Below are 123,326 nucleotides of genomic sequence, written 5' to 3'. Positions count from 1 at the left end.
TCTATGGACCCCAAGAAGTACTGACCGCGTCAAGACTATTTAGTGTGAAACTTCAAATGATTATCACCCAACCTTGGACTACACGGAAAGTCAATGTACATTTGGCTCGCACACATACATAGTTTATTTTAGGAACATGGATTTTCAACCAAGACCAAATTATAACACGATTGGTCAAGTGTTCCAATTGCCTGTTCTGGTCTAGTCTTATAATACAGCAGAACATGGGTTCGGGATCAACACAAATTATAATGGCCTGTATAATTCAACTTTGCTGGCCTGTCCATTTTTCAGGCTTTGAAACGATATGGGCGTCAAGCAACGGGTTCAAAAATTTGATGGGGTACTCGGATGACATTTACAACATCACCCATTGGAAATTGTGACGTAACTCCCAAAGCACCCTTCACAGCACCCGGTCGCTCACTCCAAAAGAGACAATTTACCATTGCTGAGGCAATATAAAAAAACTGCAAAAAAGTCAAATGCCATAATTTTTACATTTTTTAAAAAAAAATTATTGTATGAAAGCAAAAAATGTCGGAAATAGCATCAATTTTGAGTATAAGTTTAGATTTTTTCGAATTGGTCACCTTTGGCACGAATTATGGCTTTCAACCGCCCAATGAAAATGTCACACGCTGCCCGAATGTTGCTATATGGCATTTTGGCCCACTCCCGGCGAAGCGCTTGGTATTTGTCAGTGCCAACCTTGCTTTCCAAAATGCTCCAGACACTATAGTCCAACGGATTGGTTTCCGAGATTTTGGTGGCCATTGTGCGCTGGAAATGAAGAGAGGAACCTCATTTTGTCACCATTCTTAGGTGGCGCGTGCTGAGTGCGATGGTGCTGAGTCCTGTTGGAATGTCCAAGGTCTGCGGCCAAAATGTTTGCGTGACCAAGGCTTTAATACACCCTTCAGAATATTTTCGCGATAATATTCGTCATTCTTTTTGATTAATACGAGCGGAGAGCGACCATCGGCTGTTATGGCGGCCCACAGCATCACCATGGTCCGCACTTGAGTTCTCGTAGCCAACCACCAGCCGAAGGTGCACATTTTCAGCTAACCTCTTTGGCAAGCATTTTCTTTGTTTACAAACTGCTGGACAACGACATCGAATGTTTTCTCATTGGAGAAAACCAAATTCGGCAGTTCACCACTTTCGGCCAAGTGAAGCAACTCTTTAGCTCTTTTGAGTCTATTTTCTTTCTGTTGCGGTGTAAGTTCTTGCACTTTTTGGAATTTCAATGGCTTTACCCCGGAATTTCAATGGCTTTGCCAAATGGAATATTGTGACATGTTCAGTTCACGAGCCATTTTTCGGGTTTCGATCAAGTCGCTTCTTTACTTCCGTCCACTTCCTTGACGTCGGGCTATGCTACCAGTATGACGGTAACGGTTAATTTACATTTAAATGCTGGAGTGCTCTAACGATAGTCACTTGTGGTTTCCCGGCCAAATACAGAGAAATCACATTATCACGCTTGAATTCCATCACGAATAACTTTTTTTCTGGAAAAAACGGAATACAAACCGTATCACATTTTTCCATGTACACAGTGCACTGAAATTTTGTTAATTCGGGGAAAATATTCAAAATCAAGGCTAAAACTTAATATTTTTATAGTTTTTAAAAAGGTCGATACTTTAATATGTCCCCTTTTCGAAGGTTCTAAAGTGATTCAGTCATTGCCTACAATATACTCATTTGTTGAAAGTTGTGTTCTGACTAGGGTAGGGCAGTGAAAGCTTATCGTGGTTGTTCACAAGTTTCACTGCTGAGAAGGTAATTTATTATCTGCCTTTTCTAAAATTGGTACATCATCATTTAGGAACATCATGATTTGCCTGAATGCTGATACAACTAAATTTCTGCTCCTAGAAAATATAAATTAATTTCTTACTTGAAACATTACTTAATTCCAAACCAAGTTTACTCCGAAAAATATTAGCCGAGGTCTTCATCGACTTTGTATACATTCATATATATAAACAAAGGTAATACCGTATTTATAACCCACTGTCCAATTTAGATAGTAATCTACGAAATGTACTATAAAAACATTACAACCCAAAAAGAACACTATTATTACTATTATTATTATTATTATTATTGTATACAAAAGACATGCCATATACTAAAAAACTATATAAAATATAAAAATTATAAAAATTCAATTCATTATGGAAAACAATAAAAACGACTGTAATGAAAATAAATCGTAAGCAGGGGCTTAGTTCTTGTGCCATGGAAAAGGGAAATTAAAAGATTTATAAAAGAAATAAATGTGAAATAAATAAAAAAAAAGATTATTAAGAAAATATTATTAATTTCTTATTTTCATAGAACAAAAAAAAAGGGCCCTTCATCTTGTCATTTACAAATTATTCATCTACCTACCTATCAATCCTTGTGGTCTCCCACCTCTTCTAATTCGAGGCGATCACTTTAAATTCTTCCCCTCCAAATTATCTGTAACCGCACTTGAAATATTTTACACCTTAATGGATTTTCAGCAATTATTCGCCCATTTATCAACTGCAACAGCCGACAGATACAATTTAAACAAATTAAATAGAACCAGCTCTATGTTGTAGTCGCGGTCAAACACCTAACCACTGTGGAGGCGACGAGAACTCGAAACTGTTGTTGATTAATGAGGAATGAATTTGTCTCGTTTGTTGCAGCAAACAAATTCGAATGTGGAAAACTTTGACAAATGGTTTCATTCCACACACACTCGGACACACACACAAACATGTTCGAACACCCATACATATCACCCTCACAAAACAACAACACAAAAAGGATCAAATGTGCAACATCACCGTATAAACACTACTTTAACACACAGGAACACACACACCCACACAAATGGGTTCTCTTTTTTGCAAAGAGTAAATTCCCATAATGTCCTTTATTCGAAACGGCAGTTTGAAAAAGTCAAATGATATTAAAAATAAAACCCGTTATACCTTGTTCTTGCTTTGCCGCTCACCGATGTCGCTCGGCGTTGAAATGATTTTAATTGTGATGGCCGTACCAAACACAACAGCCGACAACAACCGACACATCGACCGGCCAGACAGTACAACTGAAAGTCGCAACGAACTAAACACAACGCCCTTTATATGGATACGTATTGGGGTAGGCATTTGTGTTTTTTTTTTTTTTTTTTTTTTTTGGGAAATATTTTAAACAAAATGCATACGAGATGTGGGGAGGGAAATTATTATTCGGCATATAATAGGATAGACGAAAGCCCAACTGGACAACACATAAAATAGCTTGCCGGAAAAGGACTGATATTGGAAGGGAAGGAACATCGGCGTCTTCTAAGTTTATGCCTTTTAAGAAGGGGACAATATCCCATCTTAGCACGGCTTTTGTAAACATTCCAAAGGGGGTTTCTTCTTAACATCGAATTTCAGAACTCAAAGGAATGTCTTTAAATCCATGTTTAAAATGTCGTATAAAACGTGATGATATGAGGACAAACATAAAAATGCATGGAATTTAAATATAGGTCTCAGAATATGCCAAAAGTGACTCGCGTTATGATTATTCAAACCGTGGACCCTTTATTGGGGTAGTTCTGCAGAAAGAAAGTCGAACAATTATTATGATAGCAATTGTTAATCAAAATGCAAAACTTTTATGGGAGATACGAGAAGGTGTGGCACGATAAATTCCATATTAACATCGGATCTCTTGCTGTGGGAATTATTTAAATATACCTAGTTAGACTTGTTTCCCAAGTTATAAGAGATATATGTATTGAATATTGTCACCCTTTGTGGGGAAGGCACCAAAAGGGGTGTACCAATACCTGTGTCATCTTCACTCCAGATCTTGTGTTAATAAAAATATTGGAATGTGTGAATTTTGAAGAGAATCGAGTGCATATTTCTGTCGATGTTAGATTCATTATTATTCAAAATTTTGACTCGTTCTGGGGGAAGTTCCAGAAGAGGTAGATATATCCCATCTCCACATCTGATATTGAATTTATAAAAATATAGCCACGTAATGAGTTAAAAAAACTGGATTCTTATTTCGCGTTTTATGAGCTTCATGCATATTCAAAATTTTGACCAATTGTGGAGAAGGAGTGGTTCGAAAGATTTCGTCGAAGATAAACATTTTCCCAATCTAATTTTAAGGTCACTAAAGACACGAAATCTTTTTATGTTTAAAAACAATAATTCACTCGTAGTAAAAATATTTTGTTGCACTTGTCTTAAGTTTCGTAGTGAAAAAAAGGCAACACTTTCCACATTTCCCTCGTAATTTGAGCCCTGCAAATGACATTTGTTTTTTGTTTGCGTTGTTTTTTTTCGGAAAATCCTTCGTGATAATTTGTTGTTGCGCATCATCCCAACATTTTAAATTAACAATTTCGTGTTGGGAAAAATTAGTTTATTTTCTAATTTTGTAACAAAAACTGCTGCACAAAAACGGGAGTTTTTGTTGCCTAAAAATAAGCGGCTGTTTTTGCAATCATCAAATAATAGACAATGAGTTCAATCGACAAACATAACGTCAGAGACATGCATACGTACGCACACTCCCATACACACACACATGCACACACACACACCCATATGGCTTTCGGGTAATCGACATAATAATTAAGCCTTCCTAATGCCTAATAAGCTAATTAAAGCCGAATTGCCGTTTTAGCTGCAGCAATTAAACAGTGAAATGTGTCAGCGCCTGTAATTATGCTATGAATAGTTGGCAAATGACTCCATGACTCGATTTCCATTCCGTGGAACGCCGAGTGAAATATTTCGCTGGAAATGTAATACGCAAATCGCATTATTCTGGCAAATATTCAATTATCCATGCGCCATAACATGTGCAGCGAGTCGTGGCGAGAGATAAGCCGTAGCAGTAAAATTCCGCTCACTCGCCCCTTCAGGGGACCCCTTCACATCAGTGTCAAATGTCCAATAAATCATTCGTAAACAGATCAAAAACAATTACTGACATGATTGTTATGCCCACTTCTATGACGTCCGAAAAAAAAGCTCCAAGGGAAATCGACGTGAAAAACATTAAACGCTGATAAGACTTTGGCTAAACCCACAGAACTGAATTTGCCACTGAGCAAACAGAATAATTTGCCAATACTTGGAATAGCTAAAAATTGGGGGTAATTAATGTTGGTATTGGGGAAAAAATTTTAAATAAATTAAGAGACCCTTCTCGTGGCCAAGTTTTCAATTTTCTTTCTTTCTTTCAATGTGTGTGTGTGAAAAATTTACCCCCATCGTCACATTGTCGTCTCTGAAATTGATAAAGGATATTTTATCGTTAATAAATTAATTCTTCTTATTTCCAACCAGCCACATTTTTAATTGTCTAATGATAGCTCCGCGCGCTCACACACACACACATACACTCACACCGAGACACTTTCAGCTGCATAATTGACTAAACATTTCGGAAATGACGCATTATCGCCACAGATACCAATCATCATCGAACTGATAACATGATAAAGACCTCCTCTGGCGAAACGATGACAAGCCGATTGGATGGCTGCCAAAGCCAACAGGTGAATGGAAGTGTAGCCTCCTCGGTGCACAGAACTCGTTGGATTCAGTGCACAAGTGGCAGCAGTTTGATAAACATCGACGACAAACGGTAGGTAATAACAATCGATCTACTCCAGCAAACGCTCACAATGTGACGGTTTATTGGGACATAGAACACATTGTCTCTCTGTCAATTGGTGCCTACTTTTAGGAATGAGAATAATTCCAATGTAAAGCATATGTTACATATGTTTCGCCAGAACAAGTGTAACCACTTGAAAACACCAAAACGATAAGTGCGACTCTACTGAAAGCACATCACAAAGGAGAAAATATTGAAGTTCCGTAAAGAAATTTGTTCCAAGAATCATCAACGAAGTTTTCTCAGCAAAATTATAAAACATATGTTCAAAGTTCAACCATGGGGAAAACGTCGCACTTCGGAATATAACAAACATCGATCAAAACATGACACGCTTATACACTTTCGATTATATATATACAAAATTCCCACGCAAGCCATGGTTTGCTTAGGAAGTTGGAATTTGTAGAAGAGAGAGAGAGAGAGAAGGGGAAAAAACATTATCCTCCTTAAATATTTTTAATCAGATAACCAAAATCGTCCTTTACAGTGGGCACCTTTGTTGCCAATCGATATTTTGTTACCATGAAAATTCATCTTCTTGCAGAATTTACCGACAACAACAATTAGGAGAAAATTCAACTCACATTGATGGCCTTTTCCGGCATCTACTTAACGGAAATCCAGAAGGTACTGCGCAACACAACTGCATCTGACGACAATGAAAGCCATTTTCACAACAGTTCTGGCATTTTCACGCAGGAGGGGGACGCAGCCAACAACACCAGCACCAATGGGGGCGATAGCAGTGCCGAGAATAGCGACCAGGTGGATCACAACAGCAACGAGTACACCCAAGCCCAATATCCCGGTATATTGGACAGCGACCTGACTTCATTGACGAGTGGCCAGAAGAAGTTCTTCATTGCCACCGTGTGCATCCTGTGCACCATATCCATCGTTGGCAATGTCAGCACCCTGGTGGTTAACTTTCGGCGGAAAATTAGGCCATTCTTTCGTGCCTGTCTGATATCGTTGGCGCTGAGTGACTTGATGAACACGGTCTTCCTAAGCACAGCCTATTTGTCACAGTTCATGGTGGAGTACGTTCAGATTTGGGTAAGTCGATGGTTGCATGCCACATCAAATGCAAGGCATGCAGTGGAGCAAGGAGTCGGACTTTTAATTGTTTTCCATTGCAGAGTTTGGGCTCACTGATGTGCAGCTTCGTGCCCTTTGCCACAACGGTGGCGATTCTAGCCAGCAGCATGACTCTGGTGGGCATAGCTGTGGACCGCTACTATGCGGTTATGCGAGCGGTAATTGGCTTCTGGCAGCCCAGTGCCATATCGTGTATTGTCGGCATGGTCTGCATTTGGCTGGCGTCGATTGGCATCGCCTGTCCGGTGTTCAACATCTACGACATAATGCCGGTGTACATTTTAACGGAGGAGCACCCGGCTGGTGATGCGAATCGTCATTTGGCGAGTCCAGGTGTCACAAACAATGCTGTAACAACAACTAAAACACCCTGGGAAGAGGAGGCCTCGCAGGAGAATCTCTCGTATACACTGGTGCGGGAACAGAGACTTGTCGACATGTGTGTCTCGGACCAGGTATGTTTGTGGACACAGTATGAACGCTAATGCGTTATCCTCCTTCCCCTCCCCCTCTTCTCGTTGCAGGATAACGTTACGCTGTACTATGCAATTGTCTTTGTCATCATCTTCATACCCTGCATCGGAGCATTCTTTTGGTTTAATACGATTATTGCTCGCAAGTTATGGAAACGTCGTCACAGTGTCACCATCACCAAGAATATGTCGAAGCGTTCCAAATTGAAAATCAAAAGGGCGAAACAGCTACAACAGCAACAACGCATGAAATTACAGATTTCACAACAGGCGGCAGCATCTGCCAATTCCGGCAACAGTTCCCAGCCGCAGTACCAAAGCTGTAGTTGTAGACTTGGCCACAGTTCCAGCACCATGCCAAGTAGCTTAACGGCTGCCATGGGAGGCACAAAGACTCCAGGTAAAGCTCCTGAAGCTGCTCAACCCCCAACCAACATCAGTGGCACACGCAACTCCCGAGAAGCCCGACATTTGAGGATGTTCACCATTATCCTGTTGATGATGGCGGTGTTTGTTTTCCTACGTCTGCCCGCCTGGATCTTCCTCCTGATGCGCATGTATGGCTCCTATGGCAAGCCCAGGGATTGGATAATCTATTTTGTATTTGGTGTTCTGAACTTGGCCAGTTCGGTGCTGAATCCTTTGTTCTATACCTTCCTCACGGAGACCATACAATATGTCTTGCGTTTGAAGGCAAAGACCTCAGCTTTGCTGTGCACAGATTGTTCGTGGCTGGGCGGTTTTTGGTGTTGTCACAGCAATGGAAGGGCAACCAGTGATGCTGAATGTGCAACGGTATCCGATGCCGAAGAACCACACTTTGCCCTGAGTTGTTGCGAGAACTTTTGCGGTTGTTCGGGTTTCCTACGCGCCACCTGGCAATGCCAACAGCCGCAGCAGTTAAAGAGGACGCATCAGCCGCAACAAAAATCCCCCTCCTTACAAATGGCGAATGAAACGAGTGGCAACAAGCAGGACAATACCCAGAATGATCCGGAGGTCATTTTCAGCAACGACAAGGATGAGGGTGTTGATTGCAGCGAAGAGTTGGATGAGGATGACAATTGTGATTTCAATGGTTACAATCATCGGATCTATACAATATATCCGGCATCATTGGTCTCCACCTCATCGCAGTAGGAGAAGGGAAGGGATGCAGGACCACATCTGAAATTATGAAATGGAAATATTCTAATGGCAGTTCTTTGCAAAATACAATCCTTAAAAAATACAACTAAATGAAGCAAACGAAATTTTTGGGAAATAACACCGGAGGTATTAATTTATTAAATGTCAATGATAGAGAATTTCAAGGTGGGTTACTTTAGAGACATATAAGGCTTGGTATCGTTTTTAGTAGAGGGATACCGAGTCACTGTCAGAGTCACATTTGAAGTAAAAGCCATTCATGGCCTTTATTGTTTTAACAGGAATGACTTCATTGTTGGAATGACGGAATTCCGGTTAACCGAATAAATGACGAGCCATAGGGTCCAATTCAAATGTTACAGTGGCTCTTCTTCATTCGTTTTCCCAAATTTTGACAAACTTGACATCTTGATTATGGATCTCCACCCATAAATGTTTGAAGCTAGGACAATTGCAGGCACTATTTCTAGTAAAAATAATTACGAATTTCCAGAAAAGAGTGCGAAGGTTGACATGTTGTTTATACAGGGTGAGATAAAAAAACTGCAAAAAAAGTCAAACGCCATAATTTTTTTTTAATTTTTTTTTTTTTTTTTTTTTTTTTGAATGAAAAAGAAAAAATGTCGGAAATAGCATAGACTAAGTTCAGATTTGTTCGAATTGGTCACCTTTGACACACTCTGCCCGAATGTTGCTCTGCGGTTCTGGTGGCCAACCGAAGGTGCACATTTTCAGCTGACCTCTTTGGCAAGTAAACACGATCATTTTATTTGTTTACAAACTGCTGGACAACGAATGTTTTCTCACCGGAGAAAACCAAATTCGGCAGTTCACCACTTTCGGCCAAGTGAAGAAACTCTTTAGCTCTTTTGAGTCTATTTTTTTCTGTTGCGATGTAAGTTCTTGCACTTTTTGGAATTTCAATGATCTCGGAGTAAGCTCATTTTTCAGTATTTGCGAACGGAATATTGCGATATTTTCAGCTCACGAGCCATTTTTCGACCACTGCGACGCGGGTTTCGATCAAGTCGCTTCTTTACTTTTCGAACCATTTCTGCAGATGTTGCTGTTTTCTTCCGTCCACTCCCTTAATGTCGGGCTACGCTACCAGTATCACGGTAACGAGCGATGGTACGAGACACAAAAGATTTATTCACATTTAAATGCTGGAGTGCTCTAACGATAGCCACTTTTGGTTTTCCAGCCAAATGTAAAGAAATCACGCTTGAATTCCATCACGAATAACTTTTTTTCTAGGAAATTCTCATCAAAATGCTTTTGTACGCTTGTAAATAATATAATGAGCTATCCCTGGAATAATTTTAACAGCTTAGAAATGACAGCAGTCTGAAGTTGGTTGCATTTTTTTCATCTCAACCTGTATTTCTTATGGCTTTCATTCTACATAGGCATATTTCGAGGTGGGATGACGAAATTTGCATAAATTTCCCCACCCTTTTAGGGGACACACATCCAACAAGAAATTTTCCATCCGTGTCGATTGGTAACATGTTTTTTTTTTTTTGTAATTATCAATAAACAATTAACTTAACAACATTTGCACTCAACTTAACAACGTTTACGTCACAACGCTGTCTGGCATGCTAGTCTGGCTGTTGGGCTCTGGCTCTCAGACAAAAGTAATGTTTTATTAATTATACAATCAATCATTGATATCTCATAAATATGAGCAGAAATCATTAAATGTGTGATTAACTTTTATCAAATCGATTTTATTTCCATTATAATTTAATCAATATTCAATGATTATCACCGACATCGACACCGCCAGCACCAGCACCACCCAAACATCCCCTCTAGCAATTGCAGAGCTAGCCGCCAATGGAAAGTAGAGGAAAAAACCTATCAGGATTTTATTGCTACAATATCACAGATAAGTTGGACAAAAGAAAGCACAGCTCCAAATATGCAAACTCAGCAGAGCAGAGACAAACTTTAATAAACAATTTTATGGCAATCAAGCGTTGTAACAAGGGGGGGGGGGGTTGGGGGTCATATTTGGTTTCAACTTTTATTATTGTTTTGCGATTTTCTTTGTTGCTGTCATACCAGAACTTGCAAATAAAGTGGACTTGTTTCTGCTGCCTTCCCATTTGGCTTCAATGTTAAGCGTTTTTACACTGAGAATAAAAGTAGGCAGTTTATACTGATTTGTGGCCACCAAAATTTGTGTTGCAGTTCATGCAAGAAGCATGATATTCCTGGATTTAAAACTTAATTAAGGAGTTTTCCATAGACCTATCACTCACATAACTTGTATTATTTAATTTCTAATTTTCATTAATATTCTTGACAGGGTACATAAAATTTCAAAACTGTCTCACTTGTGAGGGGGGGTTTTGTTTGTGTCTCGTTACATTTTTGAACTTCTACACTCAGTCTCGCACTGTGTATTTCTGTTGCTTATTTTCTAGTTTTTTTTCTGTCTGTCTTCCATTCCAAGTTGTAAATTCATATTTTATTATCTTAGATCAACAGCAGCAACAGCATCTCCAAATGGAATGAAGAATGGTGTTCATTTTTGTTTTTCTAAATCTGCTGTGGAAAATATATGACAAATCTATAGCATATTTTTCGGCATACACTTAACAACTGTAAAAGTAAGCAATTCACACACACACGTACACAAACAGACACATTTGAATTTGATATTTTCTGTGTGGTTTTTATCTGCTCCAATCGAAGAAGTATCTGCAAGCGTACGAATGAAAATGTTTCTCTCCATCGTCAGTGTATGTGTGTGTGTAAATGTGGACACTTTTTTACAATACACTTGTCAGTAAATATTGTTGTTCACAATATCTGGTTACTTCCATAAGGCAAGTGGAACGTCTCGCACACGCACAAACGAACACACACATGTGGTGGGCACTGCGAGTGCATATTTTACAGCTATTGTCAGAGAAACGAAACAAAACATTTGAATTGCTGACAAATTGTTTGTGTATGTGTGTGTGTCGTCTGTGTTTATTACAGCTGCCTTCTGCAAGTCGAATTTATTTGCAAAAGTTATAAATGCAGTTATCTTAAATAAATATTTGAATAGCATGGTTTCGTTTTTTTTACTCTACAATGTGGTGGCTAAAGTTGAGATAAATGTTGGAAGCCATGGGAGAACAAAGAGTCGAATTATCTTAAAAACAAGTTAAAAAGTATCAGTCGGTTGCTGACCGATGTATAATCTCAGCCAATGTTCTATTGTTTAAATATATTTTGCCTTCGGTTATAATTATTCAAATTTTTGACACTCTATGGAGTAGGTTCCGATGAAATGAACAATATTGCCATTTCGTATCGGATCTAAATAAATATAATAATGGGCAAAATTACAAGTAAATCGATCATTTAAATCCAATTTTATGCGAAATCATAAATTCAATATTCATATCAGGTTTCTAGTTGAAAGAAATATTCAGATATAGCAAGTTGGCTTGTTTTGAAAATTGTGACTGTGGGTGAGGTACCAGAAGGGGTTCGCATATATATATATCATCTTCGCAACATATCTTGGGTTAGCAAAAATATTTGTATGTGTGAAATGTGAGAGTTGGATGCTTATTTCGTTTGTTTTGAGAGTTTGTTTTTCAAAATCTTGAATCCCATATGGGGAAGGTACCAGAAGAAATGGTCCAATTGCTACCATCTTGTGTTGATGGAAAAATTGAGATGTACCATGTCTGGAATGGAATCGGATGATAATTTCCTGTTTTATGAGCTTCATGGATATTCGAAATTTTGACCCTTTGTGGGGGAGGTACCAGAAAGAATGGATCGATCTATATCATCCTTATAACAGTTCTTGTGCTGATGGAAATAATAAGATGTGCCAAGTCTGAATGAATGGATTTCGTGTTGCATCACATTTTATAAGAGTTATAATTATTCAAAATTTTGACCTAGCACTGATACAAGTACTAGGATTTGCAAAGTTGGAGCAACATCGGATGATCCTTTCTCTTTCTGTGTAGCATTTTTTTTTTTTTTAATTTCCTCCCCAGAAGGAGTGGACCGATATTGCCCATCTCCGAACTCGATCTAATTTTGATACTAATATTTCGATATACCAAGTTTAGACCAAATCCGCTACTCCCTTCGAGAATTATCTTGAGCACCAGCAGCCAGACAGGGGAGGTACCAGAAGGAGTAGACCGATATTGCCCATCTCTGAACTCGATTTGGTCCAAAGGGACCTAGCGTCTAAAATCGTAGACCCTTTCAGAGGCAAGTATGCACTCTGACATTTTGAACAAATTTTTATTTTGTAAAATAGATTTTGAGCTAATTTTGTTTGAAAAAAAAGTAAAAATTCGACACAGGAAATTCATTTTAAATTCACTTAGGAGTTTCTCTTTCATCATCTCACCCATTTTCGCAAAAGATATGTCAAAAAACAACTTTCCAATGAATGTTCCAGTAAAACATCAACAAAAAAGTTCGGAATACAGGTATTTGTAAATATTCACCCCCTATCAAATACAAATATTACATATTTTCTTGTGTGTTTCTTTGTCTATCCCACCAAACGGTCATTACAATTTCAATTCACACTCTTGCACTCTCACTTTCTCTCTCTTTAGCCACCTCTCTGTAAAGAGCTCATCTGTCTTGGCCCAACTAACAGGCTAAGCTTCATTCAAGCTCAATTTATGACAAGTGTTGAATTATCAAGCTTTCACCTCACCACACAACTGAGGTGAGTTTGAACCAGATGTGCATTCTGCTGTTTACATGGTCGGGTCTCTCGAACACCGACGATCACGATCAGTTGTGTGCGGTTACTCTGAGGCGGACGTTGTGAGGAAACGGAAAACGGTGAACAGTGCTAAAGAAGCGAAAACAAAGTGTAAACATAGCGGTAAAGTGAAAATTGAGGTCTTGATACGCTCGTTCGTTGCTTGTCAGCCTGCCTGTCTGCCTGTTCGTCATATGTGAAAACAAAACGAAAATATGTTGAAACGAAAATACGAAGAGTGCACAAAGGCTGCTCCTGCTTCTCTGATGGTGCTGTCGGGCAAGCAAATATGAATTTTGGTTTAATAAATATTTGGATTGAAGAAAAGAGCCACCACAACACATAATAAAAGTGAATTAAGCCACACAACAACAACAACAAAAAGAAACACACAAAATCAAAGCAAATATTAAAACATAAATGTATGCAAAGCAAAGTGCGATAAAGTGATTTAAAGAAGAAGCTACAGATTTGCCTGCGGACATCGAACAACAAAAAAAAATTAAATTAACTAAAGAAAAAATACAACACACACACGCACGCACACACGGACGGACGGACGAAATCGCTTGGTCAGGCAGACGACCAGTTGCTGGGTTTTTCGATGTAGTTATTTTTCTAAATAAATACAAGAGATTATAAAAGTGCAACAGCATCAGCAGACATTCCGGCGCAGCAGACGACCCGAAGAGGAGGTAAACAACAAATTATATCTCTATATTCGGTTTAAATAATCGTAATGTAAATAGTGAAATTTATTATAAACTGTATACATGTGTAACAAATATACATACATATATGTATGAACATGTTAGTGCCTGAAGACTCTTGGAGATCACCCCCCGACCCCTGTATACGGCAAAACAACCACACATTTTCTTGCATTCACATGGCAAAACATACTCTCCTCTCAAACACGACAAGTGATTGTAGTTTTCACTCTTGTTTTAGCTTTTGGATTTGGGCGCCAACAACAACCGCTTTCAAATAAAAGTTCTAGCAACTGTGGAACAAAAAAACACCATAGGTACCAAGAGTTTACAGACATATTACAATGGTGTTCATTGTTGTTGTCGTTGCCGTTTCTTTATTCAAACTTTCATGCAAATGTATTCATGACATTTTTTCAGTGAATTTTATTGCTTTTCACTTTTTAACAAACTGCCAATACCCAGAAGCAGGTACCACATTCTGTTTTTGGCTCTAGTCGCTAACGTAGCAGAAGACGACATTTTTACGACATTTACTTGTGCGTTTACATGTTGGTCATATGTACACAGTAGTTGTTCGGCGACTAGGAAGACACTCTTTTCAAAACAGCTGTTTTGGGTTTGAAGCAACACCGGTATAGAGAGAGAGAGCAAAGACACTCAACCATGTATCGGTGTTATTTGCAGTTGTAAAATATGTAATTCGTTTAACTAGAAAAGGATCTCGAGATTATAAATCGAACTATTTACTTTTACTATGTGGGATTATGAAGTAAATCACAAATTTCCACACGGGCCGAAAATTCCAATAATCGAATAAGGAATTGAATCAATGCTGAAAATCTGCAATTTGATTCGAATGTCGATATTTTTGAAAGTAGGTATGTGTATCACAATAACAGGTGTGTAACACATACCTGCAGTGACATAACTCGAACACGTATTTATTTACATAGTGTTCGATACAAAATCCATAGAATTCATGCTCCTCTTCGTAATGCATTGTAGCTGGAAACCTTTTTGCTTAAGCGACGGTTTACTGGAGGAGAGGCAGAAACTCTAGTAAAAAATGCCGAGATATTGACACCACATTTTTTTGAAAATATCCTGCTCTACCTTTATGAACTAAAACTGTATCGTTCAAATGTTTTATGAGTTATCATCTCTCTAATGACAGGTGTTATGTATGCAGGGCAACATCGAAATCTGCATTTTTGTAAACACAGTACAGGTCGCATTTATTACACGATATAGATGAAATTTTCCACAAGTTATTTGTTTGATTCAAGGACAAATCCTATTGAAATTTGAGCAATTGGCCAAAATTTCGATATAGCTCCCATTTATATCTTCGTTCGATTTGCCTTTTATTGTGCACCAAAGGTGTAATATTAGCCCAAATTGGATGGAATTAAGCACTTACGACCAAATAGAGCCTAGAAACCAGTATGTCAAATTTGGTGAAAATCGCTTCAAATATAGCCATAGCTTCCATACATAATGTTCATCCGATTTGATATTTTTGTCCTCCGCAGCCGTAATATGCACTCTGTAATAACGATATTTGGGGAAATATATCAAATACAGCACAGAAGTACCTTTCCTAAATTGTATCGAGATCGGTTCAGATTTGAATATAGCTTCAATATATATCTTCGTCCGATTTGCCCTTTATATTGCACCAAACGTGTAATATTAGCCCAAATTGGATGGAATTTGGCACTTATGACCAAATTAAGCCTTGAATCAAGTATGTCAAATTTTGTAAAAATCGGTTCAGATATAGCTACAGCTCCCATATATATTGTTCATCCGATTTGTTATATTTTGTATTTTTTACTACTTTACTAAATTTGCAAAAGGGTATAGGGTATCATAAAGTCGGCCCCGCCCGACTTTTAGACTTTCTTTTCTGTTTTTTTTTTTCTCTCTTCTCGAAAAATTAAAATTTTTTCAGTTTTGTGGCAGTCACCACTTTAAACTTTTGTCATTGGAAAAGTATCCCTGCTCTTCTCAGATACGCACACACATACACTCATATACCTTCATTCCTTTAAGTACTGACAAAAATATTGTTTGTTTTATGCTTCGCATACCAAACGTGATCCTTCATCCTTTGCCAAAAAAAGCAAAAAAAAAAAAAATAAAACTGTCTTTTATTGGATTTAAACTTTAATTTCATTTTGACCAATATTTTCACAAGTGAATAAACCCCTCCTGGATAGCAATAACACTCAACATCTTTATTGATACAGGGACAAAATAAGTATGAGTTTGTGTCCCGATAGCTATGTGTTTTCATGTACGTATGTGTGTGTGTGAGTGTAATTGCATTTAACAAACATTGACAATCTATCAAAATTGATTTAATTTGCAATAGCAATGACGTCAACACACCAACAACAACAACAACATCTCAACATCAAAAATAACTGATAATAACAAGGATTGGAAGGCGATGACTGGACCATGCTCCTCCTCCTTTGGGACACGTTAATAACCCCCGGCAAAGCTTTCTTTTCTCCGAACGTCCATGTTTACATAGGCTAAAATGCAATTTGCGGCAATGACACGTATTCAATACGACCGAACGACCAACCGACCGACCGGCAACAACATGATCATCGTCATAATGCAACATGTTGAACCACTGCTGTATGACACACAGAGAGGCACACTCAAACACCCATTACAAGTGTTGGCTGCTTGTTGGAAAAAGACCACATCTCTTGTCCTATCTACCCTTGGCTGAGCAACTTCCCCCCCGGACAAAATTATTGTTATGTTCGGGTATCGGGTATTGTTTGTGTGTTGGTCTTCGAACCCTGGCATCATCACATTATGTCACAAGACAGCCTGACACTATCATTGTTACAACATCATGTCGCAAAAGAACAAACTAGGCAAAAAAAAAAAACGCTTGATGGCTACAGAGCAATGCCAGTTGAAGTTAGTTTTGAGGGTTGGCGGGAGAGGGGTGATAAAAAAGAATGATGCCAGTGAAGTTTGGTTGGATGGGACCAGTTGAAAGTGTGTTGAAATATGCCTCAGCTTTGAATGGGTGAACGTGGTGTGAATGTTACACTCACTTACAATGTTGCATGACCAGAATGATATGGAGGGAAGTGTTGGGGCTCCCGAGACCCACATCAGCACTATATCATATTGATTTTGACAAATAACCAAGGGTTGATGGACATGTTGCCCTGTGAAGCCTCCAAAGAAAATACTGATGTCGATATTGATGCTGTTCAGTGGGTTTGGATGATGATCATGACACTATGTCGTCCCCTCCTCCTCCCGGTCATAATTGAAACTTGGATAATAGTACTACTGCTGCATGTCCTTGCTCTACACCACAATGGTTTTGGCCAGCCACAATGCAATGCATTCCATGGTGGCTGTTTGTGATGCCGGGTAAAATATGGTGATGTCATGTCAATGCGACGAAATAAAAATTGGAAGATTGGAAGATATGGTTGGTTGGATTTTACAAAACTTTTCATGAAGTAAATTTTGCTGTAATTGCGATATTATGTTTGAGTGAAAAACATTAAGTTTGGAGCATAGTTTAAGTGGTCTAAATAGTATATTCTGCGTCGACATTGATATGGCGAAAAAGTAATGGATAACTAACCATTGTTTATTGAATATTGGTATCAGAAAAGGACATAACAGAATCCATGTCGTGAGCACAAACGGACCAGGGCCGTAAAACTGTTTATTCAAAAGTACTTTTACCTCACACTCATATAACTAAGCTAATCTAACTATAATCTATTAAAAATGTTAAATGAAGTCAATTCGCTACTCCGAATTGCAGCAAAACTAATTTCATAATTTTTGTATTAACATTACTCTGTTTAAAGCCACAATTCTTCGTCCCATAATTTGGCCTAAGTTGTCAGACTAAGGTTTCACAAATTGTTAAATGCGGCCATTCCAAAAACAAGCCCAGCTCTTTGTCTTGGAATGACTCACACAAAATTGAAACAGAAATGTGAAAGTTGAATGCTGTGAGAATGAAGCGATCAGGCAAAACACGGCATTCCATTCAAGCTATTGATCGCTACTAACTACGATGCGAACAAAGAATAAATTACGTCAAAAGCAGTGACAGAAGCGAATATCTCTTAGATTGCTTTAGCATCGGCCCGTATCAGTTATTTCGCACATAGTTTCAAGGTTAAACAACAAACGGCTATTGCTAATTATAACAGTTTCAAATTGATTTGCGGGGCGATCGAGTTCTATAAATCTAAACAAAATAAGGCAACAAGGAATTAACATGATTCGCATTTACAATGAAGTCTTAGAATGGCGTGAAATTTGTTTTCCGCAAGAGCTGAGTAAGATTTCATAATATTTTATGATAATTTAGACCCAGAAGATTCTCTTAGTTAGTGCATGAATTTATACCAGACATTCTGTCTCGAACATACTGCCTGAAATAAAGCAACTACTACTACTTTAATGAATAAACTCTCTGCATTTGTAAAAGATTGCCCTTCTCGTTCTAGTTTCACTAAGTTGCCTTTTAAATCTTTTCATTTGACCATATCTAAATCCCCATACCCCAATCCATGGCATGCAGGTCATCTAAGTCACACACACACACACATACCCACGTGTTAATGTGCAACCGATATCAGCCGCAGCAGCAAAGGGACAATGTTCAAATCGAGTGCATGACAGTATCTCCGGCATTGCCAAAGGGATTGTTTTTCACAGGGACCTTTTGACTTCCTAACCCCCCCCCCCCCCCCTTCTCTCCCTCTCTCACTCACCGCTCACAGAGCAATTTAAGTGGAAAATTACATTTTCCAAAATTGTCTATGTATGACAGTGTCCATGCTTGTGTGTGTTGTATACAACTTCCTTCCTTCCGTATCCGGGTTTTTTCTCCTTTATTTTTGTTTTTGTTAGACACAGGCTAGCCTGACTGGTTGTAACATCACAAAATCGTTGTTAGAGAATGTCATAACATTCCAATATTGAACTGGTATCATAATTGCATTTGCTTTCAAAATGTGTGTATGTATGTCTGTCTGTGTGTGTGTATGGCTGTTTGACGCCAAAACACAACCAAATGTTGAGTTAGCAACTCCAGAATGTTGGGTGTGATGGAATATTGTCGCTGAGCTTTTCTCTCATTGCATTTATTGTTGTTGTTGTTGTTGTTGTTTACACAAATTTATTGAGTTCGATGACGATGATAATCTGATGTTGTAAACAAAAAATATGTTTATCCAATTTGTTTACAAAAACAAAAAGCAATAAAAAGCTACAAACTAAACGGATTAATTTAAGCTCAACTATGGAAAGACAATTGAGTGCATAACTCAGAAAAAAACCTTTGGGGTCATTTTGGCGAAGCTCTATGAACTGCTGTCTAGAATGATATAATGGGAATCAAAGGGGTTGGTGATACACGTCGAGCAAAAGTAGCTGAGAGCGAGCGTCGAGAGTAATTGTGACTTTTGAGCAATGATGGGCATTATTAAATTGAGAGTGAGTGTATTGAGCCTAACTCAGAATTCGCATTCAAAATCACTGACGAAATGAGAGAAGAGAAAATACGCATATACCCAGTGTCGCTAACGTACATTTTTGGCAGTTTTGAACATCAATTTTATTAACAATTCAAAAGTGGAACTCATACGTCTGTCGAATTTTTGATCGAGTTCCTATATTTATACCCTACACCACACTTAGGGTATTATGTCTTTGTGCAATTTATTTGTAACAGGCAGAAGGAAACGACATAGACCCATAGTTGCTTTTGATGGCCTGCATAGAATCACATTATGAGTCGATGTCGATACATGTCCGTGTATTTTTGTAAACAAAGTACAGGCCACATTTATTTCCCGATCTAGATAAAATTTTCCACAAGTCATTTGTTTGACTGAAGGACAAACCTTATTGAAATTGGAGAAAATCGGTCAAAATGTATACATATCTCCCATCCATATCTTCGTCCGATTTGCCTTTTATTATGCACCAAATTAAGCCTGGAAATAAGTATGTCGAATTTGATCGAAATCGGTTCAGATAAAGCTATAGCTCCCATATATAATGTTCATCCGATTTGATATTTTTGTACTCCACAGCCGTTATATGCATATATCAAATGCAGCACAAAAATACATTTCCCAAATTTTATCGAGATAGGTTCGGATTTGCATATAGCTTCTATATATGTCTTCGTCCGATTAGACTTTTATTGTGCTCCATACGTGTAATATCTTTCCATCTTTCGAATTGAGATAGAAGGCTAAAATTTTGCATACATGCATAGTTTACCAGTAGGCAGGTTTAGTTCGAAAATGGACCATGTCGGTCCACGTTTTCGTATAGCCCCCATATAACGGTACCTCCCGATATTCGGTATTTTCTTGATTTTAGCGACAGTATTTCGTACGCATGTCTACGTCTTCGTATAGCTCCATATAACAGTTTTCATTTAAGTAGTTTCCGGAAGTTTTTTGTAAACTTTCAAGTTCCTTGCAAATGACAGAGGGTATTAAAAGTTCGGTCCGGCCGAACTTAGCTGCTTTTTTACTTTTTTTATTCATTGTTTTTAAGAAATTTAATTTGTCTGCCAAAAGTCTTGTGCTGTAACTTTCAAAACTTCACGGATCTGATTGTATCCAATAATTATTCCATGTTTGCCTGGCATGATCAAACTACTTAATATTTCCAACAGTCTGTTGTTGCAGTAAAGTTAGATATGTCCCTTACAACGAAGTAGGTCAATGACCCGTTTAAACAAACATATGTACATATATCGTTACTATTCCACCTGCAGCTTAGCCAGGATATTTACATACATAAAATAATCTCAAAATTTCTATTTCTACAACAACACACAAAAACCATCTAACATCGATCTTCCATCCAAATTCCAATAAAAATAAGAAAATAATTTTATTGTTAACCTCTTCGAACGTGTCTGAAATTTTTATATTTTGACAACTCACTGCCATACACAACGAATTGGCCGGCCATAATTAGCTGGGCTTGTCAATAGTGCGTCTTGTTTCGACTGGTTAATGGCCCAACCGATGACATACTCGAAGCGTTGCTCAAGTTCGTTTACATTTGTGTCGCAGCGTGATGGTGTATTGTAAGTACACATTACCTTCCGCGCCGGAATGTGACCGTCTGCCACCGTTTTGAGTTAAAATGGTTAAACAAACAGACCAAAAACGTAGCAGTGCAAAATACTTTCTTTTTTATTCCACTTACCGACCAATTTTATAGTCAAATAAGTCAGTTGTGATTTTGTCGAATGTTATTCAATTCAATCGAAAGTAAATTGTACAATTTTGTATTTCTGTCGTAATCATACAATTGGAACAAAGAAGCCAATTTGGGACGCCATTTGTTTTTTTTTTTTCTTGATAAGAAACTCATCGCTGGCATTTGGAATTTTATTAGGCCAAAGGCCATAGATTGTTGATCGCTTAATATTTTGTTTTGGAATTAAATTATGTGTACTTTTACATAGTCCGATCAGTGAAGTTCGAATGACGTGAATATGTGCCCTGTTTTATTTGAAGCTTTGAAAGATAAGAGGTGAGATTTCTCTAAAATAGGCATAAGGGTAACAAAACAGTACTCACATAGATCTGTATTAACACAATTTGCATAGTTAAATTTGAATGGTATGTTATCGCAACTATCTTCAATCGAATTTGCCCAGGAATTTGAAATTTTCCTTTATTTAGAACCAACCCAAAAAATGATCATTTCTTTAAAACAAAAGGAAAAAAAACCTAAAATCAGTTATGACCAAACCACCGAATCAAAGCTAACAAATGAATTCGTGCCTTTTTTTGTTCTCGTTTTAATTTGAATATATTTTTAAATTCGAATAAAAATAACAAATGAATGTCATGATTCACTTTAATATGATACGTCGCACATTCACACCTTCAGCGGACGAGGGTAACCAACAGTTTTACGGACGTAACTTTGCTGTCTGTTATTCAGGGGCCGTCGTCCGTGTTGGAGCACACATTGATTGCTATATGATTGTGGACTGCAGGCGACTGACATCAGGCGAGCAAATAAACCGACTGATGTTGCTTCAAATAAAAAAGCACACACGGGCATACAAACATACGGACACAACAAAAGACTCATCCAAATACGGACGACGACTACAAAAAAGTAAATTAAATTGTAGTAACATTGGCATAATTGGCAAATTGAAGCCATTCTTTCAACGAAATTCGGAACAATTACAAATGAAATACATATGTCATGTGTATATGATGGTCTATTAGCAGCAGCAACAACAACAAAAAATATAATAAATTAAATGATTTTCAGTTTAATTTACAAATTATCCACGGCTAATACATAATTTAAGCAGTGAAGTGACCGAGTCCTGTTTCCAGACAGTTTCCACGAATTTTCTTCTGATACTGATATTAACGCGTAATTTCTACAAATATCAGCCTCAAAGTAGATATGAGCTCTTCCATGGATTTTGTAAAATGTAAGCACAAATCTGCAGACAGGTCAAGTTCGAAGATGGACAATATCGGTCCACGATATCGTATATCCCCCATATAACGATACCTCCCTATATTCGGTATTTTGAGGATTTAAGCAACATTTCTCAAAGGAATTGTCTAAAAATCCGTACTAGAAGTTCTTTCGAAGCACTTTACCCCCTTGAAGATAAATGTCTATAGGTGGTCCACTATATTGTATAGCCCTCATACAACGATACCACCCGATATTCCATATTTTGATGATTTTAGCGACATTATTCGCCGAAGTTCTTCGTATTTAGAATTCGTAAGAGTTATTACAGCCTATGACAAAACATTGCGTATGCAGGCCAACGTCGTCGTATAGCCTCCATAGAACGGTACCTCCCAATATTCGGTATTTTGATGATTTTAGCGATATTATTCACCGGAGTTGTTTCAAATTCCGTATTTAGAGTTCGTAATGGATGTCTATGTAGGTCCAGCTCTTCGTATAGGCCCCAAATAGCAGTACCTCCCTATATTCTGTATTTTGACGATTTTAGGTACAATATTTACCAACATTGTTTGAAATTTCGTATTTGAAGTTCCTAGTAGGTACTACAGCCTGTGACAGAAAATTGTCTATGCTGGTCCAGGTCTTCAAATAGTCCCGATATAACGGTACCTCCCTATATTCGGTATTTACATTATTCACCTGTTTTTTTGTTCAAGTTTCGTATTTGAATATTGTAATGGCTTATGATAAAAGTTGCTTGTACAGGTCCACGTATTCGTATAGACTCCAATATAACGGCTATATTCGGTATTTTTAAGAATTTAACAGAATTGTTAACGGATTTTATTTTTTTGAAAAATTTCAAATGGTAGAGTGTATTAAAAGTTCGACCCGCCGATCTTACTGCTTTGTTATTTGTTTTTTTTTTTTATTTTTAATAATTAATTCTATTTCAGTAGCATTGCTCTGCCCAAAAACTGAGTAAGAATTTGTGAACTCTCATAAACTCGATTCACACACTTTCTCTCTTCAATCGCTCTCACTTGCTGAACTTTTGAGTTCTGAAGCAACACTTTGTAATTACTGGCCTAATTCTATGTCTCCAGCTAATTTCTTGTAATTTTTTTTTTAATTTTTAACACCATATGGAGACTCATATTTTCAGATCGCTTATTTTTGAAAAATGTCATGTGTTTATTTTTTTTTTTTTTACAACAACAAAATAAGTTAGTATAATTTTTCAATCGATAAAAGTTACAGAATAGACCTGCAGTAATTCTGTGCTTTAGGACTCCATAACACAAAGACGAGGCTCGAATTGCCTAATTTCGATCTATTTCGAAAAAAGTCAACCTCTGCGGTAGGTAGAAATTAACAAAATTCCACATTCCCTCAAACCATCCCCAAATTTCATCAGCGATTAGCCGATTTTTATTGGAGCAAATGCGTAAATACCGGAGGTGAAATTCTCAGCCACAGATGACAAGACACTCCAATTACCAATTTCATAACTTTCTTATCACGCTACCATGTTTGTTGTTATTACATAAGAAGGCCATTACCAAGCTTTGGCCAAGAGCAAAACAGTTGCAATGCCTGGTGGCGGCTCATCAGCGCACTCGGTTGGGCCTCTATCCATGTTATGACATTATTTAACACCTTTCCCCCGGGCTAATAATTACAAGTGGCATTTTCAGTGTCATTGCTATTGATAGTACCAACAACAGCAACAACAATAGTTTTAATAGTTTCGTGTGAGCCGATCAGACATCACACCAATTCGTGTATCCATCCATCCGGCCATCCATCCGTCCGTTTACGACGCTACATACACCGCCAAAGAGAGCGTTGGCGGGCGGAGGCTCAGCAAAAGATCGACACAAACACAACAACAACATCAAAAAGAAAAATAACGACAAAAGAAAACGAAAGTGAAAGTATTGAAGCACTCAAAGTACGGCTGTGGTGCGCGGTTGGGTTTTGTTTTGTTTCAGTTGCCATTTCGCGGTGCAGTGCGGTGTGGTGTGGTGACCTGTTCGTTTCCCATTCCCATTCATTGAAGTTCGACGTCGCTGCTGCTGCTGCTGCTGTTGGTGGTGGTGTTGTTGTTGTTGTTGTTATTGTTAATATGTATTATCTTATTTGGTTGCATTACCCACAGAACACCCAACAAAACCAAAACAGGTTTTTTGTTGTAACATTTTCATTCAGTTGGCGGGCGCATAAATATTACATGATTTATATGGCATTTTGACTTCGAATAGGGTTGCCAAGCTGTTGTTATTTCAAATAGGCACGTGTCCGTTACAATCTGTTGGGAATAATGAAAACAAACTTGTCTCCATTTGGATATGATATCATAATCAGAATCACATTAGAAAGTTTTGAATTCCAAACACGAATTGATAGGTAAGGTATACCTGTAGGTATGAGGCCAGGGTTAAGCATAGATGTTCCATTTACTGATTGAGGTATTTTTATGAGAAATAGAGAAAGGGTTGGTAACTGGTAGTAAACATATTTTGCCATGGATACAAGTCATATAATGCCCAGATTTCAGGCATTTTTCAATATTTTGCTACGTTTTTATACCCTCCACCATAGTATGAAGGAGGTTTTGTCATTCCGTTTGTTTACCTTGAAATATACATTTTAGACCCCACAAAGTATAAAATTTTGCTCAAGTGTACATTATGTCTGCAAGACTTTTGGTATTGAAAATGGGACATGTAGGTCCACGTTTTGGTATAGCCTCCATATGATGGTACCTCCCCATTTTCGGTATTTTGATGGTTTAAGCGACATTATTCACCGGAATTGTTTCAATTTTGGTATTTGAAGTTCGTAATGGATACTACAGCCTATGACAGAAAATTGTCTGTGCAAGTCCCCGTTTTAGTATAGCCGCCACATAATGGTTCCTCCCGATATTCGGTATTTTGATGATGAGTGAATGGCTTATGACAAAACTTGCCTATGCAGCTCCACGTCGTCGTATAGACCCTAATATAACGACTGAATTCGGTATTTTTAATATTTTAACAGCATTTGTTTTATTTATTTATTTTTCTTTTTGCAAATTACCAAATTTGTTCCAAAAGGTGGAGGGTATTCAAAGTTCGGCCCTGCCGAACTTATAGTTTTTTTACTTGTTGAAACTGATTTGGCTATTTGGGGTTTCCTTTTGACAAAACGGAGCTAAAAAGTTGGAATTTACCGAACTTAAATGAAACAAATATTTGGAATAGTTATCTAAATAACACCTGTTATTTTTTTACATTCCAAACGAATACAGGAGAGCGAATGCTAAAACCTGCCTTGATAGTGCCTTTGAAACTGAAGTACGAACTTCGTTCTTGCACAAAATTTACCTCTTCAGCATTGAGTCATTGTGTCAGGTCTTTTGGCGATCGTAACAATCCTTCATACAAGTTCATGTGCAAATGACCATGTAGTGTTGTTGCTATTGTTGTTTGTCCGAGTGCTAATGGATGGGTTGTTTACATGTACGCACAGTCAGTCACAGTGGTCAGTTATCATAGAGACGACGAGGAGAAGATAGGCACAAGACAACAAAAAAGCGTTTCGAATCAAGGCAGTCGTGCAAAAAACCAGTTTATTTAGAAAAGTTACAAAGCTTTGTCCGTCCGGCTCTCCACACAAACACACACGAATGAACGTAAAGGAAAGGGCTTGGACATTGAATGTCGCCGCCAAACAACGACATTGTTTTGAAAAGTGAAACCTTTACACTTTACACTAAACAACAAAAGATGCTTGAAGACGCAATTAATTGCTATTACAAACACAAAGACCACCTTCCCAGGAAGGGTATTATTTCGTGATGTAGATATATTTTTTGTTGCATAAACCAACAGCAACAACGACAGCATATCATAGCTCTGTCTACATGACAGTTGGTAGCATGCCCTAATGTTGTGCTTTTAAAAATGACGTTTACATGCAAGACTTTAACCTGATTAATCCGAATATCTGAACCACGACAATAAATATTGGCAAAGGAAAAACCAAAGATTATCCGATAAGACCAGCTGATATTCTTGATAGGACTTGTCAAAAGGTATGCAATTGGGATTTAAAAATAAAATACAGGGTGAGATGAAAAAAAACTGCAACAAAGTCAAACGCCATAATTTTTACATTTTTCTTAAATTTTATTGAATGAAAGCAAAAAATGTCGGAAATAGCATCAAATTTTAGAATAAGTTTAGATTTGTTCGAATTGGTCACCTTTGGCACGAATTATGGCTTTCAAACGGCCAATGAAACCGTCACACACGCTGCCCGAATGTTGCTCTGCGGTATTTTGGCCCATTCCCGGCGAAGCGCTTGCCTGAGGTGATCGACACTTTGGTATTTTTTAGTGCCAAGCTTGCTTTCCAAAATACTCCAGACACAACAGTCCAACGGATTGGTATATGGAGATTTTGGTGGCCATTGTGGGCTGGAAATGAAGTAACGAACCTCATTTTGTAATCATTCTTGCTGAGAGCTATAGTGATGAGTCCTGTGGGAAAGTCCAAGATCTGCTGGCTATTATGGCGGCCCACACCATCACCATGGCCGGCGCTTGAGTTCTGGAGGCCAACCGAAGATGCATATTTTCAGCTGACAAGTTAACACGATAATTTTGTTTGTTTACAATCTGCTAAACAAGGAATGTTTTCTCATCGGAGAAAACCAAATTCGGCCAACCAAATTCACCCCTTTCGGCCAAGCGAAGCAACTCATTAGCTTTTTTGAGTCTATTTTCTTTCTGTTGCGGTGTAAGTTCTTGCACTTTTTGGAAATTCAATGGTCGAATTCTTCAATATTTGCCGAATGGAATATGTTAAGCTCACGATCCATTTTTCGGCCACTGCGACGCGGGTTTCGATCAAGTCGCTTCGTTACTTTTCAAATCTGTTTGCTGTTTTCTTCCGTTCACTCCCTTGACGTCGGGCTACGCAACCAGTACCACGGTAACCAGCGATGATACGAGACATTAAAAGATTTATTCACATTTAAATGCTGGAATGCTCTAACGATAGCCATTTGTGGTTTTCCAGTCATATATAAAGAGGAATCACACTATCACGCTTGAATTCCATCACGAATAACTTTTTTCCGGAAAATTCTCACCAAAATGCTTTTGCGCATGTAAACAATATAATGAACTGTTACTGGAAAAATGTTTACAGCTGTCGGGCGTGTGGCTTAGAAATGACAGCAGTCTGAAGTTGGTTGCAGTTTTTTCCTCTCACCCTGTATGTACAATGGATTTATAAATATACATTTTGACAATGAGATGTTGTATGACTTTACCTTCTTAATTCTACCATGTGCATGTCATAACAACCTCCGATTGACGTCGTATAAGAAAATATATTAAAATCTACTTATTTTTGAAAAAAAAAGAACATTTTAAAATTTTTGACACATCAATGTTCCAAGGCGTTGATGCGTCTACCTGTATTCTTCTACTATGATTTTTTATCTGGGCCAAAACATAATACTTGTGGAACCGAAACAGATTTGGCTATGGAACACATACATTGAGTTTATGGTGAATAATCAATTACCACGAATAATGGCGTCGAAATTTAAAAAAAAATATTCTTTAAGCCTACATTAACATGCTTAGAATACTGATGAAACAAATTGGCGAATAGGAAGTTTATGTCTGAGGAATGTCTCGGTAAATGGCTAATATGTTAAATTTAAACTAAAATACGTCAACATGAGATAGAGCTTTTCCATTGATGACAGAAACGAAAGAGAACATTCGAGGCAAAGCCTATTTATTTTATGACGTCACTTATGTGGCAATGGTCCTGGCATAGAAAATGAATTGGTTTAAGCCAACTAAAACCCAAGTCCTATACACTTCATATTTTGTTTTATTGGCAGGCGTTACAATAACTACAAACTATTGATCTCTGTGTAAAGAGGTCAAGTTATAGGAAAATCGGTTAAAGGCGTTGCTTTAAGGCGTGGCCAGTTAGGGAAGTATAAAATGAATCTATCTACAAACACTCAACACATTAATCATACGGTCCTTTGTTTTTTATTTTTTTTTTTTTTCATTTGATGTCATGTTCTAGTCGAATGAAATCAAATTAAATTACTCAAATACGTTTTTCTAATCTCACTTCATTATCTCGTTATAATTGGTAAACATGTTTAAATAACAACAACAACAGCAGTAGCGGTGGTGTGTGGTGACAGTGCATTACACGGAAGCTGATAAGCTTTGCATTTGATCTCGGCACGAAATGAAATTCAAATGTGTTGTCTCTACATTTGTAGATTAATTAAAACATTCTCAAATGTAATTATATTTCAATAACAAGTGGAGAAAGATGTAAATGTTTATAAGTGCGGTTGTAAGATTTAGAAGACTTGCCAAAAGAATTTTAGTTTTATTTAATTCTTTGGTTCCTCTTCTATTGAGCTTATGATCTCGTCACTTGGTTAAAAAATGTTTTTTGTCATAGAAGTTATTTTTAAAATAACTTCTGGGGAGAATATCCCAGACAAAAAAACAAGGGAACTGATGAGGATTGGTGGCTCTTTCCGAAACCTAGGTATTCCCTGCCTTACCCCCTGGTAAACATTACCATCGTTCTCCACCAATAAACAAACGTTGTTTTTATAAAAACAACAATATAGGGATAAAGCCTGACCATTTTGCAACAACAAAATATTTCAATAAAATTTTACTTTTTATAGAATAAAAATTCTTCTTTGTTATGAAAAGTCAATGTTTCTGAAACAGATATTTATTTATGTTCGAATATTAAAGAAAAGGAAAAGAAAAGTAAGATTACCAATCCCAACACACCTCTTTTTTATTGAAAATCACATAATTCTTCAACTAACTCCTTTCCCACCATTTGAAATGATGCTGGTGTTCAAGTGAAAAAAATCAGTGCTGCGGATGAGTATGTCATGTACAATATAAATTTCTATACGAGCTAAATGACCACCCCCCCCCCCCCCCTCTCATACAACATGAAATGTAGGTCAATGGGTTCTCTTTTGTTCTAAGTCACATTTAGCTTCACCTACTTCAAATTTGTGCAATTCACTCCTGAATCACTTTCGAATTACGTTCTCAAGCCATTGGTCTATTGTTGCAGTGTCAAGTCATTTCTTTTTTAAATTTCTTCCGAAAACCATTCGACAAATCTCAAGAGGTTTATGCAACTCCCTTCTGTTTTTCATCGTCGCCGTCGTCTTCGTCGGTCCCTTCCTTGCCCTAAGCGTGAAAGTAAAAGAATAAATGCATAGAACTGTGTTATTTGCCACTAAGCCACAAGGAATTTTCAACATGCCACTCAATTCGGGCAAAGAACTTTTGACTTGTAATTAAACTTTTGTAATTATTGTCGGTCAGTTGGTCGGTTAGCGACTTGGCTGGATATTCCAAAAATAAATCAAAAAAAATAATAATAATTGTTTTCCTCTTGTTTTAGATTTAGTTATAGCATTTGGAGCAGAAGCCGGGTGCAGAGTATTAAACAACGGGATATTAACACTCACACACACACACCAACACCATTAAGATGACAATACCTCAGACCATCTGTGCGTGGATGGTCCTAGTGACAGTGGCGGGAGTTCAAGGTATGTATCTCAACGCGATACCAGCACAGTAGTCGTTACTAAAACATTTCCTTGCATAGCTTTTCCAACATTTCACTCACACAGACAATCGATAAATTGGACACAACCCGAAGATGATTGGGAAATACTTTCGATACCACGCAGCATTGTGCCTCATGTGGAATTGAAACACTTGGAAAACCGCACCAATGCCGAAGCCTCAATTAGCGACGAGGAATTCCTCGAGCGACTGAAGCGAATTAAGAACAACACCTCTAAGTCCCGCATGCTGTGGTATGACAACACGCCCGACGGTTTGGCTTATCCTCCATTCGTGGACAAGGCCTTGAAGCTATTCAATTTGAAACAGGTGTCGTATGAGATCGAGCATAGCCTTTTGTCCAAAGTCTCGTGTACGGCATGCAAAGCGGGAGCCGGGCTTCTGTTGCACTACATCCATACGGGCAAGACGGAGGGGGAAATCATCAAAATGATCTATCAGTTCTGTTCAAATCTGAACATCCAAAGTCCCCGGGTGTGTGAAGGTGTGGCAAACCTTTTCGGCACTGAGGTGGTGTATGTCTTGCAAAGAACTCCCCTGGGACCAAACGAGATTTGTAGTTTTGTCATTGGCGATGGTTGCGAGGACACCTATAATCCCTATCACGAATGGGAAGTGGTTTTCCCCCCGGTACCAAAACCTCCCGTAATGGAAGTTCCTGTACCCAAAGAGGGAGCACCGTTTTTCAAAGTTTTACAAATCTCCGATACCCACTATGACCCCCACTATGTGGAGGGGTCAAATGCCGACTGTAATGAGCCGCTTTGCTGTCGGCTGAGCAGTGGCAGGCCGGCAAATCCCAATGCCGCAGCAGGGAAATGGGGTGATTATCGTAAATGCGACACTCCCAAACGCACCGTCGATAATATGCTGTCGCACATAGCTGATACCCACAGCGATATTGACTACATATTGTGGACGGGAGATCTACCACCTCACGATGTGTGGAACCAAACGAAGCAGGAGAATTTGGAAATCATTAAGGAGACAGTACGACAGATGACGGAGAAATTCCCCGGCGTTCCCATCTTTCCAGCTCTGGGCAATCATGAGAGTGCTCCGGTCAACAGTTTTCCGCCACCCTATGTGAATCAGGTGGAAAATTCAATAGCCTGGCTATATGATGAACTTGACGTCCAATGGCGTCGTTGGTTGCCTCAAAGTGTTTCCCACACCGTGCGGCGTGGTGCTTTCTATTCGGTGCTGGTTAGGCCTGGATTCCGCATCATTTCCCTGAACATGAACTACTGCAACAACAAAAATTGGTAAGTTGGAAACGTGAGTACGAATACAGGTTGATCCATTTACTTTCTGTGTCCAGGTGGTTGCTTTTAAATTCCACCGATCCAGCAACAGAACTCCAATGGTTTATTTATGAGTTGCAAAGTGCCGAATTTTCGAATGAAAAGGTCCATGTCATTGGCCATATACCTCCGGGCCACTCTGATTGTCTGAAGGTATGGTCTCGCAATTTCTACAAAATCATTTCCCGTTATGAGAACACAATTATGGCACAGTTCTATGGCCACACCCATTTCGATGAATTCGAAATGTTTTATGATCCGGCAGATTTGAGTAAGTTCTTCAGACCAAAGGCGATCATCGTTCATCTCAAAACTATCTTAATCTCAAATGTTTACTCTCTTCCCCTAAGGCCATCCAAATAACATTGCCTACATTGGACCGTCCGTTTCTCCCTATTATGATCTGAATCCCGGTTATCGCATCTATTATGTGGATGGTGATCATGACACAACCACACGTCTGGTAGTTGACCACGAGTCATGGATAATGAATTTGAAGGAGGCCAACCATTATGACTATCCCATTTGGTACAAACTGTATACGGCCAGAGCGGCTTACAACATGAAGGCACTGCGTCCCGTGGACTGGGACAATCTCATAAGTGAGCTGACCGCAAATCAGGAACTATTCGATTTGTATTACAAGTGAGTATCGAGATAGAGCCTCATCTGTTACACATAGTTAATCGATTCAATTTAGGAACTATTGGAAAAATTCACCTGTCAGACCTACATGCGATGCCGAATGTCGAAAACGGATACTATGCGATGCCAAGAGCGGACGTTCCCATGATCGGCGACACTTCTGTTCAGAGTTGGAGGCCAAGGTCGACGATGAATCTGGCAAGTCATGGAAATCCTGGATATATCGTGGCCTCAGCAATTCGTACGTACTCTTTACATAGTTTTCCCACCCCCCATCGAACAAAACCACCATCTTATATGTGTGCACATTGGAAAATTGGAAAAATCGGAAGAAACGAATCATGTGAAATTGGTGTTGTGTCGTATAAATTGAAAAAATTTAATTGCTTCTCACTAACCATGGCTTTTCATCGTTATTGTTGTTGTTGGTCAAATTACAATATATTAGCAAAAATATAGATATATGTTTCTCTTCCAGACTCAATATTACCCTAAGTGCCGTGCAACTTGTTTTATAACAAATATCATTATTGCTACTCATAGTCCATCTTTTCATTAATCCATCGTAATCCGCTAAACGACCACCGCACAACATAAACGTACAGCAATTCCTGGGCAGGTTGGGAGACATAATGTGGCCCATTCTCTCGGCGAATGGCTGTGTGCCCATATGTAGGCTGTGGCCCAAAGGCCCACTAACCCCTCATTAACACCCCGAATTGGTATTAACACAAAACTCCAAATCTTCCCAATGACTGAACAGTGAAAACTATGGCCTTGATTCTAGTTATGGAGCAGGTGAGACGGATGAAGCTATCTCAACCACCACGGAATGGCAGATACCTGACGTTATAATATCCTTTGTGTAATATTGATCGCTTTGGGCTTAAACTCTGGCAAATGGAATTAGTTCTAACAATTTGGTTGTGGCTTAATTTTTGTATCAAACACTTGTAAATATTCAACAATTACATAATAAAAATAATATAAACTCAGCTAAAAGAATAAATTTCACATTTTAAAGAAGCCGCCGAACGAATTAATTAATTTCTCATCCACCCCTTTCAAATTCAGCTACAGCCTTTTAACTTCCATAGTTTATTTGCCAAAATATCTAATGGGGTTTGGCTGATATCCACTTGGAGATGCCTAGAAGGAGTAAAAACTGCGAGCGTGGCGCTGCCTCAATGCCCCCACTCACACCTTAGAAGGGGAAAGTGGGACCTGGAACAAAGACTTTTTGGTTACATTAAAGAAGACGTGTCTCATATCTCAACGATCAATGTTTTTTTAGTCGATCAAATTTATTTCTTTACTCACAACTCAGAGAGAACAGTTTTAACGAACATTCCATTGAAACTACTGAATACATTTAGTTTATCGTCTACTTATTATTATTTAATTACACTCATAAATTGTATTAACACTTATCATCAGGTTTAATTATATTAATTATGTGATAGCTTTCTTCGCGTACATGCAGATGTATGCATTGAGCATCTGCTGCATGTGCGCGTTTTTATTATATATAGCATATTAGAATTCCTTTTAGTTGTTAATTATTTTTAATAATACGTATTTTAAGAATAAAGCCAAAATAATTATTTCCTCGTCTTTAACAACATCCCCCAGTTCATTATTGTTACGACAAGAAACCCTGCTATTTATTCCTAAAGAAGTCATATCTCATAAGTCCATTGTCCCTAATTTTTACAAAATATTTTACTTCAAAAAACACACACACACACGAAAATAAATAGAACAATTTTACAATTACTTATAAACTCCATTTTTTTAAATTGGATTTATTCCGAAATTACAACAAACGTTATAATAAACTATGGAATATTGCTGGGAAACAAAAAAAAAACATAGTTTTAAATATGATGATGGTCCAAAAGAATTAAAGAAGCTACAGAAATAAAGTTTTAACACTGATTTGTTAATGATTTCCAGAACCAAAGGGAAATTGACTGTTGAGCGGGTTTTTGTTCGTGAGCAGCGCTGCTATAAATTTGCTATCGGCAGTCCGAGCGAAAAGTTATAAACAAGGAACACGTACTAGGTTGAGATGAAAAACCTGCAAACAACATCAGACTGCTGTCATTGCTGCCACTAGTCCGACAGCTGTTAAAATTATTCCAGTGACTGCTCATTATATTGTTCACAAGCGTACAAAAGCATTTTGGTAAAAAAATTCCAGACAAAAATTATTCGTGTCTCGTACCATCGCTCGTTACCGTGATACTGGCAGCGTAGCCCGACGTCAAGGAAGTGGACGGAAGGAAACAGTAACATCAACAGAAATGGTTCGAAAAGTAAAAACCGCGTCGCAGTGGCCGAAAAATGGCTCGTGAGCTGAACATATCGAAATATTCCGTTCGGTAAATATTAAAAAATGAGCTCGGGGTAAAGCCATTGAAATTCTAAAAAGTGCAAAAACTTACACCGCCGCTGAAAGAAAATAGACTCAAAAGAGCTAAAGAGTTGCTTCGCTTGGCCGAAAGTGGTGAGCTGGCGAATTTGGTTTTCTCCGATGAGAAAACATTCGTTGTCTAGCAGTTTGTAAACAAACAAAATGATCGTGTTTACTTGCCAAAGAGGTCAGCTTAAAATGTGCACCTTCGGTTGGCCACCAGAACTCAAGCGCCGGCCATGGTGATGGTATGGGCCGCCATAACAGAATAAATGCCGAATATTATCGAATATATAAAGCCCTGGGCACGCAAAAATTTTGGCCGCAGGCCTTGGACATTCCAACAGTACTCAGCATCATCGCACTCAGCACGCGCCACCCATGAATGATTACAAAATGAGGTTCCTCCCATTGTCTCGATCACCTCAAGCAAGCGCTTCGCCTGGAATGAACCAAAATACCGCAGAGCAACATTCGGGCAGCGTGTGACGGTTTCATTGGCCGTTTGAAGACCATAATTCGTGTCAAAGCGACCAATTCAAACAAATCTAAAGTTATTCTAAAATTTGATGCTATTTCCGAAATTTTTGCTTTTATTCAATAAAATTAAAAAAAGAAATGTAAAAATTATGGCGTTTGACATTTTTGCAGTTTTTTATCTCACACTGTATATACACGGCAATGAAAACGTGGCATCAGACGATCTAAACAATACAGAGTTTCCATCTCTGTATTGTTTGTTGTTTTTGGATTTGTTCAGATGACGAAAAGAAAAATTCATGAAAAATATTGGAATGATTGGATAGAAAGATTTTAAATAAGGTACGTTTCTTCCAACAACTGATTTTGAAAATATTTCTTGAACACAGTTACCTAAATAAGAACCAAATTACCAAACCAAAATTATTTTCTTACCAACTGTGGCAACCCAGTACAGAAAACGCAATGCGCCGCCGATTGGTTTACAGTTGATAAGCTGCCGACGCCGCTGAAAAAATATCATTCAGCTTCGTTGTCGGACAAGGAGTAAAGTAGTCTTTGTCGACTTACGCCGTCCGTCTGTCATGTCGCACCGTCGTTGAATTTGAATTTGTAGCTAGTTCCGAGCTCGGGCGTTATGCATTACACTCATTCGTAAACAACAGAGTACCCCGAGTCTTTGCTTTCTGTTTATTTTTTATCGGGTATTCCTTTGTGGCCTTCATATTCGTTTCGTTGGGACGTTTTTCATTTTTGTTTCCAACACTCGCAACGAACAACCAAACCGAACGAAAGCGCACGCTTGAAGCAGAGACAGAGACCTGAACACCAATAAGACCAATAATTCTTTAATCAATTTATTCGTCAAAAACGACAAGTAACAATAAATTGTTAGTTCACAAGGGAAACAAAATGCCCGAGGAATCCAAGGAAAGCAAAGCCAAGAAATTGGCAGCTGCACGAAAAAAGGTAAGGTACACAAATTTACATCTCCTGATGATGACACGTCACTTGTTTGGCTGCTTGTTTTTGTCAGACTTGAAGAAGCAAAGCAGCTGTTCCTTCTAACTTATTGTAGAAACGTATAAATTTACATGTATTTACATTTATTCATTTCAGCTTAGAGAATATCAGCAACGTGGTAATGCCGAACCAATTCCTCAAAATGTTGAATCAGTCAGCAACAGTGGTCATGTAAGCAGCAATATATCAGAACGTTCTGAATCTGACCTCCACTTGAATGGCACCAACCTTGAACTGGACGTTAGCCAAATATGCAAAGCACAAAATGATGATGTCAGCAGCAAAACAGAACTGGAATCTGTCAATTATTTTGCAAATACCCCACAAGAAGACACATCAAAATCATTTCCAATATCCTTGCCTTCGAGTCACATCGATGAACCCACATCGGCCGATGGCACTCAAAACATAAATGCCATACAAGTTCTTATAAGCGAAAAGGCGCAACTGACATCTGAATTGAACAGATATCGGACGACGTGTCGAGAAAAAGATCTCGAATTGGAAGAGTTAAGGGTGCAGTATGGCAATGTAACTAGACGTGTAGATGATTTACAGGAACATTTGAAAGATACGCAAAAACAATTGGAACAACACAGAATGCAAAATGCCGAACTGCAGCACAAACTTGCCCAAACCAGAGCTCTTAATGAGGACCAGTCATCTCACCTATTGGAATTACAGCAACAAATGCAGTTACGCGAAGAACGTCTCAAAGCCTTAGACAATGAACACAAGGAGAAATGCAATGAATTGGAACTGGCGCAACTTAAAATACGTCAACTATCCGATGAAAGTAACATAACCAAGGACAATCGTGTCGAAACCTTAACCCAAACTCAATTCATGTACGAACAGCAAATACGAGACCTGCAGGCAATGGTTCAACAGTTGACACAGGACAAGGAACAGGCCAACACCCAATATCAAACATATGTTCAACAACTGAATGCACAAGTAAATCAGCTAAATGAACGAAACAGTGAACTCATGGAGGAATCTTCTAAACTTCGGGAGAGGGAGAAGCAAATGGTGGATCATGTGCAGCAACTGGAAAGGGAAATACAAAAAAATATATCCCGACAGTCTGAAATCAAAGAAGTAAAATCAATGGTGAGCAGTTTTTTTGTTATGTTTCAAGAACTACGGATTTGACGATTTAGTCTTTCTAGAGCTCCTCAGAGGAAGTAACGAATAATCAGCAGTTGCAGGAGTTGCGGGATCGTATACAGGAGTATGAAACTGAGAGATACGAATTCCAACTAAAAATCAAATCCCAAGAAGACCGCTTGATTACTCTACAAAACGAATATGAGCAAAAGAAGCAGGATGTCGAAGAATTAAGAGAACAGTTGGAGAATGTTACAGCTGAGCAACCGGATAAGACAAAACTGTTGGCTGCCATGGAATCGGATAAAATAGCAGCCTCTCGTGCACTGTCGCAAAATGTTGAATTAAAAAAGCAAATGGACGAATTAGAACTTCGTTTTGTGCAACTCACAAACGACAAGGCCGATCTCATGAATCGTTTGGATTCCGAACAGTTCTCTAACCGTGAAATGCGCTCTAATTACAGTGCCATGGAACAACGGCTACAAGAGCTAGATGAACGTTTTAAATTCAAAGACGAAGAAATGATAAGACTTTCTCATGAAAATGAAGAACTCAAAAAGAAATTAGGTCTTAGTGAGGAGGTATGTAATGCGATAGATAAGTAGATGAGTATTTCTGAATAATACAAATACAAATATTTTCTTTATTACTGATTTAGACTGGCAGAAGAAGTCGAGCCGCAAATGACCATGAGCACTATCATGAAGATGGACAGCATGAACATGATCACAACCATGAACATCATCATGAAGATCATCATCATCACAACGAACATCATCATGAAGCACATCATCACCACCACGAACACCATCATGATCAAAATGGCCATGACCATTGTCATCATGATCAGGAGCAACAAAATTGCAACGATGGTGGTAGCGAAGTACATGATGAACATGACTCTCACAAGCATAGTCATGATAACGATAACGAAAACGAATGCAATTCACAAATGGATGTTTGTGAAGAAGCTACCGAAATTGTCCAGAGGCCAGTAACCCCAAAAATGAGCACAGCGTCAAAACCTAAGACTCCACACATTGCTACTGAAGAAGCTGTCGAGAAATTACAATTAAGGTTCACACAACTCATGGGTCAAGTCGCAGACCTAACAGAAGAAAAACAGCGCTTGGAGCACTTAGTTATGCAACTACAATCAGAAACTGAGACAATAGGGGAATACATAGCCTTGTATCAGACCCAAAGGCGAATTCTTAAGCAAAGGGAATATGAGAAAGCTGCACAAACAGCTCTGCTGCAAGAGGAACGGCAACAAATGAGAGAACGTCTTACCATGTTAAATAATCTTGTCAACAGCTTAGGCATGGAAATACCGCTAACGCAACAGCAACATCAGTTGCACCAACAACTTAATGAAGCACTAGCGGAAAGTGCAACACAGGATGGTCATGTTGAAAAGGACTGTCCACCTGAAGATCCATTGTTGACACCGGCTAACAGCATTACTGAAACCACAAACGATAATTGCAAATCGTCCCCCGAGCCTCATATTAAGAATTTAAATTCCTTAGAATCTCAACAGATTCTGCATAAAATTCAAGATATTATAACTGAAATAAAGGAGAACACCAAAGAGTTACCTTCAGTCCAGCACTCTGTTGATCACCTGAACTGTTGTTCTGGAAAATTTGAAGTGGTATAAACGATTTAATCGCTAACCTAATACATCCCTAGTTTATGTATATATAAAATTATGGCTTCTTGCTGCAAAAGGAAATGCTTGTGTACATTTTTAATATTTAAAAAAATATCTTTTAGCAAAATAGTTTCAGTAAATAGTATTTATCAAAGGCAAAATTCAATTCTAATAAAAAAAACTAAAGCACCAAATTTCTTATCTATTGGAGGTAAAGACAATCTCAGAAATCAGGCAAAATTACTCTCCGCCTCCTGATTTTCTGAATTCAACAATTTTTAAAGACGTTTTAAAATAAATTATATTGGCACACAGGTTCGTTTTTATTTTTAATTGATTTTCATTCCGGAAAAATAACTCAAGCTGCCTTAAAAATGGTACCAAACATTGAAGATTGTTTCGAACCTAAACGTTTTCTGGCAAGGGACGCTTCTAAAGAAACGAGTAAAGATTTCATCAATGTTGGTGGTTATAAATTCAAAAGTTTAATGGATAAAGTTGAAGAAATGATATTTCGTCAAGAATTTGATAGACCGGATGATACACACGATAGCGACGTCATACTTGTGCAAGATATTAAAAACCTTGTCCTTTTTCTGGCCCCAACGGAAATGACCTCTAAAAATTTTGTCAAATTCCTAAACACCGAGTCGGTTCATTCCCTTATCAAATCGTTAATTATTTATTTTGAACACTTCCTAAAAATACTGGAGTTTATATTGATACGAAGGGAGGAAATGGTGGGCGAGAATGCACAAATGCAAAATCAAGACAGCACTGAAATCAAACGTATATTTTCGGCTAAGCTATCACAATATCGCCTATTGTTGGCCAGAGAATACAGTCGTGTACTACTGGGCGAAGGTGACACCAACAAATTTTACCACATGAAACCGGTGGTTAACATTTCATTATCAATAAAAGATCAACAATTTCACGAATGCTTCCTTGCTTTCTGCACAGTTCTTGTGTGGATTGCAATGCAGAGGCGCAGTGTGACGGTTATTAATTGGGAAATTGATCGTTTGTTTCGATCCGAACACTTTGCATTGGTCCAGTGTAAGCTTGGTCTGTCGAATGTTGAAGCCAGTATTTTATATGGAAATAATTACAAACGGTGCAATTATCGTGCTCAAACCTCGCCGTTAATTCAAGAACTGAAAAATGTCGAAGACGAAAATCTTCCGATTCTTTGGATAGGAGAGAGAAAATACCGAGGCAATGATATACGTATTGCAGAAATCGAACTGGAATACATTGTGCCATCTTCACAGCTATGCCTAATCGATGTCAGCCATGGAATTTTGGGCCGACCCAAAAAGCTGTACGATGCAATGTTAAATATTAAATGGGATGCAGTGGGCAATGAAAACTACAATCTTGACTATGATCCGTATCGCATTATACGACAAACTTTTCTGAACATTCCCCAGCTAGATGCAGAAAAAAGTAGAACATATTGCCAAACATATGAGACATTTTATCAATTGAAGCATTCTAATGAGTTATGGAAGTCAAATATGATAGAAAAATGGATTAGACGAAATGATGTTATTAAATATTACAAGACCGAGGGAATGCTTACAGACATATGGATGAAATGCAGAAAGGAATTGGAGGACATGTCATACGGTCGAAGGGTTGAGGAAATAATAAAAGATTTTATGGAACGAAAGGGCAAAATAAGGAAGAAATGAAACTAATTTAGTTTTCTTAATAACAAATAATAAATTACTTACAATATTGATTATTTAATTGGGAAATATAAATAAAAAAATAAAAACCAATAATTCTTACGTTTGTAGTTGCTTTTTTACATATGCATGTGCTGTGTTCCAGAACCTGCAAGACAAGGAAAACACTCGAGTGGCTTGAACGCGTAAATCAGCATGTTAACTTTGCAAAATATGATGAGAGCCACCTGGATAAAAAGACAAAACTAACTTTCCCATAGACTAATAAACATAGACTAATGAATATATAGACAACGGAAAGTTAGTTTTTTCTTTTTATGCAGATGACTCTCAGCACGCAAAATCAACCATAGATAAATGAAAATATAGACAACGAAATGATCTCATCGTTTATCTTCGAAAAAATCGGATCAGCAGATATATATATTCATTCACTATATATTCATTAGTTTATACAACTGTGATTCATCACGTGCGTTACGTACGTTACGTTTACAATAAAAATCACGCATATTTTGCATTTGACAGTTTTTTCCAGTTCATTTTATTCACGAGCGCTTTTGAGTGAACTAGTTCGAGTAGTTCATAGTTCACTATCGTCGGAAGCAGAGCAACGGCACACACAAGAAACAAAAAATAGAGGAAGAAACACACGCAAATATTTTTGCGTTTTTATCGTTTGATATAAACATTTTACATTTATTTTTTTGTAATTTTTAATTCTGAAACGTATTTTATCGATTCCACGGAACGCACCAACGAAAAAAGTTAACCATCAACATTGAGAATTGCATTTATTTTATGGTGTATTAACAAACGAATACAAAGTGAGTGTGTGTGAGAGAAAAGAAAAAAATAAAAAAAAACAAAAAAATTGCCACCAAGAAAAAATGATAAATGTTATAAAAATCAAGGTTCTGCCAAAAAAAAGGAATTCACGCTCTAAAATATAAATTATTTAATGGCTTTGGAACACTCCTGAGAGTATTTCTGGGATATTTTTGTTGCTTTTACACTAAAACAAAAAAAGTCAAATGTTCATATACTTATGATCAAAGAAGAGTAGAAACTTTCTAGCCAAACCAAATTTTTGCCATTCGATCCCAAGGTGGAACACACTGCAAAAAGACTAAATTTCAAACCAAAACTAATTTGCGATATAAATATTGAAGGTATGTACGTATTTACTTATACAGTAGCACGACACTAATTGCGAATGGGAGTTTCGAGTTTCCATATGAAATATATCTTATCTACTTTTTAGTCAAGTCCTACTTGCATAAAAATGGGTCAATGCATGAGATAATATTGGAATTAAAACGGGGATATATGAGTGTGTCATGCCTATTTTTGGCATGTTTGGTCTTTAAAAGAATTACGATTTGTTTAAAAAACTTGTCATCTTAGGGTATGAGTTAGGATAAATACAGTTTTTGGGTAAAAATTTCTAAAAATAACAGTCCACTAATGGTCCTCATAAATTATTACTTTTTGAGATGATCACCTTGATAGGCCTCTAGGAAATACAATTTTTGTTCCATGTCCTAATTACATATGCCAACTCGCACTAAGCTTGTCCAACTAGGCATATTGGAAATTATATTTTATGATTTATACGTTAGATTTCCACTACTTCTTCAAGCATACCAACAGTGTGCATGTAAATGAAACAAAATAGGAAATATCACATTTCCTACACATAACAAGTAGCAATGAGTGCATTTGCAGTAACAATTTAAGCTTATTTCAGAACTTTTTGCATCGAAATGTTTCGACGTTGACGATTTAAAAGGTATAACGTAAAAAGAGGTTCGAAGAAAATGCATGTTGGTCTTGTTACTCTTTAAAATGACCCACATTAAGTTTATTTACTTCGGTCTAAAAGAGGCTATGGCACCACGGCAACATGATTGACTCTGCAGGAGGTTGTTGTGTGGGGTATTTGTTATTGTTTCCCATGTCATCTCACATGTTCCGAGGAAAAGAATACAATCGCAATAAGATTAAATGCCCATACCCATGTACCCATATGAAGAAGTCAAAAATGCAACGATTAGTTTATGTTTACCTCTGTCAATGACCTATGCTAATGCTAAACATTCAACAACCCCAACATAAAACAAAAAATATAAATAGCTACCTATTTGCTTGATTTCTAATGCACGCACACTGATGGTGCTACACGTTGGTTGTGGACTATTTCAATGAATGTAAACCCCTTCCTCTACATACATAGATCTTACGTGAGAAGTAAATTTGCTATTGTGAACTCACATTTGTTGTACGTATTTATAAAAATATATTTTAAGTAAAGGACAAATTTCAATGTCGCACCATCCGAAAGGGCTAGGAATAAGACATGTATATTTAGTAGTTTGCTTATGACTTATTATTTATCAACACGAGAGGACGATCCTCGCACAAAAATACAGTTCTTACCGGTGGAATATTATCAGCGCCATACCATACCGTCATGTTAATAACCTTGAGCCAATTGGCTGTGTTCTCTTAAATTTTCTGGAATATTTTGAAGTTTTTAAGAAATGCCTTCGAATAATTAATGTCAGATCGTTCTCGTCTGAAGAGAGAAATAAATTCATAATCCTCAATTAGACTTAACAATGCAAACTTAAAAATGCCTGGAAGATCCATTAGAACCATAGCACCTAACAACATAACTAGTGTTCTCTTAAATGAGTCATTTGCAATGAAACGCTTCATGTGTTGAAATATTTAACTTTTTTCTATGTTTATGGAATGAGATCGCTCGTAATTTGCATATCCACGCCACACAAACCTCCAATTTGGTATCTGTTTCATTTGATCTTCATTTTTTACAAACGGATGGAAACAAATAAACGACATCAATGATCATGCATACACAAACAACGCTGTGCCCATTGCAAATGTGTGTATATTCGTTTTCATTCTGTTTTAGATTAGAATGGAGATAATACAGATTGTCTATTATCGTAGTGGGAGGTTATATCGTCTGTGCAACCGTCGAGTTAAGCTAAATAAAATAAAAATGGCCAAATGGGAAGGGAAATTTGTGTACTATTTTCGCTCAGAGATCATTCAGCAGGGGATTTTCTTTCTTTTTTCACATTACCTATAGTGTTTTTATTTACTGGTGCTACTACTCCTCTACTCACTTCCAATGATATCGCGTCTAATCAATTTGCAGCTATCTTATCTGTTTTGAAAAAGCTTGTACCTATATATTTTTTATAAAATACAAAATGTAGAGACCTAAAACTCATTGGATAAGATACTAGTTAACTAACACGCTGACAAAGGTGAATAATGCAAAAAAGAAATATAAAAATAACCATCAGGCGCTATCAACTAACACATTTGTAGAAGAAAAAATGAGCTATCTAGTTGTGCCCATATATATTTAATAACAAAGAAGTAAAAAACACAAAGAAATATTTGCATTTTTAGTTACTTATTGAGGTAAACAATATAACTCCTTTCAGTGGGGCCACCAACCTTTTTTGGCAGACTATCAAACAGCAAAAACGTTATCAACCAAAATGTATAGAATAAAAAAGAGGTTTTTGAGAGGTTTTTCAAACTTCAATCACAGACTTACTAACAAGACAAGTTAACAATTACAATTTTGCATAGTGTGCTGCTGCCTGTAAAACTGGGCTTACACAAGTTTTCTCATTCCATAAATCTATAATTTATACAATTGTGACACAGCCTTTACTCAATCCATTAGTAACAAGATAAATAATTCCAAACGCTCCAGCTCACATAAATAAATTGAATAATACCAGCACATATATGTATAGGTGTAAGAAAATACCTATCTTTAATTCTTTTGATGTGCAAATCTGAGGAATTCTATCATATATGGCTTAAAATTAAGGTCATAGCTCAATATTTTGACTGGTAATTCATCAGTGGAGAGTAAAATCTCCTACTGAAATATTGCAATTCAAATCGGTATTATATTTATTAGATTTACAAATTCTGTTTTAATTTCGAAGAGCAATTTTTGTTATATATGTATATATGTATGACCACCTCCTCATGTTACCCGCTTTATATGCAGAACAATGTCGACAATTATGGTAGCGCTCGATGATGTTTTTCTGGGCAATGCCGATGAGGATGTATGCAACATGTGTTTCCCTCGTCATCGTTGTACCAAAGCATTATTACAAAACAGAATATTAAACAAATAAAGGCAGAACAGTTATGAGTCACAATTTTCTTTGTAGTTATACCCGTTCATACTTTGGCTTACGGTTGTGCCTCAAGCTGGCGTTACAACTGTGATTGCATGAAGATATGAATCAGATTTCATTTCTTATTATTTTATTTGATTCGCTTTTGTAACAGCTTTTTAACAGTAATTCGTTTGCTTTGGTGGGAAAATAAATGGAACATGTAATAGCATACGCGGAATGTGCGTCATGCTTTGGATTGTCTGACAATCTGCCATTATTCTTCAATTGTTCCTCTGTTAATTTTGGGATTGCCCATTTTAATGATACGTAGGTTTATTAATTGATTTTCCTTTGACAAAAAGAACTCCACCTTGGTCAGTACATTAAATAGGTAGTTGTTTGTTTCCATTTTTTTTTCATTCATTCATAGGGTGTGCCATTTTTGACCAGATAAGTACACACTCAATTCATTTTAAAATTATGATAAGCGTTGATAAATGTATGTAGCAATGTTTGCTGTAAATTAAAACCACAATCAGCATGAATCATTCGGGAATTTGTTATTCAACGGTGGAAATTAAAATTTCCGCGTCATTTAAAATATGCCATATGGCATTTTTCTATTCATAAATCTTTGTTTAGTATTTCCATTGAATCTATCAGAAGCCTTAAAACAAAGTCAACAAAATATCTTTTACAACGCCCTTTCAAAACAAGGGCTTGTTTTATTTACAAAACTAATGCATTTGTCCGCTATGACTGGGCGAAATAGCATTTATTTTTTGTTTGTGGAAAAAATCCAATTTAAGCTCGTTATCTATCAGCTATAACAGGCAAGTTGCTATTGACCAGTTTAATACGCAATCGCCAGCTGCTGAATTTATTTGGTTAACATAATTTTGGTTTGAGTTTTACATTCAATTGGCTATGAGTAGAATACAAATGAAATGTATTAGAGTGATCCGTAGTGTAAATGATTCTAGTTTTGGTTAATTAAACACATTGCTTTGAAATTCAATATGAATTAAAGGTATTTGTTTTACTTAGTTCTGGAATTACGTCCTAAATATGTAAATATACCTATCAAATGCAAATCACTTATAAAACACACTGTGTAGTTTATATAGCTTTTGGGATGTTTGAGGCACAATAGGTAGTAAATCTACCACAACGATGATAATGCTAATAGCAATAATGAAGATGACGAAATGTAAACCACAATCATATTAAATTTCATAAAACAATGCCAAATCAGCAAAGAAAAAAATAAACAATTGCGATTAATTTTCTCATTCAAGTTTTATTTCCCATTTTATACGTTTTCTTAAAAATGACATCCAGTTATAGAGACCTTTGTAAAAAGGCAGGGATTAGGTAGGCTTTAACCATGTTTAATTACTATTTCCTCCAATAAACACATAGGGAAAACACTGAAATCCGATTTATTGATCTAAATTTGCTTTCAATTAATTAATTGAATTTTTGTACTCCATGTTGAGGTGGTAAATAAATTTACTGAGCCTTAAGAGCGACATTGACGACTTTTGCTTAATGGAATTCTGTCGAAGCTGCTACTATAAGTCTTTCTTTGTCTATACTTTCTTTGCTCTATGAATACACTCAAAATAATGGATAATGGATTCGAGATCATCCAAACTTTAACTATCGGAAGCTTCCAATATTTCGATTGCAAAATTTTGAAAGGTATCGGACCGATAAACCCTTTTTCTCTTTTACAAGAGTACTTTGATGGAAATATCCGTTGAGATAATGGGACAAAGACGAGTTACAAAACATTACAAAAAATTCTGGATAGAGGTGTTAAAAATATGCTACCTCAGGGCCACAACCCAGGTCGATGACATTGTCCTTTATACTTGGCCTTTTAAAATTAACTGAGCGAATCATCTTTATCTATCTGTGATAGTTCATTGCCCACAGAGATTTAATTGAATCCAATATAACTCAATATCTTATTCATAAGAGATATTCTGATTGTATTTTACAAGATACTTATTTTATCATGACTTATCCACTGTCTATTATTGATTCAGTGATCAATAAAATGTAAAAGATCGTTGGATGACGTCAACTACAGGCCCTAATCATAGTACTATTTAAAAGAAAATAATCTACTAAATGTGAACACAAAAATGCAATGTTTCGGTTCTCTCTGCTGACTATTGTGGAGATTAATGCATAAAAAATGCAATACGCGACCTCCACAATGCCATTCATTACGTGAATTTTACGAACTGTGATGGTATAAGCGGCCACATACAAACAAAATGGATATTTACACTTGCACTTATTGATGTTAATGGTGGCGATGCTGCTCTCCCCCCCAACTGACAGACAACCGTGGGCTAGTAGTTTGTTGTTACTCTCCCGCTATGTTTGAATGACTCATGTCTATAGCGCTGCTGCCAATCTAGCCAGTTCTCTTTCTGTGCACTGCTATTCCACAACTTTTTCGATCGTTCGGTAGAGTAAGTCGACATCTCTTTGCTTTTGAACTCTTTCGGGTTTTTGTTTTCACTTCTTATCTCTTCAACGAATAACTTGTGGTGATCGCATGCGCAACTCAATAGCCAGCCTTACATGTGTTTTAAGCTGGGGAGGTGCAATTGTTTTCATCGCAGTGGCTGCTGTGGGCACCAATAACATTACTATTTCCAATATCGCTTTGCAATGAAAACGACTGGCAGAGCCAATTGTTTACCCTGCTAGCCAGCCAAAAGGGTTGTTGTTGTCATTCAGTGTGGTGCAAATGAACGTGCGTGTTTGGATTTTAAGCAAGATTTTCGACATTTGCATTTTATTCGCTTATTAAAACTCAGCTGCAAGTTAATGTTTTAATTAAGCCAAGCTAGGATTGCAATTCAAAGAAACGCCAAAAAAATAAACAGAAAGTTTGTGCAAGTGAAGATAATATAAAGAAATAAACGTACCGTCGAACTTGAAGTTAAGCGGAGCGAAGTGATCGATTTATTTGTTTGGAAGGCATAGACAGCCAAAATATCGTCACTGCTGATTATCTGCTAAAGGTAATTGTTTTGATTTCATTCTTTCTAATCGCAAAGAAATGGGTGATTACTATGTGCTTCCTTCATTTAGCATTGTGTTGCTCCGCGTCAATGATTCATTCATTTTTTGTGGTTTGTTTTGTCATTTTTTATTGTTTTATTCTAGTGTTTCTTTTTTTCATTTATTTGCTGTTATTGTTGTCTTGTCCATAAGCAAAATCTTGGAAATAAAAAACAAACATGCCTCATATAGACCGGCCTCAGTCTGTCAGGCATTACAACGTGTTTGGAATCTTAATTGAAGATTATTCAAGATTTTATTCATGAATTTGTTGAGCGTTTTAAGTTTGCCTTTGTCATTGCGTTTTAAGCATTTATTTTCGTATTGTATTCTTTGTCAGAAATAAAGGAATGTTTCCGCATTCAATGTTACAAAAAGTCACCGCTTAAAATCAAACGCTGAAAATTATACTAAGCAGGTATACGGGATATCCGGAAAGCATAATTTACATTTTCTGGACTCTATTAATAAGTTTAAAAACCCTTGATAAACTAAATCAAAATGCAACATGCATAAAATATTTAGGAATTCCAAAACTACTACACGTGTTCGTTTATGTTACATAAATTGGTATCGAACTGTGATGTGTGCCGCATATCTTTGCAAAAAAAGGTCGACGTTTTGGTATAGCCCCTATACCTCTATTTTTTCGGTATTTTGGTGATTTAACCGACATTATTCACCGAAAATGTTTCCCGATATTCGGTATTTCAGCGAAATTATTCACCGGAATTGTTTTAAATTTGGTATTTGAAGTTGGTAATGGGTATTACAGCTTAGGACAGAAAAATGTCTGTGAAAGTCCACGTCTTCACATAGCCCCAATATATATATTTAACGGATTTTATTTTATTTTTTTTTTTTTTGAAAATTGCCAAAATCGTTCCAAATGGTGGAGGGTATTCAAAGATCGGCCCGGCCGAATTTACAGCTTTTTTACTTGTTCTACTTTGTTTGAACTTGGGCAACCTTCCTTATTGAGCCATACTGTATGCTATCCCAATGTTCCCAAATGTGCAATTTGATGTATAAATCCATTTAAATTTTATTAATATTGCATATTAATAAATGAGAAAATTTTCATTCAAATGGTTTTCAGTTTTTTCGGAAAGTAAAGTCAGTTTGTAGGACAGAGAGGGCTGCAGAAAAAGTGGCATTTAACACAGTTGAACTCTCTTTTTTCCCATAGAACTCACTTCTCTTTGTTCTTTATTTTGTAACTTACTGTACCACGCTTATAATGCCATTTAAACATAATAATATACCTATATAACTGCTGCCAATACATGACATTTAATATGAGAAGGTTTTATAGATATAAATGCGTGGGTTTTTTATTTCATTTTGTATAGATTTCTTTATTTTTGGCCGTAATGACCACCACAATTTATTTGATTAAACGTAGGATGAAGCTACGCGAATGTTTTGATGTATACATTTGTTTATATTTTATCAACAACCATTCAAGACAGTCTTCTGAATCTAAAATAAGCCTCATGAGCCTCTTAACCAACATCATAACGCGTTGCATAATGGTGAATGTTTGATATCTGTCTGGCCTAACTTTTTCGTTGCAAATTTCAGTTCATTAAGCTCACCCAAAGAAGAGAAACAGATTTAAGAAAACTAGAAAACACGATCTACCCCTAAAAGACAAAACCGAAGCAAATATTCACTGGTTTATTCTGATTATTGTTAATTAGGTCAAAGAATTTCACATCATTCTCACGTTTTAATCATAATAATAATGTAAAAAAGTTGTTATCTATTCAAGAACGTGTGAAATAAAAAATTAAGTAGAACTACTATGGGACGAATTGACTTGACACTTTGTTTTTGTACACTGTGCAATAACAGACACACTCACTCACTCACCTAGTTCATGTTACAATACATCTCCCAATATTAACGACTTCAAAAATGCGTAGGTTTCCTAGGTGTAGAGAAGAAAAGAACTAACATATTTCTGTTACGAATTTGATCAGCACAACCCATTAAAAGTCAGTTTTGTTTTAATTGCCAAATAAAACACAATTCCTTGGTGGTGATACCTGTGCTCCGTAGATTTTTGAAAATGTACCTTATCAAACATAGATTTTATGACAAAGAAGTAAATTTAAATGTTTTTATGTATCATCGTTAATTTCAGTTCATCACATCAACTGATGACCACTAGCCATAGATTTTCTCTTTTAGACAATTTTGTGCGAAATACTCTTTTGAAAAGTGAACAATTTTCTTTTTACAGATGGCTATACCTCCACCACCAGGACCGCCACCACCACCAGGTCCACCTCCTCCACCTGCCATGGGCGGTTTAAAGTTAGGAGGTGGCGGTGGTGATCAGGCTCGATCAGCCTTACTACAATCTATACAAAAAGGCAAAGCCCTCAGGCCAACAGTTACCGTGGATAAAAGTGGTCCTGCTATGTCTGGTAAGGTGTGCGGCAGTACATCGCCAAACAGCGGCTCGCCCAAGCGACAAGTTATTGGAGGAGCCAGCAGCAACACTGGCAACAGCAGTAATGGTAATGGCGGACCAAAACTGGGTGGTTTGTTTGAAGGTCTGACTTCAATGCCGAAATTAAAGCCAGTTAATGGGAGTAGGGGTATGAATGTTATTTCAAATTGTTTGCGAAAATACATTTAACCAATTTTTTCCTAATAGCAAGCCCAGCTGCATCGTCTTCAGCAACAAATGGTCGCAGCAACAGCCCTCCATCAGCGCCAACATCAAATGCAGTATCAAACAGTGGTCCAATGGATTTCAGTGCAGAACTAACGAAACATTTGACCCTTAAACGGCAAAAACAGCAACAACAGCAAACGTCAGGCTCCACACCTCATATCAATGCCACAGAAGCAAATTTCAAAACAAATCGCGGACCACCACCTCAACCACCAACACAGCCACCCAAAAACTTATCAACGGTATGTTGCTCTCTAAAAAAAAGAACAAAAAAGCTATCCAAAATAAATTATATTCAAATTAATTGCCCTTTCTTTGTTGTACAACTTTTTTCCATTTCAGAGCACTTCCGATTCTATTTTGGAAAAGAGCAGATCCAATGCCACACGTCCAACAATTTTACCGAACAACGATACATCGAAGCAACCCATTCCAGCCACAACATCGGAAATCAATAGTAAATTAATGAAGCAAATCAACACTGGGGGAAGTGTAAGGAGTAAAGCCGCCAATCTAAAGTGAGTAATATTACTATTCATAACGTTGACAATGCCCCCTGTATATTTCTAAGACCATTGTGTGGTTATTACAATTCATAGAAGGACAGAAATGGTACGGTTTTGTTTTCCTTTATTCACATTAGATTAAAATTTTTCTGTTAGATGTTTTTTTTTGTCTCTTTGTGGTTTTTTTACATTTTTTAAAACATTTTTTAATGGTGCATTGCTGCCAACTTTTGCAGTTCACGATATAAATAAACGATAACCACAATGTAAATTTAATTTTTTGTCTCCGGCGTATATATTTTTTGCACATATCTATAGTTTATGCACCACTATATAAATTCGAAATAAGTCTAGTCGGCATGTCTGAAAAGGGAAATTTAAAGCTTTCATTGGTTCTTTCGGAATTTGGTTGTGTAAATATATATATTTTCATATGCATTTCAATATAAATGAAATTGGCTGGCCAACTTTTATTGCCATCGTTTACATATAGAAATAAAGAGTAAATATTAAGTTTGACGAAGTATCTGCCCGAGTTTTAGTTAGAAATAGAATACACGGAATTTGTACTCTATTTCAAAAGGAAGATAAAATCGTGAACGCGGCGTTTTTTTTCAGTCAAAGAGAAAAACTTGAGCTGTTCGGATGTCACATTTGAATTATTCATTGTTCACTAACATTATGTGTTACACACATTCAAACACTATTCAGAATTTTTCGTTAGCGAGTATATCGCACATTTAAAACATATGTTCCTTCTTATTGCATGCCAAATTTTGTTATTGGTGTATATATTTGTTTATCGTTTTTTAGTTATTAGTATTTTGTTTTTTATTATGTAAATTTATTTTACACCACTTTTTTGTTTTTGGTTTTCACAGCTTGACATTAGGGAATAATAATGTATTTGTAAATAATAACAACAATGACAGTAATACAAAAACATCATCCCTAAATACCACAACCAACTATTCAAACAACAACAGCCACACAAATAGCTCATCGTCATTGGTAGCATCATCGGCAACATCGGGATCATTGCGTAATCTAGCACCAAACAAGTCGACCTTATTTAGTAGCAATGCCGGTGGAAATGGTAGCACTAGCAGTAGTCCATCTGCATCCGCGTCACCATCTCCGCCAACGAAATCTCCACTGCTGCTTTCCATGAAGCCTAACCATGGCAAACCGAACTTTGCCCCAAAGCCACCAGGTCTGCAGCAATTGGCTGGTCAAAGGCCAGCCGTGGCACGTCACCATAGTATGAAATCACCCAGGTATAAAACAATGAAATTGCCTCCTCCTTGCTCATTAACAAAGCTTAGCAATCAAAATAAAGCTTACATAGCTCATAGCTCACATTTCAAAAACAACCTTTCCAAAACAAAACTCACTTAAACATTTCCAACGTGCTTGTTTAAATAATTTCATGTTGATAATTGGTTTTAAACGGCTTCAAATAACGAATCTTAATCCCATCTGCTGAAGATTGAAGCTCATAATTTTATTTGTATTTAAATGTTAATAGGTCACCGCCAATAACAACTTCGGGTGGAGGTCCAGTATTCCCAACACAACAACAATTCGGAACAATGCGCACACCATTGGCGCAATCGCATGAAGCTATTAATTCTGGTTTGCGATCGGCACCTCAACCACCAATTGGTAAGCAATTGAAACTTTGTTGAATGTTTCACATCTATGCTAAAAACGTTTTGTTTGATTCAATTCGAATAGGTCGACCCACAGTGGCACCACCCAAGCCCCCAAGTGTTAAGCCACCACCACCGCCTACACCAGCACGCAGTACATCGAATTCGAACTTAAATCTTTATTCTAGTACCAACTCAAGTTCTAATTCCGCATCATCTGCTGCGCCTGTTGCGGCCATCAATACGGCGCTAATATCGTCAGCAACAAGCGTGAACTCGTCGCCGCCTTCCACTCAACCGCCCTCCAATTCTTCATCAACGAACAGTGTATCCGCTTTGCGTGATCAATTTCGCACCGGTGCAAATTCAACACCGCCACCTCCCCCACCACCATCTTCTACCGCCATGTCTCCGCCAGCGAAGTCTTCGAGTAGTCCACTGAGCAGTAAATCTCCGAAACCAATTATACTAAACGGAGGTCCAATCAATGCACCACCATTACCGCCACATAGGACATGTCCAGCGCCACCGCCACCTCAAAGACAATCTAGCAGTGGTAACGTAACTGTAAGTAGTCGCGGAAAAATCCAAAAAAAAATAGGTATCATGTCGTATTGCACGACAGTCATACAGCTATGGTTAGCAATTTTTTTGTTTCTTGTAGCTCCGACATAATGGAATTTATTCTTTAAGCTTTATATTTACATTTAAGGATGTCCTTTTTAACATATATGGCCTTGATGGCGCCAATATGTCTAGAGCATCAATTCAATACGTTTTAGTTGTGTTCATTCCGCTATGGTATTTGTGAGTCGAACTAATGAATATGTATTCGAATTGGGGTGAGAGGACTTTCATTCATTCATTCATACAAATCTTACGGTTTCTCTTCAACCCCTAAAAGTAGGCAATAATTGTCTACACATTATAACCCGAGAGATATACAACGAACCCTCCGTAATGGGGAAAATGTTGTGCAAACACTTTTCTCATTCTTTTCGTGTGCCATTTATTCTCTCTTCTTGCTCACAGCGTAGAAGCGTAAAATTTAAACAACCCACAGCACAAGCACTATGTTATACCTCAACATTTTGCTCGCATCCAATTCTCTTTATACCTTTTTATGACTGTTTGTGGCGGAAAGTTGTTGCTTGTCCTATTTGTGTTACACCACCAACAAAGGAATTTATATACATATATACTCCTATCACTGTTTGTGTCGCATTTCACTGCATTCGGACGAAACACAGTCAACAATAATACTACGATTGTTATGGAAAAATCGTTAAAGGAAAATACATGCGTTAAATTAAGTGGAAACGCTTGAATTGGATTGAAATATAAACTAATCGCATAGTGTAACGTGTCGAGGGGAGTGAACGAAGAGATACATTTTACAAGTGCTACGTGTATTGACATTTCTTCAAATACCTATGATGATTAATTACAGAAATAGGGTAATTTTTTCCAATACATAGTATAGGCATGTGTCCAAATAAGGCATACATTTTTCTGTTGGAAACAGTTTATATTGTAATAAAAGGATTCCGATGTTAACTTATACAAAACTCGGGTATTAATGTTCCAAATGTTCTACATTTTTCTTTTTAGTCGAGTGGAGCCCCACCTGTACCACCTCAACGCCATTCATCCATACGAGCCAATGCTCCACTAACACCACCAGCTGGCATCAATGCAACCCCCAACTTTGGCAGTGCAAATGCTGTAAGTCGTTTGGTCACTGATTTGGAATCCAAGTTCGGTAAACGTTTCCACAATGTAACCGAGTTCCCAAAGCCCCCACCATTTGTGAACATTCACAAAGCGTATCCTAGTCGAACCGTCAAAGCAACAAATGGTATGTAACATGCAAGCAAAGGCATCACTCTTCATTTGTCCGTATTTCAAATGTAAACTATGAAAATGGCAATGATTGGAAGATGATGGTGAAATGAAGTCGGAATGCATTTCATTTGCCGTTTAAAAATTATGTTTCTTCTTATAACCTACCACATAAGTTTTAAAATTATTCTTTGTTTTTATTTTATTTGGATACAATTGTTTACAGCATCTTCTTAGAAAGAACACTGCACGCGAGAGATATTCGAAAATGTAATGAACTTTTCTTAACTAATTCATATACAACAAATATACTATCTGCAAATGTATTATTTTAAGCGATTTCCAAGCAAAGCATTTTACACCTCCCCCCTCCTTCTTCCCACTGTAATATTTTGTATATTGAATTTTTATTATTATTATTATTTGTAAATGCCTTTTATAATTTTACTTTTAATGTTATCTAATCATTAAACTAATTTAATGTTTCCCAAAAGATCGTTGAAGTCAGAACTCTTTGCAAAAAAAAAATGAATTATAGCTTTATATTGAATTCTTGTGTATTTGTTTTTATACATTTATAACATTTGATTTTAGAAGATGTTATCATGTTATATTACGTTTGGTACTGAAAATTTCAACTCTAGAATGTAGTCCAACATCAAATAGTTAGACAAAACATTCTTGTGTAATCCTGATGAATCGTCTAAAGATCGGCCGTTCGTTTCGATTTCCAATACAATATACCTATAATATTATATGTTATAGATCGCATGCAACTCATTATTTTTTTATCTACATTTGTAAAAAATATTGTTTCCGTTTGAATTATGATTACAAATTTAGCAAAACCCAAATCACATTTACACTTGCATACATATTTCTACACACAAACAACTCTTGTATTACCTTTTTACACGTGTGTGAAATAAAATATCAAATAAAAGAAATAACCGCATATACAATCATTGTTTTTTTATTTTTATTTTTTTTTTCTTTTTATTATTATTTAGATTGAATGTGTGAAAAAAGTGATCACAGGATAAGAACAATTCTGATCGCCTTATTAGGATTATTTTAGTTTAATTATAATGTTGATAGTTTTTTTTTTGTGTGTGTGAGGACATCTTTAAATCAATGTTAGCTGATAAAATTTGATTCCAACTAAGAGTGTTTTCATTTGCAACTTAAAATTTGTAGAACATTTGGGTTTCCTTTTTTTTAGATTATATCGTCAAGAGACTTTTTATTTTTCATATACACTCTTGATTATCTCATAACCATTTGTTTTTCATTATTTCCATGTTAATAGTTTTTTTATTTGGCAGATTCAGATATCAAAATTGCTAAGCTGAGCTACATGATAAAAAAGAGCTTTTCTCTATAGTTTTTTTAGAGTATTTCTTATTATTCCATTGGGAAATAATGTGATATTAAAGTTGGCCTTTTTTTCTGAAAATTAAAATAAAGTTTGCTTCCAATTAGAATGTTTTTGTTTAAAATAAGGCGTACAACTCTCATTTTTTTGTAATCTGTTTTGTTGATTTACCCAGAGATTTTAATTTCTCATTCATTTTCAAATGTACACACGAGTAAAATATTTGATATTAAAAAAGGTATTTCAATAATTGATCGTATTTTCCAGCTATTACTACTAACAACAACAATAATGTCACCACTGATAATAATAACACAAATCCATTAGTACCATCAAACACAACTTCAAGTGCAATGGCGAAGACCACAAAACCGATTCAACCCGCCGGTTATCAACCATTCAAAAAACATAGAGCTCCAGCACCTCCGCCACCTCCTCAAGCTGGTGTTGCCGCCGCAACCGTGTCGGTGATACGACAATCTAGTTTTCTTTATGGTGCTGCGGGTGTTGGGCCTCAACAGAGCCATTAGTAAGGTGACCATTTAAAAAAGGGATATTTCTGTTTTTACACATCAATTCTTGGTATTAAATTATTATTATGATATTACCCTTAGAGATGTGCAAGCAATGCAAAACAATTGTAAACATGTAAATCAAATAAATTGTTAGACTTTTTTATTATTGATGTAATCACTATATATACGGTATACCTAGAACAAATATTAATGAATATTACATATATACATATTGTATTAATAGTACAATAGCATATATTCTCAAACAAATGCCTTCATAATGAATAGTTGTGTACTTTATATGTAAAACTTCCCATTGAGTTTTTCTATATTTACTTATACAAATACGCTATATTGGATGAAAATATCTTCTTAATATATTTCTATAAGTACTGTATAATATTATTAAATAATTGTCTTCTCTTACCAAAAAGGTACCCGTTTGTGAACAGTGGTGAAATTCATATTATCAATTAAACCATGAATACAAAAAATAATACATAATAAATATAGCACAAGTAGCCAATGCAAGATTAATAGCACAAAACTCATCGAAGAAAGGAATAGTGCAATTTACATTCCAAAAGAAGAGCAAACGTAATAAAGTGCATTAAAGCAATATTAATTACAAGAATAATTCCATATACCTATTTCTAGTTAAAAAAAAGAAACATATACAGTAAATAAATATCAAGCTGTTTGCATAATCCATGTCAAAAAATTCTATTCTTCAAGAACCAAAAATAATAAAAAGTGTTTATAACAACAGTTTTTCACATTTATTGATAGCAATCATGTTTTTTGTATGTGAACGGAGTTTGTTAACATGGCACTTACTATTTTTACTCTCTCTACTGCTTAATTTTCAATATTATCCAAATTTGTCTGTCAAATTTCGTTAATTACCGATTTTTTCAACACAGAAAAATGATAATTCCATCTTTCGCATTTATTCAATTTTGACAAAGTCAAAACAAAGTCATAACTCGGTAACTTTCAACCGTAAAATTTTCAAGTACAAATTCAAATAAACGTTATCAAATTAGAATCTGCGATTATCGATAATTATCGTTAAATAGTTACAGATTCTGTGATGGAAACCTTTCAACCCGTTCTGTGGAATTCGAATCGAATACATCTCATTGGTTTTATATAATGAATATATTTTTATTCCACAGAATATTCAATAATATATATGTATAATATAATCACAATTTCCATAAAGCTTATCCCTTTACGTTATACTAGATTTAGGAAATTCAATGGCTTTAAATTGTCAATTCTATTGAATAAACTTTAAATAAATGTTCATAAAGGAGATCAACCCAACAAATAGTCCTAACGTAAACATTTCAAAAAGAGCAGAAATGGTTTCCATTACATATATGAATGCAAATTTCTGGTCTCAAAATCCCAAATCTATTACAAAATCCGATATTACAATTTCTACCACATCTAATAATCGAAAGTCGGCTTACCCTAATTTAATAATTCATTTCTGGGTGTGGCAACACCGTCAAATTAAATTTGTACCTAGTTCCTTGCTCTTTTGGTGAATGTGTTCAACAACATATGTTGTCAGCCGTTTTGTTTTGATTCCACATTTTTTTCAGATTTTCTTTCTGTGCCGTCTTTCTTTTCAGTGAAATTCTCGGCGGCGGCTAAAAGTCGACTGCGAGCCGATCGGTTTCGTGCTATCTTTGATATTTGAGAATTCCATACATCTCCTGAACCCGCCAGTGGGTTTACATCTGTCGACTTACGCCGTCCGTCTCTAATGGCGCACCGCCGTCGAATTCAATTTAATTTGTAGCTAGTTCCGAGCTCTTTAGTGAAGATGTTCAATTTTCTCAGGTCTCATTCGTAAACAACAGAATACCCCGAGTCTTTGCTTTCTGTTAATTTTTTATCGGGTATTCCTTTGTGGCCTTCATATTCGTTTCGTTTGGACGATTTTCATTTTTGTTTCCAACGCTCGCAACGAACAACCAAACCAAACGACTTGTGCTTTGTACATATTCCGTGTATATTTGTTTATTTTTTGAAACAAAGGTAAACATGTTGAGTTCCATGGCAAAAGAACATCAGGCGAAACAAACCAAAAGGAAGCAGGAGCAAGGTATACATTAAAAATATTAAATGTCTGTCGTAAAATTTTACCCATTTCACTTTTTAAGAACTCAAGCGAAAGGAAGCTATAGAAGCATCAAACGAATTGACCAAGGCACTAGTGGAGCACTTAAATGTTGGGTATGATTATTGCAATATATTTCGTAATTTCTTTCACCATTCGTCCTCTTTATACGTTACGTTAATTTCACAACAGCGTTGCCCAGGCCTATCTAAATCAAAAGAAGCTTGACGCAGAGGCGAAACAGCTGCATGTTGGTGCTACAAATTTCGCCAAGCAAACCCAGCAATGGCTACAACTAATAGATAATTTCAGCTCTGCTTTGAAAGAACTAGGCGATGTCGAGAATTGGGCCCGCAGTATAGAGAACGACATGCATATTATTCAAAACACTTTAGAAATAGCTTATAAAACATCACGGCAGGTCCAGCAGAATCCATCGTAGAGCCTCTTCTGATTTAATTCAAAGTTTATTGTAGTATGTTTCTTTACAAAAATCCTTATAATCTACTGAAATTATAATTACTGGCGACATTCTGAACAAAACAAATATAAATGGAATAGTACACATTCCGTTAAATAATAAAAATTAACTATCTTATATATGGTAATAAATGGGTAAGTGAAATGTAGCAAAAGTAATATTTGGAATTGGTAATTCTTAATATTGCGGCCTTGTTAATGTATGATGCCAAAATATATGGTAAGCTGATTCCATGCGTATTCACAAAAAGTACAAAGTATTTTTGGTTTAGCGAAAAAAGAAAAATATTTGAGGAACAAAGTTACACATTGTTGGGTCAAAGAAAATATAAACGAAATCAAATCTTTAATATATATGGGTATAGTTGGTAGAGAACCGATTTTGTACCAAAGGTTGGTAAAAAAATCAATAGCGATAACGACCTGCAATTAATAATGAAAACTTTAAACATAAATACTTGTATTATGTATATTAGGATACATACGTGGTGAATGGGAACGACTACGGCTTCGCTCGTAGCGGTCCCGGTTGCTACGACTATAAGGTGAAGGTGAATGACGGCGTTGAGAACGATTACGTTGTGATAGGCTTCTGTAATTAGGTATATATATATATATATAACTTTTTTGCGTCAAAGAATTATAAAAATATGTGAGTATTACCGCGTAGAACGTCCCCTGTAAACACCTGGGGTCGGGCTATGAGGTCTCTCTGTTATGGAATAAGCGACACGAATGCGTCTACCATCAACTTCTTGGCCACAGCACTGATCCCGTGCGACCTCGGCATCCGCTAAATGCTTGTAGTAAATGAAGCAGAAGCCACGTGAGCGACCAGTCTACAAGTGCAAGAAATTTCCATTAAAATGTCTGCACACAGAAGCACAAGCGATTCCTTAACTTATGATTACTTAATTTGTTACACACAAGCCTTTAGCTTCGCTCACAATATTCTTGAATCAAAGCTCATTATTGTTGATTATTATATAGCCCCGATAATGAGCTCACTACTACTGTATCTTGAGAAAAATGAGCTTCATAATGGGGCATAAGGGCAAATATTAAAAATATTAATATTTGTTTACCTGTGCATCAACTACAACTTGTATTCGTTCGATAGGTCCGTATTTGCTAAATATCTCCCTGATTTGTTGTTGTGTAGTATGGACACTCAGTCCAAAAACTCCTAGACAGCGGCAAGGAGAAGGTTTTTCCTGAGGAATGTATGTGTTTAACAATGATTTGTGGACACGTTTTGTTCGTACCAACTTACCCTGTTATTGCGATAGTTTCTGTCGTATGGAGAGCGAGACCTTGGCGGTTTTGATCTGTTACCATGACTACTGTAATTTCTTCGGTTATATCCTGGAGATTCCGATCTTGTAAAAAGGAAAATTATATTAAATTATGGACTATGTGTGCGCATTTTCTTGTAGTTATTTCATTTCAGTTCTTAAGAGATTTGAGCTTGAGTTCTCTTCTTGACATATCTTGGAGTTTTGCGACTACTATTTTTTCTAACTTTTCTGTAAACAAAGCCCAAAACGGGATACAACTTCAAACCAATTTGAAACAAAGTGTCACATAACCTCAATGTCAAGGGAAAACCAAAACTTACCTTGAGTAACTACGGCGCCTTGACGGTGGTAAAGGAGGGGGAGATGGTGGTTGGCGCCTCTTGGAAACTGGCGACGAATATCGGTCACGACTGTAGGAACGACTAAATAAATGGAATACTACTAAGCAAATTTGTGAAGAAAGCATTTCTTATTTCTTACCGACGTCCTCGTCTATCTTCTGGAGAATATGACCGGGAACGACTGCGCGATCGTGGACCCTAAGGGCAAACAAAAGTCGGTAAATGTTATTTATATCATTTAATATTTTCCCTCAAATATCATCGTAGATAGTGCTCACTACATTACTCCTTTACTGGGGGCTCTTTTGAAATAAATACACAGTCATTTATCTTACCATAGTTTTTTATGCAGCAGGCAACTCAAGCAAATTCTAACGAATGGTCTCAAACAAATCAAATAAGTATTTAATTAACTAAATGTTTCTGAAATGAAACAAACAACAAACAGTATCAGTCTCAGCCTCCTATGATTATGTTTTGGCACAAAATATACAACACAAAGTACAGGCCATCACACGACGCCGACGACGCCGATAACAAACAAACACCAAAATGAAAATCGCTCCGAAAACAAGAGACTGTATCATGGTAGAAGAATATAGGTAGCACTTCGACACAGCTGCTGGGACAATGAACTGTCAAACCAATTTTGGAATCGTAATTTTTGAATGAAAAATTACTCAAATTTGTAAAAAAAAAACGCATATTATAACTACCTCCGATTGGCGTTGTGTGGTAAAACATAGACAAATGTACTTATTTTTGCAGAAATATTTAAAAAATTTGACATATCAATGTTCCCAAGCGTTGATGCATCTACCTGTATTTTTCTACCATGGATTGTATGAACCATGGTATAAGAATATATGTAGACACGTCGTAAAATTTGTTGAAAAACGCGAATTTTTTTAGCCTCCGACTGACGTTGTATAGGGAAACATATAAAAATCTACTTATATTTGAAAAAACATTTAAATTTTTTGGCACGTTAATGCTCATAGGCGTTGATGCATCTACCTGTATTCTTCTGCCATGGTATGAACTCTTTTCCCGCTTGATTTGCGAGGAGAATTTGCGTAAGTGAAATTGAATTGTTAGGAGAGTGCCATGGTAGAAGAATACAGGTAGATGCATCAACGCTTGGGAACATTGATATGTCAAAAAAATTAATTTTTTTCAAAAATAATTAGATTCTTATGCAAGCCACTCACGATACAACCGTTGGTACAACCTGCAGGGTTGTCAAGTTGTATGCTTCGGCCACAATCGATACAACTTTGTATGCAACCTCTTTGTACAACTTCACTTTTCGAAGAGTTCATTTGAGTTAAGATGACACCAGAAGTAATTTCGTGCTCTATTATTTTACTTAATAGCCTTTATTCATTATTAATTTTTGAAATTCTGTTTTATATATTTTTTTGGTTTTATATTTTCATTAAAATCACACATTTGATTGGATTTCGTGTTGTTTTGATGTGCGAAACAATGTTGTTTGCCCCTTTGAAAATAAATACAAAATGAAATTGTATGCGACATGCCCACAAACATTACAATCGGTTGGTACAACATGCCGAAAATCAAAAAATTTGATTTTTGGTACAACCGAAACACAACTTCGTACAACCGGGCCACAAACGATACAATCTTGAATACAATCTCTCCCAGTTGTAACGTGTGTGGCCAAATTTAAATAATTTTTCATTCAACATTTTCAATTACAAAATTGGTTTGACAGTTTATTGTCCCAGCAGCTTTGTCGACACGTCTACCTATATTCTACCATGGGAGAGTGCCAAAGAAAGAGTGAAATTTGCTCTGTTCAAACCCTAAAGGACAAACCAATCTCACATCTACAAAACTAGTATCAAAATTGTTTTGTTGAACTTTCATTCATATTCACGAAATTTATTATAAGAGTTTTTCTTTATGATGACAAAGGGCAGATAACAAAACTAAGCCTTATAACAAACACATGAATGCATCCGCAGTAATTTCCTCCTTTCATATTTTTGCCTTATATTACTACTCTGAAACACATTTTTGTGGTTGACTGATGGGTGAGATAACTAAAATGTAAATGGAAGCAAAATGGCACTGATAATTTTGTTGTTCCAAAATAGCCTACTTAATCACATAATTGTTTTTTATTAGTTCAGAAAGATGGTAATGTTTATCAGGGGTAAGACCAGAATGCCCTGGTTTCGGAAAGATAATATCCTATATTCTCCTGGGGAGACCTCAGACAAAAACCAAAGGAACTAATGAGGATTGCTGGCTATTTCCATCCGCCATCCATGGTAACTTTAACGTACGTTGAAATTCAGAAAACAACAAATCCCGTACAAAATTTTTTCAATAGAGTATAGTAGAGCTTGTGCTGAAATATTAAATCAAGTAGCATTATTTTCTGCAAGCAATTATTAGGATTGCCCTTTTTTAATAAAAAATGCTTTTGAGGCAGAAAATCTCCAAAACCCCCAAAAAAATTACTAAATCATATGTTCCACCAAATATCTAAATATTAATACACACGCAAATTTGAACATATTTTGTAACGTCCACGATTTAATGAAAACTTAATATAATAATTATGAAATATTTTTACTTCTGCTTCGTCTCTTGATCTGTCACATATCGCACATATATAGCGGGGTTCGGAACGTTGGTCGGTGGCACTTCCAATTCATCCATATAGGAACACGCGATAGCCAATGTACTGCCATCATGACTGAAATTTAGAGATGATATGGAAGTATCGTATTCATGAAATTGACAGAGACGTTTCTTATTAAAGCCATCCCAAATATTAACAAATCCATCGGATCCGCCAGTTGCGAAAGTATTATAAACATTGTGAAAACTTATCGCATTTACTGGATATATGCGCTCAACGGCATCCTGTTTATTGCGATGACATTTAAAGGCAAATTTGCGTTTTTGTACTTCAAGATCAGGATCCAAGTATTCCACAGCCACTCGACCCTCAATTGAGGACATGACATAACCTTCTTTATTGGGAAAGAGGCGAATGCATCGGGTCTGGTACTTGAGAGATGACTCCCTTTTCATCATGTATTCTTCCATTTTGCGCAAATCCCAAATTAACACTTTTCGTTCAGATGTAGCCACTACAATTTTCTCGTCATTGACAGACATTGAGTATACTTTTCCATTGCACTGTTCGTAGGTGCCAACACAGCGTTTTTCACGCATGTCCCACAATTTAAGGGTTTTATCCCAACTCCCTGTTAAAATGCCATTAACCGACTCGGCGTACTCAACGCACCTTATAGGTTCTTCATGGCTTCCCACTATATTCTCGGTGTGTGTATTTACATCGTATAGTCGCAGTTGATTATCCAATGAGCCGCTGACTACATGCACTACATCCTAAAAAAGCATGTTCACGTATCAATTATCAATCAATTAAGTACAGCATATCAATGGATAAATACTAACCATAAATGTTGCGTCCAAGACCGGAGAATCCTGCACAAACTTAATTACTTGTCTGACGGCATTTACATCGTAGAATCGAACGGTACCGTCCCACGAAGAAGCAATTAAATATTGATTCGACTTTGGCCCGAATCTGACTGTTGATATCCAATCTTCAGGAGGATTGCTTAATTTCACTTCGGTCGGTCTCATTTTCTTTGTCATTTGCTGTAAATAATTTAATTTTGGCACATAAACGTTGGATTTCAAGAAGTAATTTACCACTACTAACTTACTAACTTGACTTGACAAGTCCTTCGCTTCAATGTTCGTTGACAGCGCAACAACGAAGCGGGAATTATGGGAGCGTTGGAAACAAAAACGAAAAACGTCCCAACGAAACGAATATGACGGCCACAAAGGAATACCTGATAAAAAATAAACAGAAAGCAAAGACTCGGGGTACTCTGTTGTTTACGAATGAGACATGAGAAAATTTAACATCTTCACTAAAAGAGCCCGGAACTAGTTCGTGGCAAGCGCTAGAAACAAAAATGAAAAACGTCCCAACGAAACGAATATGAAGGCCACAAAGGAATACCCGATTAAAAATAAACAGAAAGCAAAGACTCGGCATACTCTGTTGTTTACGAATGAGTGTAATGCATATGCATAACGCCCGGGTACTCTGTTGGTTGTTTACGAATGAGACATGAGAAAATTTAACATCTTTACTAAAGAGCGCGGAACTAGTTGCTACTATCGTTTGCCGAACTCGACTATGGACTAGGGTGAAAACCGAGTACTCGACTATTCATTTGCTTGTAAATAATTTAATTTTGGCACAAAACAAAAACGCTGAATTCAACATAATAAAGGCTATTTAAGAAGTAATTTACCACTAATATATTAAAGTGGAAACAAAAATGAAAAACGTCCCAACGAAACGATTATGAAGGCCACAAAGGAATACCCGATAAAAAATAAACAGAAAGCAAAGACTCGGGGTACTCTGTTGTTAACGAATGAGACATGAGGAAAACTGAACACATTCACTAAAAGAGGGCGGAACTAGCTACAAATCAAATGTGAACCATTGTTGAACAAAAAGGGAAAGATAAAAAAATGTAAGGTTCACACTCAGAGCCGTATTTTAAGTAGAGTCGCTTACACAAAATGAGGTCTTGATGTACGGTCGCTTACACGAAGTGATGTTTTTAAAATTACGGTCCTTTACACAAAGTGATGTTTCGAAAAGTATGGTCGTTTACACAAAGTCATGTTTTTAAAAGTACGGTCGTTTACATAAAGTGATGTTTCGGAAAGTATGGTCGCATACGCAAAGTGATGTTTTCAAAAATATGGTCGTTTACACAAAATGATATTCTGGAAAGTATGGTCGTTTACGCAAAGTGATGATTTCAAAAGTACGGTCGTTTACATAAGTGATGTTTCGGAAAGTATGGTCGTTTACACAAAGTGATGTTTTCAAAAGTATGGTCGTTTACACAAAGTGATGTTTTCAAAAGTACGGTCGTTTACACAATATAATATTCTGGAAAGTATGGTCGTTTAAACAAAGTGATGTTTCGGAAAGTATGGTCGTTTACACAAAGTGATGTTTTCAAAAGTACGGTCGTTTACACAAAGTGATGTTTCGAAAAGTATGGTCGTTTACGCAAAGTGATGTTTTCAAAAGTATGGTCGCTTATACAAAGTGATATACTGGAAAGTATGGTCGTTTACACAAAGTGATATTCTGGAAAGTACGGTCGTTTACACAATGTAATATTCTGGAAAGTATAGTCGTTTACAAAAAATGATGTTTTCAATAGTACGGTCGTTTACACAAAGTTTACACAACAAATGGTATCTCGTTAGTAACAAAGAATATTTCTGAAATTTTGAAATTTTTTATGATTTTAATTTTTTATTTTCTTGGCTTAATATGTCAACTGCATTTGTTTATGTATGTGTTTCCTTTTCAAAAACAAAAGAAATGTTCAGAAAATATTCAAATTCGAGTGTTTTCAAAATGTTGGTTTCAACGTATGCAGTAAATATCCTACAATTTTTGTTATTTTTAAAGTTTTAGAATTGAGTGACTTCAATATTCCAACTCAAACCCCTGAAACGATATAGACGACATCTGCTGTTCGATTTTTTTCGAAGATAAACGGTGAGAGCATTTCGTCGTCTATACATAGACAAATGAAAATATAGACAACGAAATGCTCTCACCGTTTATCTTCGAAAAAAATCGAATCAGCAGATGTCGTTCATATCGTTTCAGGGGTTTGAGTGGGAATATTGAAGTCACTCAATTCTAAAACGTTAAAAATAACAAAAACTGTAGGATATTTGCCAGTTGAAAATTATTTCATAATAAAAGAAATGTGAAAAGTACGTGATGACATCGAAAAATATGGGAATATTCCAGTGAAATTCTTGAAAAACGATAAAATGTGTTTTCGAAGTCGAGTGGCTTGAACGCGTAAATCAGCATGTTGACTATGCAAAACATGATGAGAGCCACCCGGAAAAAAGACAACACTAACTTTTCGTTGTCTATATTTTCATTTGTCTATGGTCTATATTTTCATTTGTCTATGGCATGAGTTTCACAGTTTCTCTCATCATATAAATGTTATTAATCTCCTATGCATTACACTATATTATTAAAAAGAAGAAGATTCCATCAAGTGCATTTCTATCAACACCACTGACAACGAAAAAGAAGAAGAAGGAAACAATGTTGGGTTGCACGTGTAGTTTTTAAAAAAATAAATAAACGAAACGAAATAAGCGGCAAATTATGGCGGAATTAAATGAAAAAACCAAGAATTCGAATACATTTCGGGTAGGTTAATGCAACAGCGTTGGGGATAACAGTTTAAAATATTGTATTATTCCAGTTCAAAAGTTTTGCTGAACGTGTGAATGAAATCGACTTAAGGCGCTTGGCCCTGTACCACATTGGACACGAAAATGAAGATCTTGTTGAAGAAAATGAAACATACTTCCATCAAACTCTCCGCAAATGGATGGTTTTAAATCTGACAACAGAGTTCTCACAGTTCTCACGAAAAGTTGTAAAGGTCGTAACGTTGCCACAGCTGCTACACCAAAAGGATTTTGTCATCGATACGCTATTGGACAAGCTATCATGCGCCACAAATTTATCCCTGCAACCTTTACTGGAACTCCTCTACGTATTAGCACGAGATTTGCGAGAGGAATTCTATCAATATTTCCAGAGAGTTCTGGACAGACTAATATGTTTGCTCAATACCCAAGATGCAGAACAACTAGAGTGGACATTAGTGTGTCTAGCCTATCTTTTCAAAACCTTGAAGCCCTATTTAAAACGAAATATAGGCATTGTGTTCCATAGTATATTACCACTATTGGATGAAAGACGTTACGAAGAACATGTTACAAATTTCGCAGTGGAGTGTTTCTCCTTCATCGCGCGTGATGTAAAGGAGTATGGAAAATTTTTGGATTTTGTTTTGTCCACGGTATCACGTGAGCAAATCGATAGTATACAAGGATGTGGTCGTTTGCTCTTCGAGATAATGCGAGGTGTAAAGGGTCAGTTTCATTCCACAGCTGGAGATTTTCTACAGTTTATATTCGAAGCTTTGGCAGAAAGGAAAGATATCAAGCATCAACAGCTTAATTTGCTTCACGATATTGTCGAACACACTGTGCTACAGCTGATTAAGTTTATCACATCATCCCAAATGTCATTATTTTGGACAAAATTGTGTGCAGTAGCGGACAGCCAACCCGTAGTTAAAAAACTGAAGTTTTTAATGAAAATTGCTTTGCAAGTAATTGAGTTCAAGGATGGACGTCTCTTATCCGAAATGGATGTCATTGTGGCAACTATCTTGGGAATTATAGATAGAGGAATGCTAGATGAAAAATCTTCCGAAGACACTTTATTGTTAACCAGCAATGTTATTTGCTCCATATTATTATCGGGTTCTTCCTTGGTTACCCAATTGGATACCAGTCGTTTAATGAAAAAAGCTTTAACCATAAAGAACCGATCAATTTATGATGAATTTGTACTTTCAATGGCTCTGCATGTTCAGTTCGATATTTTCATTCTACCATCTCTGGTACAATATTTGGAAACCAATTTTGATTTACAGGCCATCGAACTAATGGCAAGGGTCATAACAAAGAAACACCCCCTCAATTTTAACAGCTGTTCTTTGGATCAATGGCAGTCGATGGAAATAAAAGTGAATTCAGTGCAAACCATTATCCGCATTGAAGATAGTTTAGAAAAATGTAACTCGAAGAGCAAAGAATTTGAGCAAAATCTGTTATTGCTGATTATGGCACCCCATATAAAAGGATTAAAGGCTGAAAAAATACAAAAATCTCTAGAATATCTAATGAAATCTACAGTTAATGAAATGCAAGCTTCAAAAACTGAGGATCTTAAGAGACCGCTTAATACATTAACTCTTCTCATTGAGATAATGTGGCAATTGGATTTATTTCCACCGAAAGATATTTTGAAACCATTGACAGAAATTTTATTGAACAATCTGCAGTACAAAAATGTTTTGGGGTCCTTGAATCAATTAATATCCAAAAACAGTAAATTGTTTAAGCACGAAACCAGGTTAATCCCCAGTCTGTCATATATTTTACAACACCACGATCACGACTATCGTCTATTGGCCGCACAGTCACTGAGTGTCCTGTTCAAGGGCCAAGAAACCCAAACCCCTTACCACATTTTTTACCAGACTGAATTAATTGAACCCAATATTCACAATTATAGGGAGCAGATCTTGTTGATACAAAAATTGGAAACGCAAACGGAGCTGTTTAAATCGTTTAAAGAAGCCACATACAAAAACGATTGTATTCGCTTTTTGTTGGGCATGCTGTATCATAATTTTAAATTTGTTTGGGAACCAACCCTGAAACTTTTGGAAGATTATGCCAAGGAAGTTGAGCCGGCAACTTTTTGGTCAATTTACCAAGATAAGATGCAGAAAACATTGGACAGTGTTGATTATTCTAAAGAACACTTTAACCAAGAAGATGAAGTCATCGAGGAAATTTGGAACTCCAAGACAATGAATGCAATATTGCCCTTGAAAAAGGAAAGACAATTGACCCAACAGCAAATACTGAATTACCGCATATTATTGTGGCAACATCTACCCCAATTTGGCAAGTTGTTTGAAATGAAAAACCGAGATTTAGTTGCAATCTTTTTGAAATTTATCGAAGAGGAATACCAACAGCACTTGGAGAAAAAAGAAAACTGCTGGGATCTAAATGCAATGACTAACAAAAAAATAGACCTAGATCTGGATGAAGTTGATAAAGAGGATGAGACGAAAGCCAAGTTTAAGAGAGTGGCCAAAATTGGAGGTCAAGACAATGCGCGGGCCAAGTTTATATTGCAGACTTTGCAGTGCAAACTATCTGTTTTGGCTGTTCAACAGAATCCGCGCGCCTTATTCAAAGAAACAGAACTCTGGCACTTGTACATGCAGCTACTAAAAGGCTCTAATAACCAATTACAAAAGTGTGCATTGGATTGTGTCATGTCATACAAATCCAAATCGCTAATGCCATATAAGGAGCTGTTTTACAATATTTTGGATGAAAAGAAATTCAAAGATGAGTTGCTCAACTTTAAGGTGGACACTGTGTCAGAAGAGCATCGGGAACAATTCATGCACATCTTTCTACGTTTGCTGTACGGAAAGATGATTACGAAAGGCTCTCAAAAGGGACTAAGTCCGCAACAAAGAAAGTCGATAATTCTCCGATTTTTGGGGCAGTGCAAACTTACGGAAATAGAATGGTTTATGCAAATGGCCTTCGGATTATACACCCAGTTTACAGACGAGGCCAACCCTATTGAACAAATACCTAAAATTGTGAGGACTAACTTTAATATTTCCGCCGTGTGGTCCCCGAAAAAACTCCAAAGCGTTGTTAACTTACTTGAATTAATACGCAAAGAGTTTGGTGGCATTATGCAGGAGACGTTTCATGTGTACATGTTGAAGCTGCTAGTTTTCATAGGGGCCACTTGCAATGAAGTCCTAAGTTTGAACGCATCATTATTGCATCCGAAAATGCCAATAGTTTTCCGTAATCTGAAGCAAAATGCTTTGGAAAGCCTAGTCAACTTCTTCGAGCATATTGAGGAATTTGAATGGAAGCCCACTATTGTTGCATGCCTTACAAACGTTTTTGTCTATCCGTCATTGGAAAAGTTACCTTTGGAATGCATACATGCACCCACATCGTTGTTAAAACTATTGCTTCTTTGGGGTGAAAAACCGAAACACTTCCATTTCCTCAGTCAGGCTATGGATGGTTCTGAAAAAACCATCTTCCATTACATCATCGCGTTGCTTTTGAACGATAAATCAAAAGCGTTGGTAAGGAAACCTATAATGGGTCTAATTGAACGACTATTGGTGGCTTCTGAAAGTGAATTGGAGTTTTCAGATGATGGATTAGCATTGGTGAAGCCATTCATTCCGGAACTACTACAAAGGCTAAAGATGAACTTCTCCAGCAAGGGATCGAAACAGTCGTTGGATAAACGTGACTTGAATATATTGTCAATGTTAACCAAACACGTTGAGGAACCCGAAATCTGTGACAGTTTACTGGAACTCTTGTTGCCTATACTGATAGCCAAAACTCAAACCCAATCCAATGTGGAAGTTGTATCGCAAGTTATAACAACATTGTCAAACCTTATTAAACGTCTTGAACGCCCGGAAATGTATGTTAGGAAGATAGCTCCCCTATTTGAACACGTGTCGGAAGTGTCTGCTCGCAAGCAGCTGTGTGATTTGATAGCTGACATAGCAAAAATAAAACATAAACAGGCTCCAAATTCGCCCATTACGAAAAATCTGAAGTTCACTGCTCGGATTATGATACTCCTGAATGCCTGGGATAAACGTTGGGTGGAACAACCTGACTATGAGAAAAGATTGGATGCCCTGAAGGAACTCAAAGAGCAAATTGAATCTCCAGAGGGCTTAGACATGGACCTGGGAGTTTTGGTAATATTTAATTGCATATACTTCCTCCGACACGACAAGGACATGGGATTGCGTGACAACGCAAGTGAACATTTGAGGCTTTTGCTACCGCACCTTACGAAGAAATATTCCACCGATAAACAGCAAATGAGGTACTTAGTGGGAGATATTTTTCTTAATCTGATACGGCGCATTATTAAAGACGCCAATGAAAATGTCCGTAACGAAGGTATTCGTTTATTGGGCGAAATGGTAAGAGAATGTCCTGATTCTCACGAAATACTTAAGGACTTAAGTGGCCTTGGTGACAAACTAGATCCCGAGGTGGATTTCTTCGAGAACATGATACACTTGCAGTCACACCGCCATGGTAGAGCCCTGCTAAAATTTAATGCTATGTCAGCGACTCTTTCTACCCCACCTTGTGTGCGAACTCTTACACAAATCATTCTTCCTTTAGCTTCACGTTACCTCCTGCAGGAGAAGCACGCTAGCAAGCATACACTCGTCGATGCAGCAATTGAAACAGTTGGAGTAGTATGCCAATTATTGCCGTGGCAGCATTACTACACAATTCTGCGTTATTATTTGATGAAAATGCGTTCCTCGCACGACTATCAGAAGCAATGCGTACGCATTGTTGTCAGGATATTGGATGCGTTTCATTTCGACCTTACATTGTCTCAGAATGATGCAGAGACCATTGAAAAGCTTAAAGCAACTATCAAGACCGATGATCATAATGAGTTAGAACAAACAGGCGTTAAGGATGATCAAGCTAATGAAGACAAAAAGGGTGATGACGACGATGAAGGCGATGAAACTTCCAGGGGGACTGAAGAGGACAATTTAGAAGAAGCGCTGGAAAACAACATTCAACTCGTTGAAGACGAAGTCTCCAATAAGGAAGAGGGTGCAGCTAAGGGTGAATCGTGCATGAAACGTCCACTACTTTTGTCATGCTCTGCTTCCAAAAAAGTTCTGACCACAATTACATCCATATTAATTCCAACACTTAATCGTTCCATAACGGAACAATCCTCTTATGATACCAAACACAAAGTGAATCGGAAAAGGCTTAGTATTGAACGAGAAGAAGAGGAAATTCTAAGAGTTCCAATTGCTCTAGCTTTGGTGAAACTCATGCAGAAGCTACCAAAAGAGTTGATGGACTCCAGTTTACCAGGTTAGTCAGGTTATCATATACATTTCATAACAAGACAAACCGTGAATTTCGTTCCAGGTGTTTTTATGAAGGTCTGTACCTTCTTAAGGTCTCCACTGAAATCCGTAAGAATGCTGACTCGCGATATTTTAAAGAAAATCATGCTGTGCCTTGGATCTGAGTATCTTTCCATGCTTGTAAGCCATTTGCAGAATCTTCTAACAAGAGGCTTCCAAGTGCATGTTTTGTCAGTTACAATACACGGTGTCCTTGATGCCCTGCGTGATGTCGTTCAACCAGGTGACATAGAGTGCTGTCTCCACAATTTATTGGAAGTGGCCCTAAACGATATTTTTGGCGATGTCAGTGCAGAGAAAGAAGTAGACAGATTAACATCTCACACACCTGAGGCCAAACCAAGCGCTAAAAGTTATCTCGTACTACACATAATCGCTCGAAACATCCAAGAAAACTGTCTGCTGGACTTATTACTTCCTTTTAAAGATCACTTGGCACGATCGAAATCGCGAAAGCTGACGTTAAAAATTCAGGAATGTTTTGCGAAGATTGTAAATGGTTTGGTGGAAAATGCGCACATATCACGTGAAAGCCTACTGATCTTTATATATGGTACAATATCCGAAAGCATTACTGACCTTTTGCCGGGCATCCAGCGGAGAGTGTTATCGGAACAGGAAAAGGAAAAAATGCGACGAGCAAGACCAGATTGCTTCATAATACAACCACCGCCACAGCGATCAGGAGCGCTAAACAAAAAAATCAAGACAAATGCCCAGGCGAACGCTCACATTCTTATTGAGTTTGGTCTGGAGATGTTACATATAGTTTTAAAACGTAAAAAACTCCAAAATATAGATTATGAACCCTTCATCAATCCCATTCTCCCACTTCTTCGAGATTCTCTGAAGAGCACTCACATTCGAGTCACAACGTTCGCTCTCAAGTGCTTTGCCACACTCTGGGTAGAGGAATATGAGTTAAAAGCCATGAAGGACGATGAATATTTAAAATCTGTTGTTGCAAGAATGTTTGAAATACTTAAAAATTTCTCAACTTTCGGTGCCACGAAACAGGAAGACAACTTCCAATTGATGAAATCGGCTTTCAAAGCCATCGTGGCATTACTTAGGAAATGCACCTATTATGACCTTACTGAAGAGCAGGTTGATGAATTGATTTTATACGTAGAACAAGATCTACATGATGGCGAAAATCAGTCTATGACTTTCAATCTGCTGAAGGCCCTGTTGAATCGCAAAGTGCAGTGTAAAGCAATTCATGATATCATGAAGAAGATTGGTGAGATGTGTGTTGTCTCGCCGTCTGAATATGTTCGTGATGAGTCTCGGAACTTATTGACCACATATGTTATGGAATATCCGCTTAATAAGAAGGTGGATCACATCGTTAAGTTCTTTACGGTGCAGTTGTGTTTTTCTTTGTCCGCTGGTCGGCTATCTGCCATAGAATTTATCTGCACCGTCATCAAGAAATTCCCACTGACTATATTAACGAAGAAAGCCGAATTCTTATATATTTCGCTCGGCACTAGACTTGTAAATGACGAGGATCCCGAATGTCGCAAAGCAGTTGCCAATTGCATTGAAATTTTGATTGGCAGATTGGAGAAATCAAGTCGCCAACATTTATTCGACTTGACATTGCTGTTCTTCAAGGCCAATAATAAACCTTCAGTTCGTGAAATGGGGGCGGCATTGTGCTCGAGATTTTTATGTTCGGAAAAACAATCGTTTGCTCCTCGCCTCAAAGTGCTGTTACCAACATTAGTTGCAAGGTTAAATCAGGAAAGTTCAACCAATGTTGGTCGGTTTGTAAGGGCTCCACACACAGACTCCTTACCAGATAATGATGTCAGCGGTATTCCCAAAAAGAAGAAATACAAGGTAAGTTGTAAACGTTATTTGAAAAAAGAGGATTTCTCTAACTTGATTATATCTATGTTACAGTCAAAACAATCACCAGAGTTTATTGAAAATAAATACCTAGAAAAAGAAGTCAATGAAGTATTGCAAGATAAGGGATTCCAAGAGGAAGAGGAGGAACTGGAGCGAAAGCAACGGTCGCTAGATCATGAAATGATTCAAGTGCAGTACTGTCTACTGAAAGTATTCGAATATTGTTCCTCAGAATTGTTAAAGATAAGTGAGTTGACCAGCGTGGTGGATGAACTGGCATACGAGTCGCAGCGTTTATTAGCTCACGATCACAATTGGGTCCGATGTAATGCCGCCAAAATCATTGGTCATATTCTTAGCGGATACGATTTTGACTATATCGGTCGCAAGCTATCACAAGCTGATTTTGAAGATAGCAGAAGTAGTTTAAATAAGTTGGATTTTATTTACTTAAATCCCGAATATGATATCAAGTCATTGGTTTTGGATTTGTGCGCGCAAATGATACCCGGCGAAACATCTCAGTTAATGATAGACGAAATCGTTAAAATATTCCTTTATATTGCGACGATGCTTAAAGATGTTCCATTCAGTGTTAAACGACAAAGTGAGAATATAGAGGACGATCAGGAGAATATGGAGGATAAAGAGCCAGCAACCAACATTAATCTTAATTGGCTTTTAAAGCAAATTCGGTTTTTGATAAATAAAGAAGTAGTTAAAGCGTCCCACAGCACAAGTATGGTAAGTTCTTCAAACGGGACCATTTCGATTAATCTGGGATCTAGTAATATACAATTCTTTTTTTTTTTAGCGAATGTCTTTGTTCACGCTTTTGGAAGGACTTATTACACTATTGAACGTTGATCAGTTGCAAAAACTGGGACCTGGCATCCTCGGAGCTTTAGTAAGAGAAATGTCTGAAGAAGATCAAAATGTTGATGCAGATTTGAGACAAGTAGCTTTGCGTGTTGGCAGCCGCCTAAGAAAACGTGTAGGATCCGATGTATATGATAAGTTGCGTGCAAATGCTCAGATGAAGCTAATGATTCGCCGAGCTGATCGCAAAAAAGTCTTAGCTCAAGAAAAAATCCACGATCCTGTTCGAGCAGCCAAGCGGAAAGTAGCAATCCAAGCGCGTAAGAAGTCCGCCAAGAAATTAAAGGCCAGTGTCATGAGGGGAAAAACGGTAGATCTTAAGCAGAAACTAAAGAAGCGGAAACGTAAAGCAGATGACATTTTGTTTTAACATTTAATAGAATAATGTAGTTATAATTAGTTATGTATCCAGAATTTAGGTTATATAAGAGTACATTTCATGAATTGTTATTATCCAAACCGTTTCACAAATAATATGTTATGGTTCATGAGTTTTATTTTTTTTTAATTAACTCCTTAATACGTGTGGTACAAAAGACTAATGAACAGCCATTCCTTACGGTTGTTTGTATACGGCACAAAGATACTTACAGGTTTGTAACATTTCCAAAAAAGGATCCTAAGGACCCTTAAGAGAACAGAACAAAATTGACAATTATCTTCCGACTCAGTTGATATATAAATAATTTGAATATACGTCAAATTAATCCTCATAAATCGGAGTTCTGGAACAGAGCATATGTCATGTCGACATATCGTACCAGCATTTGCATTGATGCGACTACCTAATACACCTGCCTTGGTACAGGTATCGATAATATCAATAGAAAAATCGATCAATCGATATCCCTCTTTAAAGTAAAGTATAAATCCACTCGAATTAAAATGTCAACTAAGTGAAAGATAAGGTCTCAAAACGTCATACAAACAAATAAATGAACTATTAATTTCATTGTGTATACGTTAACTAAAATCCACTGGATTTGAGACTAGTATTAATTCCACGTGTGGAATTGACTGTTGAAATCCTCTCGATTCGGCAAGTCTAAATGTACTTTAACTTAAATAAACAGTTGAAGTCCACTCGATTTAGCTAGTCTAACGGTACTTTAACTCGACTAAACAGTTGAAATCCACTCGCCGAGCTAGTTCCGAGCTCTTTAGTGAAGATGTCCAATTTTCTCATGTCTCATTCGTAAACAACAGAGTACCCCGAGTCTTTGCTTTCTGTTTATTCTCTATCGGGTATTCCTTTGTGGCCTTCATATTCGTTTCGTTTGGACGTTTTTCATTTTTGTTTCCAACGCTCGCAACGAACAACCAAACCAACGCGATTGAAGCAGAGACAACAATCAACCTGAACACCAATAAGACAAAAGGAGGGATAAAACCAATAAAACAACCAGGAAATTGGGGAAATTAAATTGGACACATTGTTGGACAGGATTATTTAAAAAACAAGTAAGTAAAGTAATTCTAATTGCTTTGCTATGCATACACCTTGGACAACCAAGGATTATTTCTTTCATTTCTTCAGGTCCCTGTTGTCATGACTTCAAGTGAAAGTAGTGAAAGTGGCCTTTTTTAAAGTTTTTCGTTCGTTTCTGAGTGGCCCAACAAGACCACAAACCAAGTTGGCTATCAGAGTAAGGGTCGAGGTTGATGTTTTATTTATAGTTATAATTATTCATTTTGTATTCATAGGCGGTCCACCACAACAAATATACTATGCAATGTCTCAAGAAAGATGCATCAGCATCTGAAATTAGAAAAGAAAACGTCAACAGCTCGGTGCAGGCTGCCAGTGGAAGTTTTCCAGAGAAGCTTAAGATGGAGGCATGCAAATTAACAAGCGAGAATGATGCTAATGACAAAACAGAGAAACCTTCATGCTCGACTCAAACTGTTGCCAGTGATATTTTGAGAGTGCCATCTCCTCCTCCAGAAATGCGAGCGAAATATCGCGACCTTTTGATGGCCTGTTATGAACAGGCAGTCTTTTTCAAAGACGATCTAACTGAGAAAGGACAACGTCTGCATGCTGCCAATATGGCGTGGCAGGATTTTATTATTATGGCGGATAACCTAGTGAGGCAAGTGCAGTCCTTTGCCAGCACCTATGACTTTGATGAAAATACTCCCGGCAATGGTTACCGCAGTTTTATTTCGGTCGTCGATTCCTGCATCGAATACGGCCTGGGCATTTGTAAAAACTTGTCTGTTGCCAGGTCAACCATGTTCTTCCGCAAAAAGACATATGTTAAGGAAGTCGAAGCATGTTCACAGTTGCTGTCGTCCTTGTGTACCTGTCTCAAATACCTACTTATTTTGCACGAGTGGTCAAAAGATAGCGCCGATCTCTTTGCATATGGCCATCATTCGGCAGAGGAGCTGTTCGAAATGGGTGACACTATAAATCAGTATTGCTTTTATGGAAGATGTATGGGCTTCCAATATGGCGATTCGATACGGGGCGTCCTGCGGTTTATATCAATAAGTATGGCAGGTTTTTCGGAAACATTTTATGCTCAAGATGTAGATGGCCCTCTTCTGAAGACGACACGCAGCGTGTGGACAAGTGGCAAATATTTGTTGAATCCTGAATTGAGATCGAGAAGAATAGTGAATCTCTCTCAAAACGCTAAAATAGATTTTTGCAAGTCTTTTTGGTTTTTAGCGGAGTCGGAGTTAATGCATAAAATACCCAGTATTGTTGGTAGTTCAATTAAGGTCAATCAAGTTATAGAAATTCCAGCAGAAACCTTGCAGCTGCCAAAGACAAAACGTACGGAAAGAACTAATGACGATATAGATAACGATATTCTGGACATTCCTGTGCCGTCCAGCCATTTAGGTCCGGGACTTGTTATACAATCGCGTTTACTCAGCGCCCGACGTCGTGAGGGAATGATGGGGTTGGGTACAACGCGTGGTTGGCGAAAGTTACCAGCTCGTAGTCCATCCATTATTTTCCATTGTCACGGTGGTGGATTCGTAGCACAATCCTCTAAATCTCATGAATTGTATTTGCGAGATTGGGCAGTTGCACTTGATTGCCCCATTTTTTCAATTGACTATAGTTTGGCACCTGAAGCACCGTTTCCACGGGCCATTGAGGAAGTGTTTTATGCCTATTGTTGGATGTTGAAAAATTCTAGTTATCTTGGCACTACCGCTGAACGCGTTGTTTTAGCTGGGGATTCAGCCGGTGCCAACTTATGCATAGCTCTTGCATTGAAGTGCATCCAACAGGGTGTCCGTAAGCCTGATGGTATATTTTTGGCGTACTGTCCAACGCTTATTAATTTCGTACCCAGCCCTGCTCGGCTGTTATGCCTTATGGACCCGTTATTACCGTTTGGATTTATGATGAGATGCCTTAGGGCCTACGCAGCCCCAAGTCCAGAAATCTTAACAGAAAACTCGAAAAGTGAAGAATTTATAAAAGAAATACGTAAGGCATCGAATGATGAACCGCACTATAAGCTGAGTCTTGATAAACCAAACAGTAAAACTATATCTGAAGGTACTTCTTCGCAAAAGACATCTGATAACCATAAATGGGAAGAGATCAAGGTAAATCCAAATTTGCAATAAACGATGATCTTGGAGGTGTCACGATTTCTTTTAAATTTTAGAAGGACAAAATAGATGTCACAACTCAATGTGGTATTGAAGTAGCGCAGGAGGAGAGTGAAGATAGTTCGGAAAATACATTCGCCAGTGCCTCATATCTAAGTCAAACTGTCGAGCGAACTGATTTGCCGTCTACTGGAGATAATGATAATAGTTCCTGTGTATCATTTGAAGACGATTCAGTACCCATAGAACACCATCCAGTAACAACGAATAAAAATTCTGAATCTCAGCAATACATAGATCATTTCCTTGATACATATATCGTTGATACGACAACCGAAGAGGCTAAGGAGGATGATGGATCAAAAAAATTGCATGGAATGCCGGCCAAAACCCTGTCTGAAGAAAATCTATTGATTGACATTAGTAAAGATATGCTGACTTTGGATATTCAGGCGAAGTTAAACAATGCCGTCAACAGCATCTCAAGCACAATTGACCGTTACACACAGTCGTATGAAATAAAACGCGACGGTATCTCACAAAAACCCTTGGAGGACTTGAGGAATATGGATGCATTAATTGCTCGCTCTCCTAGTGCCGAGTTTGCCTTTCAGATTCCCAAAGATCCATTTTTGTCTCCTTACTACGCACCCGATGAATGGCTGGAACAGATGCCAGCAACTAAAATTCTCGTAAATTGGATGACCTCCCTTTGTTATTTTTATTTTTAACTCTTTCTTTTCAGACCTTAGAAATGGATCCCTGCCTCGATGACTGTGTAATGTTCGCCAAAAAGTTAAAGAAATTGAATAGACCCGTCACATTGGATATCTTAAAAGGTTTACCCCATGGGTTTTTAAATTTCACTATGGTAAAATACAGATCTTTCACAATTGAGCTAGGGAGGCATAATAATATCTTGCATTTGTTTTTAGCTCTCTAATGAAGCCATGGAAGGTTCAAAAATATGTATTGGACTTTTAAAGCAATTAATAAATGAGGAAGAAAATGAAAATGAAGATAGTACTACAAACGATCAAACTACTTCAACGGTCAACGCGCCCTTAGAAAGCGCAGAGCAACGCGCCCCTAGTTCCGATAATAGTTTAAAAAACTAGCAAATATCTACCGTTTTAGCTCCGAAACATGAAACAACGAAAATCATTATTGTATTTATTTAACTTAGAAAATAGAAGTATGTTCACTCCTGTGTTTAAAACACAAAATTACATAATGCACTTTCGACACACCCTTTAAATAATTTTGAATTAAATACCCATTTTATATTTCATATTTTCCTTGTTCGTTGTCATCGATATTTAACATACTGTCAGACAGCATAATAATATTAAAAATCAGTAATGCAATTCAACCTTTTATTGCTAAACATATGTATATCAGTATTGTTTTTTTCGGTATATTTTTATCATTTTTGTTTTGTAATTTTTTTAAATAAACTCGATTATATGTAAACTAAACATTTTCAGTCTTATTAAAATAGAACAAGTTTAGCTTCGAAAAAACCCCCCGATTTTATTTAAAACGCAACCGCTTCTCTATCCCTGCAATTACACAAATTTGCTGTGATTTTCTGTAGACAAAATGACATTTATTGAAGTAAAAACCAATTACTGATTTGGGATATTTGTATTTTAATTTAGAGAAATTCAAAATTTCTTTGTATTATTAATTTCATATAAAATATGTAAGTCTTACAATTTTCATCATATAAGTTTATATAAAAAAATGGATTAAATAGTAGTTAAGTTATACTTGATTTTCCTGTTTTTACGCCGCCTTAAAAAATACAGTTTAAATTCAGTTGAAACGGTGTCAAATCTTTAGTAATGGCCAGAATGGCTCCATCATTCACCAGTTTGAATGTTAATTTGGACAGATTCTTTGCGTCGTCGATACCAGAATGCTGTTTTCCCTCAAATTCGAGGCCAACGTGCGTTAGAGCGTCTAAGAAATTAATCGGCTTATATTTGTACCATTCTCTGTATATGGCCCTTAAATCGATCCACTGGTTAAAATATGGGGGTTTCTTAAGTCGTTTTCTTGAGCATTCTTTGTTAAGGCAAATGCCGAAATCCCAATCTGTCCATGTGACAAATGCACAATTTCCGGCTTTGTTATCCTTCGACATTTTCGGCAACGTTAAATGTCGAACTCTTAATTCTTTTCGCAGCCATTCCTGAAACATCATTAATGCCGTTTGCAAGGGAATGCCATTGTCAACATTTTTTTGGGTAATGCCGGTCAGCTCCGTACAGTAAGCACTTAGTTTGGGTGATTCTATTGGCATAATGTATTTGTGAAACTCTGCTTCAATTTTTCCAGTCTTTAAATTAACCAAAATCGCGGGGAATTCTGAAAAAGAAAAACCCCAAATAATTAAAGACCCCAGTTTTCTATTTTGAAATGTATTTACCAATAATCTCCGATTCCCTCCATCGTGGTGGAGCTTGGTTTTCCCAACATGTAGCTTCAAAGTCGACAGCTATAACATATTCATATGTTTGTTGTGAAAGTTTTGATTTGCTGTTTTTTCCTGATGAGTTGTTTTGTGTCTGACTGCCTTCTACATATATGGTATCCAAAAGACACAATTGCCTGAAATTAAACAGAAAACATATTTTTTACATTCATTGTTAATTTATAAAAAAGAAATGATTCCATTTCTACGGAAATATCTATAGATAGTCTCAGAACTTATTTCAATAGGAAATAACCTTTTATGTTTGCTTTCCAAAGCACACCACCAATGGTTTTTGGCGTAAAATATAGCCATTGCTTGCAATCAAAGCCTCCAGAACTACTTTCTGCAAGTCCAACGCAGTAAGAATATCGGAACTAAATGAGACAAAAGCTTGCCCCTTCATACGGCCATGTTGCATAACTTTTATGTCCAGTCTTACACTATCATTTTGAACGATTTGCTGGTATAAACTTTTTAAATCCTCAGTTACCACGTCTTTTTGCAGATTTTTTATGTACAGCTTATTGCTTGGTTCGCCTTGTTTATAATTTTTGAATACCGGCAGTTTGTGCATTTCTTCTACTGCGATTCGATTGGTGGTTAAATCATATGGTATTACTTTGGTGTCTGTCTGAATGGGTGCAACGTTTGAACTGGACGTTTGAACGGAAACTTCACTCTCTTCAACGTCCGTTGCTAATGGTGTTTTTAGTATTGCTGTTGATATATTCAATTGTATATTGGAGCTCTGCAACTTTTGGCTTGGGGCATCGAATAAATCTTGTTTCGAGGTCAATGTTTGAGATTTTTGAGGAAGATTTTGAGACAATTTTTTTACATTTCGAAGCATTGCCCTTGCCCGTTTCTTATATTGCTCATCGGAAGGAGGTAGTTTTCTCTTAGGAATTGTAATACTTTGATTGAAACAAGCTGCTTCATCTGCCGACTCCATTTCGGATTCAGAATCGATACATTGTTCTTTGCCATTATCAATCGTAATTGGATCAGTTTGCGTGTGTACATCTTTTGGCTCGCCTTTGGGTACGAATTTATGTTTTCCCTGACGGAATGGAGGCTCAAGGTTCATTCGATTCATCAAATGCAGTACTTGAGTGTAGAATTTTTTGTTATTTAATAGTGAAATACAAATATTGTCCAATATGGCCCTATTGATGGGTGGATATTGGTATTTCAAATACGGTGGCGGAGGCTGGTCAAATTGCAAATTTTCATCTGTGGCATACAACTTCTTTACGTACTTGCTAATTTGCACAGGCTCCATTGATGTTGCTCTATTGGTTGCGAACATAGGCGTCTGCACCGCTTTGTTGCAGCTTGGCCTCTTAGGCATAGGGTTGTTATTATTGACTTTTGATTTATCCTTACAAAACCATGAAACATTCACCAATTTTCCATTAAATTCTAAGTTTTGTAGCTTTTCCAAAGCACCACACGCTTCCTTCTCCGACTCATACAGTATTAGAGTACGTTTCCGACCAAATGGTTTTATTTCTGCCGCTGGAATTTTCAGCGAATTTAAAAGTTGCATCACATCATCAACTTGTTTTGGAATATTTTTAAAAATTAGCGTATTTGAAGTCGATTCCATGATTTTGTTTTTTTTTTGTTTTTTTTTTCACCTACAAATGTCTTCCCGCGATGGCAATTGTCAAACCAAAGATAGTATTGTTTATGAAATTCATTTAGAGTTGCCATATGTTACGATGCCTTTATATAGACACATTGGCAACTGGCGGTCTGCGTCGTTCAAATGAATAGGGCTGAAAGTATTTTTTTTTAAACAAATATTATGCTTATAAATAAACCATAAGTCGAGGTAGAACCAAACTACTATTTCAAAGCCCCTAGTCAATAAAAAAAATGAGTCGTATCCATGGGGAAGATGAATTATTTTGCTTTGGGATGAAAATAATTTATAATCGTACGTAATAGGAACTCTATATTATGAGTAATCCGCTGCTTATTTTTACTTTAAGTTTTTTCTAAAATTAAAATATTGTGAAATAATGTCATAAAAACAAAACAGCTTGTAGCATTTTTTTAGTAAATTTGAAGGTAAAAAAATCTAACTTCAGGGTTGTGTTTTTCAGTGTTTAATTAATCTGTCCTACCTTGCAGTTATTGTACCATGGTTGTATAGATTCAAAGAAAGTATAAATGTATAACACAAGATAGATTTATTGTATCTATAAATGTATTTCACTAGCTTATCTAATATAGAGCTGGTTCTTGTGACTTAATTCGTGACGAAAGCAAGCGTCAAAAAGTCAATAAACCGGCATTACCTACCACCATTGTGTTTGAAATGCACGCGGATTTAGCTATACATGAAGCAGGTGATGATTTTATTATGAAAATTATAACAATGAAACAAAAATAGACACAGATAAACCAAAGGCTTATTTCAAAATAAAAGAGTCCATATAAAACACTTCTCGCTGTTTAGTATAGAATCGATATCAACAAAGGTTAAGGTTTTAGATGATGTTCGGTTGGTGTTGCTGCTGCTAGCTTTTAAAATATAATAGAAATCAATATTCATTGACATTGTACCTATTGTTCGTTAAGTACATATGTAGTAGATACTTATCTGTTTAGAATTTTCTGTACGTATTTTATATAGGCACATTGGCTAGCTAAGCATGTGCATGCATGCAGTATCTTGTGACCCTTATCGAGAGCTTTACTTATCTGTTTAGAAAATGAAATTAAATGTGATTATATGAAGTATATGAAATGCACAAAAAACACAAGGAAGTACTGTTGAGGCTATTTCCCCTTGCGCATAATCCTTTTTTTGTTAAAATACAAGAAAAAAACTGGAAAAAGGAATTTCGAATGCAGTGTTTTTACGTTTTTCTTAAACAATCTACCGTGCTATACATAATATTTATTATTCTAAAAACTCAAACGAAAAAGTCACTTTTGGCCAATTCAACACTTTTTGATCTTAAAAAATAGCTTTAAATTTAAAAATTTAAAATCTAAAATTTAAATTAAATATTAAAATTTAGATACGATTTGCATTTAGAAAATTCAAGTGTCATAAACACCAAACAAGTATTTCAAATGTCCAATCTATCACACGATTAATTCCAATCATTTCAGGCGTTTACCAGCTTGCTTTAGTTAGCACTCAGTTCATTGATTTATGCCACTTTAAACTTGTCGGCACATTTTCTATGCAGAGATGTGTTCGTTTCTCTATTGCATTCAAATTAAATGTTATTGGCCGATTGGAATGTACCCAACAAAATTTTAAGTGCCAAAGTGACAGTTGAGTCAAAAGTATATGTGATTCCAGGAGGCTACATTTTCTTGCAAGACAGAAGCCGTGATTTAAAATTTTACAAGTGAATGATAGGGCTGGGAATCTCACTTTTGTACTAAGGCGATGAAGAGAAAAATATTTACCTGACTTTAGTCATGGGTTCATTACAAATTGATTTTCCATCAAATCATTTTTGCAATATCAATATTGAAAAACCTCACAATTTTTGAATTTTCTATACATCTAAGTTTTGTCCTAATAACTGCTCTGCTCCAGGACTTTGGAAGAATTCTAAAATCCTTTTTTTTCAGAAATCTCCACATAGGCTGCCTCAAAGTAAACAGTCATGGAATCACTACTTACTATAGAACAACTTCAACTTAATTTTGCTAAGCAAGTACTTCCACAGTAAATTCATTTCAACTTCAATTAATTATATTGACACATCAGACCAAAAAAAAAAAAAAACAAGATTCAGAATACTGAGAGAAAGCTTTCGGAAAAAAATACTTGTAATATAATATATACTACGCTGCAATCCCAGACTCGACTGTTGTTTTGGCACGACATAAATGCATTTTTCTTTATTGATATGTTCACTAATGGCTCGGCATTTGCCTGGACGTTATGCGGTTAGTTGGTTGCGGCATGTTCTGGTTTCTTTTCCATAATTTTGTTGGTCGTCTCGTGTCGAGTTGCATTGAATAATATGCCTTCAGCTCCATGTTCACGACTTTGTGTGACGAGTGGTGGAAATAGCGGACAGAGAAACCACAAATAACGACTTGTCAGTGGTTTCTGCCGCCCACTCCTTTATTCGACCAACAAGTATGGAGAGTCCATTGACTCGATGACTGTGTTTAAGTAATTTTGTTTTGTTCAATTGTTGCGGACGTTGGCCAGCCTCATAACAGTAACGCAAGAAAAGAGTAAAATGTATTTTGTTATTGGGGGCGCGTCTGAATAAAAAGTCCTAGAGGAGGGATAATTTGTAGTCACAACCAAAAAGTTCACAATTTTCAGTTGAATGATTTGAGAGTCACACGGGAAGGCGCTTGTAGAGATGTATACATTTCTAGTGCATTTTTTAAAAGAGTATTGGGCCTTAACTGCATATTAGCTTTATTCTTGTTCTATAAACATGTATATCTTCATTTGGCATTTAGCACCAAGAGTACCTATGTTTCAATTCATTTTATATTTATTTTTTTTCTTAATTAAATTTGACAAAAGTACACTTATTGTTCAAAAGTGGTGGGGAAAAACGTTCAAATATGTTTATTTTTCACAGAAGATTTTCAATAAATATTTTTTCTTTTTTTTTATCTTTCAAATTCCAATTATATTGTTTGTCTTATATGATTGGCGATAAATTGTGTTGTGCAATTCAATTAGAACATGATATTTAAAGTCCAAAAGAAACAGTCGTACAACAACAAGCTCAAAGTGATGAAGGTGAATCGGGTATTGCACGCATGTATATAAGAGACATAAAGTCTCACAATATTATGTTTAAAAGAGCTTTCAATTAATGACAATAGTAAATATTTTGCTGAAATCCTATTTATGCATCTCAGTACATATGCATCCCTATTATGTCATTTATTTGTTTTAGAAATTCTTAAAATTCTACAGCTGTGGGAAAGATATTTTTAATTGTGTCATGCGTTTCTACTGACTTTATAGTTTCCTTATACTTATATCTAGTTTCGGACTTCATTGAAGTAAAAAGGAAAAACATAAACATCTAATCTAGTCTTGGGCAACGCTAATTTGTTTACATTTTACAATTTTAATGAATTTTTACTTCCAAATTATCATAGAATTTCACAATAAATGAATACATTTGCGTCACCACCTTCGTTTGGAAGAACCTCATCCGGATGGTGAGAATGCTTGAGAAAATTCTGTTTACAGAATGGCCAAAACAAGTTTATAAACAACGAACAATTTGGGGTGGTTGGTGGTGTACGTGATTTTTATCATTGCATTTTTCTAAAAGCATGCACGACATCCAGAATACAGTTGAGCCGTGTTAATGGCGACACATATAACAGTTTTTTTACATATATATATATATATATATATATATATATATATATATATATATATATATATATATATATATATATATATATATATATATATATATATATATATATATATATATATATATATATATATATATATATATATATATATATGTATGTAGACGCATTGTAAGGCAATTAAGTTTTAAAGAAAAGATGTTTGTCACCAAAAAAATGTAAGCATATTTTAACCTTTCTAGTCGGGACATTACAGCTTATTTATGAACAATTACTATATGGATAACCTATTTTGGTGGAAGGTATGTTTGTCTGTGTTGGTTAGTGAAATCAAATTTTTATTTATTTATTTTTATTTCTATCAAAATTGGTTTGATAAGCACCGAAAATCTACATTTTGCTCATCAATAACAAACAAAATTAAAAATTCCATTCCTTTTGCGCTTTTGATGACTTTGTTGCTATAGTTATGGACAAGGGAAGATTGAGGTGATCAATACTAATACCCATTACGCACACACACACATATGCCAAGACATACGTTTTGTAAAATTGAATAAAACAATATAAAAAAACGAAAAATCTGTTTTCTTTAAGAGCCGGTCCCAACCGGGCCACAATACATACATTTTCAATTATTCCAATTTGCCTCTTTGCAATTCAATTTCTTGGCTTTTGTTTGCCATACTTCATAGATCGCTAATTTAGACTGTAGACCCATAGATTGTTTGGTAGTTCGGAATCGAGGAGATGGTCGGTGCTGTGCATAGCAGCGTTTTGTTTTTGTAATTCAGCCGCCTAAAAGTGGTTTTCGCCAGTTTTATCCGCAAAGGGAAAGGCCCAAACAACAACAAAACAGTCACCACAACACCACAGCGATGCAAACGTTAGAGAGCGTCGATGCATGGAAAATATTGATACGAGTCTAGAATACAAAAACAAAGCAAAGCGAAGCGAAGTGCAGTGCAGTACAATGCCGCTCAGAAAGTAATGAGTCAATTGCAACAACTATATGCCGTGGAAGACGTCAGCGACAAAGGCAGGGTATTTTGAATATAAAAGAGTTCTTGGTAACCATAGCAAATTATTGTATTTTCAGAAGACTTATTATTGTTTAACTTCAGCAATGTTCTTTCTTTGCGTTTTGGTATTCATGTCGTTGTTTCCCCAAAACTTTATGGCTCCATCCAACATTGTATTTACTTATTCGAGACGCAATTTTATTTATTTATTTATTTATTTTTTTTTTTTAAACGAAAACAATCTTATTATTGTTGTTTTGCATCCAAAACACTTTATTTACGTATGATTCTCGTTTGGAACATACTTGTTTGTACATTAGTGTGCTTGATCAACAAAGACTAAGATATTGCTGATAAATCCCAGATATGAGCTACGGCTACACCCCATGAAATAAGTATTTGAATATGAATGTTTTTACTTGTATGAAATGACTGTTTAATGGCTATTTGTTGTCTGGAAAACCGCACTCAGCGGTGCGCCTATCTTGTCAGCAGTTCACTCCACTTAATTCTTTGTTATTTTTGTATTTAAAAACTATTTTTAGAAACACATAAAACCAACTATCGCAGATCTTGTCAGTTTACAGAATCCTGTTTTTTTCGCAGTAGCAGTCTGATGTTTGATGTCTTTGCATAGGAACCGGTGACTAATAGTTGGTGTTGAACTGTCAAAGTTGTTTTTCTCGTTTTAATTGCTGAAGCTGTTGCAACACTTATCACATCACTTATATTTTACATATATTGTTATTGCATGCTCGAAGTGTGCACTCCAGCAGCCACTTCTTCGTATTATTGACGACTATGGTGCCTACATTTAATATTAATTGAAGTTTTCCTTATCAATTATTTAAGTTTGTTCAATTGCAGTCGTCATTTGTCACTGTTTGTTTGTTTTTTTCGAGTTTCCAGTAGTTTTGTTTATTTTTTTAATTAAATTTCTGCCGTAGTTTTCGAACCGACAAAATGTTGAAAATGACTTAGGTCAGTATTCAACCATAGTAAAAACAACTTTCAGAGGTAGGTAAACCAAGCCAAACGTTTTATGAAAGCATAGATACGTTTTTCTTTTTTAATTTAGGAATTCCGACGAGTTCTTTTTTCTAATTTTTAAGCGTCTTGCACGGCTGAATATCGTATTGAGGTGAGAGCAATATGTTTAATTATGTTGTGACAAAAATATCGAACAATTTACGCAATACCGCAATTGTTAATGAAACTTAATAAAATTAAGAAGAAACAGTTTGCAAATGAGTTTTAAATTCAGTTTTTTCTTTGTTGTCTTACTTTTCATTTATATTAGGCAATTATTATTACCATTAGAATCATTTCTTGGAAAATGGAGACCCATCGCTTCTCAAAAACCAGCAATTAAGTGTCTAATGTAAATTTGGACGTAGTTATGGACTGGTAAGTTAAACATATTTGTTTGAAGTGCGACAACACTTGATGTTACTTTATACTCTTATTCACAAAAAAAAATAATATAATGTGAATGTATATATTGAGTATTGTACTAATAGGAGTAAAATAAAAATTTTAATTTTAATTTTTTAGACGATATTAGTATTTTGGAACTAATCTTAAAATATATTCAGTTTAGTTGTATGTCAAGAGTTGTTACTTGTTAAAGGGAACCACCTAATAACTCTACAAACCTAATCTAAATAGGTATAAACAATAATAAGTAATCTAGCAACAGAACGTACACATTTCAAATTTAACAATTATTGATTAACACTTCTTTAAAATAAATGAATGTATGATTCAATGAATGAAAGGCAATAAGTAAAAATGTTATTATCCATTATTTCTAAATCACATGCTCCGCTCAAGAAAAAAAGGTGTTAATAGTCGATACCGCAGCACGACCAGTTGTGTGATCTAGGTTCAGCTTGGACCGGCGTGACTTTCGAAATTAATAGAACAGAATATTTCGATCCTCTCTCTCTCCCTTTCTGCCCGGCAAACGTCTGACAAATAGAAAACAATCAGCTTCGATAAAAATAGCAGCTGCTTTTCGTTGCGCTGGTGTTCTGTTCCAAAACAATGTTTATTTTTTTAATAAACCTTTGCAAGTGTTTTATTTTGTTGCAATTTAGAACAAAATCAACAACGCAAACTGTTTTCCATTTCATTTGACGTGCTAATTATAAGACAATCGTAAATCAAGAGATATTCGTAAAACATACAAAAACAACAAATTGTTTTTGCATTTTATTTATTCTTCGTCGATTAGATTTTTAGACGACATCAACAAAAAGGGGACTACAACTTTCGAGTTCAAATACTAATACTTTTCTCGTGGATCGATAATCGTGAGTTCTGGGTTAACTTCCGAAACGGTCTGCATGCATGCATGCACTCCGTCCCCCACCCATCCCGGTCTGTCAAGCCAGCCAAACCATGGCAGAATGAGAATAATGACGATAACGATAGTAACAAGAAAACACGAAATGCATCAAAACAGATACCCATCAATGTGTGTCATAAACACACAGCCACAGCGCTTACATGAATGTCTCTCTGCCATGCGGTGGTTAGCAGTGGCAGAGTACAATGACATCCATTACTGCCAAGTCTTCGTGTAATGGCTGCCCTAGCGAATACACAATAAAGAAGAACTGTCCGGCGCTTTTTTGCACTGTTTTTTAAGTATTGCGTATTGTAACGGTTCTTTTAGGTACTGCGTATTCATCATATTAATTATTTTATTGATCATACGTAATGCCATAATGTCCGAGCTGAATTTCGAGTTCATGTGTAATTCTAGAAACACCCCGTAACCGGGATAATGGCCTACATCTTTTAACAGCAACGCTTGAATTGTTGCAAAAACATTCTGAAAATAGTACGGCCTAAAAACATTTTGCATTATACATGCAATTTTCTATTGCTGAACAGATTTTAGTAAATGAAAGATCGTTTAAAAATGCCTGTAGGCTTTAAAGTCAAATTTTGCTGAAAAATTTGCCAACATTCGACGAAAGAATGTAAATAGGTTTTAAAAAAATGTTTAGTTTAACGAAATCCCTCCGCAGTTTTTACAAGGTTCCTGAAAAGTATTTTTTCTTGACTATATAGTCGAAAATTTAGCACAAAATGCAGGTACACAAACCTTTAAAAATCTGATCAACAAATAAGCTTATTTTAAACGATAGAAGTCGTATATGTCGCCTTCATCGAGTCTTGAGGCATGTTGCCATGATTTCCTTAAGAGAATGATTAGCGAGCTGTTGATCTTTTAAAGGCCATTTGAAACAGACCGAAAGCCGGCTGGTCGTGCATTCTTCCTTGCGTGTAACATAAGCTTTCACTATTTACAAACAACAGATAAGGTGGATGTTTTCTTATCATATGTCGGTGCCGAGTCCATTTTATTTTGCTTAAAACACAACAACTACTCACCTCGCTAGTCTGGATAATGACATTTTTTGTTGTTGCTTGTTTGTTCGAGTTCTTTTACAGATTTTAACTTACAACTCGCGAGTTTTAAATCATTAATTCTAAGAATAAATTAATTATACAAATTTGCTTAGGCAGTGTTTGTTGTATTAATAATCAATTTTTTTATTAATTTTACTTTTTTTAATTTTAGGGGAGTGTTTACATTTTCGACGGTATTTTTAAATATTTTTTTTCGTATTTGTTTATGAAATATTAGTTGTTGTTGCTGTTTTCTCAAATTATACATAGATTTCAGTAGTCTTTGTTCCCTTATTTTCTTGTTTTATTTTACGTTGGTTCCTTTGTATTCCTTCCTTTCTCGACAAAAAAAAAATAATACCCTTAAAAACGAGACGGAAAATAACCGAACGACACGACATGCATAATACAAAAATAAAATTACTTCTGACTTTTTTTGTGTTTAGGGATACGTTAGTCGGCTTTTGACTAATCGACTTTTGGGTGTCGAAATAGAGCTGGCACACTATCGATATGCACAACATTCGATATTTTTGACAACAATCTCCATCGTTTACTTGGCGTAAAACATCGATAGAAATTTTAGTTGTGGAAAAATGGATCTTTCTGCCACCAACCAATGTTTTTATTTTTAATTGCGTTGAGAATTACGACGATGATTACGAATCCATTAAACCCAGTGAGTTAATCATTGTCTGTGCAGGTCCACGTTTTATAACCCCCATGGCACCTCCCTATATTCGGTATTTTGATGATTTTAGCTACATTATAAACAGTTTTTTTTTCAAGTTTCGCATTTGAATATTGTAATATTTTAAGATTTTAACAGAATAGAACAGTGTGGCTTGTTTGTTCGGGATACCGTAGTATTTTGTTGTTGCAAAATGGTCTGGCTTTATCCCTTTATTGTTGTTTTTATAAAAACAACGTTTGTTTATTAGTGGAGAACGATGGTAATGTTTACCAGGGGGTAAGGCAGGGAATACCTAGGTTTCGGAAAGAGCCACCAATCCTCATCAGTTCCCTTGTTTTTGTCTGGGATATTCTCCCCAGAAGTTATTTTAAAAATAACTTCTATGACAAAAAACATTTTTTTACCCAAGTGAATAAAAACAACAATAAAGGGATAAAGCCAGACCTTTTTGCAACAACAAAATACTACGGTATCCCGAACAAACAAGCCACACTGTTCTATTAATAGACAAGGCACGGTCGACGAAGGGGTTTTTGTTGTAACAGACAAAACCAACTTACATGGTTATGCTACTTCGTTCAGGCTGAACGAAAGCATAACAAGTGGAGAAAGATGTAAATGTTTATAAGTGCGGTTGTAAGATTTAGAAGACTTTCCAAGAGAATTTTAGTTTTATTTAATTCTTTGGTTCCTCTTCTATTGAGCTTACGATCTCGTCACTTGGGTAAAAAAATGTTTTTTGTCATAGAAGTTATTTTTAAAATAACTTCTGGGGAGAATATCCCAGACAAAAACAAGGGAACTGATGAGGATTGGTGGCTCTTTCCGAAACCTAGGTATTCCCTGCCTTACCCCCTGGTAAACATTACCATCGTTCTCCACTAATAAACAAACGTTGTTTTTATAAAAACAACAATAAAGGGATAAAGCCAGACCATTTTGCAACAACAAAATTTTAACAGAATTTTAAACGGATTTTATTTTTTTGAAAACTGCCAAATTTGTACCAAATGGTGAAGGTACTTACCCTTCGTCTGTCCGTCTGGGGTAATCACGCTAGAATCAAAACGAATTAAGATAGGAAAGATACGAAGCCTTTTGTCTGCAGGCATGATCTATTCGATGTATCCACGGTATCGTATAGTGGAATTGGTTTATGACCAAATTGCCTATGCAGGTCCATGTCTTCGGCTATATATAACGGACATATTCGGTATTTTCGGTATTTTTAAAATTTTAAATTTTCAATGGATTTTATTTTCTTGAAAACGAAAACGTTTTCTTGAACGTTACAAATTTTTCATTTCAACAACTGATTTGATATGCGGTATTTTATTTTAAATTTTAATTAAAGACAGGAGGAATGATTTCTTTAATGGTCGGTTCTATTGAATATGTATCCATAGCATGTCATCCGATACGAACAGCCGATTTACATGTCATTATTATTATTAAATATAATTATAACACTTTGACAGACATTATGATCTCAATTGTTTCAATTGTAGTTTTAGTGCGATTTAAACGACTATTTAAACTATTTAATGGGCCTTGAACATAATGGATTCCAACTACTGTTTTGAAACCAAGTGCCATGTGATGCACTTCTGATCTATACGATGTTGAAGTTGGTTGTTGTTATTCATTCATTGCCACCTGCTGTGTCGAGGCGACTACCTTCCTCCATTTTCTTTTGGTCTGTTCCAGAACTGCAATAATATCAAAATTTTTACTAAGATAACTGATTTTCCCTTTATGATATCGGAAAAATTAGCAAAACTAGTAGATTTTTGCAGGTTCTGGAACAGAGCATTTTTCTACCATGTCTGTCAAACTACGATAACCGATTTTCCCTTTATGAATGATATCGGACAAAATTTTTAATTCAATCACAATAATTACAATAATTGCGTTTTGACATAAATTTGGTAGTCAGAAGGCTTGTAAGGGGAACCGCATGCTGCTTTAAGTAAATTAGTTAAATGATTGTACATTATTAGGCAGCAAATATTGTGAGGTTTTGTAGATTATTTTAAATAATACCGGTTTTTTAAACTGCAATATCAGTCTTATTGCAGATTCGGCATACATTGCATTTTGGCCAAATTGCCTCCCAGTCACCTTCCTTTAAAATTTACAATTGATTTAAAACATCCACAAGCCACAAGGAAAGTATGGTTAAAACATTATACTAAATATTTGTGAGATTTTGGAACAAATTGAGTTTAGCTCCAGTTGACGAAAAATTCTGAAATTTTACCGAAGGTAGGTCTTGTTATCCTAAGCACAGCGGCACAATTTTTTATTGGGAAATCAATACTTCCCGAAATATATGGTTCCAAAGTTCCGAAAATACTCCTTTTTTACTTTAGGTTTCTGGAAAAATGGATCTGTCTGCCACCAATGTTTTTATTTTTAATTGGGTTGAGAATTATGACGACCACGTAGCTCGTCTAAAGGAAACTTTCGAAAATGGTCAGCTGAACAATAAAGTATGTACTTACAATCAACTTTCGAGCGATAACTTACATGCGGAAATTGAAAAATGTGGGTCACAGCTTATTTTTAAGTAACCATGTCCACTCGATTTAATAAAACCTATATACTCCTCTTTCCAGTAAGGCAGCTAGATTTTGGTCTATTTCGTTATGTAGCCGTTGTTATTTTGGACAACAAAAGCACCAGTGGAAACCTTATTGCAGCCAGTGACGCAAACATACTATTACATTCGGAATTGCTAACACCTTTCCTAACGAATGAGACGCTTGAACAAAAGACAGTTCTCACCGTGATACAGAAATTAGCAGATTATGATACCGAAGAAGATGACAGTTTGCAGATTGCGGAAAGACAGAATTACGTGAAGTCCCAGGGTTGGTATCGAAACCTAGGAACTCGACATATGGATGGTTTAGAGTTAACTATAAGGGCTAATGAGCCTACAGACAATTTTTGGGATAGGCCATTTCTAGACGTATTCTGCCAAGAATTCCTGAATTCGAAGACAATGCCAATAAAAAATATATTTTCCAACATTAGCAACACTTGTCCGTATGTATTGTACATAAATTTGTAATCGGAGCATCAAGTTAATCAATTCTTTTTTTCAGAATTGTGTTTGGATCAAATCAAGGTTCTAATGATAATGACATATTGGGCTCAGCAATGGATGAAAACGATTCAAGAGACTACTTTCCTCCAAAAATAAATTAGGATAAGAATTAAATGTTAAGCCAGATAATTATCAAACTGTGATTTATTGTGATTTTTAAAACATACAAACATGTTAAATATCTAATGATTTCAGTCGCAAGTTGGTAGTATGGTAGAGTTCCCTTTGCAGCCAATACAAAAGTTCACTGCGCGCTCCTTCATTTTTTAATGATAGACCTTTGCAGTTCTTCAATATTTCCAAACACGTTGCCCTTGTAAAACGCTTGATGCAAGGCATTTCACCCAATTCACGTAAAAGCTTAATATTACCTTATGAGTATGTAGAATACAAAAGCATTTTTTAGATGTACATACCTGAAAACACCACAGCTGCATATTTGAATTTGTCGTGTCTCTCGACAATTCTGCTATAACCAGTGGTAGATCCGGGAATTCGCGACATCTCCACAACACTTGCTTGGACATAATTCCATTCATTAAAGTAAGTACAACATTCTCGTAAGTATCCAGTTTCGCCAAGGGATCTTTGAGAATTCCATACATTTCCTTGACGCCATCGATAGCCCCAAAACGTTGCTGTCCTTCCTCGGAGCGGCATAGCAAAGCAAAACATTTCAAATCGAACTGATGAAATTGGAAAAGGCGACCTTTTATGCGTTTGTACAGTATTTCGAAGAAGCCACACTTCACCGCCTCATTGGGAATGTACTCCAAAATATGTTGTAAATGTAACCACAAGTCCTCGGGATAGTATAGAGCACATATATCACAAGACCAAATACTTTTGAGTTTATCCAAGACATTGTACGAGTTAATTAAATATAACGAGGCAGTGGGTTGACCGCTAAGCAAAGCCAAAATTTTTGTAGCCTTTGGCATATGGGTTTCGCGATTTATAACTATTTCATAGATCTGATCTAACAATCGATTACTACGTACAATTTGATGGACGCCATTTAAATGCATTGAGATGTAATCTAAAAAGATGATTGAAAAATTGGTGTAAAAGTCCCCGTTTTTATACTGGAATGCTTACAAAAAATTGTTAGTAAACAGTCCAGACCTCTACATTTGGATTCTTGATTTTTTATTCGTAGACGCAACAATAGATTTTGACATCTGCAAGAGATATTATTTTTATTATTTATTCATATTGCGATATGTATACAAAGTCTTCAGCCGATTAATGAGTGAGATAGAGGAGAAACAAATAAATTACAGGATAAAAAATAAGGGACATTGATTCTTAATAATCAAACGGTTATCTGCATAGGATCTAAAAGAACATCCAAAGAACGGTGTGATCGGAACACATACATTTAATCTAAATACGAAGCGAAAAACACTAGCCTATCTTTAGCACTATGCATTTCGCTTCTTTTTTGAACATCATACTGGATTTGAGGATTTGAGTGAAGGGCCACATTGGGTTTATGATATCCAGTAGTGGAACGATTAAATATTTAATGAAGATTTGCTGTAGTTATTGGTGTCCATTGTCTTACCTTCTTACAATTTGGTATTGCGTTATAGCCCTTTGAGCATGCAACGGATTCCTTATATATTCCGATAACGAGTTGATAGCCCTAAATTGTGTTGTGGCATCATCGCTTCCAATTTCTTTCAAGAGCTTGGGCAATGCTCCTAGTCCATACGCCAATTCGGCACGGTCGTCAAAATACGTAGATGTATTATTATCCGGGCAAGCGTAATGTTGACACTGATTGAGTGTGCTTTGTTTTGCCTGGACTATTGAAACATTCGGAAAAAGATTGAATTTGCATACAATTTTTGCTATTTTATGGGTGTCTTACATTTCGTAATTCCATTGATTGTTGCTGAAGTTAAAAACTTAACTTGGGACTGCAAAAAGTGGTTGCGGTTGCTTTCATATTTGTGCCACATATTTCTGATATTTATTAAAATGATTAAAATATAAAAATATGACTGGTTATATTTATTTCAAACTAGACTTTTCTTCAAATTGTTGGCAGCCAGTGTTGGCAACGCTTCGACTCAAGTTCCAAGACACAGGCTTCAGGCTTGTGACACCAAACTCCCCGAAAGAATTACATAAGAACCCGCAAAGTATATATTCTTGCTCAGCCCAGAATGTTGTCTCTCTGTTTTAATAACGTTTTCTTGCGAACGAATTGATTGATCATCGTAGACCCCATAAAGTATGTATTCATAATCTGCATAAAAATCTAAGTCGATTTAACGATGTCCGCCTGTCTGTTGAAATCACGATACAGCCCACATGACGTAGAGATTCAAAATTTGGAAGAACAATTTGTATTGTGTCTATGATGGTTGGTATATCGGTCCACGTTTTGATATAGCCCCCATATATCGGTACCTCCCGATATTGGTATTTTGATTATTTTTGCCACACTTTTCCACGGATTTGCCTAAAAATTGGAATTTGTAGGTTATAATGGGTTATACCGCCGATAGCGCAACATTGTATGTATAGGTCCACGTTTTCGTATAGCCCCCATAATTGTACCTCCCTATATTCAGTGTTTTAATGATTTTTGCCGCATTTATCCACGGATTTGTCCAAAAAGTTGTATTTGTAGTTGACAATAGGTTCTAGCTCCTGTGGCGGAACATAGTATATATAGGTCCACGTTTTCGTATAGCCCCCGTATAATTGTACCTCCCAATATTCAGTATTTTGATGATTTTTGTTACATTTTTACACGTCATTGGTCTAAAAATTGGTATTTGTAATTCATAATGGGTTCTAGTTCTGGTGACGGAACATTGAATATTTAGGTCCACGTTTTCCTATAGCGCACATACAACGATTCCCACCGATATTCGCTATTTTGATAATCCTAGTCACATTTACAACGAAATTGTTTCAAATTAGGTATTTGAGAAGATTTTACAGATGACAATCCTTGAAGTATAAAATTCGCTATGGAGGTTCCCGTTTTGGTATGGGTCCCCATTTTACGGCCTCCCACACTTTATTGTTTTTTGAAAAGTTTAACAGCATTGTCCAAAAGGACTTATTGGTATTTTTAGTTTAAAGTGGAACACGTTTGAATTCAGATACTTTTGTATAGAATGTTTTTTTTTTACCAAGCCTGGCCGAACTATTTTTTACTTGTTTTTAGATATTTTCGTAACCTAACGACTTTTTACTTCTTTATTTTAAAAGTTTTAAAAAATTGAATTTTTCGAATATATCACTGATACATACGAATCTATTTCCCCTTCTGTCCCAAAAAAAGCATACATACACTTTCTCCTATCAGAAGCTTTCACTTGTTTGAAGCTCTGAGGATTTCAAAGAGTTACAGGGAGAGATACAATTATATCACAAACATGTGCAAAACTTTCTCACGTAAACAATTGAAACTTTCAAAAGTGTTTGCCAAAATAAAGCTTAACCGGTTCGTCTCACATATTTAAGCATCGTTCATCTTGTGATGAAGTTTAGTTTTAGATGAACTCGTGAGTGGCGCGTTGGTCTGTTCGATTTGTGTGCGAATCTGGATTACGGTTTAACAAATGGACACACTGCCAAAACATAACGTGTGATTACAGAGTCCGCTTTAACAAAACAAACGAAAAACAAAAATAAAAACAAGAAGAGAAGCTTTCTCATCGGACGGACGGACGACTGGGGCTGTGTTGCTTCGGTTTTTATTTGGTTTCCTTCTTTTGTTTTCGTCCTTCTTCTTCTTGTTCTTCTTCCGTTTGCTTCGTTCGTTTAATACAACTGCTGCCCGACAACATTGTATCACTCGTCTGTCGCGTCGTATGTTCCGTTTGTTATGATGATGATGACGATGTTAATGCTGATGTGATTTTAGTTTCAGTCATCAAATAAAGTTTGAGCTCGTCGGTTCGCATTTGCTAACGGTCCGCGGATGAATTGCGCAATCAAAGTTGGAAAATCGGTGCGTTCATTTTCCAGTCGTGGCATTCAATCGAAAGTGAATTTTTGTGCACCAACAAATTAATATATGTATATTATGTATGTGAGTGTGTGTGTGTGCGAATAAAAAGTGTAAATTAACACAATTACATGGGAAACTTGAGTGTGTCACCACAATTCAAATGGCAAACTATTATTCAAAGTCATTTACTTCCATTTCTGCGTTAGTTTTTCACATCCTGTTATTGTTTTTCGTCTTTTTTTCCTTGAGTAATACACGTGCAAGGATGTTGTGAATGAGGGCATGTAGTTGGTGTCCTTTTTTGAATCGAATAGACTGCATGACATTTTTTTTTCATGGTACTGTCAAACCGAATTTATACCAAATTTATCCGCTGTGAGATGTGACTGAATATTAGTTTTTTTTGTCCTTTAGTTGGTTAACTCCAGTGGACTGTAAACCGGGATTAAGCGATCGAGTTATTGCAGCCACTAAGCTCTACAATATATGTAAATAACATGCATCTAAAAAGGTTCAAATTTCCGACGGCCCTGCCAGCTTTAGTTTAGCAAGTACTTTGCGTAATTCTGGAAACCAAATTGAAGAATTTCGATGTCACATTCCACTGTCCGCAAAAAGTTGTTGATCGTTCTCTGACCATCTGGTTGGAAGTAAAACGTAATTTCGTACTAGCTAAATCAGAAAGGGTCTGAATATTGGAATCTGTATTTGTATGTCGATTTAAAATGAAAATAGAAGACCAGTACATCAACTCTATTAGTTTTTATAAGTTTCGTACACCGCTATCTAGAGTCCTACATTGCTCATTATTACCGAAAGTAGTTAAGGGTCCTATACCAATTTAACCATAAACTTCATAATTAAAACTTATTAAATTCTTCCAAATGTAGCATTTCCCAATTCCTTGTAGACCCTGTTTTCCATTGTTCGTTTTAAAAACGTTACGATAGAAGCGTCAATGCAAGTGTATTCCAATACTTACAATTGGTATAGCCGGGTTAAACTAATATTCCCCCAGGTGTATATGACACCAATAAGCCACTCCGCAAGTGTAATTTAGTTTCAACTCTAAGCAGGCGCACATTTTCATAGATTCCCATTTTTTTTCAAAGGCAATTTTAGTTTGAAAAGTGACAATTGTATCGAACAAAACGGAACTGCATCAAAAACAAAGACACAAACAATACGGTCTTGTCAAGCAGCCACAAATTGGATTTGTTGTTGTTCTCTTTAAGTAACTGGCAAAGAAGTAAGTAAACAAGAGAGATTACCCGGATAAACGCAACAATTATGATGTTTAAACGTACGACGACATCAACAAAAACAAAAACGACAGCAACACCAACACCAATGCCAGTGCTAACGTCAAGCTCAAGCTCCAGCTCAACTATGAAAAGAAAATTGTCATCCTCGTCGAGATTGTCGTTGTCGTCTTCAACTCGGTTATTATTGCCATTGTGGCAAAATATCAATTTTAATAAATCCAATGACATAACAATAACAATAACAACAACAACAATACCACTACCAAACAACATAAAAAATGAGTGTATATATAAAGCAACAACATCAGCAAGAAAACCACCAACATCATCTCGGCCATTGTCACCGCCAACGACTTGTGCTCCTGGAGAACTCCAACATAATACGAACACTAACAACAGCAAAGTAGCTCGAATCGACAACAGCAAACAATATTATAGCCAACTAGCAGCCGTTGAATGGAACGGCGACAGCAACAGCAACACCAAAAGCAACAGCACCATCACCACCAGTATCGGCAACAATTTCAACATCACTGCCAACAACATAAAAGCTTGTAAACATAACGACAGCAGTAGCAGCAGCTGCAGCCGTCGCAGCAGGAAAGGACACATCAATAGTTCTCCGTGCTGTTGGCAGCGGTCATTGTTGGGTGCTTCCTCCACTTGGATATTTTGCCTTTGGCTATGGATTGCAATATCGTCATTGGTATTTGTCCAATGCATACCGTCACCATCTTCGTCAATACAACAGCCGCAAAAACGAGGTAAGTTCTTGAGTTAGGTTAGGTTTTTTCTGCCTTCTGTAAATTGTCTTGTTTGTAGGCAGGCATTGAGAGTGGGGAGGGGTTTGGTAAACTGAGAGGGGCAAGAAAAGGGGGCAACACATTGTTCAGGTGGGAAACACTTGTTTATTGTGTAGATGTTATTTTTTTTCTTGTATAGTATATAGCATATTGTTGGGAAGTGTTTGAATTTTGCTGGCAAAAATATTGTTTGAAATAGCGTCCGTACACCGGGTGGGCTAATCTCCAAAAATGATTAAAAAACAGGCTAATAGAGCGTCAAATGGAAACATATCCATGTGCAATTACTTTTAACGCACACACACCCGAAATATTTAAGAGTAACTCTCTTTCTCTCTTTCTCAATGGAGAGTGAATTATGGCTGTTCTATCTTATTGCTTATTTACTTTCTATATTTACAGCTCAAGTAGTTGTGGAATATTTATAGTACACTTTTAGGCGCCATCCAATTCAATTCAGTGTTTACAATTTAGAAATGATGAAAGAAATGCATGAAAACTACAATTATTGTCTAAATGTGTGTATCGTGTTTGCTTCCGGCACTACAGTGTTTGAGAGCATGTCTCATTTATTTACCTTAAATCTAACTTATCCTAAACCTAACCTACACTTAAACAAATCACATTATCAATCAAAGGATTGTTCATCTGAATTCTAAACTAGCCCCTGTGAATTCCATGAGAGGTGCTAACGTAAAAATCAAGACAGGTACCAGCGGAGACACGTTATTGGTATTTTCCCACGTGAAATTAGATTGTCTATTAATGCTTTCCAGAATAAGAGAGCTTGAATGCATGAAAGCCCTGTTGGCGTAGTTTTTAATCAACCGCATACCATACAGGGTGACATAAAGAACTGAACCAAAGTCAAACGCCATAACGATAGTCACTTGTGGTTTTCCAGTCAAATATAAAGAAATCACACTATCACGCTTGAATTCCATCACGAATAACATTTTTTTCTGGAAAATTCTCACCAAAATGCTTTTGTACGCTTGTAAACAATATAATGAGCTGCCACTGGAATAATTTTAAAAGCTGTCGGACGAGTGACTTAGAAATAACAGCAGTCTGTCTCATCCTGTATGCTCTATCCCAGTACCTGCCAGAATCTACAAGTTTTGCAATTTTTTTCGATATCATAAAGGGAAAATCGGTTGTCCGAGTAAAAACTTTTACATTCTTGCAGTTCTGGAACAGACCTGTCTTTTAAGCTTTAGATTAGTTCGGAGAGATCAAAAGTATGTTATAAAGATCTTATATATGTAAAATGCGATAATGTTATTTTGCATATGACACTAACAGAATGTGTAATCTGAATTAAATATTCAGGCAAATAGGATCTCATAAAAATATTTCCCTCAATTAAAGTCGTAAACAGAAACCGTGACCTAAATAAGCCAACTGGATTTATTAACTCTTTTCCTAATTAGTTTAAAAGTTGTGAAGAATTTATAATTGACAGCAGTTAGGCCACAACTTGCCAAAGTTGAAGGTCAAGAATATGGAAGAACGCGTTCATTATGGAAAAAGATAAGATACTTGTTTTAAAAGTCCTCGGAATGGCATTCCGTTAATTTGAACGTTTCATTTGAAATGTCTAAACAAAGGGCTGTTGTCACGTGGATACCGTGGAATACTTTAAGGCTTTCGCTGCTACAATACAGCATTCTTTTGGGCATGGACAATGAAGAAAATTTTCTATTTGTATATCTGTCTGCGAAGCCAACCCCACCACCACCACCTGCAACGTCGGCATACTCCTCAACATCGGCATTATACACAATATCCTCTCAAAGTCCATGGAGCCGTTTCGGAAAGCAAGATTTGTTTTGTAGGAATTATTTCTTGTGCAAAGTTTTCATTCTTTCTTCTAGTCATTTTATTTTAAGCCGAAAGGGATAAGGCCAGAGAGAAGCACGAGCTGAACGAGTTAATGAAAGCATGGTTAATTAATTGCTGTATAATAACATTTCTTCGCTTTGCCACTGCTGCCACTCCTTGGCATATTTAGGAGAAAGTATCGAACGAAGTTATATTTCCTTGACTAAATGGACGGAATGGATGGAAGGGCAGACGGTGTTACAGGAAGACAAAGCATCCGCATCAGCATCAGGGTATAAGAGACAATCATCCGGCTTAAAAATAGACACAGCTCGGCACAGATATCATGTAAATGAGTAACTTTTAGCCATTCACCAGTTCCTGTTCGCCAAGTTTACCTTAAACCGTGTCAAGATGAGTGAGTTGATGAGCGTGATAGAGACTGACTGACTGACTGCCTGCCTGACGGTGGCAATAAGAGTTTCACTTTTGTTAAGAAAACTTCTTTAATTGGCCCAAAGACACAGAGCCAACAACAAATGTTGCCAAGTCGTCGGCAATGCTGAGAAGATAAACAGAAAAGACAACAAATGATTGAAACAAAGCAAAAAAAAAAAAAAAACTACAATCTAACGAACTATGATATTGTTGCCGACAACAATAACTGTAACAAAGACAAGTTTTGTCATAATTTTTTTCCTCCTAGAAAACGGGGAAAAACTAATTGAAATTTGATGAGTTGCTAAATGCTACGGCAGCACATTGGAAGTCTACAACGACCCAGAGGAGCTCCAGCAGAGTGTCTGTCTGTCCATCGGAATTAAAGGAAAACAAAAACGGTGGCTCATTAGTTTTTTTTTGGAATGTTGGCGTGAGGGGCATACTTTCAGCTTTCACATGGAACATTTTTTATATTTGCAGTATGTTTCTATAAAATTGGAAACTGCTACTTCCCCTTTATTAACACAAAAATATTGGAATATTTGAAAAAAAAAGGAAATTGAAATTTTAAAAAACCAACAAGTATTTGGTAATTACTCACCACCTTGTACGTCTATTGGATTTTGTTTTCACTTTCAGAGAACTAAAGATCAGACTACACATTGTTTTAAAGACAAATACAAAGGGACACTTTTTTTTGCATTTTTATAGCACACCTTTAGGCGCTCCCAAGAAATGTTTTATACAGGTTGAGATGAAAAAACTGCAACCAACTTCAAACTGATGTCATTTCCATGCCACTCGTCCGACAGCTTTTAAAATTATTCCAGTGACAGCTCATTATATTGTTCACAAGCGTACAAAAGCATTTTGATGAGAGTTTTCCAGAAAAAAGTTATTCGTGATGGAATTTAAGTGCGATAGTGTGACACCCTGTACATTTCATATGTTTCACTTCTACCGCAAAAATGAATGATTATTTAGCACCAGTTCAGTTTCTCGCTCGTAGCAAAATCAGCTGACCCACATATCAGCTGATCTTTCTCAGAAAACTACACGGGAACCAACAATGGACCCGGGAATTTGTTGACCAATAACAATTGCTTTAAAGGTCCGAGATTTCAGTCCGTTCCTTTGAAGGCCATTGTTATGTTCATTCCCTTGTCCACATATAAAACAATTGCCGGTTTTAATATTGGGAAATGCCATTTGGTTCGAGAATAGGCAAATATAAAAAAATGTTGAATTCCAAAAAAATGTATCATTAACTTTAAATAAAAAACCAAAACTGCCGGCAATCAGATTTTGCAAGTATTAAAATATGAATATAATTTTCATAATTGTAACCATTTATTTGCCTGTATACAATATGCTGCATACACATGCAGAATGCACTCACACACACACTCTCACACATGCCCATTGTCCTTTTGTGTTAGACATTTGACTTTGGAGTTTCATTATCATCGTCATCGTCATCATCATCACCATCATCACCATCATCATCCTTGATTGTTACAGTGATAATTGCTATTATGGCAATTGACGTGGTCTGCTGGAGTGGTCCATTGATTGTATTTATTCATTCGAAATTCATTTTGGAACCTCAAAATTATAAATATATGGAAATATTATGGAAATTGCCATTTAGATTAAGGCTTCCAATGGTAATTCGTATGAAAAACAAATGAGTTGCGGGGAAAAATAACAATTTGTAAAATTGCCCTCGTCCCGGCTGCCACGCGCTTGATGTATCCGCCGGACCTGCTATCATATGGTATCCATATATATATCATCATGTAATAATTTTGTGAGCGTATGATATAAATTTCCATTTGCAAACAGAATCAGAGTGGCTTTGATTATAACGACTTTGAAATGGCAAAAACTAATTATCGGCCTAAACACACACACACACACATGCACACGCTAATAGCAGCAGCAACAACAACAAGAAATGTGATGATGATAACAACTACAAAAGCATCAGTAATATATTTACTATCTGTAACAGAAACAAAAACACACACACACGCACACGCCCCAAAACCCAGCATTGCATTATGTATCTCTACGGGTATGTATGTGTGTTGTATGCGCCACAAAGTATGCAATTCATTTTTTTTTGCTTTGTTCGTGGTTTGCTGTGACAGTTTTTGCTCGGGATTTGAGGCGAGTTGTTAAATTTGTATTTAGCCTGTGCAAACAACTAATTTAATTAGTCTAAAATTGATAATTAACGATGAATAAAATTAAAATAAATTATATAATTGCTGTGGCATGCTATTGGCCACACACCACATGTGTACAGACACACCTCCATACATAGCCGCACACAGACACGATGTTGTGGCATTATCATATGAGATTGTATTTAGCTTAATATTGAAATCAAATATGGATGCACTCTATTGTGGCAAAGAGCGAGAGAGAGGGAGAGAGATATGGGAAACAAGTGAAATAAAATGTAGCTATGGGTGGACAATTTCAATAGATCAGATCCCTTTGGAGACACGATGGAAGTGTCAAAATCCAAAAATATTTATTTTTCATGAAATTTCAAAACGTGACCGTCCTCAAAAATGATTTTCCACAACTATATATATATTTTTTTGATTTCAGAAAAGTGTTTTTTTCTTCATTTTTATTGGGTTCAATTTGTAGGTAATTTCTTTGTCACATCTGCCCACTGTACATTCCCATTATATTACTATTATTGTTTGTTGTTGTTGCTGTTTGTAATACCACTGTATCAAAAAAACGGCAGTCATTGAATATGTTTGCCGAAATCGATTCTAGCCAATAATCTGTATTTTATGTTGTTGTGATTTATACCTGCTTTTTTTTCTTGTTGTTTTGTTTTCAACAAATTAGTTATTATTGTTTCAACCTAAAAAACAGCGACAATAATTATTTAAATGATAAAAATAATAACATTAAAGGCTTAAGAGAGAATTTATTGCTTAATTAGTAATGGGTGGATGAATCGCATTTGAATTCAAAGTCAGGGCAATACAGGGCCTGGTTTCTTGTTCTACAGAAATATGGAATAATACAAGAACTTTGAATACCCTCCACCATTTGGAACGAATTTGGAAATTTTATAAAAGAAAGAAAATAAATAATAAAGAAATCCTTTAAAAATTCTGTTAAAATTATAAAAATACCGAATATAGCCGTTATGTTGGGGTCTGTAAGAAGACGTGGAACTTTTGTCATAAGCTATTAAAATATCCAAATACGAAACTTGAAAAAAAAACGTTGAATGATGTAGCTAAAATCGTTAAAATACCGAATATCGAGAGGTACCGTAATATCGGGGCTATACTAAGACCTGGACCTGCATAGAAAATTTTCATGTCACAGGCTGCAGTACCTATTGGGAACTTCAAATACGAAATTTCAAACAATTTCGGTGAATATTGTACCTAAAATCGTCAAAACGCCAAATATCGAGGGTACTGATATATGGGGTCCATACGAAGACCTGGACCCACATAGACAATTTTCTGGCATTACGAACTCTAAGTACGAAATTTGAAACAGCTCTGGTTATTAATGCATATAAAATCGTCAAAATGTCGAATATCGGGGGTGCCGTTGTATGTGGGCTATTCGATTGACCTATATAGACTTCCAGGGGGTAAAGTACACAGAAGAAACGCCTTGTGTTGATTTTCAGATGATTTCATTGAAAAATTCGGCGGCAAATACCGAATAGCGGGTGGTACCGTTGTATGGGGGTTATACGATATCGTGGACCGATATAGCCCATCTTTAAACTTGACCTGCCAGCAGACAAATGACTGGTCTCTGCAAAATTTTAGTTTTACCAAAAAATTTCGTAAATAGCTTCAAATTTTAGAATAAGTTTAGATTTGTTCGAATTGGTCACCTTTGCCACGAATTTTGGCCTTCAGACGGCCAATGCATGAAACCATCACACGCTGCCCGAATGATGCTCTGCGGTATTTTGGCCCATTTCCGGCGAAGCGCTTGCACAATGTGGTATTTTTTAGTGCCAACCTTGCTTTCCTAAATACTCCAGACACAATAGTCCAACGGATTGGTATCCGGAGATTTTGGGGGTCATTGTGCGCTGAAAAGGAAGCGAGGAACCTCATTTTGTAACCATTTTTGGTTGGCGCGTGCTGAGTGCGATGGTGCTGAGTCCTGTTGGAATGTCCAAGGTCTGCGGCCAAAATGTTTTCGTGCCCAAAGTTTTAATACACCCTCCAGAATATTTTCGCGATATATTTAGATTTGATTAAATAATCAGACCTTTCTATTAAGCCGAAATGTAGGGACATCCAATAATTTGTCATGTCAGCCCTGAGTCATGAATAGGTTTCTCTTTCATTTCGGAGGTAATGCTTCTCTTTTTCGTCAACAGCACAACTAACAAAAACAAGAACTATTCGCCAACATAACTTCTGGTCACAAAGTTTGTCCGTTTTTTTTGCATCTTTCTTCTCCTAAAGTGTTGGCCAAAACTTTCTTAATGGAGATGGTGAAAAGTGTTTTGTTTTTTCGTTTTCTCGTTGCAGCGAAACAATCGCCAAGCATGAATCTATTGTGTTTTGCATAAATATTAGCTGTTCCAGTTATAAACTGTAAATATTCTTTGCTGCTGTTGTTTTCGTTTTTTGTCGAGCTCAGAGAAATTCCGACAAAGAAGAAAAAGCAAAAAAACAATTAAACTTTTCAAAAGTTTATTGTCTTTGTCTGTCGAGTTGCGGCGGGAGGTGGGTGGAGTGGTGGTAAGGAGAGGCGTTACATAAATGTTCGACACACTAGTTGTAATCATTATTATCATTTTCATAGTTTTCTTTTGTTGGTATGTGTCAGTGTTGCTGTGTGAGACACACACACACACACACATGCAACTCGGAAAATTTCCAAACTTTTCCCATTTTCTTTTGGCATTTGGTCTGATGCGGTCTGACTGGTCTGGTATGGACTGTTATGGTCTGCTCCAGTGAGTTTGTCTGTTGTGCCTTCATTTGGGTTTCCCTCTGTTTTCCAACCAAACGACGGCGGCAATGACGACGACGACAACAACAACTTAGTTGGGAATGGCAATGTTGTTGCCCAACCTCGTGGACAACTCCGAGAGTGAGTCTATGACTTGTTGGAAACCAATGTTTTTTGGTTACGGCGGTATTTGTGGTTGAAATGGTCGAAAATTCTTGGCAACAACTAGCCAAATTAATTTATTTATTACTCTGCCATTTCTCAAAATAATATGCAACCGCATACGGAGTGTGGCAAACAACAGCAACAGCAACGCCAACACGGACACGGACACCAAAGCCAGCCGGAAGATCTATGGTTTGGTTTATGTGTTTCTGTTGCTGTTGTCCTCCCGAAAACACTTTGGTTGAATTGTTGAAATGTTCGTTTGGTTTGTTCGCCTGCTTTTTTTTTTCGTTTCTTTGCAAAATGTGGCTACCAAACTGGGCAGCACCTCAAAAAAAAAAAAAAAAAAAAGAAGAAAAAAAAAAGGAGTAGCAGCTTTAAAAATTGTCACGTAAATCAAATTAAGTGTAAACACCATAAACATGCCTTAAGTTAGTTATATGACGTGCTAATGAAATAAAATTTTTCAAATGAGTTTATGTGTAATTCAGTCGGGTATAAAACAAAAACACAGGGACACATGTTTTGAAAATGAGGTTTAATTGAATATTAGCTTATCGACCATTAGACGCATAATTTATGATGTCATTTGTGCGGATGGGTTTGTATTAGGCTTACACATGTGAATACATGTTGTCTAGGTTGAATCCAAAAATTTATTTAAGTTTGCAAAAGGAAATAAAGGAAGATTGAAATAAAAAAAAGGTAACATATGCTCTCTTCCAGAACCAACAAGAATCTACTAGTTTTGCAATTTTGTCCGATGTCATAAAAGAAAAATCGGTTATAATAGTAAGTTGTAGTTTCAGTTCTGGAACAGACTAATAATTTTTAATTCCATACAAAATTATCAATTTCATAGGGATTCTCCGAAACCCAAATGCGAACGGTAAATTTTAAGTCGAGCTCCGAAATTCGAGTGAATTTTACTCCAGTTCGAGTGGAATAGAAAAATAGAAAGAGTAGAAAAAGAAATCGACTGTACTCTATTTTCCAATGCAGCGATTGTGCTTTGCGCGACTCGTGAGAGAGAGAGGGATAGAGTGAAATTCACTCAATTTTTGGAGATCTCCTTTAAATTTCCCTTTAAAAAATAATAAAAATTTAATTTCGAAGCATAAGAATAAGAGCAAGTATTCTCTGCTCGTTTCTGAGTGGGAGTAAAATGCACTTGAGGACTCCACTCTTGTAGAGTAGTCTTCTATGCCCGGTTTTTTATACCCTTTTTTTGATGAGTCCTGTTGGAATGTCCTAGGTGTGCGGTCAAAGTGTTTGCTTGCCCAAGGCTTTGATACACCCTCCAAAATATTTTCGCGATAATATTCGGCATTTATTCTGATGCCACGGTCGATTAATACGAGCGGAGAGCGACCATCGGCTTTTATGGACGCCCATACCATCACCATGGCCGGCATTTGAGTTCTGGTGGCCAACCGGAGGTGAACATTTTCAGCTGACCTCTTTGGCAAGTAAGCACGATCATTTTGTTTGTTTACAAACTGCTTCACAACGAATGTTTTCAGTTCACCACTTTCGGCCAAGCGAAGAAACTCTTTAGCTCCTTTGAGTCTATTTTCTTTCTGTTGTGATGTAAGTTCTTGCACTTTTTGGAATTTCTATGGCTTTACCCCGAGCTCATTTTTCAATATTTGCCGAATGGAATATTGCGATATGTTCAGCTCACGAGCCATTTCTTGTCATTGCGACGCGGGTTTCGATCAAGTCGCTCCTTTACTTTTCCACCTATTTCTGCTGATGTTGCTGTTTTCTTCCGTCCACTTGCTTGACGTTGGGCAACGCTATCAGTATCACGGTAACGAGCGATACTACGAGACACAAAAGATTTATTCACATTTAAACGCTGGAGTGCTCGAACGATAGCCACTTGTGCTTTTCCAGCCAAATATAAAGAAATCTCGCTTTCAGAATGAATTCCATCACGAATAACTTTTTTCTGGAAAATTCTCACCAAAATGCTTTTGTACGCCTGTAAACAATAGAATGAGCTGTCACTGGAAAAAATTTTAACAGGTGTCGGACGAGTGGCTTAGAATTTACAGCAGCCCGAAGTTGGTTGCAGTTTTTCCGTCTCACCCTGTATTTCTTTTGATTTCAGTGCCAAGCTCCAAAGCACAATTGATTTACGAATATCTTCTGTAATATTGCTTGCTTACCTTCGAAAGCCTTAACGTATGCCATATTTGTTTGCCACTACAGCCTAAATATAGGCAATGTTTGTAACGTGAAAAATAAATTGTTTTTCTTCTTTCCTTTTTTTGGCAAACTTTATTTTGTTTTTTTTTTTGTTCTTGGCAAGCAAATGGAACTTGATATTTTGTTTGCATTTTGTTTGCAACTTTTTTTGCTCGGCTTCTTTCTTTCCTCCCCTCTTTGAGGCCCTTCGCAGTGTACTCTGTTCGTATGGCTAAATAAATTACATTTCAATTGTACGAAACAAATATTTTAATGTACATTAGAGAAGTTTTGGTCGATTCTGTTTGTCATCTTCATATTTCTGTAATGATGGTAGGCCAACAAATACACCAACAACATACGAAGTAGACGAGGAGAGGGGGGGAGAAGAACGAGAACAAAAAATTACAAACTTGGACTAAGTGAAATTTAAGTCACGTAAATGTTTGCTTTTCTCTTGGAATCATCCAAATGTTGTTTTCTCTCTCTCTCTTTTCAAATAGGTTTGGGGGGAAGGGGTACCATATAATCACATGTATAACTTTCTTGAAGTTTTTTTATTTTTTTTTTGGGCTGGCTGGTGTTGTTTTTGTCTTGTTGTATTACCACTTCTGCCGAACAACTTTTGCTTTCATTTCACTCTGGGGAATACTTGGTGCTGTATGCCATTTCAGCTACTCGTTGAAAACAAGCAAACAACGACGACAACAATAACAACAACAACGAAATTCCTTTGTTGAGCCTCTTGAAAATATAGTTGTTTGCTGCCTGCTTTCTTCTTCTTTTTTTCTCTTTTCCTGCTTTATCTGTAAATGTTATTATTTCTGGCAAATAGATGAGCCTTTGCTGGAGCAACGACTAGGGGAAAAACTTTACTACAATAACTTTTCTAAAGATTGTCGTAAATAAAAATTTGCCTTGTCCTTGTTGTTGTTGTTGCTTGTGTTTTTTTTGCTTTTTTATTTAGATAACTCACTAAAAGTTAGTTTTGTTTGAAGTTTATTTGATAAAATAACTATAAGATAGGAAAATGATCTTATTTTGTGTTTGTTGTTGTTGTTGTTGTTTGTATGCTCATAAAATTTATTCTGCAACATTAAACATTTCCCTTGCAAGATGTAATCGTTGAATGGAAGATTATGTGAATGTGTGTGTGTGAAGAAGATGAGTGTTGCAAGAAGTTGGAAACTCTTTCAGTCTAATAGGGTATTTAGTTTGGTTTTTTAATACCCCCATCCATATGTCTATCATTTGATACGGCCAAAATGTGCATCATCGAAATAATATTTTTAGACCCTAGGTCTCTCTTTGGACCAAATCCGTTTCAGGACATTTGGAGTCGATCTAGCAATGTCCGTCTGTCTTTCTCTCTCTCCGGATGGCGTGCACGATAACTCTCGAACGGAGTATCCGATTTGATCCAAGCTTGGTACATCGTAATAATATTGTCAAACTTAGATTGAGTTGGGAGATGGGCAATATCAGTCCACTCCTTCTGGTAAACCCCCGCAAAACGTTCATCAAATAGAATTAACAATATTCTTTGTCACTTTATATTTGGAAAACCATAATTTCCACCTGAGCATTCCTGGCTTGTAATGCTACACCTTAACCAATAATAATCGTTCTGCCCAAAAGCTACCTTTCCGGTTTTCTTCACACTCAATTTACTTCTGTCACAGTTGGTGTTGTCATTCTATACAGATACGCTCGTTCGTTCGTTCATTTTTCGCTTCAAGGCGAAGCAGGAGAAACAACAATAACAACAACAAAAAAAAAGTTGAACGACTGCCTTAAAAAAAAAAACAAAACCAAGAAGTGGAGCAAAAAATTAATTTCAATGTCACAACTCAAATGGCACTGACAGTTTTGACTCGGCTTGACATGACATGTGTTTCCCCAAAGAAATCAACAAGAAACGTTCAAATTGTTTGAGGTAATAGAATACGTACATGGACGACAAAGAAGACGACGATGAGGATGACGGACGAACAGGAACAACACCAAAGCGTCAATAAATCAAGAGGAAAGGAAATGGCAAACACGTTCAAGGTTGCGCTGGAGGGGCATTCTTTTAAAAAGAATAGACCTTAACGATTAGAAAAAATTGCTGGAGTATGTAGGAGATATTAATTTGAAAAGAATTTTGGGAGTTGGGCCTTTTGAGTAATGCGCGGGGTGGTGGTAGAACTGTAATAATTGCAACATAATTTTTAATGTTTTGAAGAAAGAAAATAGACTCAAAAGAGCTAAAGAGTTGCTTCGCTTGGTCGAAAGAGGTGAACTGCTGAATTTGGTTTTCTCCGATGGGAAAAAATTCCTTTTCCAGCATTTTGTAAACACACAATATGATTGTGTTTACCAAAGGGGTCAGCTGAAAATGTGCACCTTCGGTTGGCCACCAGAACTCAAGCGCTGGTCAGAGAGATGGTGTCGGCCGCCACAACAGCTGATGGTCGCTCTCCGCTTGTATTAATCGATTGTGGCATCAGAATAAATGTTGAATATTATTGCGAAAATATTCTGGAGGGTGTATTAAAGCCTTGGGCACCCAAACATTTTGGGCGCAGACCTTGGACATTCCAACAGGACTCAGCACCATCGCACTCAGCACACGCTACCCAAGAATGGTTACAAAATGAGGTTCCTCGCTTCATTTCCGGCGCACAAAATCTCCGGATACCAATCCGTTGTACTATTGTGTCTAGAGTATTTTGGAAAGCAAGGTTGGCACTAAAATATACCAAAATGTCGATCACCTCAAGCAAGCGCTTCACTGGGAATGGTCCCAAGTACCGCAGGCAATATTCGGCAGCGTGTGACGGTTTCATTGGCCGTTTGAAGGTCATAATTCGTGCCAAAGGTGACCAATTCGAACAAAACTAAACTTATTCTAAAATTTGATGCTATTTCCGACATTTTTTGCTTTCATTTAATAGACTTTAAAAGGAAATTTAATGAAAATTTGTTGCAGTTTTTTTACCTCACCCTGAATATCTGTCATAGAATGTAAATACATTAGGGCCTCGATAAATATAATAAAATATTTCTGTTAGACTTGCAAAGATGGAACGTATAGGTCCTTCCATTCTGCCATTGATATTTATATTTCGTTTAAGCTGGAAGCGAAAGTGGGAAATATCGGTGAAACCTGCCTCGTAACGCCCTACGTAAAGAGCCAGTTTTAAATAAAACTTGGCCAAGTTGTTCTTGTGCCTTGAAATATGGTGCATTTCGAACAAAATTCTAGAAATGATTACTTCTCAGGTGTTTTCGGTAAAGCAACGCATGTGGTCGTATTACATATTTCACACCACCACTATGGCGTATACTTTACGCTGACACACATACGTGACATAAACTAAATCCAGAGAAGTAAGAGACAGGTTGTAAAAAATATTCTCCCGCCAAGGACTTCATTCGGAAAGTTGTGCAATTTTTAGAGTCTGACTTAAGCTTCAATTTTAGAGAAAATTGAAGCCCCATAACATACATGTGATCTTCATGCGGATCTCATGTTGTACTTAGGCGTAGTTTAAACGGCTCAGTTATCCTGACCTTAAAGTGAAATATTCTCATTTTGGTTCCGTTTTCGATATTCTCCAGAAGGAAACATAAAAGCATACTTTCCCTTTAAAGACCTTCAACATAATTTTCAAAATTAAAATTGTTTACTTCTCTGTGTGTTTGTTCTCTCTCTCGCTCCCACTCTCTTCGCTGTATGGATGACTTTATCTCTTTCTCAGCAATTTTGTAATTTGTTCAATATCTTTAAGATTGCCGAGATTGCCTTTGTGCTGTGGTAACATTCAATCTGAATTTCGAAATGATTTAAGCATTTATCGGTGTTTGTATGAGTGTGTATGTATGTATGTATGTGTGTGTGTGTTCGTGCGTTTGTGTATTCTGAACACATCACTTAACTTTACTGCCAACGGCTGTACGGCTGCATGGAACGAGGCTTCAACAGCATCTCGGTGCTGATGTTGGTGCTATTGCCACTGCTACTGCCACTGCGGCTTGACGGTGTTGCAAGAGTATCTTAACGAGTGTGTTTCTCGCATTCAAGTGGTGTTCAGCATTTCGATGGCCCGTGTGTTCGGCGTGAGTGTGTGTGTGTGTGTGTGGCAGTCATGACACTTTTGGCCCGACAACATTACAACCGTTATGATGATGTCTTTGCTGTTGTCGTCTGCCTTGTTATGCTCTTCTCGGCTTTCTTGCCTCGAGTGTGAAATGTGTTCGTGCTCAAGGACGTTTAGGTATTTGGAAATTCTCTTCGCACTTCGTTTTGTCGCCTTTGTCGCGAGGTCCATTAGCATGCGCTTGCAGTGCGTCATATTGTTGGAATGTGTCTCTGCGTTCGTGTGGCGTATGGCGTGTTAGAATCACATTTCGTTTTCTGAACATTAACTCTAACAACAGCAACACCTAGGCAAACATTTTTACAGGAGCAGCACGCTTAGCCAGCCAGCCAGCCAGCCAGCCATCCTTTCGACTGACTCATTTGCTCGCCCACTCACTTCTGGTGAAGTACTTTGTCGTTTCTTTTTCTTCGTTTTTGTCATTATTCTTGTCATTGTTGCGATTGCTGCTGCTGTTGTTGTTTTTGTCTCATCCTGCTACGCATTTTGAATTTATGAGGAGAGCCAGTAGAAATATGCATGCTGGTGTTCCACCTCGTCCTCCCTCTCGTATCTCCAGTGTGATATGTTAACTATGGCCTCCTTGTGTGTGAGTGTGTGTGTGTTCTTCTCGCATTCCCTCGCTATGTTTTTTTCGTTCTTTGAACATCAAATGGTCTTTAGTAGTGGATTAAGTCGTAGTTGTAAAGTAGTCGGAAGTGACAACATTACTCTTCCCCCATCCGTTAAACCCACAAACACTCACACACAAACACTCAAATATATTTGCTGCTTAGACGAACTGTAATCAGTAGTTGTTGTCTCTTCAAAACACTGTTGGAAAACATAATTTTCTTTTACTCATTTTCCTTTTTGTTTCTTTTTTTATAACATTGTCGTCTTCCTCTCTCTGCATGGAGGGAGGACAAACAATCTCATGTTGTTTGAAGATGTGTTACGGAAAACAAAAAAGGAGGAGGGACGATCATCTAATCTGCCAGTGAAATGAATTGTGGATATGCTTTTGACTACAAGAAGATGATAAGTTTTTTAGGGGGGATATAACACTGTGCGCCTCCCACCACATTTTTCGAAATTATCAGATGGAATCCGTTGATTTTAGTTACATAGTGTTATTGGCAATATTGCAGATAAGAACACGAAAAATATATTGGCCAAAAATAGAAAATGCACAATATCGGTCCACTCCGTCAAGTACCTCCGCCACAAAGGGTCAATATTTTAAATAATTATAACTCTTATAAAGTGGGATGTAAGAATCCGATTGTCTTCAAATTACACACATCACAATGTTTTATTAACCCAAAGTCTGGTGTGAAGATGGAATATATTCGTCCACTCCTTCTGGTACCTCCCTCACAAAAGGTCGAAATTTTCAAGAAATATATTTCTGCACAGAAAGAGAAGCGATAATCCGATTTTGCTCCAACTTTGCGAGTCCTAATATTTGCATCAGTGCTAGGTCAGGAGCGTAAATGAAAAATATCGGTCCACTGCATCAAGTACCTCCCACACAAAGGGTCAAAATTTTGAATATTCACGAAGCTCGTAAAACACGAAATATTTCCATAAACGAAAGATCTGTTATAAAGATGGTAGAGATCGGACCATTCCTTCTGGCACCTCCCCCCACAAAAAGTCAAAGTTTTGAATAACCAAAACGATTATAAAATCCGAAATAAGCATCCGGCTCTCTTCAAATTAAACACATCACAATACTTTTATTAACCTAAGGTCTAGTGTGAAATTGGGTTATATCGGTCGACTCCTTTGGCACCTACCCCACCAAGGCTCAAAATGTTGAATATCCGTAAAGCTCATAAAAAGCGAACTTAATATCGGATTCCATTCAGACTTCGTACATCTCAATATTTCCATAAACGCAAGGTCTCCTTTAAATTTTGAACATACCAATATTTTTATCTGTATTAGATGAAATATGAAAATGAAATATTTGGGTCCGCTGTATCTGTTACCTCACGCATATTTTCACATATCTCATATAAATAGTCCAAATCTGACATGTAATATTTATATCAATCTTAGGTTATCTAACCTTCGGTACCTTTCCCATAAAGGGTCAACAGTTTTAATAACCATAACTCAAGGCTGGGTCAAGATAATCCAGATAAAATTCTGTTGTGTGTCTCTGAACAAAAGAAATTTGCGTATTTAATATGTTCTCCATTTTTTTTAAATTAAAACTTGGAATTTAACCTGGCTGCAATTCGGCAGAATAATTTTTGGTTCACAAATCACCTCCCGCCTTATAAATTCCAAATTTGAACTCCTTTATTGTTTTGAAAATTTGCTAGAAAATTTAGTGCAACCATTTGGTTATTTAGGGTTTGCTGTTCTGTCTGGTGTCTGCTGGCACATTTTGTTGGCTTGTTGTTCTTAACAAATTATTGCATAGTTTTGGGCTAACGCTTGTGCCTGTATTTGCGAGCATACTTTTGTGTCTGTTGGCATGGTCATGTTTTTAGTTTTTGTTGGTAATTTGTCGTTTTGTTTATCGAAAATTAATGGCTTATAGAAATGTTTCGTTATTGGGGTGTGAATAGATGACTGGCTATTTTTGTTGCAAGGCAATTTGAATTTAAAATATTAGAAACTCTTAAAAGTATGATAACCAATTTCAGATATTTAAAACAAAATAATTATTTTTTTTACTATTCCCAAATATTTTCTAAGATCCACTATTGGATGACCACTCATGTTGTGGCAATTAACTAATTTTCAGCTTCGATGAAATAATTTGTAAGATTTGCTTTTTATGGAGCTTTTTTGTACACTTTCTTTTCTTACCTATTTAAATTCTGAAAATTTGCCTTACTCAAGAAAAGAAAAATTTAATTTGAATGCATTTCTCTTTTGATCACTCTCAGATATCCATTCAAATGCGGCTTACCGCCAGCCTTTCTATATTTCTTATGGGCCACAAAATAAAGCCATATGTGTGTGGGCATATGGGTGTATGTGTATGTGTGTATATGTATGCTCACCACGCCATTGTTCAAAAGTCCTTTAGATTCGCCTATTCAAGGTATTTTATGCGAGTTGCTATGAATAGATGGAGGGGTGATGGCGGATGATGGGAGTGAGAGGAGGCAGGTTTGCATGTTTATGCTTCCGCATTTGAGTTGTTTGGCTTGTCAATTATTTGTAAGACTTGACTGGCGGTTGTTTAGCTGCGTCTAAAGATTTCTAAAACGTTTACCTAGCCTTCTCCGCTGTCTCCACCTCTACTCCACGCAATCGTTCGGCCATTCACTTTTGTATTTTTGCAAACATTTTATGGATCATCTTGTGGCCGTGGCCAATGGAGTGGCGGGGCGCGGTGATGTGGTGGCATGGAGACGAAGGATGTTATATGGCCTCAAAATTGCGAAACTGAATACTTGCACGTACGTGCGTGCCTTAAAACTTTGTGTATTTATTCAGTTCAAGGCATACAATCACGCAACAATGGCGGAGGGACGGACGGAAGGACAGACGAAATATCGAATAGAAAAGCCGAACAAATACGTTGGCCCCAAGACGTTTTACCTTAGAGGGGAAATTCAGGGAAAAGAAACTGAGGCCAGACGACCATTCATGTCTGGTTTCTAATATTTCTAGACACTTTGCAAAGAAAGTTTGAAAATTATGGCTTAAAAGTTGAGGATTTTTGTAATAAATGCCAGAGAATTACGTTAAAAATATCTTGAATCAGTTACCATGGCCAGGAGGGGTAACCTTTTCATTTGACCCTAGCAATAGTTTGGCAACAAATTTAATCCACGAGTTCGAAATTTGTGATGAGAGAGAAAGAGAAACCATCCTGCAACTCTATATTGGGAATATGCAGCTTAGCTGGAGTAATTATCCAACAAAAATAGCCAAAAGGGGGTGCAAGGGGTGAGTAAAAGCCAGAGAATTTCTGTATATATGTATATTAATTTAATGCAACTCACATTCTCTCAAAACACCTCAAAGTAATTCCCCAACATCCTGTTTGGCTTTGTCGAAAAGAGACCACTTGGCTGCCTCCCCCCGGCATGGCTTTGAAGTGTGCTGAAAGGTATTTAAAGCTGAGGCAAAGAAAGCTATTTCACTTTTGTCTTCATTCAAAGGATAAGTGCATGTGAGTGGCGTTGTGTTGGTGCAAAATGCATTTGTAGTTGATAAAATGTGAAATAAAAGTGGTTTTGTTTTGCGAGGATACACTCGGAGAAAAAAAAAAAAACCGTTCTACTACTCGAAAGCGAGCAAAGCTTTTATACGAGTGGCATAGAAAAATGGGGTGTACTCGATTTCTGGTTTTTTACTCACACGATCCTCTCTCTTGAACTGGAAATAGAGAGTAATTATCGAGCATTTCGCAGCCCTGGAAAATAAGCAGTTTTGTAATATTTTGTACAAAACCCAGAATTGATGGGCTTCTAATCCCTGAAATGAATGTAAATTTTCAATATTTCTATGAGATTGTTTATCCCTTGAAAAACTTGAATATTTTATATCCGCTCTAGATTGTATATTCAATTTTCTCTCATTGTATATTCAATTTTTTTTGTTGGGTTTTCGTCATTGCTTTGATGAGCGCTTGATTGCAATACAACAGCAATCAGTGTTCACTTCTTTACAGATAAATAACAACACACTACGATTCACTTTAATTTTTTCTCTCTTTCTTCCTCTCTGTCTCTCTCTCGCTCACTTTTTTCCTATCTCTCTGTAAAACTTTATTCATCTGCTTGATATTCTTGTTTAAATCTGTATTTATCCGAGTGTTATTTTGGCATTACAATTGTCTATAGGTATGTGAAGATGAGAAGGTGTGTGTGTGTGTGTGTGTGTGCATGCATGTATGCGTGTATGTATAAGGATGTGGGAGTTTTGTATTTACGTTCGAATAAGTGATTATTCGCCCACAAGTACAAACACACACGCATACATACACATACAAAGTAAACGGTAATATAAATACGATTCTGAGACATTTATTTGTTATTTTACTGGCTGCATACCTTTAGACAAATATTGCCAAATATCAAATCATACAATTATACAAATACAACACATACACACACAGATATATATGTAAACACACGTACACACGTTCTCAAGTTTTTTGTGATATTTTACTTAAATTCCTGCTAAAGCAAACAAAACTTTTGAGAGAAATATCAGCTTCACACACCCACCTATGCTATCACGTATCCAATGTGGAATAGGGTGAATCGAAATTTCGTCATTTCATATCAGGTAAAAATTCGACTCGCAATTTTAAATGTATTAATGGAATATTGACAAAAATTAAATATTTTTATAACTCCCATACCCAACTAGAATGGGGGGTATATTAAGTTCGCCATGCCGCTTGTAACTTGTCGAAATAATAATTTTAGATCTAATTAAGTACATAGAGGGTGAGATAAAAAAACTGCAACAAAGTCAAACGCCATAATTTTTATTTTGTTTTTAAACTTTATTGAATGAAAGCAAAAAATGTCGGAAATAGCAACAAATTTTAAAATAAGTTTAGATTTCTTCGAATTGATCACCTTTTGCACGAATTATGGCCTTCAAACGGCCAATGAAACCGTCACACGCTGCCCGAATGTTGCTCTGCGGTATTTTGGCCAATTCCCGGCGAAACGCTTGCTTGAGGTGATCGACATTTTGGTTTTTTTTAGTGTCAACCTTGCTTTCCAAAGTACTCCAGAAAGAATAGTCCAACGGATTGGTATCCAGAGATTTTGGTGGTCATTGTGCGCTGGAAATGCAGTGAGGAATCCCATTCTTGGGTGCGATGGTGCTGAGTCCTGTTGGACAGCTGTCGGACGAGTGGCTTAGAAATGACAGCAGTCTGAAGTTGGTTGCAGTTTTTTCATCTCACCCTGTATATTATTGATCTGATTAAAACGGTATAGCCCTGTGCGTCCGTCCCTCTTTTGCAATCAAGCTAGATTGAAAACGGATAAAGATAGGAAACTAAAATTTTGCCCAGATCAGTCTTTTGTCTGCAGGAAGGTCAAGTTCAAAGATAGCACCCCATATAACGATACCACCTGTAATTCGGTATTTTGCCAAATGTAGCCAAAATTTCCAATGAAAGTGTCTGAAAAATCCACAAAAGGGGTTCCTTCTGAGTACTTTACCTCCTGAAGTCCACGATATCGTATATATCCCCCATACAACGGTACATCCCTATAATCGGTATTTTGATTATCTTAGCTACATTTTTCAATGAAATTGTTTAAAAATCCATACTAGAAGTTCTTTCTAAGCACTTTACCTCCTGGAACAGAAATGTCTATTTTGGTCCAGATATTCGATTTTTTGACGATTTTAGGAACGTTGTTCACAGGAGTTGACACAAATTTCGTTTAAGTATTGCATATGCAGGCCCACGTCTTTGTATAGCCTCCATACAAAGGTATTTCGATGACTTTTCACCGGTGATATTTCAAATTTCGTATTTAGAGTTTTCGTCAGTCTATGACAGAAAATTATCTGTGCAGGTCCAGGTCTCGCCCCAGCCCGGATATAACGGTATCTCCCTATATTCGGTATTTTGATAATTTTAGCTATATTATATAACGGATTTTTTTCAAATTTCGTATTCGATTATTGTAATGGCTTATGACGGAAGTTGCCTATGCATGTCCACGTATTCGTATACACCCCAATATAACGACTTTTTAAGATTTTAACAGATTTTTTTAACGGATTTTTTTTTGGAAATTTCCAAATTCGTTCCAAATGTTGGAAGGTTTTCAATGTTCGGCTCAGCTGAACTTACTGCTTTTTAACTTGTTTTGAAATCAAATAATGTTTCCTGCCCACCCTAACGTACACCCAAGATCATGTAAGTGTTGTGTCGTTTACATAAATTTTAATTTCTAAAAACCTTCTAATAAAATAAAACAACAATCAAAGTTTAAAGTATTTATTTGAGAGGGTGTGGAACATGGCTTCCTCGGGCGACATGAGTTCCTTGGAGCTGCCATGAGTTTGGGTGAGAAAAACAAATAGAAGTACTCGTATGTGTCTGTGTGGATGTTTTTACTTTCATAAAATACAGGTAATTCTGCACAAATACACAACTCAGTTAAGAGATTTCCAAGCCACCTCCGTCCGTCCGCCTTCATCCTGCAATGAGGCGAGTTGATTTTGTGTAATCGTGTGTTGATTTCTTTTCCATCGAATACTTTTCAGAACTACAACATTGTGTGTGTGTGTGTGTGCGTGTCTTGTGTTTACAAGGAGTTTGTGCGTTGGTATTGTATTGTTTAAATTTTTCATGTTTAATCATGTATTTATTTATGTATTTCGGGTTTCTTAATGGCATTTTGTTCTTCGTTCGTTCCACTCTGATGAAATTGATATTTTAAGCAAGTGTTAGAACATCAGATTTGGCAAGGTAGTGCCTTCCATCTGCACTCCGCTGCTGTGGCCGAGATGAAGGTAGCTCATGGGGTAGGAGGTTTCGGTATGTTTCGGTATCTATTGCCACAACACGAAATAACAGAACATTCTACCTCGCAACCTCCTTTCCCTCCCCGTAATATGTTTATCGAGGTGTTAAATGTTAAATAATACCGAGTATGAAATAAAATCTAAAAATCCAGGTGTATTATGATGTTCGTGTAGCAGGTGTTTGGCAAATTCGGTTACAATGCTGGTCTGCATTCAGCCATCGCCGAATATGTGTGTGTATGTATGTAAGTGGTAATATCTATAGCATGTTGCTTGTACAGATCTTCGAGTTTGGCAATAAGCTGTTAAGAATTCCTTTTTCGGCAATCCAAACATGAATTCTACTTGACATGTTGTTTGTATTGTTGTGGTTGTTCCATTTTTATAGGAGTTTTTCCTTAAAGACCCATTCATCACAAAGGATGATAGATGTAAATCGAAAGGATATAAAGTTAAAACATCAACATCTAAATCAAATGTGACACCCAGCACCAGCCAGAGGGGAGATATTTGAAGTCATTCATTGATGATCCAAAGGAAATTAAAGTAATTTTTTTTCGAAAAATTTTACAAGCCAGGAGAAGAGAATCATATCCTTGTGGTACAATAGAATGGGTATTGGATGTCGATTTTTTACATTTACAGGGTGAGATGAAAAAAAAACTGCAACCAACTCCAGACTGCTGTCATTACTAAGCCTCGCGTCCGACAGCTGTTAAAATTATTCCAGTAACAGCTCATTATATTGTTTACAAGCGTACAAAAGCATTTTTGGTGAGAATTTTCCAGCAAAAAGTTATTCGTGATGGAATTTAAGCGTGATAGTGTGATTTCTTTATATTTGGCTGGAAAACCACAAGTGGCTATTGTTAGGGAAATCCAGCATTTAAATGTGAATAAATCTTTTGTGTCTCGTACCACCGCTCGTTACAGTGATACTGCTAGCGTAGCCAGACGTCAAGGAAGTGGACGGAAGAAAACAGCAACATCAGCAGAAATGGTTCAAAAAGTAAAGAAAAGACTTGATCGAAACCCGCGTCGCAGTGGCCGAAAAATGGCTCGTGAGCTGAACGTATCGCAATATTCCATTCGGCAAATATTGAAAAATGAGCTCGGCGTAAAGACATTGAAATCCCAAAAAGTGCAAGAACTTACACCGCAACAGAAAGAATAAAGAGTTGCTGAACTCAAGCGCCGGCCATGGTGATGGTGTGGGCAGCCAAAACAACCGATGGTCGCCCTCCGCTCGTATTAATCGACCGTGGCATTAGAATAAATGCAGAATATTATCGCGAAAATATTCTGGAGGGTGTATTAATACCTTGGGCACGCAAACATTTTGGCGGCAGACCTTGGATATTTCAACAGGACACAGCACCATCGCACTCAGAGCGTCCCAACCAAGAATCGTTACAAAATGAGGTTCCTCGCTTCATTTCCAGCGCACAATGGCCACCA

General features: G+C 36.7%; 13 protein-coding genes across 30 annotated transcripts; 9 read left to right on the top strand and 4 right to left on the bottom strand.

Annotated features, from left to right (window-relative positions):
- The first annotated feature begins 5,574 nt into the window (after positions 1-5,574).
- Positions 5,575-8,474, top strand: LOC101889646 (5-hydroxytryptamine receptor 1). Of its 2 annotated transcripts, XM_059123655.1 has the most exons (4): positions 5,575-5,658; positions 6,239-6,750; positions 6,834-7,247; positions 7,317-8,474. In XM_059123655.1, the coding sequence occupies exons 2-4, from the start codon at positions 6,283-6,285 to the stop codon at positions 8,403-8,405; spliced, it is 1,971 nt and encodes a 656-aa protein (XP_058979638.1). In that variant the 5' UTR covers positions 5,575-5,658; positions 6,239-6,282; the 3' UTR covers positions 8,406-8,474. The 2 variants fall into 2 exon arrangements, with proteins under 2 accessions (XP_058979638.1, XP_005185299.2); XM_005185242.4 differs by lacking the exon at positions 5,575-5,658 and having other exon boundaries at positions 6,223-6,750.
- Positions 8,475-13,181: 4,707 nt separating this feature from the next.
- On the top strand, positions 13,182-33,776 carry LOC131802866 (sphingomyelin phosphodiesterase-like). 4 transcript variants are annotated; one of them, XM_059123586.1, is made up of 7 exons: positions 13,182-13,862; positions 29,861-30,011; positions 30,071-31,316; positions 31,373-31,626; positions 31,706-32,000; positions 32,056-32,241; positions 33,075-33,776. In XM_059123586.1, exons 2-7 carry the CDS (start codon positions 29,951-29,953, stop codon positions 33,130-33,132), a joined length of 2,100 nt encoding a protein of 699 aa, XP_058979569.1. In that variant the 5' UTR covers positions 13,182-13,862; positions 29,861-29,950; the 3' UTR covers positions 33,133-33,776. The 4 variants fall into 4 exon arrangements, with proteins under 4 accessions (XP_058979569.1, XP_058979568.1, XP_058979567.1 ...); XM_059123585.1 differs by lacking the exon at positions 33,075-33,776 and adding an exon at positions 32,788-32,995; XM_059123584.1 differs by lacking the exon at positions 33,075-33,776 and adding an exon at positions 32,764-32,995.
- Positions 33,777-35,461: 1,685 nt separating this feature from the next.
- Positions 35,462-58,953, top strand: LOC131800332 (biogenesis of lysosome-related organelles complex 1 subunit 1-like). Its single transcript, XM_059123745.1, has 4 exons — positions 35,462-35,681; positions 58,233-58,352; positions 58,411-58,483; positions 58,560-58,953. The coding sequence occupies exons 2-4, from the start codon at positions 58,292-58,294 to the stop codon at positions 58,807-58,809; spliced, it is 384 nt and encodes a 127-aa protein (XP_058979728.1). The 5' UTR covers positions 35,462-35,681; positions 58,233-58,291; the 3' UTR covers positions 58,810-58,953.
- On the top strand, positions 35,675-39,005 carry LOC131802941 (golgin subfamily A member 2-like). Its single transcript, XM_059123743.1, has 4 exons — positions 35,675-35,865; positions 36,016-37,032; positions 37,092-37,613; positions 37,691-39,005. The coding sequence occupies exons 1-4, from the start codon at positions 35,809-35,811 to the stop codon at positions 38,693-38,695; spliced, it is 2,601 nt and encodes an 866-aa protein (XP_058979726.1). The 5' UTR covers positions 35,675-35,808; the 3' UTR covers positions 38,696-39,005.
- On the top strand, positions 39,060-40,479 carry LOC101889485 (protein phosphatase 1 regulatory subunit 36-like). Its single transcript, XM_005185241.3, has one exon. The coding sequence runs from the start codon at positions 39,064-39,066 to the stop codon at positions 40,384-40,386; it is 1,323 nt and encodes a 440-aa protein (XP_005185298.3). The 5' UTR covers positions 39,060-39,063; the 3' UTR covers positions 40,387-40,479.
- LOC101900737 (WAS/WASL-interacting protein family member 1) lies at positions 40,961-56,396 on the top strand. 6 transcript variants are annotated; one of them, XM_011294945.3, is made up of 9 exons: positions 40,961-41,210; positions 49,903-50,263; positions 50,323-50,585; positions 50,686-50,861; positions 51,731-52,126; positions 52,378-52,514; positions 52,587-53,068; positions 54,113-54,359; positions 55,986-56,396. In XM_011294945.3, exons 2-9 carry the CDS (start codon positions 49,903-49,905, stop codon positions 56,246-56,248), a joined length of 2,325 nt encoding a protein of 774 aa, XP_011293247.2. In that variant the 5' UTR covers positions 40,961-41,210; the 3' UTR covers positions 56,249-56,396. The 6 variants fall into 6 exon arrangements, with proteins under 6 accessions (XP_011293247.2, XP_011293248.2, XP_019892920.2 ...); XM_011294946.3 differs by having other exon boundaries at positions 40,961-41,555; XM_020037359.2 differs by lacking the exon at positions 55,986-56,396 and adding an exon at positions 54,570-54,893 and having other exon boundaries at positions 40,962-41,555.
- On the bottom strand, positions 58,816-60,978 carry LOC131802942 (transformer-2 sex-determining protein-like). The gene is made up of 8 exons (XM_059123744.1): positions 60,822-60,978; positions 60,626-60,684; positions 60,466-60,567; positions 60,121-60,226; positions 59,933-60,061; positions 59,511-59,686; positions 59,333-59,439; positions 58,816-59,270 (listed from the first exon to the last, which is right to left on the bottom strand). Exons 1-8 carry the CDS (start codon positions 60,822-60,824, stop codon positions 59,254-59,256), a joined length of 699 nt encoding a protein of 232 aa, XP_058979727.1. The 5' UTR covers positions 60,825-60,978; the 3' UTR covers positions 58,816-59,253.
- A 2,048-nt stretch (positions 60,979-63,026) lies between these two features.
- On the bottom strand, positions 63,027-64,334 carry LOC101900095 (mitotic checkpoint protein BUB3). The gene is made up of 3 exons (XM_059123718.1): positions 64,228-64,334; positions 63,949-64,155; positions 63,027-63,879 (listed from the first exon to the last, which is right to left on the bottom strand). Exons 2-3 carry the CDS (start codon positions 64,150-64,152, stop codon positions 63,091-63,093), a joined length of 993 nt encoding a protein of 330 aa, XP_058979701.1. The 5' UTR covers positions 64,153-64,155; positions 64,228-64,334; the 3' UTR covers positions 63,027-63,090.
- Positions 64,335-66,647: 2,313 nt separating this feature from the next.
- Positions 66,648-75,451, top strand: LOC131802919 (small subunit processome component 20 homolog). Its single transcript, XM_059123696.1, has 5 exons — positions 66,648-66,787; positions 66,843-72,165; positions 72,223-74,069; positions 74,133-74,825; positions 74,896-75,451. Exons 1-5 carry the CDS (start codon positions 66,743-66,745, stop codon positions 75,328-75,330), a joined length of 8,343 nt encoding a protein of 2,780 aa, XP_058979679.1. The 5' UTR covers positions 66,648-66,742; the 3' UTR covers positions 75,331-75,451.
- Positions 75,452-76,033: 582 nt separating this feature from the next.
- On the top strand, positions 76,034-80,020 carry LOC101899540 (hormone-sensitive lipase). 2 transcript variants are annotated; one of them, XM_005185213.4, is made up of 6 exons: positions 76,034-76,421; positions 76,498-76,606; positions 76,665-78,536; positions 78,599-79,234; positions 79,288-79,413; positions 79,478-80,020. In XM_005185213.4, the coding sequence occupies exons 3-6, from the start codon at positions 76,689-76,691 to the stop codon at positions 79,658-79,660; spliced, it is 2,793 nt and encodes a 930-aa protein (XP_005185270.2). In that variant the 5' UTR covers positions 76,034-76,421; positions 76,498-76,606; positions 76,665-76,688; the 3' UTR covers positions 79,661-80,020. The 2 variants fall into 2 exon arrangements, with proteins under 2 accessions (XP_005185270.2, XP_011293241.2); XM_011294939.3 differs by having other exon boundaries at positions 76,475-76,606.
- Positions 80,021-80,174: 154 nt separating this feature from the next.
- LOC101889309 (3'-5' exonuclease Snipper) lies at positions 80,175-91,234 on the bottom strand. Of its 5 annotated transcripts, XM_020037355.2 has the most exons (4): positions 91,123-91,200; positions 90,792-90,889; positions 80,977-81,158; positions 80,175-80,915 (listed from the first exon to the last, which is right to left on the bottom strand). In XM_020037355.2, the coding sequence occupies exons 2-4, from the start codon at positions 90,812-90,814 to the stop codon at positions 80,341-80,343; spliced, it is 780 nt and encodes a 259-aa protein (XP_019892914.1). In that variant the 5' UTR covers positions 90,815-90,889; positions 91,123-91,200; the 3' UTR covers positions 80,175-80,340. The 5 variants fall into 5 exon arrangements, with proteins under 5 accessions (XP_019892914.1, XP_011293244.1, XP_058979680.1 ...); XM_011294942.3 differs by having other exon boundaries at positions 90,792-91,234; XM_059123697.1 differs by lacking the exons at positions 90,792-90,889; positions 91,123-91,200 and adding an exon at positions 86,992-87,010.
- Positions 91,235-93,375: 2,141 nt separating this feature from the next.
- LOC101899365 (uncharacterized) lies at positions 93,376-94,980 on the top strand. Of its 4 annotated transcripts, none has more exons than XM_059123720.1 (5): positions 93,376-93,515; positions 93,582-93,768; positions 93,876-94,050; positions 94,122-94,554; positions 94,614-94,980. In XM_059123720.1, exons 3-5 carry the CDS (start codon positions 93,888-93,890, stop codon positions 94,714-94,716), a joined length of 699 nt encoding a protein of 232 aa, XP_058979703.1. In that variant the 5' UTR covers positions 93,376-93,515; positions 93,582-93,768; positions 93,876-93,887; the 3' UTR covers positions 94,717-94,980. The 4 variants fall into 4 exon arrangements, with proteins under 4 accessions (XP_058979703.1, XP_011293238.2, XP_058979704.1 ...); XM_011294936.3 differs by having other exon boundaries at positions 93,405-93,515; positions 93,571-93,768; XM_059123721.1 differs by having other exon boundaries at positions 93,405-93,520.
- On the bottom strand, positions 94,790-96,706 carry LOC101889131 (uncharacterized). Its single transcript, XM_011294938.3, has 5 exons — positions 96,492-96,706; positions 96,183-96,426; positions 95,714-95,796; positions 95,032-95,654; positions 94,790-94,975 (listed from the first exon to the last, which is right to left on the bottom strand). Exons 1-5 carry the CDS (start codon positions 96,580-96,582, stop codon positions 94,790-94,792), a joined length of 1,227 nt encoding a protein of 408 aa, XP_011293240.3. The 5' UTR covers positions 96,583-96,706.
- Between the last annotated feature and the right edge of the window lie 26,620 nt (positions 96,707-123,326).

The sequence above is a fragment of the Musca domestica genome, unplaced genomic scaffold (assembly GCF_030504385.1).
Source record: "Musca domestica strain aabys unplaced genomic scaffold, Musca_domestica.polishedcontigs.V.1.1 25, whole genome shotgun sequence".
Lineage (NCBI taxonomy): Eukaryota > Metazoa > Arthropoda > Insecta > Diptera > Muscidae > Musca > Musca domestica.
This window is presented reverse-complemented; position numbering and strand designations above follow the sequence as displayed.

Coding starts and splice junctions, on each gene's coding strand:
- LOC101889646 (XM_059123655.1), top strand. CDS start 6,283: ATGGCCTTTTCCGGCATCTACTTAACGGAAATCCAGAAGGTACTGCGC. Junction 6,751..6,833: donor TGGAGTACGTTCAGATTTGG/GTAAGTCGATGG, acceptor TTTCCATTGCAG/AGTTTGGGCTCACTGATGTG. Junction 7,248..7,316: donor ACATGTGTGTCTCGGACCAG/GTATGTTTGTGG, acceptor TTCTCGTTGCAG/GATAACGTTACGCTGTACTA.
- LOC131802866 (XM_059123584.1), top strand. CDS start 29,951: ATGACAATACCTCAGACCATCTGTGCGTGGATGGTCCTAGTGACAGTG. Junction 32,001..32,055: donor CTATTCGATTTGTATTACAA/GTGAGTATCGAG, acceptor GATTCAATTTAG/GAACTATTGGAAAAATTCAC. Junction 32,242..32,763: donor TATCGTGGCCTCAGCAATTC/GTACGTACTCTT, acceptor ATGACTGAACAG/TGAAAACTATGGCCTTGATT.
- LOC131802941 (XM_059123743.1), top strand. CDS start 35,809: ATGCCCGAGGAATCCAAGGAAAGCAAAGCCAAGAAATTGGCAGCTGCA. Junction 35,866..36,015: donor TGGCAGCTGCACGAAAAAAG/GTAAGGTACACA, acceptor TATTCATTTCAG/CTTAGAGAATATCAGCAACG. Junction 37,614..37,690: donor AATTAGGTCTTAGTGAGGAG/GTATGTAATGCG, acceptor TTACTGATTTAG/ACTGGCAGAAGAAGTCGAGC.
- LOC101889485 (XM_005185241.3), top strand. CDS start 39,064: ATGGTACCAAACATTGAAGATTGTTTCGAACCTAAACGTTTTCTGGCA.
- LOC101900737 (XM_011294945.3), top strand. CDS start 49,903: ATGGCTATACCTCCACCACCAGGACCGCCACCACCACCAGGTCCACCT. Junction 52,515..52,586: donor GGCACCTCAACCACCAATTG/GTAAGCAATTGA, acceptor CAATTCGAATAG/GTCGACCCACAGTGGCACCA. Junction 54,360..55,985: donor AACCGTCAAAGCAACAAATG/GTATGTAACATG, acceptor CGTATTTTCCAG/CTATTACTACTAACAACAAC.
- LOC131800332 (XM_059123745.1), top strand. CDS start 58,292: ATGTTGAGTTCCATGGCAAAAGAACATCAGGCGAAACAAACCAAAAGG. Junction 58,353..58,410: donor CAAAAGGAAGCAGGAGCAAG/GTATACATTAAA, acceptor TCACTTTTTAAG/AACTCAAGCGAAAGGAAGCT. Junction 58,484..58,559: donor GTGGAGCACTTAAATGTTGG/GTATGATTATTG, acceptor ATTTCACAACAG/CGTTGCCCAGGCCTATCTAA.
- LOC131802942 (XM_059123744.1), bottom strand. Junction 60,568..60,625: donor GAAGATAGACGAGGACGTCG/GTAAGAAATAAG, acceptor CCATTTATTTAG/TCGTTCCTACAGTCGTGACC. Junction 60,227..60,465: donor AGGCGCCGTAGTTACTCAAG/GTAAGTTTTGGT, acceptor CCTTTTTACAAG/ATCGGAATCTCCAGGATATA.
- LOC101900095 (XM_059123718.1), bottom strand. CDS start 64,152: ATGACAAAGAAAATGAGACCGACCGAAGTGAAATTAAGCAATCCTCCT. Junction 63,880..63,948: donor TCTTGGACGCAACATTTATG/GTTAGTATTTAT, acceptor ATGCTTTTTTAG/GATGTAGTGCATGTAGTCAG.
- LOC131802919 (XM_059123696.1), top strand. CDS start 66,743: ATGGCGGAATTAAATGAAAAAACCAAGAATTCGAATACATTTCGG. Junction 72,166..72,222: donor GATGGACTCCAGTTTACCAG/GTTAGTCAGGTT, acceptor ATTTCGTTCCAG/GTGTTTTTATGAAGGTCTGT. Junction 74,826..74,895: donor CGTCCCACAGCACAAGTATG/GTAAGTTCTTCA, acceptor TTTTTTTTTTAG/CGAATGTCTTTGTTCACGCT.
- LOC101899540 (XM_005185213.4), top strand. CDS start 76,689: ATGCAATGTCTCAAGAAAGATGCATCAGCATCTGAAATTAGAAAAGAA. Junction 79,235..79,287: donor TGCCAGCAACTAAAATTCTC/GTAAATTGGATG, acceptor CTTTCTTTTCAG/ACCTTAGAAATGGATCCCTG. Junction 79,414..79,477: donor GGTTTTTAAATTTCACTATG/GTAAAATACAGA, acceptor ATTTGTTTTTAG/CTCTCTAATGAAGCCATGGA.
- LOC101889309 (XM_011294940.3), bottom strand. CDS start 82,633: ATGGAATCGACTTCAAATACGCTAATTTTTAAAAATATTCCAAAACAA. Junction 81,159..82,283: donor GAGCCTGTGCAAATTAGCAA/GTACGTAAAGAA, acceptor GTTTAATTTCAG/GCAATTGTGTCTTTTGGATA. Junction 80,916..80,976: donor GAGGGAATCGGAGATTATTG/GTAAATACATTT, acceptor TTTCTTTTTCAG/AATTCCCCGCGATTTTGGTT.
- LOC101899365 (XM_059123720.1), top strand. CDS start 93,888: ATGGATCTGTCTGCCACCAATGTTTTTATTTTTAATTGGGTTGAGAAT. Junction 94,051..94,121: donor ACATGCGGAAATTGAAAAAT/GTGGGTCACAGC, acceptor TCCTCTTTCCAG/TAAGGCAGCTAGATTTTGGT. Junction 94,555..94,613: donor AACATTAGCAACACTTGTCC/GTATGTATTGTA, acceptor TCTTTTTTTCAG/AATTGTGTTTGGATCAAATC.
- LOC101889131 (XM_011294938.3), bottom strand. CDS start 96,582: ATGTGGCACAAATATGAAAGCAACCGCAACCACTTTTTGCAGTCCCAA. Junction 96,427..96,491: donor AATCAATGGAATTACGAAAT/GTAAGACACCCA, acceptor ATGTTTCAATAG/TCCAGGCAAAACAAAGCACA. Junction 94,976..95,031: donor TGCAGCTGTGGTGTTTTCAG/GTATGTACATCT, acceptor GGTAATATTAAG/CTTTTACGTGAATTGGGTGA.